A 121,896-nucleotide genomic window follows, 5' to 3' on the forward strand; every position below is an offset into this window, starting at 1 on the left:
GTCCTCTGGAGTGGCATAATAAGCTTGTTCAAGGGTAAATTGAAATGTTTAACAAATGTTGGTCTTATCAGCAATGGCCACACCCCATGGAAGCTGTTAAAGTGAATGGATTGGAGCATCAGCTTTGCAACCCACCGTATGGGTTTCATACCCAATGAGTTAGTTTTATACTAACCTCATTCTTTCAGATGTGGCATTCTAAGATAGAAGCAGTTACAGTATGGGAGGACATTCAGCTTATTGAGCCAATGTCTATCCTCTGTGATAGCCATGTAGTAAGTCTTGATTCCTCTTTACCTGTGGCCTTTCAATTCCTGTCCCCACGGCCCCCCCATCTCACTTCAGGTCCTTTTCCAATATTTTATTGAAAGTCAAGATTGCATCCGTCTCTACCAGTGCAAATGTAAACTGGTTGAAAAAAAGGATTTTCCTTGTGTCATTTGTGATTATTTGATCATTCACCTTGATTGATGGCCTTTGGTTTGTGATTCCTTTGGCAATTGGGACAAATTCTGCCTATCTAGCCTGTCTGGATACCTCATGATTTTTAACACCTACATCAAATCTCCTCTATACCTTCACTAAGTAGAACACCTTTTGCTTTCCTAATCTCACCAAATAACTAAATCCCTCATTGCCAGAACAAGTGTTATCAATCTTTTCTGTGCTCTTTCTAATACCTTCTCATTCTTTTTAAAAGCAGGAAGTAGAATTAGATATGGTATACCAGCTGAGGCCAGGCAAATTGGTGGTTTAGAAAGTTTCTCCATAAAGCCCTGACTTCTGTACTCTGCTCGTCTCTTTATAAAATCCACATTCTCATATGCCTTTTTAACCATTTTCTCAAACAGCCTTAAGGCTCAAGGCAACCATTGACTGCTGCTTTTCTTGTCTTTTATCACAATGCCAATATTTTCATGAATAGGAAGGGCTAACTGCTCATCTAATTTACAGTTGGGTATGTGACCACAGGTGTGACACTATGTGGGTGAGTTTTCCTTTCTTTAACCATGGTGCATACAGCCAGGGGAATAAGGTTGCAAAGTAAGCTCTTCAGAAATATAGAATACAAACACCCTGGGGAACCTAAGTGCGAGTTAGTAAAGGACTCTTAATAAACTGCATTGTACAAGACACCACCCAGGACAAAGCAGCCAACTTGATTGTCGGCCCAGCCACCACCATATAGAAAGAAAGAGCTTGTATTTATAAAACTCCATTCACTCAGGACCCAAAGATGTCTCAAAGCACTTTGCAGAAAATGAAGTACTTTTTGAAGTGTACTGTTCTCATTCACTAAAAGTAGGTGCTAATTTTGCAGAGAAATATTTAATAATTCACCAGATACCAACCATTTCCAATTGATATTAACTGAGGGATAATATTGGCCAGGATAATGGGAAAAGTGCAGCTTTCAGTAGGATCTTATACATTCTAGCCGAGAGGGCAGACAGTATAGGGTTAACTATAGCTTTATTCTAAGAATAGCTGTATGTGTGTAAGGAACTATGGCCTTAGTGATGTCAGATTACATGGAGCTGGATTCAGGTTTCTAGGTTTCCAGAGATGTCCTCCCTTACAGTCATTCTTTGTTATGTTTAATAAGGCATGTTAATGCTCATTATCTGAGTGCAGATCTTACAGACAGGGTTACAGTTTAATGTCTTATCCATTTCCTCCATTGCTACATAGTTGTAGCAGTGTACACCATTCATGAGAGGAACTGTAGCAACTCACCAAGACTCCTTTGATAGCACCTTCTGATCCAAGTCCTTTACCACCTAGAAGAACAGGGACAGTAGACATGTGGAACGCCACCACCTGCAAGATCTACTGTAGGTCACATAACATTGTACTTAATCAAGGCTTATTCAGTGTCGCACGTCAAAATCCAAGACGTTATAAAAGTATTGTGGGCATACCTTCACCACATGAACTTCAGCAGTTCAAGAAGAATATCTACCACCTTCAGAGATGCAGTAAGAGTGAAGGTTACATAACAGCATCATTATTGTACAGAAAAATGAGTTAGTGCCACAAGTATAGATTTTGAATTAGAACTTCTTTTTACATATCTGTTTGCAGAACAATATTTCTTAACAATAATGTAAATTTGGCAGTGGTATGGTTGCATAGCAGACACCTCTGATTATGCAATGTAACCATCCACTGTTTACTAAGTGACATTTTAGTTGATGACTTTATTGAAAGCAATCGGCAAGACAATGCTGGCATCTCCTAGTGCAATGCCAGATCTTTAAAAGATCTAATTAGTTCCACTTCCCTGGTTTTCCCCATAGCCCTGTAATTCTTTTCTTTTTCAAGCACTTGTTATGTCCTTTTGAAAAGTAGTATTGGATCTGCTTCTACTACCCTTTAAGGCAGTGCATTTCAGGTCATGACAATTGCTTTATCTTTTGCCAATTCCCATAAATCTGTTTTTGCTACTATTTGTTTCAGAAGGCAGTTAAGAATCCATCCCATCCCTGAATGCCTGGAGTCATGTATAGGCAGTCCACAAATGCTCAAGAAGCATTAATGAGCTAATTTGGCTTTTAACCACAATCCAGCAGTTGTGACATCACGACTGAAACTAGCCTCTTATTGCAGATTTATTTATTTGAGTGAATTTAAATTTGAAGACTGCCATAGTGGGGATTTGATCTGGTGGCTCCGGACCATTGGTGCGAGCCTCTGGATTATGAGCCCCATAACCTAAATATTTTTCTGTCAGTGAAAACAATTCTTCTGATTCTACCCTATCAAAGCCTTACATGACTAATTATAATTACATAATCAGCTCCCAGCTTCAAGCCTGATGGAGAGTAGGGTTGAATTATTAAATGGATTGGATTAGTTTCATCGCTGGCTGGGTCCAGCACTGATTAGGATGATTGTGTGCTAAGACTAAATGAGGTTTGGCACAATTCAAGACTCCACATCACAGAAAAACGCATTCACAGCTTTTGATGGGACTGGTTTGAGCTGGAGCGACTCCTCTGTTTCGTGATACCAAAGCCATTAACTAGAGGAGAGGAAAACAAAACTTGAAAGACAGAAATGCTGCATCTGCACAGCAAGATTCATCAGCCACGATGTGAGAACATCAGAAGAGGAGGAAGCTATTTTGTCCCTCACACCTCATTCCTTTATACCTCCATGGGATAGGAACATCACTGGTGAGGTCAGTATTTATTGCCTTTGTCCATCTTTAATGCCCGTTAAGGAAGTGGCAATAAGGCCCCTTCTTGAACAGCTGTGGTCCATGTAGGTACATCCAAGCAGTACTGTTGGGAAGGGACCCAGTGTCTCAGCCACAATGAAGGAATGGTGCATGGTTTGAAGGAGCACCCACAGATGGTTGCGTTGGTTTGTGTTTGTTGCTCTAATCCTTCTGGGTAGTTGAGCTCATGGCTTGGAAAAGTGCTGTCAAAGTCTTGATGAATGGCTGCAGGTTTTTTTGGGTGGGAAGAGAAGGTGCTCCAAATTCCCAATGTGCTTGGAATGAAAATATTTAACATTTTGGCATCTTGTAGATGGTACACAATGCTGTCACTATGTGCTGTATGGAGCAAGTGTTTGAGATGGTGAATAAAACGTCAATCAAGTCAGTTGCTTTGTCTTGAATAGTGTTGCACTTCTTTAGTATTGTTGGAGTCACAGTCATCCAGGTAAATGGAGAGTGTTCTATCAAATTCCTGACTTGTGCCTTCTAGATGGTGGATCAGCTTTTGGGAAGTCAGGGGGTGAGTTACCTGCAACAGAAGTCCCAATCTCTGATTTGTACTCGTAGCTACTGCAGATATGTGATTTCTCCAGTTTAGTTTCTGGTCAATACCAACCTCTGGGATATTGACAGTAAGGAAGTGAGGAGAGGATGGGAAAATTTCAGCGGCAGTAGAGTCATTTGAGTTGGACATCGTTTCTCTCTGACAATCGTGTTGTGTAAATATGTTGTTCGTGATTTATCAGCCCAAGCCTAAGATCACAACTAACTATATAAACTCCATTTAGCTATCTAGATTTTGTAACTTTTTATTAATCTTTCCCAACAATATTTATGAATGACTGTCTGATATTTTAAATTCAGCCCAAACATCTGCACCTGTTGTGTTAAATGAGTCTTTCTTTGCTTTTCCAATATAGCAAAGTGCGAGGTACTGCATTTGGTAAGAGGGATAAAGATACTCACTCTTGGAAAAATAAAAGGCCACACAAGGTCAAAGTGTAAAGGGAATCAGAAATCATTGAAAATAATCTATGTAGGTTAGCAAAGCTACAAAATGTATAGAAACCATGGGTCTCGGTCAAACTGAATAATAGTAAAAAGCAAAAGAGTTTTTTCCAAACTTGTGAAGAAACTTGATTAGACCACATTTGGAAAATAGAACAATGCTCTGGTTCTCCCACAGGGGTAAATGATGGAGAGTGGAAGCTATTTTTAGTGCAGATGCACTCACTGAGCCTTGGTGAAGCTACAACCCATTAAATAGTGGGCTTTATGCTAGAAATGAACTCAATTCTTATTTAGCTCCCTATTGAATGGATCATTTTGTGAGGGAAATGAAATGGTCCCTTAAACCTGCCAATATCTGCCAGATCCGTGTGGAGTTCTCATTCCTTTAGACTGTTCCTTTCTGATTTTGTCCAGCAGCAATGGCTTTAACCTGGTGTGAATTTGGGACGTTTTGGAAGGGTACAATGAGAATCACGTCAACTCTCAGCCAGCGTGGATTCTGCAGAAGCCTAGAGTATGTGGAAATACCTCAAAGGCAGCCTGTTTACATGACAGGATCATTTTCTCTTACCCACTCTCACTCCACATCAGTTAAATTTGAAGAGCAGCTGCAAATGGGTTTGAGCTAAGCAGCTTTGGATTGGGACTATCATTCTAGGATGTACTGGGCAGGAATAGTTATTTTCCTTCAAGCACTGTCTGACAGCATGAGTCTTTTCTTATAATAATGTGTTGAGCTCCTCAGATAATTAGACAGAGGGCAGAGGAGAGGCAATGGTTTAGTGGTATTATCATTAGACTATTAATCTAGAAACTTAGCTAATGTTCTGAGGACCTGGGTTCAAATCTTATTTCAACGGATGGTAGAGTTTGAACTCAAAAAAATCTGGAATTAAGAGTCTAATGATAACTATGAATTCATTGTTGGAAAAAACCTTTCTGGTTTACTAATGTGCTTTAGGGAAGGAAATCTGCCATCCATACCTGGGCTGGCCTACATGTGACTCCAGAACCACAGCAATGTGGTTGACTCTTAACAGCCCTCTGGGCAATTAGGGATGGGGCGATATATGCTGGCCTAGCCAGGGACACCCCCATCCCTTGAGTAAATTAAAAAAACATAAAACAGCAGCAACTAATTTTAAACTTTTTTTAATATAAAGCTTGAGAGTGCATTTCATTAGACACAAGTGCATTAGTGACAAACTATGAGGACTGGCACTGCTTTTTAAAAAATATATTTACGAGACAAAGTTAATTAACTCGGCACGTTTAATGAACAAATAACATGGAGTCAGTAGTAGTGGACACCTAATTACAGAGTCAAAATATCCACTCCCCTTTCAAATAGTTTTCTTTGCTAAACTGACGAGGAAATAATTGCCCCAATATTGGTTCCCTGGCGATGGCAAGTTTAACCCGGTCTTATCGGGAAGTTTTCTCAATCCTCCCCCTCCCACCAACCCCCCTCCTCGCCTGCCCTTTGTTGTTGAGAGTAGTTGACCGACGCTTTGAATGACCAGGGATAAACAATGTTTTTTCCTGTGAAGGGGTTTCCCTGTGTCCTTCAGACAAGTGACGCAAATCTTGCAGGTAACAGCGGGCTATTTTCAGCATCTTGGTAAGCGTGTCCTTCAATGTCTCTTGTTGTCCTGCTCCTTATGGAACCAAAAAAAAAGAAACACATTTAACAATTGTGATAAAAATTGCATTAACATTTGCAGCATAGGCGCAGCTCATTCATAGAAATGCTCAGATCAGTGCTGAACATAAGGCTCTCACCAAATCTCTTCAATTCATCCTCCCTTCAATACTTTTTGCCCTCATGTACTTATCCAGACTCCTCAAGAGTGGATCTCTGGATTTTGTCACCATGTGCATTTTTGTGTAAAGAGTGAGGAGAGGCAATATAAACAATGGAATAATTCCAAACAAAAACAGAGAAACACATAGAAAAATCTTTGAAGCTAACATGTCAGATTGACAGGGCTGTTATAAAAGATGGAACATTGGTCTTAATAAAAAGTGCAAATACAAGGAAGTAAAGCTATCTTTTTATCGATCACTGGTTAGGCCCCTGATGGAGCAGTCCGCTCAGTGTTGGATATCACTGATAAGGAAGTGTGTCAAGGCTTCAGAGAGGTTGCAGAGGAGATGTGTTAGATTAATACCAGGGATGAAGGACTTCACAAGTATATGGAGATACTGGAGAGACTATGATTGTTCACCCTGTAATAGTGATAGTTAAAGGTAATTCTTAATAGACGTGTTCCAATTTTCTGATTGGCTTTCAAGGGGCAATCAAGGATAAACAACCAATGGACCAAGAATCCCCACATTTGAGAATGGACAAGAGCAAAAATATTTCTGGAACAATAAGGAAATTACAAATTGCAAACTCTGAGATGCAACTTTATAAGCACATCATATATGAAGCAGAACTTGGCTCAGTAAATGATAATGTCAGTATGCATTTATAAATAAAATGAAACAGGGCAGAATACCAATTACTCTTAATCCCATGTAATTGAGGAATCTTTTCTTTTCATATCATTCCTAAGTTATGTTACCACAGGAGAGTTGAGATGAAGGCATACCAAGCATAATTCGCATCCAGACATAGAATTCCTGCCTGAAACACTCATTGTGGTGAAGACTTGGATCCAAATGGAACATTTCTTGATGACATTGTGGCAGCGTTAAACACCCCAAGGTTGAAAGTTTTTCCTGAAGGAACCTGTTATTGTCTCAGGGTTAATTTTGCAGTTAACTCCTCCTTCCAGTTAGTACAGCTCTATCCTCAAAGTCAGGAACTCAGTTCAGAGTGCTTAACTTCCAAAGGACGCTGGTCCCAATTTAAAGTGCATTGATGGGTTTTAGATTTCAAATACTTGAAGAAGGAAATATAGCAGGGAAACAGACAGTCCTTCAAATTAGCTGGTGCAGAAATGTGGGTTGAATGGCCTCTAACCATGCTGCCCAATTCTTTGGCACCATATTGTGTTTTTTTTTGTGCAAGTAAAACAAAGTGCAATTTGGCACTGGCTTGATTAGCAAAACAAACCTAGAAGAAACATAAAGAGCAGCCACAAAAACACCATCACCATCACATTCCCCACCACGCCACTCACCATCCCTGTCTTGGGATAGTAACTTCATTCTTTCACTGTCGTTGGGGTAAAATCCTTGAACTCCCTTCCTAATAGTCCCTTCATCCTAAAGGCTGCAGCGGTTCAGGAAGGCAGCTCATTGTCACTTTCTCCAGGGTAATTAGGGTTGGGCAATAAATGCTGACTTAGCCAGCGATGCCCATATCCCATGAACAAATTTTTTTAAAGCTGCTATGGGACAGAATAAAAATTCGATCAAGGCTTTGGTTATTTTCTGAATTAACTTGTTTGGGGTTGTTGTTGTGACTGGAAGCACCAGCACTTGTTGCCCATGCTTAATTGTATAAGATAAATGCGATAAACCTTCCTTAATACCTTCTAATGTGGCTTTGTGTCAATAACTGGCTGATAACTACTCCTATGAATCACCTTGGTGCGTTTTGCATATTAACAATATGTTCCTTCATGTTTCATTTCAACTTGGTGAAGGAATATAGTTCAGCGTATGGATGGTGTGTGACTTGATGGGAGGTTGCAGTTGTTGGTGAAGTTCCCATGCATTTGTATATACATGACTGGGAAGAAGCTCTGAGAGTAGCACTTTGGTTTCCATTAGAAACAGTGGCTCAGTAGCACCCATTCTGACTGAGCTGGCTGAGACCTGACAGACATAACTGCCAGGTTAGGCCTGCAGCACATTGGGAGAAAATAAAAGGAAAGGGGAAGTTTCATGACTTTGCCCTCACAAATCTGTTATCGCAGGTGCAACTGCCCGTGACATTGCATTGCATAGAGTATTATGTTCATATAAAATTGATTGTTATAGAATCATGGAATCTGTACAGTGCGGAGGCAAGCCATTAGGCACCTCGAGTCCACACTGACCCTCTGGACAGCATCCCACCCAGACCCAGCTTCCTATCCTATACCTGTAACTTGGCATTTTCCATGGCTAATTCACTTATCCTATACATCCCTGGGCACAATGGGCATATTAGCATGGCCAATCCTCCTAACCTGTACATCTTCAGATCTGCTCACCATATCTGTTTGAGTGTCTTGAGTCTTGGCTCCCAATGGAAGTGTGCCACCATGATGTCTAATGTCATGTCCATGCAGGATATCTCAGATTAATGTCTGTGTTGAGACCCTGCAGTAGCCCATATGAAAGCAAGACTTGTGGGAGTATGTAGGGCAATGGACGAATCTTACTGTGTGTTTCAGACATTTTTGTTTTCTTTTGCATCAGCCAACGGTTTTGAGGTAATGATAAAACATAGCCACACCAACTTAAACCAACCATAGATGGGTGTTGGTCAGGTCAGTTGGCTGATTTGCGATGCCAATAGCATGGGTTCAATTCCTGCACCAGCTGGGGTAATCATGAAGGCCTTTCCTTCTCAACCTGTCCGCTTGCCTGAGGCATGGTGGCCCTCAGGTTAAACCACCACTGATCGTCTTTCTCAAATGAGAGAGAACCCTATAGTCCAGTGGAACTGGACGACTTTACCTTTGTCCTTCCCAGTGATGAGAAAAGGTTTTGCTGCAATATTAGATCTGGATGCTGCCTTAGCACTCACAACTCGAGTAAAGAAAACTTTTATCCCAATCATTGCTGGCTGTGGGCCAGTACAGAGTTGAAACTAGTCCAATCACTGAATACTTCAACTCTTCTCTCAAAACAGGATTGATGTAGAGAGCTGATTTTGCAATTATCATTAATCATAGAAGGTTTTGATAGAGAGAAAATGCTTTCATTGGCAGCAGGTTCAGTAACCAAAGGACATACATTTAAGGGAAAAGAACCAGAGGCAAAATTAAGAATTTTTTTTTGTAGCAAGTGAACGCATGGCAGAAATAAATTCATTAAGGAATTTGTTGTCGCTTTTGAATCAACCTGTTCAGAGATGTTATCACACACCTCTGGATTCAACAAGGAATTAGATAAATGCTGTATGTGAAAAGATCTGCAGGGGTTTCGTGAGAAAGCAGCAGAGGAGTGGGACTAATTGGCTTGCTCTTTCAGAGAGTCAACATGGAACAAGATGGGCTGAATGCCTTTCTTTTGTGCTGTGTAATGCTATATGGGGCATGGAGATTGATTCACAGCTGGAGGCCACATTAATTTTCATCAGTACATTGAGGCACCTCCTGCCTCCAACAGGACAGTGTGGTGGGTGCAGTGGCCAGGAAGTTCTGGAGTTGCATATCTAACCCCATTTGTATAAGGTCTTCCTTTATCACAGTTCGATCAGTGGACTGGAGCCCCTAAATGTCCTCTGAAGTCATCCAGAAAGTCACTCAGCTGTATAAACAATGGCTATTCCAGGGAGAGGTGCCCTACCACCATCTTCTCAGGGCAACTATGGATGAGCAACTCCAAATGTTGCCCGCATGCTAAGAAAGGATATTAAAAATAAAATAAAAACAGGTCATGGAGATGCGTAACAAGAAAAGAAAGTTGTCTAAGACAAACCACCACAGATACTCAACAAGATTAACTTCAGACAAAACAACACAAGAGCCATCGCTAATCTTGTGTCAATTGAGTCAGACTTTGTACAAGTTCACACTTTGAACAGGTTACAGGATATAACTGAAGAGAAAATCTGTCAATGGATGAGTGAACGAATAAAATATACTGTTGTGACTTAGACTAACAGGGGCAGAATTCTACCTAGTTGTCAAGTAACTGCAGCACAAGATACATGCACTGATTTAAAAAAAACTCAGCAAAGGCCAGCGCAACACCTAATGACCACAGCAAATAAACCTTCAACTGTCCTTGTAATCTCAATTCCTCATCAGAATTGACAGAGCTGGACTGTATCCTGCTTTGAACTGACACTTAATTCTGTTTCAGCGGAATGAGAAAATTAATCCCATCTCCCACATTCTCCACATTAATTCACTTTGTAGTAGCTCATTGGGCAATGCAGGGTTGACACCTGTAGATGGATGCATTCTTTGAGGGCTCCATCATTAGGCTGAGCTACACTGAGTTGCTCTTTGTAAAATGGAGTAGCTTGGCTTTACAGGGATGCCATAATTTGTAGTAACAACATCGTTCTCAAACGATTGAGAAGTGCTAAGTGTAATGCATGGATGTATCAATTATGTCAAAATTCAGATTGTTTAGATTGTATGAAACTGAAGAGCAGCAGGTAACAAGACCAGTCAGATTTACTGTTCATTATGATGTTTCTCCGGCATGTTGTGAACTTCAGGACCTAGGAGAATAATTTTTTATTCTTGAAGACTTCAGGGCAATCCTAGAGGATAGCAAACCCTAATGACATATCTAGATGAGGGTGATATCAGGTTGTGCTATTTTCTGCCATTACAAAAGTGTTTGTTGAGTTAAACCATCATTATTTCATCGCGTTGAGCACTCCAATACCGATGATGCGAGGTTGTAGGAAATTCCAGAGCTGGAATTTCATTGAGGGTAGACAGAGGGGTAGATTATGTTCCATCATTCATGTTTTGGAGAATGTTGCAAATCACCTGCCTCCTTAGAATGATACAGCATTAGAAGAGGCTATTTGGTCCATCACATGTGTACTAGCTCTTTGAAAGAGCTATTCAATTCTTTCATTTTCCTCTTTTATTTCTTCCATTGGTCAAAAAATGTTTTCCTTTTCAAGCCTTTATCTAATTCTCTCTTTACAATTACTACCAGCTCAAGGGCTATAAGTCTGTGTTCCCCCTCAGTGGTCTTACACACATCTCCGATTTTCATTGCTTTACTACTGTGGCTTTGCATTCAGCCGCATAGGCCTTAAACTCTGGAATTCCCTCCCTGAATCTTAAAACTTCTCAGTCTTCCAATGTGATACAATACTTCTTAAAATCCACAGTTCTGTCTCAGACATGCATCACCTGTCTCAATGTCTCCTCATATAGCTCACCGTCTCTGATCAAGTTCCTTGGAAGTGGCCTGCAGGCCCATGTAAAGACAAGTTATTATTGGATCCGTTCCGACCTACCCTTCCAGGTGGTGTAACCCAGATTACTGCAACTCACTTCATAAATTTTCTTGTGACTGTTTTGCTGATAACTGAAACTGTGTACTCTGGTTACTAGCCCTCTCAGCCTGTCTTTTTGTGAATTGCGATCCAGGTTACACATTGTTTGTGCTTAAAATATTAAAATACTTGCTGTTACTGATCCTTACTTTACCTTGTAAATAAAAAAAACTGAAGTTGTAATTCAATGCTGAGAGTGGAGACGTACCTCTTCCTATCGATGAACTTGACCTTGTAGTCCTCTTCCCTTCTGCTCCCTTTGTGTCAAGTGCTTTTTTCCCATTTAGCTTTGTCGTATTTTCCACAGTGGCTGCCTGAATGGAGAGCTTGCCTGTGGATATATCACAGAACAGAGCTTGATATAAACATAGTAATGTTTCAGTGATTAGGGGTTCAAGTCCCATTCCAAAGATTTCAGCACTAAGTTTCGTCTGACACCCCAGAGCTGGATGAGTGTCACAAAGTCAGAGGTGGCAGCTGATGTGACTAGTTGTGCTGCACAAGGATCTCTATTGAGGCTTCAACTATTCACCATATTCACTAACAACTTGGATGATGGGTTACAAAACCACATTTACAAGTCTGCTAGTGGAGGAAAAGAGAGAAAGCCTTGCATTTATATTGTGTTTTTCATAGCTCCCATTGGGCATCTCAATGTGCTAACTACACAAGGTCCCCAGTTTACAAAAGTTCATACTTATGAACACAACCCGATAGGGGGATGTGGTTTTAAAGTTTCAACATTTGAACATTTCGTGTACTTACAAACAGCTGCTTTACACTGTCCTGCATTGTTTTTCAACTTGTGAACAAATAGACTAGAAAATAGACTGCAGAATGAAACCTGTTCACAACCTGGGGATTGCCTGGAGTAATATTTGAAGTTTAGTGACCATTGTAGGAAATGCAGCATTCATTTGGTCAGCAAATTCCCACAAACAGCAATGTGATAATGATCAGATAATTGCTGTGTTGATTGAATGATAAGAACTATGTCTTGCTCTTCCTAGAAATTCTGCCACGGGAGCCATTATGTTCAGCAGGCCTACAGATCAGGCTTTGGTTTAATGCCTCATCTGAAAGGTGACCCCTTTGAGAGTGCAGTTGTCTCTTGGTACATACGCATGGCCTAAAAATTAAATTCAGACCTTTGAGAAATCAGTTTAGGGAAGCATTCCAGACAAAAAGTGACAGAAGTTTGGAACTTAATTCTACAAATGGCAGCTGATACCCCTAGATTACCTCTTGATTTCAAATTATGATTTCAACATATTGTCTAGCTATCACCATTGTTAGCAGCTAACCCGTGAATGCAACTTTAAAAAGAAGGGTTTTGTGATTTACACATGAAAGAAGTGAAACTATCACTATATTCTAACAGATGAAAGGCTTAACAGACAACCAATTTTTCAATGTATAATTTCAGTTACATCACACTGCAAATTTTTGCTATAAATTCTGTGTTACGATCGAGCCTTCCACAATCATCTGATGAAGGAGCGTTGCTCCAAAAGCTAGTGTGCTTCCAATTAAACCTATTGGACTATAACCTGGTGTTGTGTGATTTTTAACTGATTTTAAATTAGTTTTTCTCTTATTTATTTGTTTGGGAAGAACTGAGCATTTCTGGCTAATTTAGTGTTTATTGCCCATCTGCACATGGCCTGGAGAAGTTAAATTTGAGCCACGTTCTTGAATTGTTGCAGACCTTGAGTGTGGGCTCACTCAGTGGTTTTAGCACATTCCAGCATTTTGACTCAGCAACAGTGAAGGAATAGTGATATCATTTAAGGTCAGGACGGTATATGGTTTAGAGAGAAACTAGCAGCTGGTGATGTTCCTATGCATCTGCTGCCTTATCCTTCTAGGTGGTAGAGTTTGCTGTGCATCAGTGGTGAGGGAGTGAATATTGATGGTAGTAGATGTGATATCATTAAAGTAAGGACCTGTCTTCGTGCTATGGGACTCCATGATTCTATAAGTGGACTGCTGTATCCCCCATGGTGTCAAGCTTTTTGATTGTTGTTGCAGCTGCACTTATCCAGGGAAGCGGAGCATATTCCATCACATTCTTGACATGTGCCTTGTAGATGATGGACAGTATGTAAGGAGGCAGGATTTGAGTTACTAACTGCTCTTCTTGTAGCCACAGGATTTAAACTAGCTGGTCCAATTTTACTTCTAGTCAATGGTAATCCCAGGACATTTACAGTGAAGAACTCAATGATGGTAATGCCATTGCATGCGACAGGTTCTTCTGAGCTTAGGCTTTTTTAGGGCTATGGAGTTAGGTTACAGATCAGCCAAGACCTCACTGAATGGCAGAACTGTGTCTCCTTTTGTTCCTATGTTCTTTTTTGAGGAGACATCAAACCAAGCTTCATCTTACTCCCAGGTGGATGTGAAGGGTCTTATGCAACTGTTTCAAAGGAGAGCAGGTTTATTTATTTCTGTTGGTGCGGACCAATACCTACCACCCAACAAAAATCACAGATAAGTGGATTACCTGGACGTTCGTCAATTGCTGTGCAGGAGCTTGCAAATTGGTTGTGTTTCCTATAACATAATGACTTATGTTTCCTGTTTTGTCTTAAATTAAACTGTCGTCAAACCTTTTTAAAATGTCAGGTAGATAAATGTACATTGTCTATCATATAAACAAGAGGAGGCCCTTTTGGAAAGGAAGGGGAAGATAAAGAGGAAAGCAGAGGGTTTCAGGGAGTTCCAAAAATGGGGAAGATAACTGAAGGCTCTGGTGGAGGAAACCACTTCAAACATTTCTTAGCGGACATCCTGAGCTTGTGAAAAGGTTCTAGGTGATTGCAAATTTTTGTCTTTATTTAAAAACCTTCATTAATTTCTTTCCAAGGAAAAATACATGGGAATGGAAAGCCCAAAAATTGGGTAGGACTGTGGCTCAGTGGTTAGCACTGCTACCTCACAGTACCAGGGTCCCTGGTTCGATTCCAGCCTTGGGTGACTATCTGTGTGGACTTTGCACATCCTCCCTGTGTCTGCGTGGGTTTCCTCCCACAGTTCAAAGATGTGCAGGTCAGGTGAATTGGCCATGCTAAATTGCCCGTAGTGTTAGGTGCATTAGTCAAAGGGAAATGGGTCTGGGTGGGTTATTCTTCAGAGGGATTGTTGAGCTGAAGGGCCTGTTTCCACACTGGAGGGAATCCACAAAAATCATTTAAAATAAGGATTAAAGAATACACAAGATGTACAATTTAATGTCCTGATTGTATTATCAGCTCTTGTCAACATGGCTTCATGGGAGGATCAAATGCTATAACCCTAGCAAAGCAGATATAAATGAAGATGTGACTAAAGTCCTATAAATGTTTCATATTGAAGTGGTCATTCTTGCATGGCTATAATAGCTAACAAAGAGGTTTTCTGTACAGTTAATGACAATAGTTGATAGTTAAGCCAAAAATGATATATCTTATGGATATACTGGGTAATTTCAGGCAAGAGCAATCTTCTCTTTCTATAAAAGTAGCTTGGGCAAAAACTCTGCCAATCTTTCTATTACTTTAAAAAGTGCTGGAGCAAAGGTTAACATTAAGGATTGCAGAGTCAGCGTTTTATTTTATATAAGGAAGAACATGTTTATTTCTTTAACATTGTGAACTTTCATTTAAATAAAAAAATGTATTAAGCTTCACATGACCAATTTTGCATAGTGGTCCTTTGTTCTTTGTTATCTCCATATCGATCGACTGTGGACGTGCAGATATATGCACAGAAATGTAGTGGTGCAGACAAAACCACAACAGAATCTTTGCACTGAATTATGATAATAAAACTGAACTTCTCGTATTGTGCATCTGTTCTTCACATGAATGAGTGGCAGCAAACATATATTAAACTACCTGTCCTTAGAAGAAATATTGTGAAGTTTGTGCTGCTACCTATGAATTAGACATAATATAGGAAGCATGTTGCTTTGTAAGTAAGTCTTGTTTCAAAACAGCAGTGAGGAGGTATTGAGACAACCAGGAGCTCCTCCAGATATTTTTGAATAGAAAGAACTTTAAGTTCAAATTCTCCAAATGCTTTTTTCTCAAAACAGAGTTTCAATAAGGAGATTTGACAGCTCAGTCTTTGTTCTTTAAAGAATTGCAAGGAATCAAAAAAAAACATGATTTACGAAGATATTATTGCAAATCCTACCCAAAAAGAACTTGCAACAAGCTCATTCCAAAATTGTATAACATTGGTGCCAATTTTTTTCCACATTCTTAAATCAGGGTTTGGACATTGATGGCAAGGCTGCCATTTTTGACATTTGAGTTTCCTTCAGAAGGGTTGGTGGGCCTTCTGGAATTGCTGCGGTTTATGTAACAAAGGTACACAGGATCTTGCTAGACCACATTAGAGGGCAGTTATGAATTAACTAGGTTGGTATGTAACTGTAGCCAGACTATCCAGCCCGAAAGGATATAAGTTGACAGTTTGTTTTTAAAAATGACAATCTGACAGCTTCATAGTAATTTTCACTACAACAGTATTTTATTTACAGATTTTAAAAATAGAATTCAATGTGTTAAGTGCCACGGTGTGGACTGAATTGATTAAGAATAAATGTTGGTCTGGGCATCAAGGGAATTTCCATGCTCGTCTTTGGAAACTTGCTGTGGGATCATTTAGGTCCAATTTAACAGGAAGATAGGAATGAGACGGCAGATTAGATGAAAGAGAATGTTCACCTTATTCACATTTCTCTTGTTGAATGGGAATAATTTGAAACATTTCATTATGTATAGATTTACATAAGCTTCACAGGATTCAAATAAGCTATTTGGATCAACTAGTTTTCACCAGTGCTTATTTTCCATACTTAACCCTATCAGCCAAGGTTCCTATTATTTTATTCTTGTTTACTAACCTAGTTTATCCTTAAACAGATCTATCTTACTAGTCTCTGCACCCCTTTATGGTACCAATTTGGCTTTGTAGTGTAGTGGTTATGTTATTGACTCGTACTCACAAAGCTCTGGACTGCTGCTGTAGCCAAAGTAGTTACATGGCTAGTCCAGGTCAGTTCTGGTCACTGGTAATCCCAGGATATCAGTAATGGGGATTCAGCATTGATAAAACAAGTGAATATCAAGAGCTGATGGTTATATTCCCTCTTCTTGGAGATGGTCATTGCTTGGCACTTGTGTCGCATAAATATTACTACTCACTTGTCAGCCCATGCCTGGATGGTGTCCAGGTCTTTTTATATTTTGTCATGAGTGCTTCAGTTTCTGAATGGTCTTGAATGGTGCTGAATATTGTGCAATCATCAGCAAACATTCCCACTTCTGACCTTATGATAGAAGGATGATCATTAATGAAGCAGCTGAAGATGGTTGGGCTTAGTTCCTGAGGAATGCCTGATGACATATCGTGAGGCTGAGAATGACATATCGTGAGGCTGAGATGACTGACTACCAACGACCATTATCATCTTCCTTTGTATCAGGTATGGTTTCAACCTGAGGAGAGTTTTCTCCAACTCCCACTGACACTAGTTTTACCTATGTTGAATGATGGTCACAACTACTTCAGAAAACTATTGAAAACTTTTCTAACAACATCTTCAAAACCCACAACTCTCTACCACCTAAAAGGACAAGAACAGCAAATGCATGAAAGCACCGAACTCACAAGTTCTTTAAGCCAAACACCATAGATCTATTTTGCTGTTCCTTCACTGTCATTGGGTCAAAATTTTAAAAATCTCTTTCCATAACAGCACACGAGTGTCTATATATCTCACAGACAGCAATTCAACAATATATTCAGCACTAATCCAATCCAGAACCAGCGATGTTCCACTTGCATACACTCAGAGGCCAAACTCCAAACTGTTGTCCACACGTTCATGGAGACATATGGTAAAATGGCCCTTAGGCTAAACATTCAGAAAACAAAATTCCTCTACCATATTTTCTCGTCTTGCAATTATCCCTCAACAATAAAGATTTAGAGCAAGCCATTTTGGACAATGTGGATCAAATCTCATACCTTTGGACCCTCCTCTGAATGAAGGCAGACATAGACAACGAAACTCAACATCACCTCTAGTTGTCAGTATTGTCTTTGGCTGTCTGTAGAGCAGAGTATTTAATGACAAACACCACAAGCCTATCACTAAGCTCATAGTCTACAGGGTGGCATATTACCCCCTGCCCTATACGAGCCAGAGACATGGAAAATGCACATGAAATCAGTCAAGAATACTACCAACAATGTCTTCACAAAATCCTGCAAATCCATTGGTAGGATAGGTAGATCAATATCAGTATGTCTCTCAGGCCCACATCCCCAACATCGAGGAACTGAGTCTGCTCTGAACTACATCAGCACTGTTAGCCTGATTTCATGATGAGGTCTATGGAATGGGTCTTGAACTTACAAGCCTGTGACTGAGGGGTGACAGTGCTCTCCACTGAACCATAGCCAATCTTTGGTAAAAATAGACTTTTGGAAAAAGTCCATTTCAAGTTGGAATAAATCAGTCTTTCCCACACTACTCCATAAATGGGTAGATTCAGTAAAACTAAACAGCTTCCAGCTAATTTGAAACATTATAGGTTCAGAAGGTTGATATCGCATCATGTTCTCACTAACCAATAACATAAGTTATGCCCCCGATTACAGAAAACACAATTACAATGATGAAACATGATAGTCTCCCAATGTATTAACAACAATGTTTTTTAAAAGGGCGCTTTTCTCATTTTTCATTGAACGCATTATGAAACTGGCTAGTATACAGAATGAATACTGTTTGAATAAACTTGTGTTACTAACTTGCCTTGGAGTAAATGGCTCATAGCCAACTCTATTCAGCAACAACACTTCAAACACAGGAGATGTAATCTCACCAAATACTTACTTTTAAGTTCCTTGAAAGAATTAATAAAAATTATGTGTAATGAATATTTAAAGTTATTTACTTGGCTGAACTACACTTACAATTAAAAGTATCTACCTTTCAAACAGATTCTTCTCAATCGCATATAATTGTTAGGCTGAGCGAGAGCTGTTTCGCGACACCATTGGGGCGAGATTTCTCACTAAGAAAGATGCAAAATATCTCATGGAACGATTTTAAAGGAGAATTTTACTCGCCATCAGGAATACGTTTAAGAAACTAGTTCATGTTTTAAAATGAATGCCTATCCCAGTTGGAAAGAAGAATTCTAGGAAGGAGATAAGTCAACTCTGGCTAACCAGAGCAGTTAAGCATAGCATCAGATTGAAGGAAAAAACACACAATGCGGCAAATGTCAGTACTAAGTCAGAGGATTGGGACAGTTTTAAAGACCAACAAAGGATGACTGAATAATAATAAAGAGGAATAATAATAAAGAAAACTCTGAATAAATTTACAATTACCATCAAGACTGATATGCAAAAAAGGAAATAGTGGCCAATATGAACATAGACCCTGTAGAGTGAGAGTCTGAGGAAATAATAATGGGAACCAGGAAATGGCAAAGGAGGAAATATTTTGCATCAGTCTTCACTGTAGAAGACACTAATAACGGTCCTGCTGGTTAAAGCACAGCAGGTTAGGCAGCATCCAAGGAATAGGAAATTCGACGTTTCGGAAGGGCTCTGGCCCGAAACGTCGAATTTCCTGTTCCTTGGATGTTGCCTAACCTGCTGTGCTTTAACCAGCAACACATTTTCAGCTCTGATCTCCAGCATCTGCAGACCTCACTTTTTACACAAGTAACGCTCCAAAAATAATGAATAATCAAAGGACATAAAGGGGAGAGGAAATAAATACAATAACTATCAACAGAGTAAAAATGCTGGGGAAACTAATGAGGCTAAAGACCTGTACCTATCTGAATGCATCTTAGGATATTAAAAGAAGTAGGTATAGAGACAGTGGATGCACTGGGAGTAATCATCCAAGAATTCTTAGACTCAGAAAAAGTACCAGGGAATTGCCAGTGTAATATCTTTATTCAAACAGGGAAGGAGACAAATAAACCCAATTAATTATTGGTCAGTTAGCTTAAGATTCATTTTTGGGAAAATGTTAGAATCTATCATAAAGGATCTGGTGGACAGTGAAGAAGATTAACTCAGAGTACAATGGGACCTTGATTACTTGGGTCAATGGGCCGAGGAGTGGCAGATGGAGTTTAATTTAGAAAAATGTGTGATGTTGAATTTTGTTAAGACTTTCTCCTTTTGTTAAGACAAACCAGAGTAGGCCTTATATAGTTAATGGTAGAGCCCTGGGGAGTGTTGCCAAACAAAGAGTCCTAGAGATGCAGGTACATAATTCCTTGAAAGTGGAGTTGCAGGTAGATAGGTTGGTGAAGAAGGTGAAGAAGAACACTTGCCTTCATTGATCAGAACATTTGAGTACACAAGTTGAGATGTCATACTGTGACTGTACAGGACATTGGTGATGCCACGTTTAGCATTCTGCATAGCAGTTCCGGTCACTCTTCTGTAGGAAAGATGTTCTTAAGTTTGATAACGCTCAGAAAAGATTTACAAGTATGTTGGCTGGGACTGGAGGGTTTGAGTTATAAGGAGAGGCTGAATAGGCTGGGCCATTTTTCCCTGGAGCATCACAGACTGAGGTGTGACTTTATAGAAGTTTATAAAATCATTGGGGCATGGATAGGGGGAATAGCCAAGGATTTTTTTTTCTCTCTCTCAGGGTGGGGAAATCCAAAACTAGAGGGTGTAGGTTTAAGGTGAAAGATTTAAAAAGGACCCAAGGAGTAACGTTTTCATGCATGTATGGAACGAGCTGCCAGAGAAAGTGGTGGAGTCTGGTATAATTACAACATTTAAAGGTATCTGATGGATATGTGAATAGGAAGGGTTTATAGGGATATGAGCCAAATGCTGGCAAATGGGACTAGGTCAGATTGGAATGCCTGATGAGCAGGGACAAGTTGGACCAAAAGGTCTATTTCCATGCTGTATGACTCTGTGGCATCAAAGCATTTAGAAGTAATATACATAATATCCATCATCATGCAGAGTCACCATACATTCATGCAGGGAAAAAAAATGTCTGATAAACTTTTAGAGTCCACTGAAAAGATAAATGTCAGAGTAAACAAAGGATAAGTAGTGAGTGCAATATATTTGGATTCCCAGAAGGCATTTGATAAGGTATCATGCGTTAAGCTAGTTAATAAGGGAACGGCCCATAATTTCTGAGATAGTTCATTAGCAAAGATAGAAGATTGGTTAATTAATAGAAGGCAGAGATTTGGGACAAAAGGTGTATTGTCAGGATGACAAACTTTAACTAGGGGAGTGCCAGAAGTATCAGTGCTGGGGCTACAATAATTACAACACATATTAATGACTTGAATGAGGAAAGTGAATGTACTGTAGCCAAGTTTGGGATGACACAAAAATAGTTAAAAATCACACAACACCAGGTTATAGTCCAACAGCACAATCCTTAAGCATTATTTATACAAAACAAGCATACAAATTCAGCAGGTCAGAGGGAAGGCAAGTGTACTGTTGGCCTTTAGTTTAAAGGAATGGAATATAAAAATAGGAAAGTCTTCCTGAAACTGTACAAGACACTAGTTAGAATACTGGTGAATTGTGGTCCCTCAGATGACAGGGTAGATGTGGAGAGCTTGGTTGCCCTTGTAGGAGAATCTAGGACCAGAGGGCATGAGTAAAGGGGTCACCCAGTTAGAACTGAGATGGGGAGGAATTTCTTATTCTAGAGGGTAGTGAGTCTGTGGAAATCCTCACAGCAGATAGCTGTGCAGGTTGTTTTGATAAGTATAATATCAAGGCTGAGATAGATAGATTCTTCTTTAATAAGAGCATCAGGAGTTTTGATGAAAAAACAAGAAAGTGGAATTGAAGATTTAGATCAGCCATGGTCTAATTAAATAGCAGAAAAAACTTTTGGGCTGAATGGCCTCCATCTGTGCGTATTTCTTATGGTCTTGCTCTGGCCAAATATTTATCGTTTGATCAATGTTATTCAAACATGATTGGTATGTGTGGGAGTTTTCTGTGTGCAAATTGGCTGTCACAGTGGACTACACCATAATAATGACTACATTAAAGAAAATGTTTCAACAGCTTTTGGGACATCCTGTGGTTGTGAGAGACTCTATTAAAGTGTGGGTCCTTTCCTAGTGATTCAAAAGAGATTGGGGTTGAAATCACGTTCACTGGAAAAAGGGCAACATCCTCTTGGTAACAAATAGCAAAGTCAAACATGATCCCACGAACCAGCAAGACAGAATGGCTGCAATTATTCATCATGAGACCCTTTTAATGTTTTCCTTCAGGCTCTCCTTGAATCTTTTCAATAGAACTGAAACAACAAAGGTACATGGGATTGCTACAGGGACATTCTCTCGTGTGCTGCTGTGTGCAATTATTCTGCCTTTCTCTGGACTTCTGATAAACAGTGCAGATTCCCGTGGGCCTCTCACCACAGTCCTGCTCATTGAATTTTCTTCACATTTAGATCGCTTAAGGACCACAATCAGAAGAGTATAGGATTTCAAGTACTTTTGAAGGACCCGGGGGACTAGGATCACGATTTCAATGTCTGAGAGATTGTGAAATCCAAACTGAACAATTTGATCACATCTTTAATCTAAAGAGTGTGTTGTTCACAAAATAAAATTTGTGAATACTGCTTTGTTTTAATATTTTACAATATTCTGAAAAATTATGCTCCATAGTACTAGCACTTCTGAAGTGAAGCAATAGCAACCAAAGTGCTTCCTTTGCCATAACCTGTACTGAATGCCTCAATTGAGTGGGTCATGGAGATGCTTTGGTTCATATTCTGCCAAATAGAATTCCGGATTCTGTTATTTACAGCAAAGTGAACGTATGTTCAGCAATAGGAAAGACCTGCACCTCTTCCACTGGTGCTATGTAAAGGACCAGCCATGTAATTCCCAGGTAAGATGTTTTTGCCTTACTCTTGCTCTTAACATGTTTGTGGAAGTATCATGGCGTGTTTTTGGAAGACCTGATTCTGAAGGGAATATGCCACATCCAGACAGGATGGTTGGGGAAGGGGTTAACATCTCAGTGGACAGAAAGCCTGCTGAGCAATGGATCTGTATCTGCACTCCTACTTGGGCTGCAACACAACAGAGACAAGGACTAAAGCTGTAGAGATGGCAAGTTATATGCAGAGGTAGTAGCAAGAGGGCTCATCACAGACTATCTTTGGCTTTATGCCAATGCTGTTTTTGCAACATCTTGTGCTGTCGCAGTCTGTACATGCACTGCCCCCAAAGCTGCTTGTTCTGTATCACTAAGGCTCTTCAACTCCTTATGTAATGTCATTCTCCTTTATTTACATCTGTCCAGACTAGGTTTTCCAATACAGCTGTCTAATGTAGTGTCTGAGACCTCTCCCATCACATGTTCATTCTATACTGGTGTCTTCTAGTTTATTGAAGTCAGGGTCACGTGATTGGGTACATCTCTTATTATACCACATCAACACATTATTAGTCTTCAGGGAACAAACATTTTCTCCATCTCAGCCAGGAGCAGTCTGAACGACCTACATTTCAGATACAAAGTAAACCACTTCTTATAACAAACATGGGAGAGGATGGCAGTGCCAGTGGCCATCAAGGTTGCTGTCCCTGATTTCTCAACAAGCAGATCCTTATAGGTGGGACAGGTGGCATAATACACTTTTCACAATATGCCATTCATCTCTGCTTCAGGAGATATAGGGTCATAGAGATGTACAGCATAGAAACAGACCCTTTGTTTCAACTTGCCCAAGCTGACCAGGTATCCTAAATTAATCTAGTCCCATTTGTCAGCATTTGGCCATTATGCCTCTAAAACCCTCTTATTATATTCAGGTGCCATTTGTGGAACCATTCAGGTGCTTTTTAAATGGAGCAATTGTACTGGCCTCCACCATTTCCTCTGGCAGCTCATTCCATACATGCATGAACCTCTGCGTGAAAATATTACTTCATAGGTTCGTTTTATATCTTTCCCCTCTCACCTTAAACTGATGCCCTCTAGTTTTGTACTCACCTGGAAAGAAACACCTTGGCTTGGGACGTTATTGTCTTTCCCCTTAATAAAGAGATGGGCGCGTTGGTTTTGCTGGAGTAGCGAGATTTCAAATGAGAACCATGTGTTCCATGTTGTAGAATAAAGCAACAGTGTCTTGAGGCAATGGCTCTGAAGCCTGGACCACTCAGAGTAAGCCTTTTAATACTCATTAGAGTGGGAGTCCAGCTCTTAACAGTTTTCTTCAAGCTCCATGAACTTGCTATCATTAGACAGCCCCTGCCAACGGGCATTCGGACGTCGGTTTGAAAAGCAGGGAGGAGGAAACATTGGAGGAGACACCAAGAGTCCCCATCATTTTTGTGGGCTATCCACAATCAGTCATTGATTAGAGAGCCAGTGCAGATACATTGGGCCAAATGGCCTTCTTTTTTTCTGTAACAATTCTGTCGTTCGGCTTTCCTAAAATGATGTCCAATTATCAGCGTGACTCTGTAAACCCCCACATTTCAAACCATCAGCTGGCAACATCAGAGTATGTTCTCGGCCAAAACCTGAAATTAAACCCACAGACTAAGAACCTTTCTATAATAACACTATTGCCACAGCAACCTCACAGGCCAGGGACCCAGGTTCAATTCCTGCCTGGGGCAGCTGTCTGTGTGGAGTTTGCCTATTCTCCCCACGTCTGTGTAGGTTTTCTCCAGGTACTCCGGCTTCCTCCCATAGTTTCAAAGATGCTAAATTGCCCGTAGTGTTAGGCGCATTAGTCAAGGGTGAATGTAAGGAGGGTCAGTGTAAAACTACCAGGCCTCATAGATAGCTCAGCAGTTACAGCATTGGTCTTGTAAACCAGAGGTTGCAAGTTCAAATCTCACTGGGGCCTCTTTGCACTTAGTGCTGTTGCCAAGCTCCACTCAGTTCCAGCACTTGGTCATTTTCAAGATTTGGGTGTGAGACTGAAGTATACAACGTTCAAATCATACAACACCAGGTTATAGTCCAACAGGTTTTTTTTGGGGTGGCACGGTGGCTCAGTGGTTAGCCCTGCTGCCTTACAGCACCAGGGACCTGGGTTCGATTCCCACCTGTCTGTGTGGAGTTTGCATATTCTCCCCATGTCTGTGTGGGTTTGCTCTGGTTTCCTCCCACATGCCAAAGATGAGCAGGTCATGGGAATTGGCCATGCTAAATTGCCCATGGTGTTAGGTGCATTAGTCAGGGGTAAATATAGGGTAGGGGAATGGATTTGGGTAGGTTACTCTTCGGAGGGGTAGTGTGGACTTGTTCGGCTGAAGGGCCTGTTTCCACACTGTAGAGAATCTAATCTAATCCAGCAACACCTCCAATAATACTTGTAAAATGGAATGGACACCGTTTCTGCATTCCCTCAGCATCTACCTTGCAGGTGCTTTGTCCCATCATAACAAACTGCTACCCCAGGAGTTGTGGCAAGGCTGATGGAAGGCTGCTGACTTTCAATGTGGGAGGTTACAGGTGGCCTTGCAGGATATCCTCAAGAGTCAGAGTTTGGTCTTACCTCTCCCCCCCTCCCCCCCCCCCCCCCCGCACATGGGCAGCAGCAGCAGTCTGGGTTGGCTGCTTGGCAGACAACAGAAAGGTGGCATTGAACTCTTTAGAAATAAACTTCAGGAGGATAGGTTATTGTGGAAAATATTGGCGGGAAGGAACACCATTTGCTCCAGGTTGGAAACAGCAATGCATCCAACATTCTCGTGAATAGGACACCATATAATCAGGAAAGAAAGAGAATGTAAGTAGGGAAAGTGGTACTAATAACAAAGACAAATATGTAGAGTGGCATACTCCCATTTTGTACAATTGGAAACATGGGACATTTTACTATCTTCAAGTTTACTAAAGACAAAAAAAACTGCAGATGCTGGAATCCAAGGTGGACAAGTAGGAGGCTAGAAGAGCACAGCAAGCCAAGCAGCATCAGGAGGAGGAGAAGTCAATGTTTTGGAGGGTTACACCTGAAATGTTGACTTGTCTACCTCCTGATACTGTTTGGCTTGCTGTGTTCTTCCAGCTTCCTGCTTGTCTATCTTCAAGTTCACAGCTGTTACATATCTGTGTAGGTCTCTGTGTTTGTGTGAAAGGGTACACATCAAAGCATTTATATAAGTGAGTGTATATTGAGACCAAAAGACATTAAAAGCTGGAGTACTCATTTGACATATCAAGTCTTCTGCCATTCAATGACATCATGGATGATCTGAGAAATCTCAACTCTACTTTCCTGCCTTTTCTATATAACCCTTAACTCCCTTACTAATTAAAAATCTGTCTATCTCAGCCTTGAATATACTTAGTGACCCAGCTTCTATAGCCCTCTGTAAAAATAATTCCCAGATTTACTACCTTTGCAGGGCGAAATAAATTCTCACCTCTGTCCTAACTAGGTGACTTCTTACTGAGTTTGTGCAACACATACCTGTTCACAGATTTCTAGATCTAGTCTAAGTTATAGCTTGCATAGTTCTAGCAAGACATTCCTACTTTTATACTCCATTCCCTTTGAAATAAAGGTCAACCTTCCATATTACCTGCTGAACATGTATGCAAGTTTGTTGCGATTTACACTTGAGGAGCCCCAAATTCCTCTGTGCTGTAGCTTTCTCCATTTAAGTCATATTCAGCTCATCTGTTCTTCCTGCCAAGTGCATGACCTCACATTTTCCCACATTACATGCCATCTGCCAACTCATTTAATCTGTCTATATCCCTCTGTGGACTCTGAGTCTTACTCACCACTGGCTCAAACTTTGTGTCATTGTCAGACTTGGATATCGTACATTTACGTTCGTCACCCAACTCATTAATATATATTATAAATTATTGTGAGAAGAAAGTGAGGTCTGCAGATGCTGGAGATCAGAGCTGAAAATGTGTTGCTGGAAAAGCGCAGCAGGGCAGGCACCATCCAAGGAATAGGAGATTCGAAGTTTCGGGCATAAGCCCTTCGTCAGGAATGCCCGAAACGTCGAATCTCCTGTTCCTTGGATGCTGCCTGACCTGCTGCGCTTTTTCAGCAACACATTTTCAGCTATAAATTATTGTGGCCCTAGCACTGATCCCTGTGGTCCACCACTTATTACAGTTTGCCATTTTGAAATGTCTCCGTTAAATCAACTCTGACTTCCATTAGTTAGCCAATCATCTATCCATGTTAATATACTATGACCAGCAGCATATGCTCTTATCTTATTAAGTAGCCCATTGTTTGGCACCTTATCAAACCATCCTTCTGGAAATCCAAATATATTACATTTACTTCTTCCCATTTATCTATTCTGCTTGTTACCTTAAAGAATTTTAATAAACTGTCAAGACATGATTTCCCATTCATGAAGTGATGTTGACTCTGCTTGGTCATATTATATTAATACCTTGCTATTACATCTTTTATAATAACAGATATAAAGCTACCTCGACTATAGCTATCCATTTCTGTTTCAATCTCTTTTGTATAAAGGGTTACATTGGTGGTTCTCCAATTCCCCCAAGAACGTATCTTTGTTATGAGACATGAACTTTTTTTTTAAACATCTGCCATTGTTCCTAAACCATTAAAACATCTTACCCCATCCACTCCAACTAGCTGTGCTCTCATTCTTTTGTAAATTTTACCCTATTTATGTACAGCACAGTTTTTCAAACTCAAGTTTATCCCTTTCAAACTAAGTACTAAATTTTACCGTATTCAATGCTTTCTAGGTGACATTTTACTCTAAAAATATTTATTAAATCATTACACATTACCAGTTCCAAAATAGCCTGATCCCTGATTGTTCTAGGAAAGTGTCTCAAATGCATTCTATGAATTCTTACTTTTGCCTTTGCCTGGCAATTTGATTTTCCCAATCTACATGAAGATCGAAGGCATGCATGATTGATGTCCTTTTCACACAACCTCATTATCTCCCAATTTCTTTCTGTCCCACTGTTAGGGACCTACAGGCTACACTTGCCAGTGTTGGCTTCTCCTTGTTATTTCTTATCTAAATAGATTCTACATCTTCCCATCTGCTTTTGCTTCTTGTTACCATACTTATGCCATCTTCTACTAACAAAGCTACCCCACCACCCTATCCTTCGTGGTTGTTCTTTTGAAAGACACATATGGTGTAAGAGGGGGAGGTGTGGCATTGTTGGTCAAGGACAGTATTACAGTTGCAGAAAGGATGTTTGGGGACTCTTCAACTGAGGTAGTATGGGCTGAGGTTAGAAACATGAAAGGAGAGGTCATCCTGTTGGGAGTTTTCTAGAGGCCTCTGAATAGTTCCAGAGATGTAGAGGAAAGGATAGCAAAGATGATTCTCGATAGGAGTGAGAGAGACAGGATAGTTGTCATGGGGGACTTCAACTTTCCAAATATTGACTGGGAACACTATAGTATGAGTACTATAGATGGGTCAGTTTTTGTCCAGTGTGTGCAGGAGGGCTTTCTGACACAGTATGTAGACAGGTCAACAATGGGCGAAGCCACATTAGATTTGGTACTGGCTAATGAGCCCAGTCAGGGGTTAGACTTGGAAGTAGGTGAGCACTTTGGTGATAGCGATCACAATTCTGTTATGTTTACTTTAGTAATAGAAAGGGATAGGTAAATACCACTGGACAAGAGTTATAGCTGAGGGAAAAGCAATTATGATGTGATTAGGCAAGATTTAGGAAGCATAGGATGGGGAAGGAAACTGCAGGGGATGGGCACTTTAGAAATTTGGAGCTTATCCAGGGAAAAGCTCCTGTATGTTCTAGATAAGTATGTACCTGTCAGGCAGGGAGGAAGCTGTAGAGCACGGGAGCCATGATTTACGAAGGAAGTGGAATCTCTGGTCAAGAGGAAGAAGGCAGCTTATGTTAGGATGAGATGTGAAGGCTCAGTTAGAGTGCTTGAGGGTTACAAGATAGCCAGGAAAGACCTAAAGAGAGAGCTCAGAAGAGCCAGGAGGAGACATGAGAAGTTGTTGACGGATAGGATCAGGGTAAGCCCTCAGGCTTTCTATAGGTATTTAAGGAATAAAAGAATGACGAGAGTAAGATTAGGGCCATTCAAGGATAGTAGTGGGAAGTTGTGTGTGGAGTCAGAGGAGATAGGGGAAGTACTAAATGAATATTTTTCGACAGTATTCACTCTAGAACACGATAATGCTGTCGAGGAGAATACTGAGATACAGGTTACTAGACTAAGTGGGATTAAGGTTCACAAGGAAGAGGTATTAGAAATCCTGCAGAGTGTGAAAATAGATAAGTCCCATGGGCCGGATGGGATTTATCCTAGGATCCTCTGGGAAACCAGGGAGGAGATTGCCGAGCCTTTGGCATTGATCTTTACATCGTCATTGTCAACAGGAATAGTGCCAGAAGACTGGAGGATAGCAAATGTGGTTCCCCTGTTCAAGAAGGGGAGTAGAGACAACCAGGTAATTGTAGACCAGTGAGCCTTACTTCAGTTGCTGGTAAGGTGTTGGAAAAGGCTATAAGAGATAGGATTTATAATCATCTAGAAAAGAATAATTTAATTAGGGATAGTCAGCACGGTTTTGTGAAGGGTAGATCGTGCCTCACAAACCTTATTGAGTTCTTTGAGAAGGTGACCAAACAGGTAGATGAGAATAAACCGGTTGATGTGGTATACATGGATTTCAGCAAGGTGTTCGATAAGGTTCCCCACAGTAGGCTTTTGTACAAAATGCGGAGGAATGGGATTGTGGGAGATATAGCAGTTTGGATCAGAAATGGGAAATGCTCATCCTGGAGTCCAGTTACTAGTGGTGTACTGCAAGGGTCGGTGTTGGGTCCACTGCTGTTCATTATTTTTATAAATGACCTGGATGAGGGCGTAGAAGGGTGGGTTAGTAAATTTGCATATGACACTAAGGTCAGTGGAGTTGTGGATAGTGACACAGGATGTTGTAGGTTACAGAGAGACACAGATAAGCTACAGAGCTGGGCTGAGAGGTGGAAAATGGAGTTTAATGTGGACAAGTGTGAGGTGATTCACTTTGGTCTGAGTAACCGGAATGCAAAGTACTGGGCTAATGGTAAGATTCTTGGTAATGTAGATGAGCAGAGAGATCTCGGTGTCCATGGATACAGATTTTTGAAAGTTGCCACCCAGGTTGACAGGGTTGTTAAGAAGGCATACAGTGTTTTAGCTTTTATGAATAGAGGGATCGAGTTCTGGAACCATGAGGTTATGCTGCAGCTGTACAAAACTCTGGTGTGGCTGCTTGTAGTATTGTGTACAATTCTGGTCACCGCAATATAAGGATGTGGAAGCTTTGGAAAGGGTGCAGAGGAGATTTACTAGAATATTGCCTGGTATGGAGGGAAGGTCTTATGAGGAAAGGCTGAGAGACTTGAGGCTGTTTTCGTTAGAGAGAAGGTTGAGAGGTGACTTAATAGAGACATATAAGATAATCAGAGGGTTAGATAGGGTGGAAAGGGAGAGCCTTTATCCAAGTATGGTGACAGTGAGCACAAAAGGATATAGCTTTAAATTGAGGGGTGACAGATATAGGACAGGTGTCAGAGGTAGTTTCTTTACTCAGAGAGTAGTAAGGGTCTGGAATGCTTTGCCTGCAACGGTAGTAGATTCGCCAACTTTAAGTACATTTAAGTTGTCATTGGACAAGCATATGGACGTACATGGAATAGTATAAGTTAGATGGGCTTCAGACTGGTATGACAGGTCGGCGCAACATCGAGGTCCGAAGGGTCTGTACTGCGCTGTAATGTTCTATGTTCAACATCACTGAATATTTAGCATCCTTTGCTTTGATTTCTTTGTAACTATGCCTCTGTAATGACTATAAGATCATACCCATTAACCTGTATTTGTGCCATTACTTTAGTTATTTTCTTTCAAACATTAAGTGCATTTTAGTAAAGAAACATTAATTTTATGCATGGATGTGTTGAGGCCACGTGAGAGCAAGAATGGATGACAGTTTTATGAATTTATAGACACAGTTGCAGATGGTGGTGGTATTGCCCCAAACTGTTCCCTTGCTTTTGTTGGTTGATTCAGGTTGCAGGTTTAGTATGTGATGGTGAAAAAGGCTTATTTGACTTGCTGCAGTACACCTTACAGATGAAACACCACCAGTCAATGATGATAACATCACAGTGTGTCAAGGACTATTGGAAAAGGTCATTGCCTAGTGCTTGTGGGGCACAAATAGGACTCATGAGCACAAGTTTGAGATTTAGATTCTCTGAAGTGTGGAAACAGGTCCCTATGGGCGGCACGGTGGCTCAGTGGTTAGCACTGCTGCCTCATAGCGCCAGGGCCCCAGGTTCAATTCCAGCCTTGGCTGACTGCCTGTGTGGAGTTTGCATGTGTCTGCGTGGGTTTCCTCTGGGTGCTCTGGTTTTCTCCCACAGTCCAAAGATGTTCAGGCCAGATAAATTGGCCATGCTAAATTGCCTGTAGTGTTAGGTGCATTAGTCAGAGGGAAATGGGTCTGGGTGGGTTACTCTTCGGAGGGTAGGTATGGACCTGTTGGGCCGAAGGGCCTGTTTCCACACCGTAGGGAATCTAATCTAATTAAAACAATCCAGAATGACCCTACGAAAAGTAACCCACCCAGACCCATTTCCCTAGCCTATTATCCTACATTTATCCCTGACAAATGCACCTAACCTGCCATGCTAAATTGCCCGTAGTGTTAGATAAAGCGGTAAATGTAGGGGAATGGGTAGGTTGCTCTGCGGAGGGTCAGTGTGGACTTGTTGGGCCGAAGGGCCTGTTTCCACACTGTAAGTAATCTAATATATGGGCAATTTACCATGGCCAATTCACCTAACCTGCACATCTTTGGGCTATGGAAGGAAACTGGAGCACCTGGAGGAAACCTGCACAGACATGGTAGAATGTACAAACTCCACAGAGGCGCCTGAAGCTGGAATCGAACCTGGGTCCCTGGTGCTGAGAGACAGCAGTGCTAAGCACTGAGGCACCCAATGGTATTCAGGTTTTGCTGCATAGGGGAAATTAACTTCTTTAATATTTAAGAACTTGTAAATTGTCAAATGCCTTTACCTGAATGGAGGGATTGATAATTGAGATGATGAGTTGGGACAGTTTTGATTGCAGTGCTTTTTTGAACATGTCATACCTGGGGAGTTTCTACATTGTTAGGTAGCTATTTAGCCCGCTGCTTTGATCTCCTTGTAGCTATGCCTCTGTTATGACTATAAGATCATACCCATTAACCTATATTTATGCTATTAGTTTAATTATTTTGTTCCAAATACTAACTGCGTTTTAGTAAAGAGCCATTAATTTTATGCATGGATGTGTTGAGGCCATGTGGAATAGAACAGACTGACTAGTGATTGGTCTGGAGCACAGATCTTCAGATATTGTCAGAGTTCTTAGTTCCTATGCTGAGCACTGTTATCATATTACAGTACAATGTACTGTGTTGAATTATTTTAAAAAATTACAGCTAAAACTGATTGTTGGCAACAGTAATAAAGAAGTATTTAACATAGCCTTCTGTCTGGTATTTTGACAGAGCTCCTAAGAGAATGAGTGAGTTAATGATAGGAAGGTATGCACTGAGAATTTAGTCTACTTTGTAGGCAAATGATTTCTAGACCATATTTTCAAATGGATGCTAATACATGCTGTTCGCGGTCGAAGAATTAACTAGAGCAATAACAAAAGAGAGACAATATTGGAACATACTAAAAAATTTAAACAACTACAAATGAACAGCAGAGTATAAGCTGTACAAGTCAATCAGAAGCCCTGCAGAGAAACGAGGAATAATTGTTCCTTGGGGCCAGATGAGCTCAAATAATTTGAATTATTATATAAAAAGATATTTTTGGCAAAGGCAGAGACAGAAATTAATGTTTGCAACACAGTCATGCTCAGAAGCCTCAATTGATTAGATGACTAATTATGCCTCATAGAAGACTTTATTGATGTGGACTTCAATCGGCAGGGACTGGCATGTCACTTTATTTGAAAAATTATTGACTTAAGTCTGAAAAATGATCGTTTCAGGCACAGCAAGAATAGTTACAGCTGCCGTCTCACTAATAAATCATGTCATCCATTAAGATATCATACCACTGGTTACAAAGCTTTTAAAAGGTAAAGGTATCAAGGCGCTTAAGGTACATGCATCCTGGAATGCAGTGTACATGTACAATACAGTGAAGAGAATTAAAAAGGACTAATGGAAACATAACCGCAAAGGAGAGCACATGGTCAGTTTAAAGCTTACTTTCTATTTCCCGCATTTATGTTTATTTAATCTACTGAACTAATTGTGTCTATGCTGGTTCTTTGAAAAAAGAACAATTCAATTAGTCCCACTACCCCTGCCCTGTCCCAAGTAATTGGACCTTTTATGTATGTATCCAATTTGCCTTTGAAAGATAATTTGGAACTTCTTTCCATAATACTTTCTATCTGTGCCTCCCTCACCAAAAAGCTGCCTGACAAAAAAGGCTAAAGATAAGACTTTGGAGGCTAACTTGAGACATTTTGTTGTTCACCATTTGAATGAATGGCTTTCCGGGTACCTCGGCCAAAGTATGAACAGTGAACTAGCAGTTTTGGGAGCCTTGGACTGGAAACACTTCATCTATTTCGGCAGTCCCAAAACATCGGACCAAGAGCAGTTGCCGGGAGGCTGATGGCCCCACATTCTAGTCATAGCATGGGATGCCTTTCATATGGAAAAACAGAGAAAGTTATCCCTTGAAATCAGCAACAAGGAATAACCCTTCGCACACTATCTTTGAAATACTGGGGGGAGGGGGGGCTCATAACAACTTATATATATATAGCGCCTTTAATGAAATATAACAATACAAGACACATCACAGAAGTAGAATGCAACACAACATGCATGACACTGAGTCACATAAAAAGGTATTATCCAAGCTGAACAAAAACTGGCTACATAGCTAGGTCTTAAGGAGTGCCTTAAAGGAGGAGATCAAGGTGGAGAGAAGGAGGGTATAGAGGCAATTGAAAGTGTAGCCAATGGTTGCGCGAATAAAATTGCGAATGCCTCAATAGAGGCTGGATTAGAATGCATCAACCTCATAGGATTGTGGAGCTGGAAAACATTACAATGATGGGAAAGGGTGAGGCCACGGAGAGATTTGGAAACAAGCATAAGAAATTTAAAATCAAGACACAATAGATAATGGCATTTATTGGAAGCATGGATGTAATCGTTAATGAATGAGGTGACACCTATTAGAACCAGGAGATTGCCAGCAGAAAAGTTGCCAAGACAATAACTCTGAGCATACTATGTTATACTTGAAGCTAGGGTTTGGATCTTTATACTGAGGCTCTCATTGACTTGTCATTAAGATAGGATAGATCTTAAGGCCCTTACACTATAGGCCCACTGCATATGGTCTAATGCTCATGCAAATGAAATTTTATCGGAAGATGTCAGACAATTTTTACAACTTCGTTAGTTTTCCATTTGAGAAGTTCAATGCTATTAGAGATATCAATAGAATAAATAATTAGAAACTGAGTTTCTCAGTCAAATGTGTTGGTGACCAGAGGTCACAGAATTTAAATGATCTGCATATGAATGAGGGGGAAAATAAAGATAATCTGTTTCACACAAAGTGTTCTTAGGATTGGGGATACACTTTTTGGAAGGATAGTGGGATCAGATTCCATAAGAACTTTCAGAAGACAATTGGATATGTATTTGAGGAGGACAAATCCCTGGCACAAACTGCTGGCTCAAATGGCTTGATTCTGCATTGGAAAAGCTCTGGTAAATTTGTTGGTTTAAAACTGGGATGTCACCACTACATTAAGGAGCTTTCAAATGGGCTTGCACAAGCATTGTGGATAGAATGGCATCCCTCTGAGCTGTCAGATTCAAAGTTGTAGGAAAACCGGATGAGCTTTATTTCTCTCTTGTTGAAACAAGTTACCTGAGCGAATGATAATGTTGGCTCCAGTAAATGAAACTGTTACCTTAGGGCTGGTTTCATGCATGCTTTTAGGACTACTAAGCTGGAAAGAAAATTCATATCTACTGACGTGGTGCTTCAGGAGTAAGTCAGGCTCTTTATTCTTTGTACCTATATCTTAGAGGTTGTATGAGAGAGGGTGCTATTAACTACCTGTGACAGGTCAAGATTCTGAACTGGATCTCTAATCAAGTGGACTAAAATCTTTCAAATGTGAACACGCAAACATTCGTGATGGGCTGCCTATTCAGTTGTTTGCTAACTTCTCAATTTATATTTTTTTCCCAACATGGAAATAATGTGTATTTACATATCAATAGCACAACCTCAGGACCTCTCAAGGAATTTCCCATCCAGTTAAATTCTCCTCCCCTTACCTAAAATGCAGTGGATGGTGCTATTTAGGAAATATGAGAGCCATTTAGTGCATCCACAAACATCATTGACCAGAAAATCTTGCTTGATATTAGTTGAGAAACAAACATTTTGAAATAGTGGCCATGGGAAATTTTAACACATCAGAAAGGGCAGATAGAGTTTCAGCTGATCATTATCAGTTGAGAAAACAGGAGCTGGCATAGATCATTTAGCTCTGAGTCTTCTCTGTCATTCAATAAGATCACCACTGAACTTATTACATGAACTCCACCTTCCAACATACCTCCTTAATATCATTAATACACAAACACATGCCGACCACTTCCTTGAACACCTTCGACAAATGAACACCTATGGCTGTCTGGAGGTAGAGAATTCCAAACAGTCACAAATGTTTGTCAAGAAATTTCTCATCTCCGTCTCCAAATAAGGAGTCAGCCATTTATGACTATGGCGGTGTTCTTGATTCCAGAGTTAGGGGAAGCATTTTCTCAGCATCTATCCTGCCAGTTCTTGAAGAGTTATACGTTGTTCAGTAGATCCCCTCTTGTTTTTTCTAACCTCTGGGGTACACAGGCCTACTTTACTTAGTCTCTCCTCATATGGCCCAGGCACTGGCCCAGAAGCTTTGTTACACTCCCTCTAGGGCAAGTATGTCCTTCCATAAGGAAGTCTATAACTGTACATAGTACTCCACAACTTGCCTCATCAGAACCCTGTATAACTGTAATAGAACATCTTTACCCTTTTACCTGGATCCCTTTATAACAAAGCTAACAAACCATTTATCGTCCTCATCACTTGCGTGTTATTCATATAAAATATTCTCGGGTTGCCCTGAATACCAATATTTCCTCCTCTCCTGACTTATCAAAAATATTCTGAGTTTCCAGTTTGACAACCAAAGTGAGTGACTTTGCAGTTTGCCTCATTGTCTCACATCTACCCATTTTCTTGCCCATCCTCACACGCTCTTTGGAATCTTCTTTCTGCTTACTTTTCTACTCAACCTTGTATCATCAAGTAACTTAGATATTTTAGACACAATCCCCTCACCTGAGAGTCATATCAATTGCAAATAGCTGAGATCGAAGTGCTGATTCTTGCAGCAGCCTGCTTGTTACTTTCTTCCAAATTGAAAATGTCTCGGGGTGGCACGGTGGCACAGTGGTTAGCACTGCTGTCTCACAGTGCCTGAGACCCGGGTTCAATTCCCGACTCAGGCGACTGACTGTGTGGAGTTTGCACATTCTCCCCGTGTCTGCGTGGGTTTCCTCCGGGTGCTCCGGTTTCCTCCCACAATCCAAAGATGTGCGGGTCAGGTGAATTGGCCATGCTAAATTGCCCGTAGTGTTAGGTAAGGGGTAAATGTAGGGGTATGGGTGGGTTGCGCTTCGACGGGTTGGTGTGGACTTGTTGGGCCGAAGGGCCTGTTTCCACACTGTAAGTAATCTAATCTAGTCTCAGTCTTTCCAGCTCTGTTTTGTCAATTCAATAACTCAATCTATGTTGATATATCACCTCAATTCCCTGAATTCTAATTTTGGGTTACACCTTATTGAATGCTTATGAAAATCAAATACATGAATTTTTATCATAATTACACAGATTGTAGAATGATATTGTACAGGCTTCTGGGTAATCCAAGATGGAGGACAGGGAAAATTACTGGCTGCAACAGCTGCTTCTTTTTTTGAAGTATTTTAAGTGCTGGAGGTGACTTCCTCGAATTCCAGGAGCAGCAATTACTGTTTTATATGCTGTTGCGTTGTTTTGGAACTTTGGAAAAAAATCAAAACAACTGCAGTTTTAAAAGGAACAGACAAAGGAAGCACATGAGAGGTCAGTGCAGGGGAAAGAGCGAGACAGACTGACACTGCCTTTGCTGTTTGAATTCATGTATCGCTGGACATTGGAGTGCATCTGGGAAAATTAACAAACAGTGAATTTCACAACTGATCTTGGAGGAACTGTCAGAATCAGGTAAGTTAATTATTGTTTTAAGTGTGGCCCACAGAACGTCTGCAGTAGTGAGTAGAGTGGGTTTTTCTTGATTATATGTTTTTTTGGAAATATGTCTCATGATTAAACTTAAAATATAAGCCATAACTATTAATTTAACCAGTGTTTCTAAAGGAAGTAGATGGTGTTATTTTCTGGGTCTGTAGATTGTGAAGGAGCAAAAATGGCCTTTAGTAGAATGATATGTACTTCTTGTCAGATGTGGGAGTTTAAAGAGAGTTTAAGGGGTACTGCGGATTAAATCCACCAGAAATGCTGTTTGCTGCAGTTATAGGAAGGAGGGAAAATCTCAGTCACGGTCACATAGATAGGTTAAATCCAAGAAAGATAAGAGAGGTAGGCAGCTAGTGCAGGAGTCTTTTGTGGATACACCAATTTCAAACAGGTAAGCTGTTTTGGAAAATGTAGGGAGTGCTGGATTCTCAGGGGAACGTAGTACGAACAGCCAAGTTTCTGGTGTTGAGACTGGCTCAAATGCAACGAGGGGTACATCGGATTCCAAGAGATAATTGTATTAGGGGATTCTGTAGTCCAAGGTACAGACAGATGTTCCTGTGGCCAGCAGCAAAAAAGCAGAATGGTGTGTTGCTTCCCTGGTGCCAGAATCAAGGATGTCTCAGAGGGTGCAGAATGTTCTCATGGGGGAGGGGGCCAGCAGGAGGTCATTGTCCACATTGGAACCAACAACATAGGAAGGAAAATGGTGGAGATTCTGAAGGGAGATTACAGAGAGTTAGGCAGGAATTTAAAAAGGAGGTCCTCGAGAGTAATAATATCTGGATTACTCCCGGTGCTACGAGCTAGTGAGGGCAGGAAGAGGAGGATAGAGCAGATGAATGCATGGCTGAGGAGATGGTGTATGAGAGAAGGATTCACTTTTTTGGATCATTGGAATCTCTTTTGGGGTAGAAGTGACCTGTACAAGAAGGACGGATTGCACCTAAATTGGAAGGGGACTAATATACTGGCAGGGAAATTTGCCAGAGCTACTCGGGAGAATTTAAAGTAGAAAGGTGGGGCTGTGGGACCCAGGGAAATAGTGAGGAAAGAGATCAATCTGAGGCTGGAACAGATGAGAACAGAAGTGAGTCAAACAGTCAGGGCAGGCAGGGACAAGGTAGGACTAATAAATTAAACTGCATTTATTTCAATGCAAGGGGCCTAACGGGGAAGGCAGATGAACTCAGGGCATGGTTAGGAACATGGGACTGGGATATCATAGCAATTACAGAAACATGACTCAGGGATGGGCAGGACTGGCAGCTTAATGTTCCAGGATACAAATGCTACAGGAAGGATAGAAAGGGAGGCAAGAGAGAAGGGGGAGTGCCATTTTTGATAAGGGATAGCATTACAACCGTGCTGAGGGAGGATATTCCTGGAAATACATTCAGGGAAGTTATGTGGATGGAATTGAGAAATAAGAAAGGATGATCACCTTATTGGGATTGTATTATAGACCCCCCCCCCCCCAATAGTCAGAGGGAAATTGAGAAACAAACTTGTAAGGAGATCTCAGCTATGTATAAGAATAATAGGGTGGTTATGGTAGGGGATTTTAACTTTCCAAACATCGACTGGGACTGCTACAATGTTACAGTGTTAAGGGTTTAGATTTAAGTGTGTACAAGAAAATTTTCTGATTAAGTATGTGGATGTACCTACTAGAGAAGGTGCAAAACTTGAACTACTCTTGGGAAATAAGGCAGGGCAGATGACCGAGGCGTCAGTGGGGGAGCACTTTAGGGCCAGCGAATATAATTCTACTAGATTTAAAATAGTGATGGAAAAGGATAGACCAGATCTAAAAGTTGAAGTTCTAATTTGGAGAAAGGCCAATTTTGACAGTATTAGACAAGAACCTTCAAAAGTTGATTGGAGGCAGATGTTCGCAGGTAAAGGGACGGCTGGAAAATGGGAAGCCTTCAGAAATGAGATAACAAGAATCCAGAGACAGTGTATTCCTGTCAGGGTGAAAGGAAAGGCTGGTAGGTATAAGGAATGCTGGATGACTAAAGAAATTGAGGGTTTGGTTAAGAAAAAGGAAGATATGTCAGGTATAGACAGGATAGATCGAGTGAATCCTTAAAAGAGTGTAAAGAAAGTAGGAGTATACTTAAGAGGGAAATGAGGAGGGAAAAAAAGGGGACATGAGATAGCTTTGGCAAATAGAATTAAGGAGAATCCAAAGGGTTTTTACAAATACGTTAAGGACAAAAGGGTAACTAGGGAAAGAATGGGGCCCCTCAAAGATCAGCAAGGCGGCCTTTGTGTGGAGCTGCAGAAAATGGGGGAGATATTAAAAGAATATTTTACATCAGTATTTACTGTGGAAAAGGATATGGAAGATATAGACTGTAGGGAAATAGATGGTGACATTTTGCAAAATGTCCAGATTACAGAGGAGGAAGTGCTGGATGTCTTGAAATGCATAAAAGTGGATAAATTCCCAGGACCTGATTAGGTGTACCCTAGAACTCTGTGGGAAACTAGGGAAGTGATTGCTGGACCTCTTGCTGAGATATTTATATCATCGATAGTTACAGGTGAGGTGCCGGAAGACTGGAGGTTGGCAAACGTGGCGCCACTGTTTAAGAAAGGAGGTAAGGACAAGCTCGAGAACTATAGACCAGTGAACCTGAGGTCAGTGGTGGTCAAGTTGTTGGAGGGAATCCTGAGGGATAGGATGTACATGTATTTGGAAAGGCAAAGACTGGTTAGGGATAGTCAACATGGCTTTGTGCGTGGGAAATCATGTCTCACATACTTGTTTGAGTTTTTTGAAGAAGTAACAAAGAAGATTGATGAGGGCAGAGCAATAGATGTGATCTACATGGACTTCAGTAAGGCATTCGACAAGGTTCCCCATGGGTGACTGATTAGCAAGGTTAGATCTCGTGGAATACAGGGAGAACTAGCCATTTGGATACAGAACTGTCTCAAAGGTAGAAGACAGAGGGTAGTGGTGGAGGGTTGTTTTTCAAACTGGAGGCCCGTGACCAGTGGAGTGTCACAAGGATCGGTGCTGGGACCTCTACTTTTTGTCATTTACATAATTGATTTGGATGCGAACATAACAGGTACAGTTAGTAAGTTTGCAGATGACACCAAAATTGGAGGTGTAGTGGACAATGAAGAGGGTTACCTCAGATTACAACACGATCTTGACCAGATGGGCCAATGGGCTGAGAAGTGGCAGATGGAGTTTAATTCAGATAAATGCAAGGTGCTGCATTTTGGGAAAGCAAATCTTAGCAGGACTTATACACTTAATGGTAAGGTCCTAGGGAGGGTTGCTGAACAAAGAGACCTTAGAGTGCAGGTTCATAGCTCCTTGAAAGTGGAGTCGCAGATAGATAGAATAGTGAAGGCAGCGTTTGGTATGATTTCTTTTATTGGTCAGAATATTGAGTACAGGAGTTGGGAGGTCATACTGCGGCTTTACAGGACATTGGTTAGGCCACTGTTGGAATATTGCGTGCAATTCTGGTCTCCTTCCTATTGGAAAAATGTTGTGAAACTTGAAAGGGTTCAGAAAAGATTTACAATGATGTTGCCAGGGTTGGAGGGTTTGAGCTATTGGGCGAGGCTGAACAGACTGGGGCTGTTTTCCCCAGAGCGTCAGAGGCTGAGGGGTGACCTTACAGAGGTTTACAAAATTATGAGGGGCATAGATAGGGTAAATAGACAAAGTATTTTCCCAGGGGTCAGGGAGTCCAGAACTAGAGGGCAGAGGTTTAGGGTGAGAGGGGAAAGATATAAAAAGACCTAAGGGGCAACTTTTTCACACAGAGGGTGGTACGAGTATGGAATGAGCTGCCAGAGGAAGTGGTTGAGGCCGGTACAATTGCAACATTTAAGAGGCATTTGGATGGATATATGAATAGGAAGAGTTTGGAGGGATATGGGCCAGGTACTGGCAGGTGTGACTAAGTTGGGTTGGGATATCTGGTCGGCATGGATGGGTTGGACAGAAGGGTCTATTTCCTTGCTGTACATCTCTATGACTCAGAGGCCCATCACATAGATTGTTGATGCCATCACAGACACTGATGTTATGGAGACTGAGGAAACTAGGCCTTCATCTTATGTTTGCAGAAGGAATCTAATTGAAACATGTAAAACTCTTCAGCATAGATGCTTAGGAAATATCTTTCCCCTTGCTGGGGAATCTAGAATACAGAGTCAGATTCTCAGGAAAAGGAGTCAACCATTTACGAATGAGTGAGCAATAATTCACGCAAGGGCGACAAATCTTTGAACTTGTCTATGCAAGAGAGCTATTATGCTTATGAGTTGACCATATCCAAGCAGAGGTCAATAGATTTCTGGAGTTGTGCAGGAAGTTGGAGTGGAGGGGGAGAATCAGCCATGACCTCACTAAACAGCAGAACAGGGTAACAGTGTCAAATGGTCTGCTTCAGCTCTTGTTTCTTACGATCTTAGAAACAGAATGGGGCAAGTGTATTGAGAGTCATGAAGTAATTTAAACATAAAGAATAGAATTTTAATTTGGAGGGATCAAAGCGAGGAACAATCAGCAATGGCGGAATGATGAGTGAATGGGTATTGAGAAATTCTAACAGTCAGTGCACTGAGTGTATAGTAATCCTCACGTGTCAGTGCGTGAGCAGCTACATTTCAGGAAAGATATATAACTATACAACACCGAAGAACGATTAATTGCCAAAGAATTCTAAAGCTTAACACAACCCCTGTATTTTTACTCACCGTTTTTGAATTTGATCATACTTGCTCACCCAGTGTTAATGACTACAGGAAATGAGACTGAGACTTACTGCACCCTTTCTCTCCCACATACAATGGAAGGCAATGGTCCAGATTTTGAGAAGCACTGTTAAGTAGGCAGTTTCCTCACCCTTTAGATTGAATTCATTTTGTATTGTAACTTGCTGAACGTATGAGCAGGTAAAGGCACAAAGCAATCGGGTACCGGAGGCAACAGAAGCAATTGAAAAGCAGGGGAATGTAGAAGAAAATCAGATGAATTAGGGTCAAGTCTGTTCTAGAAAGAAAAAAAACATAGGGAGGAAAGATTGGACTGAAAGAGAGAGAGAGAGAGAGAGAAGAACCAAAGGCAAAGTAAGAGAAGTTTAAACATACAAAATTTGAAAAATCACAAGCAAGCGTTTACTAGCTGTAAGCCAGACAGTCTACATTTTTTTTTATTACCCCCTTTCTGTGTCAGAGAACTTGGAAAAAAAATCAGGAATGTAAGTCTCTTCCTTTCATTGTGGTGTTCCAGTGCTAATTTTTTGTGGTAAGTTTAATGGGTAATTAATATGGCAACTGGCTGAGGGGGAAGCTCTCAACCCTGCAAGGCTAACAGAAGAGCAGCACAAATCAGCGAGCAATTTGGGGCCATTCATAGCAAAAAGAGAATTTTTTTTATTCCTGGCTGTAAGTTGGTGGACAACTTTGAGCACTTCCTTTCTTGCCCCCTGGAAACAGGAGGACAATATAGCACTCCCCCAATACCAAACACCTCCTACTGAGTGTCACACACAACCAAACCATATAGTTCATTATCCACAAACTAAGTGAATCCAAAACTGACAGCACCCTCTCAGAGCAACATTGGAGCATCAGTTTAAATTATGGGTTTATGTTTTAAAGTGAAATTTAAACTCAAAACTTACTAATGCAGAGTCAAAAGTTATTCTATGTAAGACAGAAGTCATAGAATTATAATAAAATAGGACTTGGCCATTTAGCCCATATGTCTGTTTTACCTCTATGAAATAATTATCGCACTAATCCTAATCCCCCTGCTCTTTTTCAGTGCACTTTTGTGTTTACAATTATTTATCCAATTACCTTTCAAAAATTATTGAATCTTCTATTCTCCTTTCATGCACACATTCCAGATCACAACTCACCTCTATTAAACCAAAACAGAATTTGCTGGAAAAGCTCAGCAGGTATGGTAGCATCGAGTCTTAGAAGATGTACAGCATGAAAACTGATCCTTCAGTCCAACTTGTCCATGCTGACCAGATATGCTAACCTAATCTAGTCCCATATGCCAGCACTTGGTCCATATCCCTCTAAACCCTTCCTATTCATATACCAATCCAGATGCTTTTTAAATGCTGCAATTGTACCAACCTCCAATACTTCGTCTGGCAGCTCATTCCATGCACACACCACCGTGTGTGTGAAAAGGTTGCCCCTTATATATCTTTCCTCTCTCACCCTAAACCTATGCCTTCTTGTTCTGGATTCCCCCAACCCAGGGAAAAGACTGGGTTGGAGATGTCGGTGTTGGATTGGGGTGGACGAAATTAAAAATCACAACACCATTTTAGAGTCCAACGGGTTTATTTGGAAGCACTAGCTTTCAGAGCGCTGCTCCTTCATCAGGTGGGTGTGGAGTATCCAAATAAACCCGTTGGACTCTAACCTGATGTTGTGTGACTTTAACTTTGTATGCTCCTAATGATTTTATAAACTTTGATAAGGTCACCACGATATTCCAGGGAAAACAGCCCCAGCCTGTTCAGCCTCTCCCTATAGCTTAAATCCTCCAACCCTGGCAACATCTTTGTAAATCTTTTCTGAACCCTTTCAAATTTCACAACATCCTTCTGATTGAAGGAGACTAGAATTGCACGCAATATTCCAAAAGTGGCCTAACCAACATCCTGCACAGCTGCAACATGACCTCTCAATTCCTGAACTCAATGCTCTGGCCAATGAAGGAAAGCATACCAAACGACTTCTTCACTATCCTATCTATATTCAACTCTACTTTCAAGGAACTATGAATCTGCACTCCAAGGTCTCTTTGTTCAGCAACACTTCCTAGGACCTTACCATTAAGTGGAGAAGTCCTGCTAAGATTTGCTTTCTCAAAATGCAGCACTTCACATTTATCTAAATTAAACTCCATCTGCCACTCCTCAGCCCACCAAGATCCCATTGTACTCTGAGATAACCTTCTTCAATGTCCATTCTACTGCCATTTTGGTGTCATCTGCAAACTTACTATGTTTACATCCAAATCATTTGTATAAATGACAAAAAGTAGTGGACCCTGCATCGATCCTTGAGACACTCCACTGGTCTACATTTCCACAGATGCTGCCAGACCTGCTGAGCTTTTCTGGCAATTTCTGTTTTTGTTTCTGACGTACGGCATCCTCAGTTCATTCAGTTTTTATTTAGTATTCACCTCTATCAAATCTCCCTTTAGCCTCTGCTTCTATGAAGGATTACCTCCAATGTTACTAGCCTCTCCAGATGAATTGAAATTTCTCATTTTTAAACTATTCTGGTAATTCCTGATGTACCTCTCCAAGGTCTTGACATTCTTCTTAAAACGTGGTGCCCTGAACTGGGAACAATACTCCAGCTGAAGTCCTTCATTGATTTATACATTTTGTTCTAAGGGCATATATCCCCACCACGTATGAATTGCTAGCACATGTTCATAAATTCCTCTGTATATTGACCTCCAAATAAATGATATCAATGCAATGATAACATATTTTGAAAGGAATGAGCCTTTAAGCTTATGGCAGCATTCCGACCTCGACATCAGAACATAAGGAACAGTTATCTTTTTGAATACACTGGTGAAATCGCCCACTAATCTCCTGTGCTCTTAATACAAACAGACCTCATTACTCAGCCTTCTGTCAAATGAATTGCAAAAGCACACTGATTTACAGTTCCTAGCCTTGCCTCCTAGTCCAAATTAAGAATCTTGGCTTTATCCACTTCTCAATCCTCATAAACCCTATCCATGTTTCAGAGAATATAGAAATTTTCTGGTCCAAACTTTCAATAGTTTCCTTAAGGTTGTTCTGGAATTTTTGCAATTGTGTAATGCAGGGAGTTGCCAGTCAGCGGCTTGTTGCATATTTAGAATTGTACTCAGCCCCTTGTTACTGGCTGGGAAGCATGGAGCCTGAAAAACAACCAGAAGATAGGTCAGGACCATCCAACCAACGGGCTGTTTTTCTGGGGGTGTATTTAGGTACATCGCTGAGCATGTCCCATTGTCAGCAAGTCCTGACTTTGGCTTCTTTTGGTCACAGCATCAAGGTCTCAAAACCCACATTACAATCGAGCTTGAAATCTCTTGATTTTTATTTCCATCGTTCATTTCACAGTACCGCACAAAGTCAAAATCAATGACAACTGAAATAGTCTGTGAGTGCTTTAAGAACAGCCAACCTATTTATAGCCATATCCTTACTCAATGTCCAGTACCTCCCCACAACAGCTTGCATTTATATGCAACAAATCCTGGCTTCATTCTTGTAGTTGCATTTCTGGAATGTGTCTTTCAGTGGATCAAATTTTCCCAATGCAACCAATGTAAAATTAAGATTCTGTTGAATCTTTCATGATAGAAAAAAAATTAAAACATTTTACCCGATAATTTGAAATACTGAACATTCTAAATTCTCACATGTAAATTAAATACTTTTTTATTTTAAAATAAAACAATTTAAAATATGAGACGAACATGCTAATTGTTTCTGCACACCACCCAGTTGCTGCCTTTCCTGCTAGATCATCTTTCCATTCAATGACTTTTACACATCCCAATTCCCTCTCTTACAAAGCGCTTTCACCAGCTGCTGACCCTCCCACTCCCAGCTTTCCTATCCTGCACCCTCACAGGAGGGAGGAAGTGAACTAGGATACGAGAGGATCTATGAATGCCAGAACTTGGGAAGCAAGCAGCGAGCGCCAGGATTGTTGAGTGGGGGAGTCAGTGAATGGGCCCGGCTGCTTCAAAATGACATCAATTTGAACATGCAATGTTGCACTGACCACAGAATGGCATGATGCCAAAGGGGAAGGCCCATATTTTAAGAGTGAATACAAAGAGCCAAAAGGTTGACTTTTGCTCATATTTTGTATGTTTACGTGTTTAACACACAATTCTATCTCAAGAAGGGCTGGAGTGAGAGCTACCACAGAGACTCTACAAACTGGCACTTTTAGAGCAAAAGAGCTCGCAATTCTCTCAAGCTGATCAAACACCAGATAACTTCCAACTCTCAAAGTTCTCACACAGCAAAATCTCACTTTTTGTGATCTTGGTTAAGGGGTAAATGTTGGTGGAGACTGGAGAAAAAGCCTGCTCTTATTTGACACTTTATCCATCTGGGAAGACATCCGGTCCCTTATTTAATGTCTTGGCCAAAATATGGCACCTCAGTATTCTCGAGTGACACATGAACCCACAATCTTGTGATACAGAAGCAATAGCCCACTAAAGCACCATTGATACCATACATGGCACACGCTCTCAGGATTCCTTGAAAACATTTGATATCAGCAATGGAGGTTGGAAGCAAGACTGTAAATGTGCAATATTACAAATGTGAAAGTAGACAGTCTTGGTGATGGAGAGTATGTGGTGAGAAGCTCATCCTGGTGTAAAATATGACAATAAAGTTGTAAAGTGTCTTATTTGCCCTCCGAGATTTGCCAAGGAGAGGGATGTAGCCAGTAGCTACAGAATGGAGATTGTAATGAGACGTAAAGAGAATATATTCAGTCTTTCTGGTATGTAGCTGAAGAAATTTCCGCTCATGCAATACTGGATGTCACGAAAGCAGCTTGACAAATTAGAGGTGTTGGAGAATGGTGATGAGTCAGTGATATTACTGTCAGTGATGAACCTGTCTTGCATTTGCATAATGTTCCCAATGGCCAGCATAATGTTGAGAAACAGAAGGGGGCCAAGGGTAAATTTGCTGGGGGTACCTCCACATGTAACAATGTGGGAACAGGAAGAAAAGTTGTCGGAATTAAAGACTCCATTTCTAGGATTCCCCTGTTGGGGCATGTCCTCACCCACATTCCCAGAAAATAAATTTATTACTAACTACCTATGTCTTGTTTTTAAATTAGACATCCAGCCAGCTGCACAATTCACCACAACCCATCTCCTCCACTCCCCTCTATTACCAACTCAGCAATAGTCTTCAAGTGACAATATGAAATTGTGCCAGCAGCTGTCTGTGAATCAGCCTCGTTTGGCTTACATCTCCCTTACTTACCTCGTCAGTACCGTCGCTGAGAAACTCTGGCTGGTTTGTTAAGCACTATGTCCCCTGAGTGATTCCTTGCTGACTGTTTTCAGAAAAATATCATTTTATTCCAAACATTTAACTTTTAATTAAATCTTCCTTAACAATTTTCCAAGAACTACCTGTTTTTATTCACTCGTGGGGAGTGGGTGTTGCTGGCTGGGTCAGCATTTATTGCCTAGCTGTCCTTGAGAAAGTGTTGATGAACTGCCTTCTTTAAATCGCTGCAGTCTATATGCTGTAGAATGACTCTGAATGCTAATAGGGAGGGAATTCTGGAATTTCGACCCAGTGACAGTAAAGGAGTGGCAATATATTTCCAAGTCAGAATAGTGATCAGTTTTGAGGGGAACTTGCAGGTGATGGTATTCCAATGTGTCTGCTGCTCTTGTCCTTCTAGATGGAAATGGTTGTGGGATTAGGGTGAGCTGTCTAAGGATCTTTGGTGAATTTCTGCAGTGCATCTTGTAGATAGTAAACATTGATGCTACTGAACATTGGTGATGGAGGGAGTGGATGCTTACAGATGTGGTGCCAATCAAGCAGGCTACTTTGTCTTGAATGGTGTCAAGTTTCTTGAGTGTTATTGGAGCTGCACTCATCCAGGCAAGTGGGGTGTTAGGAAATGAATGACTCACTGCAGTTTCCTAACCTCTGATCTGCTCTTGTAGCCACTGTTTATTTGGTGAGCCCAGTTGAGTTTCTGGTCAATGCTAACTCCAGGAATGTTGATAGTGGGGGATTCAGTGATGGTAAAACCATTGGATGTCAAGGGGAGGTGATTAGATTGTGTCTTATTGGAGATGGCCATTTCCTGGCATTTATGTGGCGTGAATGTTACCTGCCACTTGTCAGCCAAAGCCTGGATATTGTCCAGATCTTGTTGCATTTGAACATGGACTGCTTCAGTGTCTGAAGAGTTGAAAAAGGTGCTGAACATTGCACAACTGTCAATTGACACCCTGACCTCTGACCTTATGATGGAGGGAAGGTCATTGCTGAAGCAGATGAAAATGGTCAGGCTAAGGTCACTACCTTGAGGAACTCCTGCAGAGATGTCCCAGACCTGAGATGACTGACCTCCAACAACTACAACCATCATCATATGTGCAGGTATAACTCTAGCCAGTAGAAAGTTTGCCCTGATAGCCATTGATTCCCGTTTTGCTTAGGGCTGTTGGATGTTATACTCCATCAAATGTGGCCTTGATGTCAACAGCTGTCACTCTCACCTCACCTCTGAAATTCAGCCATTTTGTCCATATTTGAACCAAGGCTGTAATGAGGTCAGCAGCTGAGTGGCCCTGGCAGAATCAAACAGGGCATCACTGAGCAGGTTCTTGCTGAGCAGGTGCTGTTTGATAGCACTGTTGGTGACACCTTCCATTACTTTACTGATGATCAAGTGTCTACTGATGGGTTGGAAGTTGTTCAGGTTGGATTTGTCCTGCTTTTTTTTTGTACAGGACATACCTGAGCAACATTATTGGACAGATGCAAGCTGTCCAATGAGCAACATTATTGGACAGATGCAAGTTGTAACCGGTGGAACAGTTTGGAAAGGGGAATGGCAAGTTCTGGAACAAATGTCTTCAATTCTATTGCAGAAATTTTGTCAGAGCCCATAGCCTTTGCAGTATCCAGTGACTCCAAATGATTCTTAATATCATGTGGAGTGAATCAAATTGGCTGAAGACTGGTACCTGTGATGCTGGGAACCACTGGAGGAGGCAGAGATGGATCATCCACTCGCCACTTCTGGGGGAAGATTGCTGTGAATGTTTCAACCTTATCTTTGGCACTGCTGTGCTGGGCTCTTCCATCATTGAATATGGGGATAGTTGGAGGGCCTTCTCCTCCACTGAGTTGTTTAAGTTTACAATACCATTCATGACTGGATGTGGCAGGACTACACAGCTTAGATTTGATCCATTGGTTGTTGAATCACAGCTCTATCTATCAAATGTTGCCTCTGCTGTTTGGCATGTAAGTAGCCTTATTTCGTGGCTTCACTAGTTAACACCTCAATTTTAGGTATGCCTGGTGTTGCTCCTAGCACGCCTTCCTACACTCTCCACTGAACCAGGGTTTATCCCTTGGCTTGATGGTAAAAGTTGAGTGAGGGATATGCTGGGCCATGAGGTTACAGATTGTGCTGGAGTACTATCAATTGTGTTGATGGCCCACAATGCTTTATGGATGCCCAATCCTGAGTTGCTAGATTTGTTCTAAGTCTATCCTATTTAGCACAGTCATAGTCCACACAACACGATGGAGGGTATTCTCAATGTGAGGGCTGGACTTTGTCTCTAAAAGGACTATATAGTGGTTGCTTTTACCGATAGTGGCATGGACAGATGCATCTGCAGCTGGCAGATTGATAAAGATGAGGTCAAGTATGTTTTGTTGGTTCCCTCATCACTGCCACAGACCCAGTCTAGCAACTATGTTCTTCAGCTTGATCAGTGCTGCTACTGAGCTAGTCTTAGTGATGGACATTGAAATTTCATTTTGCATCCCTGCCACTCTTAATGCTTCCTCCAAGTGTTGAACAAGTTGATAAAGCATGGTGCTGGAAAAAGCACAGAAGGTCAGGCAGCATCCAAGGAGCAGGAGAGTCGACGTTTCAGGTAGGAGCCTTCATCAGTGTTTCAATATAGAGTAGCAATAATTCATCAACTGAAGGAGGACAGTACGTGGTAATCAGCAGCAGCTTTCCTTACTCATGTTTAATCTGGAGCCATGAAATGTCAATGTTGAGGATTCCTAGGGCAACTCCTCACTGACTGTATACCACTGTGCTACTACCTCTGCTGGGCCTGTCCTCTGGTGAGCAGGACATATCTAAAGATGTTGATGATGCTGACTGGAATGTTGTCTGTAAATTAGGATTTTGAGTGTAGGACCATGTCAGGCTGGTACTTGACTAGTCTGTGAGACAAGACAGTCCTCCCAATTTTGGCACTAGCCTCGTTAGCGTTACCACGCAGAGGTCGAACCCCTCTGTTAATTAAAACCAAACACCCAGAAAAGGTCACCTTGCCTCGTAATCTGTTAAAATATGAGGGACTGACAGAGAACTCCTAATTTCCAGTACTTAAAAAAAAAATCCTGGGCTCTTCCTAATTCTAATAGCGAACACTAAACAAAACTATTAACAAACTTAACTTTCCCTTAACTGAACACAATCCTATTAACATGTTGTTATAATAATACAATTATTAAACATTGTATTAACTTAATCCCAAGAGCATACAGTCTCTGGCTTCTCCACGGTCTTCAATCTTCCATCTGCTGATCTCCCTGGGACATCTTCTTTCTTTTTACTGCGAATACAGCCAGAGGAAGTGGTGGAGGCTGGTATATTTGGATGGGTATATGAATAGGAAGAGTTTGGAGGGATAAAGGTTGGGTACTGGCAGGTGGGACTAGATTGGGTTGGGATGTCTGATTGGCATGGACGGATTGGACTGAAGGGTCTGTTTCCGTGCTGCACACCACTATGACTCTATGACATGAAAAGGGTACCTCTTGATATAGAGTGCCTTCTAATTTCTTTAAGAGCAAGATTTTAGATAGGCAGTTAGCTTTCTGGCTCTACCATGGTTGCTCTGCTGTTCAGTGGCAGTTGCTCTGACCAAATTTTCAAAATTTCCTGGTTTTATACCCCCAAAATCATTTCCCGTCATTTGTCTGATGTTGTCAAAATAATAAAGTCAAAAACAGTTGGGTTTTAGTATCCTGCTAATTGGTCAAATTTGAATTGTTGTCAAAACAGCAACCAAAACTCAGGTATCCATTTAACAGACATTTGCAACATGGATGTTTTTTGGAACAGTCCATCTTGCAGCTGTTCCTTTCAGGCAACTTAAAAATTTATTTTGAAATTCAGAAAATATACTATTTTAAAGAAAAAGCACATGCTTTCGTCTTTGTAACATTAGTAAGGAGGACTTTGCAGGGTGGACAGGGCTATTTCTGACTTTTCTGGTGCCGAGGTCAATGCCAGGTGGTCATAGAATCATGCAGCTCCGGAAATAGATCCTTCAGTCCAACTACCTGACCTTGTCCCATTTGCCAGTAACCGCTCGGTTTAATTTCCTTGTTGAGATTTCATAGCGATTAATACAACTGAGTGCAATGTGGTTGACCCTCAATTGTCCTCTGAAATGGCCTAAGAAGTCAGAGTTTGGAGTCACATGTAGGCCAGACCTGGTGAGGATGGCAGATTTTCTTCCCTGAAGAACATTAGGGAGCCAGATGGAATTTTCTGTGAATCGACAACTGTTTCACAGTCATCAGTAAATTCTTCATTGCAGATTTTTTTTATTGAATTCTAATTCCATCATCTGCAGTGGCAGGATTGAAATCAGAGTTCACAGAACATGAGCTGAGTTTCTGGATTAATGATCTAGCGGTAATACCATGGGGCCATTGCCTCTCCCAAAACCTAATAAGACTTGCTTGCATTCATATAGCGTCTCACATAACTCCACCTCATAACATCATTTTTTTGAAGGATAGTTATAATACTGGAAATGCAGCAGGCAAACCGCACAAGGGAAGTTCTGACAAACAGCAACATAGAGGAGTCATAGTCATAGAGATGTACAGCATGGAAACAGACCCTTCGGTCCAACCTGTCCATGCCGACCAGATATCCCAACCCAATCTAGTCCCATCTGCCAGCACCCGGCCCATCATAGAGCACGGAAACAGACTCTTCGGTCCAACCAGTCCATGCCGAACATCATCCCAAACTGAACTAGTCCCACCTTGTCTGCTCCTGGTCCATATTGTTCCAAATGTTCCTATTCATGTATCTATTAAAATGTCTTTTAAAACCTCAATGACATTTCTTATGGGGGGGTGAAATAACATTGGCTCCAGGACATGGGAGAGAACGCTCCAGCTCTCCTTAGAAATAATGGTACAAAAGAGTAAACATATTTATAAGGCCTAGAATTTTCACCCATTAACATTTAGAATAATGATTATAAAACCAATATTTAAAATCGATGTACAATTCTATTATTTAAAAACATTGCATGAGAACTATTTTGACAATACTATAAAAGAATTGTAATATCAACACAAATCATGCTCACTTGTTTGAGGATATTTCCAATCATTTTCACTTTAGTAAATATGCAGTAGACATTATCGGTGAAAATCTATTGCATTCAACAGTCACATGTTGTAATTGTTTGATTAAGTATTGGCGCAGCCTGCAGTAGAACGAGTGACTATTCACCCAGCAAGAATGGGTGCTAACAATAGTTCACCAGTTCAAGGGTTGTGAATATGATGCCTTATTTCAGAAATCGTGAACGTATAATCTTGAAGGCTGACACTTTCTGGCCACAACTGAGAGGGACTGCACTGTCGGAAAGTACCCTTATTTCTTAAAGTTGACATTGACTTACATATCGACTCAGAGTCCTACAGCATGGAAACAGACTTTGGTCCAACTCGTCCCTGCCGATTAGACATCCCATCTGACCTCCTCCCATTTGCCAGAATTTAGCCTATATCCATCTAAACCCTTCCAATTCATATATCCATCCAGATGCCATTTAAATTGTACCTATCTCCACCACTTCTTCTGGCAACTCACTCTATATATACACCTGAAGTTGCCCCTTAGGTCCCTTTTAAATCATTCGCCTCTCACCATAAACATGTACACTCTAATTTTAGACTCCCCTACCTGAGGAAAATGACCATAGCCATTAACCCTTATGATTTTATGTACTTCTATAACGTCACCTCTCAGCCTCTGATGTTCCAGAAGGAAAAAAAGACCCAGGCTATTCAGCTTCTGCCTAAATCTGGAGCAGTTAGGAAGGGCATGCAGTGTTAAAGTGCTCCCAGAATGAAGCTGTCCAGAAGTGGGTGGTTGTTGATGAAAGCGAGAGAGAGTGAAGAGAGGTGATGGGATTAAGTGGGAAAACTAGGAACTGTGGAGGTGAAGACTGAAGGTGCAAAGGAAAAAGATGGTGGGGGAAGTGACGGTCAAGTATTCTTAATTAACTGGTGACACGCATGAGAGGAAGATCATTGTAACTGTCGCTTCCTCCAGTCAATAGATAGCGAGACCCTGTGGCATTATAACTAAGTACAGTGTAAATCTCCCCAGTGTTCTGGGCCTGCATTTATTCTTCGAGCAACATCCCTGAAAAATTATTTTGACTTCCATCCTTGCTGTCCCAAATTAATTAAATTTCTTTTTAGTGTTCCAGCTATTTGCCAAGATTCAAGATTTCATGTGGGTCCTTCAATTAGCTTTTGGTTAAATCAACCTTCAATTTCCTTCTGTGCTCATGTCTCAGGATTTGACAGTTGCAGCTTCTTATGAACATTAACTTAATACAGAAAACACCATTGATCTCCAATAGCCCATTGTATGGCTTCAAATTGTAATCAAGCTGTTTACTTCCAGACTTTCAATTTCAGTATTGTACTGTCTTTTTCTGAGAGAATTATGTTGATTACATCCTGCTAAGCAAATCTTAGTCATTGTTCACCTTGGACTGAATAGCAGCTCCCAATCATAGATCTATCATCCACGATGTAACCTAACAGTTACTATACTTCATGGAGTGTTGCTGAACAAAGACCCTGGAGTGCAGGTTCATAGCTCCTTGAAAGTGGAGTCACAGGTAGATAGGATAGTGAAGGCGGCATTTGGTATGCTTTCCTTTATTGGCCAGAGTATTGAGTACAGGAGTTGGGAGGTCATGTTGAGGCTGTACAGGACATTGGTTAGGCTACTGTTGGAATATTACGTGCAATTCTGGTCCCCTTCCTATCAGAAAGATGTTATGAAACTTGAAAGAGTTCAGAAAAGATTTACAAAGATGTTGCAGGGTTGGAAGATTTGAGCCAAAGGGAGAGGTTGAACAGGCTGGGGCTGTATTCGCTGGAGCGTTGGAGGCTGAGGGGTGACCTTATAGAGGTTTACAAAATTATGAGGGGCATGGATAGGGTAAATAGGCAAAGTCTTTTCCCTGGGGTCGGGGAGTCCAGAACTAGAGGGCATAGGTTGAGGGCGAGAGGGGAAAGATATACAAGAGACTTAAAGGACAACTTTTTCACACAGAGGGTGGTACATGTATAAAATGAGCTGCCAGAGGAAGTGGTGGAGGCTGGTACAATTGCAACATTTCAGAGGCATTTGGATGGATATGGGCTGGATTGGGATAAGTGGTCGGCATGGACTGGATGGACTGAAGGGTCTGTTTCCTGTGCTGTACATCTCTATGACTCTATGTCTCCATCTTGCTTTATCTTTAGATGTCCAAGGAGCTACAAGCGGCATAAGACTCAAAACTGACAAATGGTCTCTCAACTGCTTTTCCAAGCACTAACCGATCTTGATGCTGTAACTAAATTTACTGAAATAAACTCCACACGTCTCCATGGATTCAATGACATCCAGGCAAAAATCAAAGTGACTGCCTTCTAATTGCAAAGCTTTCCACAAAGAATGAATAACTTATTCTTTACTGGAATTAGATTCCTTTAGCTTAAGAAACACACCTGGGACTAGATTTTGTAGCCTTCTGCAAGATGGGGGCATAATATATGATGGGTATATATAATATACAGGGAGAGCCCATTGACTTTGTGCCCACCCCAACATTGCCCCCATAGCACAGGAGATGTGTAAGGGGCATAATAGTTATTTTTGATGTCCTTAAACAGGCTATTAAGGGCTGCAATCTACCTCCACTACCATCATACAATGGCAGCAGAAGCTGGGTTAGAGTGGGAGGCTATTGTCTCACCACAGTTGCTGAATAGGAGACAAAGAAGAAGGGGTACATCCACTTTATGTTGTCCTGTGCATATCAAGGGCCTTGCCTGGTAACCACAAGCTAACACCCACCTCACCTCACTTGAGCCCTCCTCTCCCTCTAGTGTCCAACTTTCTGAAAAGAAAGCTTTGACGCATCTCATTCCAATATCCATCGCCTCCTCTTCATGGATCTCTGTGCAGTCTCAGCAACCTTCAGGTTGTGGGAAGGCTGCGACTGCATAAACTGCCAAATGATAGGATTCGAGCATGGGACTTTCTCCTGGGGGTTGGAAGTCCCACTCTCCTGCAGCATAATTAGGTTGTGGGACAATTTGTTTTCAAAGGTTGGTTGGTTTGTCACTGACATTTTAAAAAAATAATTATTTTAAAATGATACGGGCTGGAAATGCGTTGCTGGAAAAGCGCAGGTCAAGCAGCATCCAAGGAACAGGAGATTCGATGTTTTGGGCATAAGTCCTTCTTCAGGAATGAGGCCTCATTCCTGAAGAAGGGCTTATGCCCAAAACGTTGAATCTCCTGTTCCTTTGATGCTGCCCGACCTGCTGCGCTTTTCCAGCAACACATTTTCAGCTCTGATCTCCAACATCTGCAGACCTCACTTTCTCCTTAAAATGATACGGCCCCAACCCATAACATTCAGCCCATGCCGTTTATGATCTTTCCTTTTCAACTGTGAACCTTTTAAGTCAATATGATTCCAACCTTTTAAGTGAGCTGTAATAAATTCTAAGCTCTTTTGAAGTGCATTTATGTCAAGGTCTTTTTTAAAACTGATTTCTCAACCAGGTATCCCATTTTCTACAGTTAATTCGTTAAACGAACAGTTGTATTCTAAGACATATGAACTTTTAACTGAATATTCACGATCATGAAACACAGTCTTACACAGGCAGTCTAAAGAAAAACAGAAATGGTGAAACTTGACCTTGTACCTGAGGAAAGCAGTGCTTCCTCCTCCTCTTCCAGCACCACACTCTGCATGCAGTCCAGCTCCCACTTGTGTACCTTGGTTACCCACAGCGCTGGGACCAGGACATTATATCTGGAGCTTGGAGAGAGAACAAAACACAAACAGGTGTTTAAAAACAAAATTCAGAATAAGGCTAGTGAAATTTAGCATTTCTTTTTGTATTCTGCAAATATCTAGAACTAATTTTAACACATTTGTAAAATTAGAGCCGGATCCTTCATGGATAGTGGACACAAAACACAGAAATTGCTGGAAAAACTCAGCAGGTCTGGCACCTTCCAGAAGGGTCACCAGACCCGGAAACATTAACTCTGATTTCTCTCGCAGTTGCTGCGTTTTTCCAGCAATTTCTTTTTTTATTTCCGGTTTCCAGTTTCTGCAGTTCTTTGGGGTTTTGTTTTCCTTCAGGGATAATGCTGCAGAGAAAAAAAATTAGTAGCAATCTACAACTCAGACTTCCTATACATCCGCGCTGTCAAGGCTGAGTGAAGATAGGGTGAAAGGTGAGCCTACCAACCTTCGCATAAACCACATCATCCAACTGTTCCCTCCGTGACTACCTGGTCAGTTCCACGCCCCCCAACAACCCACTCTCCCCTGCCACCATGCAAATTGCAAAACCTGCGCCCACACCTCCTCCCTCACCTCCATCCAAGGCCCCAAAGGAGCCTTCCACATCCAAAGTTTCACCTGCACATCCACCAATATAATTTATTGTATCCGTTGCTCCCGGTGTGGTCTCCTCTACATTGGGGAGACTGGATGCCTCCTAGCAGAGCGCTTTAGGGAATATCTCTGGGACATCCATACCAATCAACCCCACCAGCCAGTGGCCTAACATTTCAACTCCCCCTCCCACTCAGCCGAGGACATGCAGGTCCTGGGCTTCTCCACCGCCGTTCCCTCACCATCCAATGCCTGGAGGAAGAACGAGGAGAAAGTGAGGTCTGCAGATGCTGGAGATCAGAGCTGAAAATGTGTTGCTGGAAAAGCGTAGCAGGTCAGGCAGCATCCAAGGAACAGGAAATTCGACGTTTTGGGCATAAGCCCTTCATCAGGAAGAACGCCTCATTCCGCCTTGGAACACTTCAACCCCATGGCATCAATGTGGATTTCACCAGTTTCCTTATTTCCCCTTCCCCCATCTCACCCCAGCTCCAGCCTTCCATCTCAGCACTGCCCTCATGACCTGTCCTACTTGCCTATCTTCCTTTTCACCTATCCATTACACCCTCCTCTCTGATCTATCACCTTCATCTCCACCTCCATTCACCCATTGTATTCTTTGCTACCTGCTCCCACCTCCCCTCTGACTCAACACCTCCATCCCCACCCCCATTCACCTACTGTACTCTTTGCTACTTTCTTCCCACCCCCTCTCATTTATCTCTCCACTTGCAGGTTCCCTGTCTCTGTGCCTGATGAAGGGCTTTTGCCTGAAAAAATAAAGTCCTGCTTTTGATTTTCCTGCTCCTCGGATGCTGCCTGATTTGTTGTGCTTTTCCATTCTAATGTAGAAGCAGGTGGTAACAGTACAGTTTGACCTAAACTGCAGGCTAGGAGAAAAAAAGTGAGGACTGCAGATGCTGGAGATCAGAGCTGAAAAATATGTTGCTGGAAAAGTGCAGCAGATCAGGCAGCATCCAAGGAGCAGGAGAATCGACATTTCGGGCATAAGCCCTTCTTCAGGAAGAAGGGCTTATGCCCGAAACGTCGATTCTCCTGTTCCTTGGATGCCGCCTGACCTGCTGAGCTTAACCTGCAGGCTTCCAAGGGATGAGCTGTTGGTGGAGATGCCACCGGGAATGCCTCACCATCATTCCTTAGAAAAGCCCTCAGAACACCACCCCCCTTTCCCCCAAGGCTTTGGAATTGTCAAGATTGGAATTTCTAGACCAATAACAGAGGGGGTACCAGACATTTTTCAAGAGAGAGGGAGTTTAAAAAATATTTAATTGCTACAAACTTACACTGAAAGAAATGATATAAGCTCAGATCCCATCTGCAGAGGAGAATAATTTACATGTATAATTGTCAATCATGACACAGAGAAAAGGCAAACTTTGAAGGAAGTAATCTTACATTACTAATTCAGTGGAAAAGGGACATTCCAACAAAGAAATTTTGTCAGCTCTTGTTCAAGACCAACATCCCATGTGGACTTTATTTTGGCAACTTACCATTACTAACCACTGAAGCCATCACAAAGCCCAACAGTTACCTTGCACACCTCAGTCAAAACAGGAGGCGGTTATTTGGCCCATCGTGCAGCACTGGCTCTTTGACAGATGAATCTCTTGCCAGATTCCATTTGGGACAAAGTTAGAGCTGCATGGGAAGTTTTTACCTAGTTTTCATACAATTTGAATTGGATTTAAATGCACCACACAGAATTTATCTGCATTCCTACAACTTTGCCCATTTTGGTCACATCAACATTGACTCTGTCAACACAACTAACTGGAACTCAGGAATCCTCTCTCTAAAAGTTTCTCCTAAAGTCTCTCTCTCTCTCCTCTTTTAAGATGCTCCTCTTTGATCACGCTTTTTGTTTTGATACTTCTTTCTCTGGCCTGGTATCAACCTTTTGCTTGATGACAACCCTGGAAAGCAATGTGGGACACCTTTACTAAATCAAAGGTGCTATAAAAAGGCAAGGTTCTTGCCAGACATTTATTTAACAGCAAGTTTGCAGGGGATGTAATCTCTTTATAATTTAAAGCGAATCCACTGGTGAAAATGTGAATAGCACAGTATGGTGCCCTTCACAAAAGCGAATCCCTTGCATTATTGCGATTCATGCTAAATGGTTTCCATTTACTTCAACGGACAGCAATTGCAGTGAAGCCAGATTTAAAGTGGAACACCAGGAGAGGCAGGAGGTGAAACCCTGTAAATTGCTCCTTTGACAATATAATGCAAGAGAGGCTTTTTCATTCAGATCTTTGAACGTCTCCGGTGACTCTCTGATTGCTATCGACTTGGGAAACATTTACTCTGTCTCCAGTTCTACCACTGTCAAAATCCCACCCAAACGAATACTTTTAAACTTGCATTGAACACGTAACAAAGATCCTGCTGAGTATCATCTCTGCAACAATGCACAAAGTCGACTTTGTTCCAGTTGATGAAAGGTTTTCATTTTTCAGAGAAAAAAATAGAAACCTCGGAATAGACCCCATCAATAGCAGGCACTCATCTGTCCTACTGCCACACACTTAAACATGGTTGTTGCACAGGTATTCAGTGGATTTGCTGAGTTGGATTCTGCCTCTGATTAGATTAGGTGTCATCAGTGCTGGCCCATTCAGATTGTCGAAGTTCTGATGATCCCTGAGCCCAATGCGCTAGATAGCATACAACAGGATACCTCTTACTAGAGCTGCCTCACCTCTAATCCCCAACACATTGACATCTTCCTACCTCCACCTTTCAGATGATGGGTTAAACTATGGTCCCTGTCTTTGGATATGTTCGCAATTAAACTCTGCGGCTCAGTAATGCATGACGATTTAATTAAAGTCACCCTTTCCCCTGGATAAACACACTTTTCCTCACTGCAATGCTCCAGGCCCACAATTCTTCAAGATCCCTGCACTTCTCCATCTCCCATTTTCTTTGGACCACTATTGGTGCCTGTTCCTTCAACTTCTGTATTCCCTGCTCCCCCCCTCCCCCCCACCTCCACCCTGTTTGCCCCTCTATTTCTCTCTACTCATTAAAATGTAAAGCAACAATTCAAGTAAGGAGAACAGAGAGCAGGAAACTCTCAGCCTGCAAGTTTAACATCTCTAATTGGCAGATTGTCTTAAAAAAACTTTTAGAAGATCATGTTATCATCAGACAGGGTCAACCTGATTTGTTGAAAGGGATGTCATGTTTGACAAATTTCTTGAAGTTTGATGGTGAGCATTGCTGCCACACAGCACTAGGGACTATAAGCTTCGACCAAAGGCAAGTCCATGGCCCAACCCTCAAAGGAAGTCAGAAGGAAAGACAGAATTAAGGAGGTATCTACCTGCAGTTGAAAGCAGTTCAGAGAAGCTTTCCTACACTATCCTAAGAACCAGGTTAAAGGAAATTATGCTTTCCAAATTTAATTCATATTTAACTCTATAATAGCGAAGTTAATTTTAATTTAAGCTCCAAGTGTAGCTTGTGATCTTGTGTAAAGGGGACTAGGTCATAGTGAAATCAAACGTAGATAGGCAGGAGGCTGGAAGAACATAGTAAGCCAGGCAGCATCAGGAGGTGGAGAAGTCAACATTTCGGGCGTAACCCTTCAGGATTGGGGGGGACCTGCAGATAAAGGTGATGGCAGGGGCAAGGTGGTGAAGTGGGGATAGGTGAAGACAGGTAGAGGGTATGACCAGGTTGGCCAAGGGGAGGAATGAATCTGGTAGGTGGCAGGGAGCAGTGGAAGGGAGGGGGAGGGGCTGGGAAGAGAGTCAGGGAATGGGGAGGGGTGTTACTTGAAATTGGAGAACTCAATGCTGCCCAGGCGGAAGATGAGGTGTTGTTCCTCCAATTTGTGGTTTAATTCGTTGTAGCAAAGGAGGAGGCCAAGGATGGTCATGTCGTAAAGGGAATGGTTAGGGGAATTGAAATGGGCGGTGACTGGGAGGTCTGGGCGTTCCCTGAACAGGGAGTTGGAGTCTGGGTTTGTAGGGTCCAGATAAGATATCCTCTCTTATAATCCTCTGTGTATGATTATGTTCATTGAAGCATGTTGTTGTTCACTCACAAGAGTGTAGATCTCACATTACTATGTGGTAGCAAACCGTGACTATATCTACAGGACTGGGGCTTTGGAAGAGCCTGAAGTCAAGATCACTGATGGTAAACCATGATACCCAGCCCAGTGAACCAAACCCAGAGGTGGAGAAAACACCCTAAGAGTAGCTCAGCTGTGTTAGGGACTGTCTAGCAAGGGGCTTCACATGTACTTGGGAACTGAACTGTGTTCCAGGAAAGCTGGTGCAGAAATGAAAGAGGGGGAGAGTTTGTGTTTGGCAACCAGGGTTGGGGGTGGAGGGTGGGGAGAGAAAAAAAAATCAACAAGTAAAGTAATATTGAAACAAACCAATAAGAAAACACATCAATGTCAACTGTGCTCTGAAACAGGTGCAGTCCAAGTAATTCGAGAATTCCAGAGGCAGGAACCAAAACTGTTTGATTTTATCGAGTCGTGAGTGAAAGGCGAGAAACTTGGATAAGGATGAAGCAGCAACCAGAACATTAAACACACATACCACAGTAGTCTGCTGGGGTCTCAGCACTAAGAGAAATAGACTATAAATAGCCCATAGCAAGAATTCAGCTTCCTTGATAATACAGGCCCGCAGAATGACTTTTGGTAAACAACAGAAAAAGTAAATGGCAGATAAACAAGTTTGAAATTAGAGCAGACATATTAATGCTTTTGGATACCACACCATTGACTAAGGCAAAGAATCTTCAAACTATCCTCCATTAATTTTGGGAGTTTGGGAAGTACAAGTAGCCAGGAAAGAGAAAATAGAAAGAGATTGGAAAGAGTTTAGATGCAATTCTTAATCATTATGATTCTTTATTAAGTAGAGCTGCTTGTATAATTTTAGGTGAGAGCAGGCAGTGGCCTAGTGATATTATTGCTTGACTATTAATCCAGAAATTCAGCTAATGTTCTAGGAACTTGGATTCAATTCCCAGCATGGCAGATGGTAGAATTGGAATTCAATTTTTTTTTAAAAATTCTGGACTTAAGAATCTAGTGATGACTGTGAAACCATGGTCTATTATCAGGAAAACACATCTGGTTCACTAATATCCTTTAGGGAAGGAAATCTGGCATCCTTACTGGGTATGGCCTACATGTGACTCCAGACCCACAGCAATAGCAGTGACCCTCACTGCCTCCTGAGCAATTGGGGATATGCAATAAATGCTGGCCTAGCCAGTGTCACCCTCATTCTATTAGTGAGTAAAAAAACTCCTTCAGTTAGCAGGCATTGAAGAAATTGCAATCCTAGCACTGTACGAGGGTGGGGATAGACCCTCTTTTGTTCTCAGAACAGAAGATAGAAATAACAGGAAAACAAGGTGCCAAACAAGATATTAAGCAACCACCATTGTATGGATGAATATGAAACATATATGCTACGTGTTTGCACTTTTAACCAAACACAGCAAATTTTCGATTCTTGTTTTTCACTGAAGGAAAATATAAAGTAATTTATTGACTATGAAGCACTTTGAGGAGTTCCAACACCATGACTTGCTGCAAATTACTAGATAAATGTGAGTCAGTTCTTAAATGATAAAACTTACAGTTGCATTTAATTTCAATATTCACTGTTTCACCAATAGAATTCAGATACAGGTGCTGCTTAACTCAATCAGTAAAGATAATTGGTTCATCGGGAGTGACCCTCCATTCAAACTTTTGTTCAGTCCTCTGTACTTCCTAAGAAGAAATATTTCAATTGTTTACAAAAGACTACCCTCATATCATGAGGTATTTTGACCACTATTGGGGATAGTCTTACAAAACCAAGATGAGTTAGCTGTTTTCTGGCACAATACAAAAAACACATATAATCTTGCCATGTCATCTAACGTCCATCACACCCCCATCTCACGTCAGGCTAACTAATGCATTGTCTCTAATGTAACTTTCCTAAGGATCAACAAAACTGGTTAGTTTAAGATCCAATGATTTGACTTCTAGCTTGAGGCTGGTGAGCGAAGCTATAACATCTGATTTGTTATGACAGGAGCCAGGGAGACACCTGGTAGTGATGGTGGCTTTCTCTAGCTTCCCATCCACTTCCTGTCAGGACTGCTTAAGGGATGATTGCATTCCATCGTGGAAGAGGATTAGTAGATTTAGAATCATAAAATGGGTATAGTAGGAGTCTGATCGAGTCCCTGCCCTTTCTGAAAGAGCTATTTAGCTCGGCCCTTTACCCAGTTCTTCCCTGCCCGTCTTGAAATTTCTTTCCATGATTAATATTTCTGTCACTATTCTTTCAAATATTGCATTCCAGATCACATTCAGATGCAGTGGAAAGAAAAAGCATTTCCTAATGCGAGCCTTGGTTCTTTTGATCACTTGAAATCTTCATCCTCCAGTACTTAACCTTTTTGCCAATGGGAATAGTTTCTTTATTAACCCAGTCCGAATCTCTAATAGCTTTGAACCATAAAATGTTGGAGCAGAAGTAGACCATTTGCCCCATTGAGTCTGCTCTGCTAATTCAATGAGCTCATGGCTCAAATTATCAAACTTGCATTGAACCATCTTAGCTCTCAGGAGAACATCCCCAGTTCTCCAAACTATTCATTTGTTAAGTTGCAGCTGGTTAGAGATCTGGTTATATCTATGCTGAGTAACTGTTCTAAGCTCTACATCTCACCTTTGAGGAGGTGCAGCACGTTCATCAGAATGATACTGGGGTTAGAAGGTTAAAATGATGAGGTTGGTTTAGGTATACGAGGATTATATTCCCTGGTGTATAACGATTAAGTGGTGATCCAGTTGTAGTTTTTAGGGCTTGAACAAAGAGAAAGGAAAAGTTCAGGGAACATGTGCATCCTCCCTCAGGAACAGTCTCTCATCCATGGTATACCAAACAATTTCAGAATTGCTAGATGGAAGGTGTCCACGTTTCATCAAATTCACTTTCTATCATCCTGGTAGATGATCCAACAATAAAAAAAAGTTGTTGCTCAACAGACGTATACAACACAGTGATGTACAACAATTCCAAACATGACGTAAATGAGGACTCCCAATGGTAGAGTTCCAATAACCATAGATCCAAAGTGACCCACTGGAACCATTTGAGCCACAGCACAAAGAACTCATTCAGCCTATTCTACTGTACTGGCCCTTTAAAAGAACTTTCCAATCAATCCAATCCTTCGTGCTTGCCTCAGTGTCCTGCTTTTCATTTCAAGTACCTAACCAATTGCTTTCTGGAAATTACTATGGTATCTGCTTCCACTGTACTTCCAGCTGGCACATTCCAGTTGATTATGACTCACAGAGCAAAGCATATTTCATCTTTCCTCTGGTTCTTTTGCGGAATTCATTGGGTCTCTTTCCTCTGGTTATGGACCCTCCTGCGAATGAAAACAGGTTTACTGCGTACTTCATCAAATCATGTTAAAACTTTTGAAGAGTTCCAATAAATGTTTCCTGAATTTTTCTTGCTCCAAAGTGAATGAGAACAGGAGTAGGGTGTATACCTTCTTAAACGTATTCTGCCATTCAGTGCAACCATAGCTGATCTGTAACCTTATTCCACATACTTTGCTCCACTTCCTTCAATGCATTTGAATAACACAACTCTCTCAATTTCAGATGGAATCTAATGTCAAATTAACAAACACAACATTTCTACCATACTTTGCATGTAGAAACGTTTCCCAAATTCACTCCTGTCCCCTTGTCCTAAAAAACCCAAGCAACAGAAAGAGTTTATCTTTCTCTACCATATTTCTCATAAACATGCTATATTCCCCCCAAGTCACATCAAAAATTACTCACATACAATACTTCCAAATATTACTACCTTCAAGAAATTCATCTAATGTACTTCTGAATTTATCAACGCTCTCTGCTTCCTCCTTTGTTTAGCATTTCACAATACTTACAACCAAACACAGTAAACAATAGGCAGGCTTTTACATGTCCAAGGTGAGGAATTTGCTGAATCATGGTTGGGAATATCCTAGCTAGGGTGACAATGTAACAGGATGTCCAACGACAGGTGGTGGCAGTAATGGACGGCATTGATCTAGGGAGGTGAGCAGCTCTCTGGGACTTCTTCCAGCAGTTGCCGACAGGGAGGGAGGTCAGGTGATGGGGCAGTTGCCGACAGGGAGGGAGATCAGGTGATGGGGCAGTTGCCGATAGGGGAGGGAGGTGGTCAGGTGATGGGGCAGTTGGCGACAGTGAGGGAGGTAGGGTGATGGGCAGTTGCTAAGAGTGAGGGAGGTCAGGATGATGGAGCAGTTGCTGACAGTGAGGGAGGTCAGGTGATGGGGCAGTTGAATGGGCTCACTGGGAAAGAAAGGGAGAAAGTGGATGACATGGGCAGGGAGCAAACAGACAAATGAATTCCTCAGCTCAGTGTAACGCACATTATTCTGATATATATTATGTAGGAGGCAAACGTCTACTGGTATTATTATTATTAGACTATTAACCCAGAAACTCAACTAATGTTCTGGGCACCTGGGTTCAAATCTCGGCATGACAGATGGTAAAATTTGAATTCAATAAAGAATCTGAAATCAAAGGCCAAATGGTGACTGTGAAACTGTTGTCGATTGTTGGGAAAACCAAACTGGCACACTAATGTCCTTTAGGGAAGGAAATCTGCATTCCTTACCTGGTCCAGCCTACATGGGACTCCAGACCCACCAGCAATATGGTTGACTCTTACCTGCCCTCTGGGCAACTAGGGATGGACAATAAATGCTGGCCTGGCCACAGATGATTCAACCCATGAGTGAATAAAAAAATTAATGATCCTGCAAAAAACACAAAACTTGGAAGAATTGCCAAATGTGAGGATGGCAGGAAGCCAGGTCAAAAAAACTGACAAGTTGGAGGAGTGGATGCATATGAGGTTCAATGCAGAGAAACGTGAGGTGATTCATCTTGCGCTGGAGAACATTGAAAAATAGTACAATGGAAGAGGTACAATTCCAAACAGGATATGAGAGCAGAGACACCTGGATGTATACCTGCACAGATCATTGAAGGTAATGCGACAAGTCGAGAGAGCAATTTACTAAGTATATAGGTCTCTGACTTTTTAAAATAGAGGGAGAGTAAAGGAGGAAGGAGATGATGTTGAATTTGTATAAATCACTTGTTTGAACTTGTAGAAGTCACTTGCATTGAATAGAGTTTTGGGTGGCACCTTATAGGAAATACGTGAATTCATTGGAGCAAGTGCAGAGCAGTTCATATGAATGATTCCAGGAATGATAGACTTCAGCTTTGAGGATAGATTAAAGAGGTTGGGACTGTTCTTAATTTGCTTAAGGGATCAAGTGTTATGGACGAAGGTAAGAGAATGGGGTTGAGAAACATAACAGCCATGATCGAATGGTGCAGCAGATTCAATGGGCCAAATGGACGAATTCTTCTCCTTTATCTTATGGTTTTAGGGACTGTTCACCTCAGAGAGAAATGGGCTGTGGCGAGATTTGATAGAGGTGTTCAAAATGAGTGAGCTGCATTGAGTAGATAGGAAAGCTGATTCTGCTCATAAAGGAAAAAGAACAAGACGGCATGGATTTAAACTGATGTGTGAAAGAAGCAAGGGTGATGGAACAAAAAATATTTTTTTCACTCAGAGTAATTAGGGTATGGAATGCACTCCTGGTATGAGGCATTCACAAGGGCTTTGGATGATTATTTGAAACAATTTGTAAGGTACAGTGAAAAAGCTGGAGATTAGCATCAGGCATTGGTAAAGACCATTAAAGTATGGACCTTTACACCTTTGGGTAAAGTAGAGACAAATCAATTGTGTCGATACATTTGAGGGGAAGCTAGGTACGTGCGTGAGGAAGAAGAAACAACAACAGGTGATGCTGATAGTTGTGAGGAGTAGAGTTAGGTACGCATAAACATTGTCATGGGCTTGTTGGGCTGTTTCTGTGTTAGAAAATTCTGTTTAAACAGCGATTTTGCAATCGTTGACAGGCCAGCTCAAGAACAAACAGATGAGAGGGTTTCCAGTCAAGATGCTAGCTCTGTTACATGTCAAAGACCGGGATGGAAATTACCACAAAATTCCCAGTTCAAACTACCAGGTCCCTTGCCAGCAACCCAGATTTAACTACAGTACTCTCGCCAACTGCAATTTAATACTTGCAGCTCATTAAATGACTCAGTTAAAAGAAAGTCAAAGTGCGCTGTTTACTGGCAACATCGAGGAATTTAAACAGTCTGTAGGAATCTTTAAAACATTTTTTTTTAAAAAGCTCTTTCTGATTCAAGGTTAGGTAATGTTCGAACCTTGTTACCTTTCAGGTGAAACATTAAAATAGAGGCCACAATTGCCCTCTCAGGTGGATGTACAAGATATCATGGACATTACTTTGAAGGAGAACAGGGCAATTCTCTGGTATTTATCCCTAAAACACGTTACCATTAATCATATAATTGCCAGTGAGAGTATTGCCACTGAGAGCTTGCTGCACACAAGTTGGCTGCCACATTTCCTACATTATAACGTTGCAATTCAAAAGCATTTCATTGGCTGTAAAGCACTTTCAGACATCTGGGTGGTCATGCACATCTTCCTTTCATGGTCACTCTTAATTACCATCATCGTATACCTAGGCCTCTATTCACCAGGAAAACTAGAGATTGGTGTTTTTAGTTCAGAAATATTAAGACTTGGACTTTGCTGATTCTGAGAGACAAGGCGACACTCCATTTCTCTGGCTGTGGCAAGCCATTTAACTGAAAGCTGTTTAACTTGAAGTGAGAAGTCTGATTTAAAAGCCATCCACTCAAAAGAGAAACTTGTGTCTTAAAAAAGTCAGGTCTCAAGAGATGTCAAAGAAATTTACAAGAGGCAAAACAAGTGGATAGTTTGAAAGAATGGGTCCACAAAGTAAATCAAACTAATTCTGTGAGAACATTTGTTTAAATTTGGTTTTGACAATCAACTGTGAAACTGCTTTGTGCAAGGTCCTTAATTCTTAGGTAGTGAAGTCATGAAATATGTTCACTAGGGCCAAAAGGTGAAAGGTGGGCCTAAATCAGTGAAAGCACTGAGGCCTCCTTAACTATCACATTGTAAGGTGCCTCAGGGCAGATGCCAAAAGTGGCATTGGCACTGTTTCCATAGAAACATCTCTCCCTCCCCTCTCTATTAAGTGAAACCAAGACTGCATCAAGCACCCTAATACAAACATCCCTGAATCCTCTTGACAGGTAAGTGCAAACATCAATTCAATCTTTCAAAAGGCTGTGGCGTGAGATTAATGGCGGAAGGTCCCGTGGCTGCAGATGAGAAGGGTGATGACTGAACACGTAGACTTCTGAAGCCTACTCAAACACAGTTACTCCATTCAAAAGTGGGTCATTTCACTTTGAGTGTTTGTTAGTTTTAACATGAAGGGGATTCAAAAAAAAACACCCTATTACAGATTAGTGCTTTTTAAATACCTGTGCAAAGCTTTACACAGAATACAAGAACAACTTCACAGCTCAGTGACGTGTATCAAATGTGGGAGAAACATACACTAGAGCCAGGTTGCAAAAATTCATGATTTTTGCTAATTTCCACAGCTTTCCCTATAATTTCATAATATTTGGCACAAAGATAAGCATTATTACTGTGCAAGAAAATAGAAATTGAAAATAGTCTCAGGCTCCTAGGAACTGCTGCAACAACAAAGACCAAGGTCCATCTAGTTCACCAACAGCCTGGTAGTCATATGACAATGAAAAAAATTGCCAAATCGCAGTGATCTATCTCTATCACTGAGTCTATACCAGACCCAGATAGGTAGTGAGGAGAGCCCGCTGTGAACAGCTTTCCAAATAAGAAATAGATGCAGAAGGTTGTGTGGCTTTTGATTTGCTGAAGACTGGCATCTGTGATGCTGGGAGTCTCTGGAGGAGGCCCAGTTGATAATCAACTGAACACTTGTGGCTGAAAGTTGCCACAAATGCTTCCACTTTATCTTTTGCACAGATGGCTTGGTTCCCCCATCATTGAGAATGGAGATATTTATGGAGCATCGTCCTCCAACAAGTACCACTCATGGCTGCATTAGGCAGGAGTGCAGAGCTTTGATCTGATCCTTTTTGCTGTGGAATTATTTAGCCATGTCTCACAGTTGCTGGTGATGCTATTTGGATGCACACAGTCCAGTGCTGCACTGGCACCAGGGTGATACCTCATTTTTAAATATGCCTGGCGCTATTCCTGATGTCAACTCTGAGAAAGTGAGGACTGCAGAGGCTGGAGATCAGAGCGAGTGTGTGGGGCTGGAAAAGCTCAGCACATCAGGCACCATCCAAGGAGCAAGAGAATCGACATTTCGGGCCATTTCTGATGAAGGGCTTATACCTGAAACGTTGATTCTCCTGCTCTTCGGATGCTGTCTGACCTGCTGTGCTTTTCCAGCAACACATTCTTGACTGTAATCCTGATGTGCCATCCTGCAATAAATTGGGGTTGATCCTCTGCTGCAATGATAATGGTGGAGTAGGGGATGCACTAGGCCACCATGTTGAAGATTGATGACCCCTAGTGCATCCTAGATGCCCAGTCTTGAATTACCACATCTGCTCAAAACCTATCCCAGCTAACACAGTGATAGCGCTACAAAACTGAATATCCTCAATTTGAAGATGGGATTTTGTCTTCACAGTGACACTGTGGTGGTCACTGGAACCAATACTGTGATGGATGTGACAAGTGGATTATTGACAATGAGATCAAGGTATGCGTTTCCTGCTTTTTGGCTTCCTTATCACCCAGTCTAGCAGCTATGTCCTTTAGAATCTGGTCATTATGATCAGCAGTGGCTTTGTTGAGCTGTTATTGCTAATGGACAACAAAACCCCCATATAGAATACATTCTGCGTTATTACCACTCTCTGGAGAGATCAGTATGTGATCAGCAGCAGGCAATTTCCTTAACATATCTGACATGATTTCCTCATAGGGTCCAAAGTAAATGTTGTGGACTCCTGGGGCACCTCCCTCCTGACTATATACCACTGTGGTATTATCTCTGCTGGGTCTGTCCTGCAGGGATGGTGATGGTATTGTCAATGTCTGGGATGTAGTCATATTTATGGAATTACACTTTAGATGCAACAACAGGCTGTTGCTTGGTTAGTTGATGGGAAAGCTCTCCCAGTTTTAGCAGCAGCCCCAAGATGTTAACCAGGCTAACTTTGTAGGATCAACAGGGCTGTATTTGCTGTTATCATTTCTGGTGCCTAGATTGATGTTGGGAGGTTGGAGGGGAGTCCATTGGTTCCATTCCTTTGTGACTTTGCAGCAACTGAATGGCTTGCTCAGCCATTACAATGTCAATTGGCAATGGTTTCATGGTCATGGTTAGACCTTTAATTACAGATCTTTTAGAAAAAAAACATTCAAATTCCAGCACCTTCCATAATGGGATTTGAACCCAGGTCTTAGCCTGCTGGACACACTTTCCTCATTCCTGATGAAGGGCTTATGCCCGAAACGTCAAATCTCCTGTTCCTTGGATGCTGCCTGACCTTCTGCGCTTTTCCAGCAACACATTTTCAGCTCTGATACTCCAGCATCTGCAGACCTCACTTTCTCCTTGAACCCAGGTCCCCAGAATATCACATGTGTCTATGAATTTGTAGACCAGGGACAATGCAACAATTTTGCTCCCCCACCCCCACCACAGCTCTCAGCAATGACTGGTTAAATATTAACATTTCTCAATCAGCCTCTTTGGCAATGAAGAATAACTATTATAAATGTGGCACCTCAGGTCTTGAATCTTCAAGAGAAAATCTAAAAAGTCAAATATTACATTTACATTCTGTCTTATCTTTCTCCCTTACTGTAGCTGATTCAGCATTGACTTTTAGTTCATCCTCTCTATCCTTGCTGCACATTACCCGAACCATTACATCACGTTGGGTTAAGGTTACAGCTCATTTTGTTTGGCCCAACTCTCAACATAATAATCATATTTTTACACTTTCAGCAACTTTTGAGGAAATAGCTTTTTACCCCAGCCAAAGGGTGAGGGGTAAAATGTAAATAATGGCAGATAGTATTAAGTGCCCTGCTACAGCAAATTCTGGTTCATTGTTTGGACAAAAGTGTAGTATGGCCCATTACCCTCTTAGAAAATAGTCCTTTCACTCTATACTAATTGTCCTTCATTCATTTCACTCAAGTACTCAAAGAACCCTTCCCCCTTTGATGTTTTAAACTACTCAAACCATTTGATTAACACAGCCTCGATAGGAATAGCAGTCCTTTGACTTGATGAAGGCTGGAAAGACAGGACTTTAGCAACCTACAACAATTGCACACTCACAAATTTGTTACACTGTAACTTATCGTCCATGTTGTTTTCACTCAGGAAAGGAAGACAGAGTATGGGTATGAGGCGAAATAAAGTGCAACCAACACAGGAACACAAAATGATCTGCTCATTGAATTGTCCTGTTAGTCAATTTGATTATCAGGATGAATTTCAATCAGCATTTTAGGCACGGGAGTAGTGCATTCACTCCCTTGAACCGACTTCATTCTTCAATTACAATCTCAGAAATCTTACAGGGTAAAAAAAGGCCATTAGGCCTATCACGTCAGCACTAACCCTCCAAACAGCATCCCAATCACACCCAGCTACCTTAATCCCTGTAAACCCACTTTTTATTTGCAAAAATACATTTTATTCATAAAAAATCCTTGTAATAAATACAGTTACTGAACATTTCCTTACAGTCTGCATGTGAAACAAATACCTTTGGAAGTTTGGCATTCTATGAACAAAACAAATTACAGCCCTTTGGCCTTCCAAGCCTGTGCTGATCCGCATCCTCTATTCTAAACCTGAGCCTATTTTCTAAGGATTTATATCCCTCTGCTCATTCATGTATCTGTCTAATGAACAAAGAAATAAAAGCCCAAGGCATTTCTCACTTATACAGGACTATATTTGCATATCCTTGGAGGTACCAAGAGGATCTGATAACTGAACAGACCTCCAATGTACTTTGGCAGAAAGGTCTTAGATGGTGGTCTTTCTCTACTGCATCTTAGCAGCAGCTGCCCTAAGCTTTAGTACATATAGTCCTGGACCCTGGAATGGGCCAGACTGCTACACTTGGTCAGGGTCAACTCTTTCAATTGGAAGAGCAGCAAGTTTCAGACAGGCCATGGAGCCTCTTTCAATGAGCTGATGGTCCTCCAGGCACAATTGATGTTTGTCTCATGTGTCCTGGGGGACAGACCGTAGAGCACAGAGTCTTCCTTCACAGAGCTGCTCGGGATGAACCTCGACAAAAATCACCACATCTCTCTCCAGCCTTCCTTTGTAAAGGCACATTCCAGCAGATGTGTGACAGTCTCCATCCCCCTGCAGCCGTTTTGAGTGCAGGGTGCTGTGGCGCAGAATGTCCGGGCGTATGTGAAGGATTTCACAGTTGGTGCCTTTCTCACCGCCAGCCAAGCGATGTCTCGGTGTCTGTTGGAAAGTTCTGACAATGAAACATTCTGCCAAAAACGTCTGCTTAGGGAGCCACTTGAAAAGGTCAACCTTCTCCTTTTTCCACAGGGTCTCAAGCTTGCTGGTGGACTTATGGTCAAAGGTGTTTTCTCTCACAAATCTTTCCACAAGGGACAGGAAATACAGATGGTCCAACTACTTAGAGTGTTCTGTGGCAGGGCGGCCAGACTTATCCTTTGTAACACCAGGGGACAGGTAGAACTTCAGTATGTAGTGGTAGGAGGGTTGACGCACAGCTTGATGCAGACATGCCCAAAGGCGGCCATCAGGATGAGGGTGGCATTGGGTACATTCTTCCCACCATCTTCCCCCTTCCCCTGTCTAGCACTTTATACGCGGTGTCGCTTCAGACCTGGCCCTTCTTTGACAAAGGCAGGAGATTGTGGGCTCATGTCCCACGCCAGGGCTGTACTGACTGAATGCTGCATTAAGGATCCTATTTCAGATGACAAAATGGTCCAAAGATGTGCAGGTTAGGCAGATTAGCCATTGGAAATGTATGGTTACAGGAATTGTATGGCGAGGGTTGGCAAGTCTGGGTGGGACACTGTTTTTTGTGGGTCAGTGTGGATTCCATGGGCCAATGGTCTGCTCCCACAATGTAGTGATTCTACGATCTTATGAATCTAAAAAAAGCTAGGTCAGTCTTCCCCCCTCAGATGATCACAGCTTCCAAAGTTACTTTTTGGATTTTGTTTGGCTATCAGCTTTTCTTCAGAGAGGCATTTAGAGACAGAAATTGATGACATTTTTATAGCACCGTGTGTATCCCCAGGAATCCTCAAGAGTTTCACCACCAATAATTGGTATTTTGAAGAGTAGTCAGTTAATTAATCTTTTGTTGATTAATCTGTCACCTTTCTCCATTCACTTCCCTTGTCTATCAGCTTAAAACTGGTTGTTCCTCTAACTTGTTTCAGCTCTGATGAGAGGCCAGTAACCTGAAAGGGTAACCCAGTTTCTCTCTCCATGGATGATGCCTGGCCTGGTGAGTATTTCCAGCATTTCCTGTTTTTACTTCATATATCCAGCATACACAGTATGTTGCCTTGGCAACAGGAATCTCTCTGCTAGCTGGAACCATTTGTTTTAATTAAAACAAAAGAGAAACATTCAACACATCAAAACTCTCTGATTGACAATGGAGCTCTTTGAGGATCCCCGAGGACGTGCATGGTGCAACATCAATGCAATCAATTTCTGTATCTATCCCTCTACACTTGGGGAGAAGCCTATCACCATAAAGTCATCATATGGCAAAATTTTGCCATGCAGGCTACAGAATGGAATCTTGCTGACAGACAAAACCATCAGCGTTTCACATTGGCAGCTGAGATGAGGTCAGGGAGCAGGTACAACAGTGGGTGCAGGCTGGAAGGTTAAATCCTTGCAGTTCTTGGTTTAGCCACCAAAAGGTCCAGCTATCCTTTGTCTTGCCTTCATTCAACACAAAACATTCAGAAAACACTTGGACTTGGGGGCTTGTGCCAAAACTATCAAACTACTTTGAAGACTTGACCACTTTCCAATGTATACAGTCGGTCTGTAATACGTCCTCCATCCCCCATCAATCCATTTGTTTTGGCACTCGGGCAAAAGTGGAAAATCAACTGATACAATATTTGTTGGACCCTATCCACATGGAAATCACTCACATGGAAGGAAATGTAAGAGACACAAGACCAAAATAAAATTTAATACTATATTGTGTGAGAGAGCATGTGAACATTAGAAATGGGAGCTTGGGATGACCTTTATCAGAAATGGAATAAGGAGAACTTAATTTCTTTAAAAGGTCTGCTGGATCTGTAATTATTTTCATAATTTTTTGAAAAGCACTTGAGTTTGCAACAAATCTAAATGGATCAGTTGTAAGATATATTAGTCTGCAACTTGTAGCATCCCTTGTCCTGGAAGCAATATCAAGAAGGACAAAGAAAAGTCCTGTGGCCAGACAAAGAGATCAGTTACTGCAGTAAAGACACAAGGGAAAGTGAAGGTAGTGAGCACACAAAGAGAAAGCATTCAGAAACAAAGAGGAACACAGAATTCCTGACAGGAAAGGAAGCAAATTCCGCTCAGGAAGAACTAATTTTTCTATTTGGAAAAACAGAGACAGGATTTCTTGGAGGCAATCTAGACAGTTGAGAAAATAGCTCAGAAACATTAAAGAATTAGATGTTTTCCTGAAGGTGGTCAAGCTGTGACCTGAGGTTTACTGGTTGATCAGTTGAAAGGAAACTCTGGAGAGCTACACCACCAGGATCCAAATGGCATTGTTTTCATGGAAGCGTGCCTGATGGGAGTTATACCTGTAATACTGGTGGTTAAGTGTTGCCAGATAAGATTCTTGACCTACTCTGTGTAAATTTAAAAAAAGCATATATAGCAGAATTATGTCCTGGCTTATGTTTATGAGAGCAAATTAGGTGTTTAAATAATATATTTTTTGTTGCATCAACTAAAAACAAACTTCATCTTATTCAAAGCACCACCTCCATGTTAATTCATGTTTAATTTATGTTGATCCTGAATCATTTTAAATTAAAATGTAACAAAAAATATTTAAAAAGCCTGCCATAACTTCTGGATTTGGGAACCAAAGAACAGCAGATGTGAGAAATCAGAAACACAACAAAAATTGTTGCAAAAACACAGCAGCTAATGTTTTGAGACGAGAGAGAGAGAGAGAGAGAGAGAGAGAGAACTGTTCTGATCTCTGAAGGAATAGCAGTTCTGAGGATCACTGAACCTGAAATGTTAACTTGGGTTTCTCCACAAAGATGCTACCAGACCTGCTAAGATTTTCCACCAACCTTTTTGTTTCTGGATTTGGGAGCTGTCCTGATCAATGTGGTTACATTCCTTTGCTCCTCCCTCCCAAAAGAAAAGGGAGGGCCCAGAGAGGGGAGGGGGAAAAGGGGTGTGCGAGAGTGAGGGCGGAGGCAAGGGGAGAGAACGAGAGGGAAGTGTATATAGAGAGAAAGACACAGAGACACACCCACACCCACAGAGAGGGAGGGGGGGGGCAGAGAGAGAGAGATCGAGAGGCAGAGAGAGAGAGAGAGAGAGGCAGAGAGAGAGAGAGAGGGGCAGAGAGAGAGTGGGGAGGGGGGCAGGGAGAGTGGGACAGAAAAAAAGAAAGCACATAGACCAAAGCGAGACAGTGAAAGACAATGTCAGTGCTGAATGATGTGAAAGTGTGTTCATGTGTGTACTTGTGCCTGCACGTGTGTGGGGTGACTAAGTGACGGAAAAAAAACATTATTCATACAATAAATGAAACAGCACCATCTAAAATCTAAAATGTTAATCGGTAGAACATAAGGGCTCAGTAATCCTGAGAAGAAATTTTTTACTCATCACTAGTAACAGGGTCTGTTAACAGGAGAAGAGTGAAAACTTGAGTAATAGGAAATAACTTTTGGCAACTCAAGTTGTTTAGTAAAATCCCACACTCCTGGAGAGCTAAGAATGATGCGCTGTCGACAGTAAAGGAAGATCATTAAACACAACATGAACAATGCTGATAGGAACCATCTGGTGACATGACATTATCAGGAACAGTCTCATGAGGGAGAAGATTTTAATTTGGCCCATGTATGCAAGGTGTAACTTTCCAGTTGAACAATCTGTATGCTACTGATTTTGACAAACATCATTAAAAGATTGTTCACTGTATGTGAAACTTGCTGATAAGACAAATCATTTATCATTACCTTTAAAAGGTTGGTTAATTGGAAATGAACAATTGGGGATTGCATGCGGTGAACTCCCAGATTTTGGATGTGGTGCTGCCTCGGAGCCTGAACTTGGAGATGGGAATTCTCATTCAGGTTGCTGCAAGGCACTTTGTTTTGTTTTAAAATCTATCATCAACAGCTGTGCTGTAGGAAGTGCAGCAGTCAATTGGTGCACATTATGTCCCATTGCTGTTTGTGGGAGCATAATCAGTTAACTTGTTCATTTTTATTGGTTACATAATAGTCCAGAAAATGTCTTGTGCTCTGTCAAAATTGTGTTTTGGAATCTTATGTCTGCCTTCATTTAATAATAGCATCTCCAACAGTGTGGCACTCACTTCATACTGAACTGAAAAAAATCAGCATAGATTAAAGAGGCGAAACTTGAACCCATGACTTTCTAGCAAAGAAGGAGTGGTACCACTGAGTGAACAATAGTGTCAGAAATCCATGGGTTGAGTGTCATGAGCAATTCCATGATTTGTCTGCCATGGCTAAATTACCCTCAAGATGGTGGTACTGAGCTGCCTTCTTAAACCACTGTAAATCACAGCCGGAGTGCTGTTGAGGAGGGAGTTCTGGGATTTGAGAGTGAAGTGATATGTTTCCAAGTCAGGATGGTGAGCAACTTGGAAAGGAATTTGCTGGTGGAAGTGCTCTGTTGCAGCTACTGACCACATCCTTCTGGGTGGGAGTCAATAGGCCAACAGTTGAGGTGCTGTGGAAGCAGCCTTGGTACGAGTGGACAGTACATGTTGCTGCCACTGTGCACTGGGTGATGGAGGGAATGAACACTCAAGATGGGGGATGGGGTGCCAATCAAGCAGACTTCTTAGTCATCAACTGTGTTGGAGTTCTCCACTCCAGTTAATGGAGGTGCTCTCCACCTGCCTAGGTCTCTGCATCTTATCATCGTCCTGACTTTTGCCTTGTAGGAGAAGGACAGGCACTGGGGAGTCACAAGATAAGTTATCTACCTTGGAATTCCAGACACTGACGTGTTCTCATAGCCACAATATTTCAGTGGTTTGTCCAGTCCAGTTCAGTTCCTTGGAAAAGCAGACCAGGAACCATGAGTACCCCTAGTCTGGAAAGCATTATTGACCTGGTAGGCTTCCGGCTACCGGCTGACAAGCTGACCGGAATTATTGAACACATTACATGGATGATAAAGTGAACTTTCAACCCGAGGTGCCCTGTCTGGGCCGTGTCTACACTGCGCTACCCACGTGCAGAGACTCATCTACTGACAAGCAACAACTGGAAGAGGCTTGGAAATCTCAAGGCGATGTTGTACATACACATCGACGGGAATCCGGAGTAGGGTCGGGAGGAGCACAGAGACATCAGACATGGCGAGTAGCCGAGGTTCTAGCAGCTGTAGAATACACAGGCCAGTGCTGAATATTACATTGATACCTAGGGGAGAAACAAAGGAACAGGATTTTTTTTTTAAAAAATCAATAATAATTCAAACTAAATAATCTACCCTCCCACCTTTCAGGACTCAGCCAGGGTAGCATATGTACCTAAGTCAGAAGATTTTAGGTCGAAGTCCTAACCACAAAAAATTGTGAAACGACTTTGATAATGATTAAATATGACATTAATCCACATTGAATTGAAATGCAGCAATAAATTGTTAATGCCTTAAGATCAGCTTGCACCAGGGCCTCTTGTTCAATCAAGTTCTGAAATGATGAATCGGCCTAAATTCTGGAATCATTTTTAAGGAGAAACTGCTTAATGAAATTTAGGTCATTTTAACAAAACATTGAGCCACTCCACTTCTTCCTTTCTGCGGAAATACTTTGAACAAACTTAGATATGTTTGCAGGGCACTGGAGGAGACATGGACATGGGGGGGGGGGGGAGGAGAGAGAGACAGACAGAGAGGGAAGAGAGAGAGAGAGAGAGAGAGAGAGAGAGAGAGACACACACACACACGGCGGGGGGGAGAAAGAGAGAGAGACAGAGGGGGAGAAAGAGAGAGAGACACACACACACACGGCGGGGGGGAGAAAGAGAGAGAGACAGAGGGGGAGAAAGAGAGAGAGACAGAGGGGGAGAGAGGAGGAGGAGGAGAATGCTTCTCTTTAAAACACCATGAATTGTTGTGATCTGGAATGTGCTGCCTGAATGACTAGCAGAAACAGATTCTGCAGTAACTTTCAAAAAGGAGTCGGATAAATACTTAAAGGGATGACTTTTAAGCACTGCAGGGAAAATGCAGAGGAAAGGAACTATACCTTTTCAAAGAGGAGACACAGACATAATGGATCAAATATGGTCCTACTGTACTTTCATAATACAATAAAACGTCCTTCATCAGAATCCCTCTCCCTCCAAACAATTTCGCTCAGGGAACTTTGACTCGGACATGCAAAAACAGTCAGGCTGCAGATCATTTCAGAACAAACAGGTTCTTTGACCTATCAAAATCTGTTTCCTTGCATTTTTTCCACATTTTCTTGCACACCCTCAAGGTAATATTGCTCCTTGTTGTCCCAAAATTCTACATTCTCCCTACACACCATGTAAAAAAATTTCCAAACACCTACTATTTCTTTCTTGACAAGAGAACATTGTTAAAAATTAGAGACAGACTATTGAAAGTAAAACTGAGACGCTTTCATTCCCACACAATGGGTAGTCAAAATATGATTTTTTTTTACATTGCTATCAAAATTGCGACCATCTCGGAGAGAACTGCCACAGAACATTACAAATAGATCCATGCTGGTGTTGATATTTTTTCCCACCTTGCCTCCTATCACCCCATTAAGCTTCTTTCTATTCCTTTCTGTCTCACATTTATCCATCATTTATAATGCATTTATGCTATTCGCCTGACCTACTCCTATGGTACTGAGTTCTACATTCTCAACAGTGCCTGGGTAAAGAGATTTCACCCGAATTCTCGGTTAAATTTATCATCTTATATTTATAATATTTAGCAAAGGTGAAAATTCTTCTCTACCTCTGCCCTAGCAAACCCTTTCAAAATCTTGAAAATTTTCCTCAAGTTACCCCTTAGCTTTCTCAATTCTTGAGTAAAAAGCTTCAACTTATGCAAACTTTCCTGATGGCTACATCCTCTCACTTGTGTTTTTCCAATACTGTGCACTGCAATTGCAATTGATGCAGGATCAGCAGAACTCAGCATTGATATTGGCCATTCTCCAATAACTAACTTTTCCCCATGATCCAGCTTGACAATCTCTATAGGAAGTGTTATGTTTTGACAACTGCTGATGTAGTGTCCTTTCCAACTCTCAAGTTGATTAGTGTCAGTGCTGTTTTCAGTTTATTTTATCGGTGGATCGGATACACAGATTAGATTAGATTACTTACAGTGTGGAAACAGGCCCTTCGGCCCAACAAGTCCACACCGACCCGCCGAAGCGCAACCCACCCATACCCCTACATTTACCCCTTACCTAACACTACGGGCAATTTAGCATGGCCAATTCACCTGACCCGCACATCTTTGGACTGTGGGAGGAAACCGGAGCACCCGGAGGAAACCCACGCAGACACGGGGAGAATGTGCAAACTCCACACAGTCAGTCGCCTGAGTCAGGAATTGAACCCGGGTCTCAGGCACTGTGAGGCAGCAGTGCTAACCACTGTGCCACCGTGCCACCCACATAGATAAAGGTCTTCAGTTGCAAAAACCCACTGCGCAACACCATAGAGTCAAAAGTAGCGGATTGACCAAGGTTGGACTTTTATTTAAATAGAGTCCTAGAGTTATCGAGCACAGAAACAGACCCTTCAGTCCAACTCGTCCATTCTCATCAGATATCCTAAATTAATCTGGTCCTATTAGCCAGCATTTGACTCGTATCTGTCCAAACTCTTCCTATTCGTGTACCCATTCAGATGCCTTTTAAATGTTGCAATCGTACCAGGCTCCACCCCAAATGGAGAGAAGGCGCAGTATCAATCTTCTGCACTTTCCAGGAACCTTGTCCACCAATTACATAGATACAAGCCCAACAAGAGAGTAGACAGTTCTAAATATAGTCTCAGTGAATGAAATAGTGGAAGGTCAGTGAGAGAGAGAGTGAGAGAGAGAGAGTGAGAGAGAGAGAGTGAGAGAGAGAGAGTGAGAGAGAGAGAGTGAGAGAGAGAGAGTGAGAGAGAGAGAGAGAGAGAGAGAGAGAGTGAGTGAGAGAGAGTGAGTGAGAGAGAGAGAGAGTGAGAGTGAGAGTGAGAGAGTGAGAGTGAGAGAGAGGAGGGGGAGACACACACATGGAATAAGGCAAATTTTGCAAAGCAATGATGTCGACTGGGTAAGGCTCCTTGAAGGAAAATCAGTGTGTGGCATTCAAAAGTCCGATACTGCAGACATGTCCCTGTTCTGATACTCCCAAATCCAGACCAGGCAAGCAGAAAATAAAACTTGCCATAGTCTCAAAACATGTGCGTGGGTGAAGTGAAAAAGGAAATTAAGAAAGCAAAAACAATATTGAAAATGGCTGATAAAAGTAAAGGAAATCCAAATGAGTTTTATTAGTGCAATGAAAGGAAGAAAATGACTAAGAGAAGGTGAATAAATAAATAGATAAATATGTTGTTAAAAGAAGCCAGAGAGGAAATAGCAGATGTTCTGAGCATCATTTTGTAATTCCCACTAGATAAAGGCAAGGTTCTGGAAAATTGAGGGTCTGTAAACATTGCACTGTTACTTAAAAATGATACAAAAATAGGTCAAATAATTATAGGCAAGTCAGTCTTATATTAGCGACGGGCAAATGACTAGAAATAATACGGAGAGATAGGATTAAGTTAATTAGAAAGACAGATTAAATCGAGGATGGTATAGTTTTATTATTGGAAGGTCATGTCTTACAAACGTAATTCATTTTTTGAGGGAGTAACAAGGAGGATTGATGAAGATTGTGTGGTCGGTAGCATTTATATGGATTTTAGTAAGGCATTTGACAAGGTGGCACTTGGCAAAGCCCATGGGACAGAGTAATGTGACAAGTTGGGTCAAACATTGGCTCCAGGATAGCAAACAAAGTTTTGCGATTGGAAAGCAATTTTTAATGGTATTTAGGATGTATGAAAGATTGAGAATTAGTTTTAGGAGGCATGATTGGGAAAATTGCTGGTAACAAAAGTTGGCAGTAACTTATAACAAAGAGAATGGCTGTTGACTGTAGGATGATATCAATGGTTTGGATGAGTGGATGCAAAAGAGAACAAAGAAAATTGCAGCATGAAAACAGGCCCTTTGCCCCTCCAAGCCTGTGCCAATCTACACCCTCTATCGAAATCCGTCGCCTATTTTTCAAGGATCTGTATCCCTCTGCTCCTTGCCCATTCATGTATCTGTCTAGATACATCAAGAATGATGCTATCATGCCCACCTCTACCACCTTTACTGGCAAAGCCTTCCAGGCACCCTCCCACCCTCTGTGTAAAGAACTTTCCACATATATCTCCCGTTAACTTTTCCCCTCTCAGCTCTTGAACTCGTGACCTCTAGTAATGGAGTCCCCCACTCTTGGGAAAAAGCTTCTTGCTATCCACCCTGTCCATACCTCTCATGATTTTGTAGGCATCATTCAGGTCCCCTTCAACCTCCGTCTTTCTAATGACAATACCCCTAATCTACTCAACCTCTCTTCATAGCTGGCATCCTCCATACCAGGAACATCCTGGTGAACCTCCTCTGCAACCTCTACCAAAGGGATGTGGATGCTTTGGAATGTGGCAACCAGAACTATATGCAGAATTCCAGAAATGTTAAATAGAATTCAATCCAGAGAAGATGTGAGGTTATGCATGTGAGAAAAGGGCAAACAAAGGAAGGGAAGACACAAACAAGGGGGGGGGGGGGGGGGGGGAAGGAAGGGAGTTACAGGAAGTGAGGGACCTTCGAGTGTATATCCACAGGCCCCTGAAGGTGTCAGCACAGACCCAGAATAGAAGTGAATTGAATTGAATTGATTGTCACGTGTACAGAGGCACAGCAAAAAGCTTTGTCTTGCGAGCAATACAGGCAGATCACAGAGTTATGTAGCATAGATAAATAATAGGTAAACAGCGACAAAAAAAAGTTACAAGTGAATGCTGAGAGTTTGAGAGTCCATTCAGTATTCTAACAACAGTAGGTTGCCAGCACTTGAAATCAGCAACTATTATAAAAGATTGGACAGGTTAGGGTGATCCCTAGAACCAAGGCAGCTCAGGGATGCTTTAATCAAGAGGAACTAAATAATGAGGAGTTGGATAGAGCAGACAGGGAAGGCCTCCTTCCCCTACTGAAAAGGTCAGTTACTGGGGGCACAGGTTTAAGGCGATTGGTACTAGAATTAGTGGGGACCCGTCAAACAACTTTTACATGTAGAAAGAATTTGCTGCTGGTTTTGATGGAGGCAGAAACCTTCAAACTATTACAGAAGAATCCGAATCTACCTAAAACCAGGTAACCTGCAAAAGCTATAGACCAGAAATTGGAATAAGAGATTAGAATAGATGGCTGGTTTATGTAGCCAGTGCAGACAATGGACTGAATGGTCACTTTCCATGTAGCCAAGTTTCCTCTGGTTCTACACTAATAGCCGATGATGTGCCTCACTACTCAGGTGGAACAGCCCTGAATCTAATAGGAAATTCAGTAGAAACTTCTTTGTTGAGAGGAAATGGAAATGTAGAATCTAGGACTACAAAGAATCCTTGAGGTACATGTACTAAATGCATTTAAGAGAAATGAAGAAATTTAAGGTGGAAAGGAATAAGTTGCGTTGATAGGATGAGATGAAATGTATAGCTCTGGAAATGAAGTTATGAGAGAGTACAAGCACTTGGAGCAGAAGTATGTAATATGCTCGAAATATCGATTCTCCTGCTCCTCAGATGCTGCCAGACCAGCTGTGCTTTTCCAGCACTACACTTTTGACTCACATTCTTCAGTATGTAAGTTACTATGCAAGTGGACCATTTAGTTGTTCGAGCCTGCTCTGCTATACAATAAAGATCATGACTGATCTGAAACAAAACCCGAAACTGCTGGAGAAACTCAGCAGGTCTGACAGCATCTGAGGGGAGAAAACAGAGTTGAAGTTTCAAGTATGGTGACTGGTCGGCACTTCTGAAGAGGAGTCATTGGCCTCAAAATATTAACTCTTTTCTCTTCACAGATGCTGCCAGACCTGCTGAGTTTCTCTGATAGTTTTGGGTTTTGTTTCAAATCTCCAGCGTCTTCAGTGCTTTACTTGATTTTCATGACCCATCAGCTTGCCATTTACCATCCAACAAGACTGCATCCATCTCGGTCTTAAAAAGTGTGAATGACTCCAACTCCACCACTTGACGCAGAGAAGCCCAACGTTGCATCACCCGTTGAGAAGGGATTTTCCCCCCAACTTGGTCCTGAGAAAACAACCAGTAATTTTACAACTGTACCCGCCCTCCCCCACCCCCCAGTCACAAGAGGTATTTGCCTTGTCAGATTATTCAGGACCATACAGGCTTCAATCAAGTCATCCCCTACTCTAAATGCTGGCAGAAATGAGCAGAGCTTGTCTAACTTATCCTCATAAGGCAACTAACTCACTGCAGGAAATCAAACAAGCCTCCTCTGAATCAGATCCTTTGCATTTGCATCCTGTCTAAAATATGGAGACTAAAATTGCCAAACTGTGCAGTAATTAATTTTAAATGATGCGTTTTCAAAACAGATCAAGCACAAAATCTGTATGATATGAAAACAGATGTTAATAAGATCACACATTTCACATATTAGTGCAAACTTTGTATTAATCTGATATGTAAATAACGTATGCACACCTATTTATCTTCTAAGTGAGATGATAAAACAAGGCACTGTCTGCCTTCAGGCCGAAGGGGACAATTGTACGGTTTCTATATTGAAGGAGGAGAGTCGGTTCCTCTCCAGTGCCCTGGGCAATTTTAATGCTTACCACAGAATTGCAGACCAGTTACAGCACTGGAGGCCATTTGGCTGAGTGAGCTTATCTCCGTTATCTACAAAGAAGGTAAATCATTTAACTCCCACATAACACTTACAAGTTTTTCCTTTTGAAAGTCACACTTCAACTTACACTACCCTAAATCACTGCATTACAGATCCCAAGAACTGGATCAGTGGTGCTGGAAGAGCACAGCAGTTCAGGCAGCATCCAAAGTGCAGCGAAATCGACGTTTCGGGCAAAAGCCCTTCATCAGGAATAAAGGCAGTGAGCCTGAAGCGTGGGGAGATAAGCTAGAGGAGGGTGGGGGTGGGGAGAAAGTAGCATAGAGTACAATAGGTGAGTGGGGGAGGGGATGAAGGTGATAGGTCAGAGAGGAGAGGATAGGTGGAAAAGGAGCTAGGCAGGTCAGACAAGTCTGGACAAGTCATGGGGACAGCGCTGAGTTGGAAGTTTGGAACTAGGGTAAGGTGGGGGCAAGAGGAAATAAGGAAACTGTTGAAGTCCACATTGAAGCCGTGGGGTTGAAGTGTTCCGAGGTGGAAGATGAGGCGTTCTTCCTCCAGGCGTCTGGTGGTGAGGGAGTGGCGGTGAAGGAGGCCCCGGACCTCCATGTCCTCGTCAGAGTGGGAGGGGCACTTGAAATGTTGGGCCACAGGGTGGTGTGGTTGATTGGTGCGGGTGTCCCGGAGATGTTCCCTTCAGCGCTCTGCTAGGATGCGCCCAGTCTCCCCAATGTAGAGGAGACCGCATCGGGAGCAACGGATACAATAAATGATATTAGTGGATGTGCAGTTAAAACTTTGATGGATCTGGAAGGTTCCTTTAGGGCCTAGGATAGAGGTGAGGGAGGTAGTGTGGGCACAGGTTTTAGTTCCTGCGGTGCCAGGATAGGAGGGTGGGTTGTAGGGATCCCAGGAACTCGCTGTGTAAAATGTTTTTCTTATAGTGCCTTTGATACTTTTGCGAATCACCAGAGACTGGTGCACTCTGGTTCTGCTCCCTTTCACCAATGGAATCCACAGGTTCTCACTCTCTCTCTTTATCTACTTTGGATGACATTGAACATCCCGATTGAATCAATTTTCAAATCTTCTCTACTCGAGTTTCTCTTCTCAACCTCAGCTTCTCCAATTGACCAATGCAACTGACTATTCCCTTTTTAGCACCCTCTTGAAAAGCTTCACATCTTCTCAAAATCCAATGCTCAGAATTGGGTGCAATGCTCCAGCTGGGACCAAACAATGCTTTATATAGTTACCTTGTAACTTCCTTAACCATTACTGGTTATCAGATCATTGTTTGTCAGCACTTGCAATGCATAAGGTGGCTCTCTCAGAATCAGATAATGATAGACAACTGGAAGAGGGCCATTTGGCCCAGAGTTTGCACCGAGTCTCCAAAATGAGCAATTTGCCTAGTGCCACTCCTGACCTCCTTCCTGTTATCCTGCACTCTTCCTTTTCAGGTAACTATCTATCTTCCTGTTAAATGCTGCAATTGAACTTGCCTCAGCCATACTGTCAGGCAATGCAGTCCAGATCTCAAAAACTCATCAAGGAATTTTTTTTTCCCTAATGTGTCTATTGCTTCTTTTAATAATTATCTTAAAATATGTTCTGTTATTCTCAATCCTTAAACTAACAGAAACTGTTTTTACTCTGTCGATTCATACAAGATTGTGCATGATTTTATATACTTCTACCAAATCTCCATTTAGTCTGCTCTTCTTAGGGAAAACAGTCCCAAGTTTGGCAGTCGATGTAGCACAAATTTTATATCTTTGGAACCACTTTTATGAATATTTTCCACAAGCCTCTTTAATGCCTTCATATCTTTCCTGGAGTGAGACTCCTGGTAAGGCCAAACCAATGTTCTGTACCAGGTTAACACATCATCCTTGGTTTTGTACTTGAAGTCCACATTAATCAAAACCTGGGACATTGCTTCATGAATAGTCTCCATTGTGTCACCACTTCAGCATTTAGAAATGGTCACAACTCATCACTGAGAACGAAAGAACTCTCAGGATAAATTGTGAAGGACTAATGGACAGGGAGAGTGGTCAGAATTTTCACAATTTGGAGAAACTCTTGTCTAGGCAGTTGCTTGCTTTGTTCAACACTTCTCAACCTGCCCCGGCACCTTTGACATGTTTTGCACTTGTACACCCAGATCCTCGGTTCCTTCACCCCTTTTAGAAATTAAACTTACTTCACATCTCTGCATTATTCATACTTTTCATAGCTAGAGAGTACAAGGAGAAATCCCAAAGAAAATGGTACTCTTATGATTCTTTTAAACAAATATGGATAAGTTTGCTAGATGCAAAATAGCCAAAACAGATCACAATCATACTTCCACAAGTTTCTGAACTTCTGATTCGTATAGATTTTCCAGTTAAAGCTGACAGATGACTCCGAGGCAGAGTATCCACCTCCAGCCCACTGTGGGTAAAGGAAAAGATCCAAAGCAATTATGTTAAAATTGGCTCCAATGCTTTTAAAGTTACCTCTTCACTTTGCTCTGATGGAGGAGGTAAAGCTTACTTAGTTTAATAAACTTCTAATTAGCCAATCGAGATGGGCTGTCAGCACCATAAGTGGCCATTTTGTCATATGACTAAATTCAGAGTTTGTTGAATGGCTTCAGTAGACAATCCTGAGATTCCAAGTCAGTTCTGTCTGACTTCCAGAAGAAAATTAGGACCCCAGACTGAACTGGCAACCCACAAGAGATTGTCCATCTCTGCTTCCAAGCTGCTGGATGGGATGAAACCTACTTTGTGTCTCAAAAGGAGAAAAACTACTGGGACTGGCTCACTGAGGAAACTAACATCAGATACTGACCTCTGGGAAGTTGCAACTCAACAGTTTTTAATACCGCAGGTTTAAATTATAAATTTTGGTAAATTAAATTTGTTATGCAGTCTTCCTTCATTTCCTAGGTCTTGTGTGTGGAGATAGAATAGAAAAACAAATTTCCATCCACCCCATTCTACTATTTCTTTGTAAATCCTATATCCGATTTCTAGGATTTTTCTGTGGGCTTATTTCAAACTTTGCAAACTTAATAAAGAGTTTTGGGAATCCCACTTAGCCTACCTCTGTAAGGGACAGAATAAAGAAGGAAAAGTAGTTTGTTAGGCAACACCTTGTTGCCTCCTGCTTGAGGGCAATGCATTCATCTTAAATTTACTGTTCTCCCTTTATTGATGACTGTATTAAAATGAATCACTTCACATCTTTTGAAGTTTTACACTCTTCTCCGTACTGGTCATGATGCTTTCAAGTTTCATATCATCATTTTGCAATTGTCCAATGTATATCAAGATGTAAGTCATTACTATGGATCAGGAAGATCAAGAGTCCTAACAAACATGTGGAAAGGTCCACTGTAAACCTCTGTCCAGTTTTTAAAAAAACAGATCCATCATCCACACTGTTTGCTGTCACTTAGCTAATGTTGTATCTATGTGACTACAGTGCTTTTAATTCCATGATTTCCTATTTTGTAACTGTACTTCACCAGGAAATAATTGGTTGTACAATGTCTTGAAAAGTCCAGAGATTGTGAACATTTTAAATAAAAGGCAAGTTTTTTACTCCCCCCTCACCTTTGAAGAGAAGGTTTAAGAGCTAAATGTGTAGCAGAAGAGGGTGTTTGTGGTAACATGATCAAGTCTTTTTTTTCCCCCAAAGTATTTTATTTATGTACGGGGTAGCTCAGACAGATGAACTCTAAAAGACCAGAAAGGTGCTTTATTAATTTGACTGACCAATGGACCCTTGAGGGATTGGAGATATTTCAGCAATTATTATCAGTCAAACCACACAGACTACTATATACAGCAGGAAGGCTGCCAGGTCAAAAAAAAAGGCAGCTTCACACTGCTCAAAGGGTCAACGACTGCATTCTCAACAATAAAGGCTGCTCACTGCATCATCACAAGACAGTTTGTCAGCAGCAGCAAAAAAACAAAGGAGATGTTCAGAAAATAGCTGTTCTGAGCTAGAAATCCATAAAAAGAAGAAAAGGTTCAAGTTGGTTTTGAGCCAGTTGGAGGGGGACAGGCAATGGAATGAGGGGGCTGGGGCCGGATAAAATGAGAAAGAAAAGCTTGCATTTATATGACACCTTTCACATGCTTTATAGTCATATATGGTTACTTTAGGGTGTAGGTTTGCTCGCTGAGCTGTAGGTGTGATATCCAGATGTTTCATTACCTGGCTAGGTAACATCATCAGTCGCGACCTCCAAGTGAAGCTTCACTTGGAGGTCACCACTGATGATGTTACCTACCCAGGTAATGAAACGTCTGGATATCAAACCTACAGCTCAGCGAGCAAACCTACACCCTAAAACCTCAACCTGAGCTACAAACCTTGCTTATATGGTTACTTTTATAACATAAACTGACCAATTTCCTCTCAGCAAACACCCACAAACAGCAACATCTGAATAGTCGGTGTTAGCGATTGTGATCATGTGATGGCCACTGAACATGAAGTAATTCCTCTGGACATGGAATAACTCCTATAAGTTTCTTTAAAATAGTACAATGGGATCTTTTGCAGACGGTTCAACTTCTTCCCCAAGTCAAGTCACCTCTGACAGCAAAACTCCCAGTCAGTACTGCACAAAAGTGCCAGCTGATGTCTTGTGCTCATATCTTTGGATTGGGTCTTGAACTGAGCCAAGAGGGTGCTCCTAACTGAGAACTACCACTGACAGCTAACGTCCAGTGCAGTAAAAGTTAGAATGGTTAAAATCATTTGGACATGGAATGTAGTTTTATACAAAGACTTTTTTGGGGACAAATCCAGGAAAGGAAACTATGGCTGAGAAGTCACTTGAGAAATGGGAATCTCCGGGCACAGGAGCAGAGAGGCGAAGTGTGTACCTAATACTTGGAATGAGCTGAGGTTTAGGGAGGATGCAAGACTGGCCAAGAATTGTTGACACTAAAGTTAATGTCCTTCAAATGGTTACTTTTAGGAACAAAGATTATAGACACAGGAAGTCTTGTTACAACCATATAAAACATTAATTAGGCCACAGTTGGGATACTGTGTGCAGTTCTGGTTGTCACTGGTGATTGCACTGGAAAGGTAGTCAAGGAGATTCACCAGGATATTGCCTGGGATGGAAAGTGACAGTTATAAGGAGAGATTGTATAGGCTGGGCTTGTTCTCCCTGGAGCTGTGGGGTGATCTGTCTACAAAAGTGAGAGGCATAGACAGAGCATGTCGTGAGAATCTTTTTTCCTGTGGCAGTTGTATCTTAGACCAGGAGGTGAGGAGTATGTGGTTTATAGGGTATTTGAAGAAAATGTTCCCCACCAACCCCCTCTCTCCCCCTTCTGGAGAGGTGGAAATATGGAGTGAGCTGTCTGAGGAGTGATGGAGGCAGGTGCTGCTGTAATATTTAAAAAGCTTCGAGAAGCACTTAAAAAACCAGGGCATGAAAAGTTATGGACAAAGTGCAGGTAAATGGGATTAGTGCATATTGGTGTTTGTTGGTCAGCCTCGATACGTTGGGCCAAAGGGCCTGTTTCTGCGCAGTATGATTGTAAAAGTAGCCAGAACCACCTCCATGTGAAAAGTAGCATCTCTGTTTCACTATTACTACAAATTAGCTCCCTCAGGGATGGCTGAACCAAGAGGACACTTGACATTTTTTTTATTCATTCATGGAAATAAGTATGTGGCTGGATGAGGCAGCAGTAATTGTCCATCCCTCGTTGCTTGAGAATGGAATTAGGAATCAGTGTTGTGGGCTAGACCAGGTAAGACAAGCAGATTCCTTCTCTAAAGGACATTAGCCCACCGGGATAGGTTTTCCTCACAATTGACAGTATTTTTATGGTCATCGTTGGACTCTTACATTTCAGATTTTTAAATGAATTCAGTTTCCACCATCTGCCATGACAAAATTCAATCCCAGGTCCGCAGAACATTTCCTTGGTTTCTGGATTAAATTCCAGCAATAATAGCACTAGGTCATCAGCTCTCCTTGTGTACTTCTTATGGCAGTAATCATTTTGGAACTCTGCTCAATATGAACCAACTAGGATTACTAAGTTTCAAATCCTCTTCAAAAAGGCATGGAAATTTCCCAAGATTGGTTATATGTCGCTCTCTAGCACCGTTCACTGGTTGATGCAAGAACTGCATGGTATGAAAATTATAGAACTGTCACTTGGCCCATTCTGTCTGTGTTGTCACTTTGAAAGAGAGCCCTATTCTCAATAGAGAACCTTTCCACTTTCAGCATTAACTCACTTTCCTTTTGAAAATTACTGAATCAAGTTCCATGGCCCTTGCTGCTTAACCACATTTTTTTAATGTTCATGTGCTTTCTGGTTCTGTTGCAATGACCCTAAATTTGTGTCCTCATGGTCTAGTTTTCCTGTAAATGAAATAGTTCCTCAACATTCATGCCAGAGTCAGGGTATCTAGGTTTTGCTACTTTTATATACCAGGTGGTTCTACAGAATTGGTGGAGATAGGACAGAGGTAGCAGCTTTCTCTGATTGGAGAATCAAGAACTCAAAGGCTCAATCTCATGGCAAGGAGTCAGTCATTTTGGACTAAAATAAAGAGGATGTCTTCACTGTTTTAGAATTTTCTACCTTAGGGATTCTCAATCATTGAGAATATTCAAGGCTAAAACTGAAGGCATTTTGACGTGAAAGGAACAATGAGACATGGAGATTGGAAAAGTGGAGTTTATCTTACAGAATAGGTGAGCAGGTTTGAAGAACTGGAAGGTCAATCCTGCTTCTGTTACGTATAGCCTTATGCAACTGGCATTGAATTGTCATCATGGTACGGTTCAAGAGTTTGAATTTAGTCTCTTCAAACATACCCTGGACATCAAAGAGTTAGGAGCAGTAAGAGTGATCTTGAAGTTGTCAGATTATTGAAAAAAACCCAAATGATTCACGATATCTTGAAAGGGAGCATAGCTAAAAGTCACAATGTTAAGTCTTAACTATGTCAGCAAGTTTCCTGTAATACTGCCCTTAAACTGTTTCATTGAGTATTACACTTTGCTAACTGTCAATCAAAACTTCAGGATGTTCCAATCGGATTTCACAAGTGCCTGCAGATTTGGAGTGTTTTTTGGATTCGCCCGAGGGAGGTGACTGTGCCAACAGGGAGATTCCACATTGGTCCCAGAATCCAGCTGCTGATCTCAGTTTATACCACAAACCAAATGTTCACCGAGGGCTGGAAACTCTCATAACTACAGAGGTCTAATCTGAACACTCCCTAACCAAGACTTGCCTCTGCAGTCTAAATCCCTCTTGGCAAAATTAATCTTTTTGTTATTGTGATCCAGATAAAGACTTTTTAAATACAAATTCAGATTTTAAATATATATCTGAAACTAGGCCATTGCTAGAAACTAGCAATGTCAGAAATGTCACACCTCTGTGAAGAATGCATCTGAGGTTTTAAAAAAGAAAGGTTTTGGCATATTTGACCCAAAATACAATCGTGACTGAAGACCATTTCCTTTAAGTGAGGCTTTTTACAGTAGGTGGCAAATCTAAAGTGATTCATCAATACATTGGAATTTCACAGTATCTACACAGGACCCTGTGCCAACTGGTGCTGCTCTGTGGAGAATACATTATGAGTTAGGAGGTATTGTGAATCTGTAATGTATTTATCTTGGAGGCATTAATCCTATTAAATTTCCTTACAGACCTCCCTTGCCACCTAACTTCAAAAATTGTGTTTACATAATATCTCAGGCCTTCTAAAGTCAATAACTGCTTTTTCAAGTACTAATGGAAATATGAGCGCCAAATCAAGGATGGCACCTTCCAGTGTGAAAAAGCACAAAATAATGCCAATTCTTGTTGAGTGTTTGGGGTGGGGTGGAAGGAGGAGATGTTTACAAAGGTTTAAATAAAAATATTCCCAAAGACAATCAGTGCATAGCTAGCCACAATCTCAATTTTCACACTGCTTCCTTAACTGGCATAAGAGAAAATTGCAAGTTTTTGCATTTCAAAAGCACCTGTCACAATCTTCAAACCCAAAGTGTAGTTACTGTTGTACTGTGGAAACACAGAAGCCAATTGTATACAGCAAGGATCCACAAACAGCAATGAGATTATCAGATGATTTGTACTCAAGGAGTTTGAGGGATGGATGTTAGCCAGGACAGGACATCAGGGATTACTTGCCATTCATTTGACAAAATGTCATGGAATCTCTCACATGCTTCTGAGTGGACAAACAGGGTCTTACCTTTATTCCCAATAGACAGCATCTACAATAGTACAGCGCTGCATCAATGGAGTGTAGTGTAACTTCAAATCAAAACTGCTCCTATTACTATTCTATTAAGTTAGAGTACAAAATTAAAAGGATGTGCAGTATTAATTGTATATTAATTGTGTTTAACAGCAGGCAGGTAATGGACATTAACTTCAACCCCTCCTGTTGGCCCCAACAACCTGAGTATGGATCAAAAAAGCCACATTCGGTTACAACCTTACATCGTTGGGTATCTCTTTTGTATTTCAATTCATTCCCAGGATATCAGCATCATGAGCATAGTCAACTTTTATTCACCGTCCCCAATTGCCTGGAGATGGTAGTGAGCGGTCATCATGTACCGGCACAGTACCTGTGTGAAGGTATACCTACACTGCTACTAAGGAGGTACTTCCAGGATTTTAACTCACTGACAATAAAGGAATAGTTGACATTGTTTTAAGTCAGGATAGTAAACGATTTGAAGGGGTTTGTGGAGATCCCCATGCACCTGTTGCTGTTGTCTGTGAATGGTCAAGGTCATAGATTTAATTGGCTTGGTTAATTGCCCACAAGTGTTTCCTTTAATTATACATAATTGGTTGTATGAAGGGTTAAACTCATCTACTCCATACATACACAGACATCACAAAGAGCTGCAGTGAATAATATCCAGCAAGCAGTGTAGAATGCAGTATTTAGTAAATACGACAGTGTAAAGTTAGTTGCTTTTCATTTCCTTCAGGAAGTTGCGAGCAAGGGTCTCTCATATCCCTCAAATATTGCAGAATGAGTCATGTGTGGAATAGTGAATGTGAGCTCTCCTCTCCCGCCTGCCAAACAAAGCAGTAACGTTCCTACTGAAAATACAACCCAGGGAAGCAGAGCAACACAATTCTCAAATCATTTCCTTCCTGCACTTCACAATTACAAATTGCATTTCACATCCTCAGGCCATCTCAAAACTCTTTACAACCAAAGTCCGACTGCAATTAACTTTTCTAGAGAGGTAAATGTGGCAGTCAACAAGGTCACAATAGATTCTGTATATGGCAACTGAACAAATCAGTAGATCGGCCTCCAATTACACTAGACAAGGCAAGAAATATCAAGAATTTGCACCTTTTTTCAATAGTATCATCTGGGAAGGCAATGGACACCTCATTTTCATGCCTCAATGACAATGCAGCACCAAGCCTGTATCTCCAGATACAAAGGGGAAAAAAAAATCATGTAACGTGTCTTACTGACTACAACCCAGTAGTTCTGACATCCTTCATTATGAAGTGCTTCGAGATGTTAGCAATGGCACACATCAACTCCAGCCTTCCAAATTGCCTTAATCCACCACAATTCACCTACCATTGCAATAGATTCATGGCAGATACCATTTCCCTGGCCCAACACTCATTCCTGGAACATCTGAATAATAAGGACACCTCAGAGTATGGACTTTAGCTCTGCCTTCAACACCATAACTCCAACAAATCTCAAGCCCATACTGTGAGACTTAGGATTCTGCTCCTCCTCTACAACTGGATCTTCATCTTTCTGGCCTGCAGACAGCAATCAGTGAGAAGAGGCAACAATATGTCCTCAGCAATAATCTTCAACACTGGTGCTTTGCAACACTTCATACCTCAGTTCCTGACTACACTCCTTATACACATAACTTTGGGGCCAAATTCAACCCTAACTCAAATTTACAAATGTGCTGCAGACACCTCCATAGTGGGTCAGATCTCAAACAACAGAACAGTAAAAGAAAAAGATGGAGAGCTCAGTGGTATGGTGTAAAGCCATCAATCTCTCCCTCAATGTCAGCAAAATGAAGGAGCTGGTCATTGACTTCAGGAAGCAGAGTGGCGGACATGCCCCTGTCTGTATCAATGATGCTGAGGTGGAGATGGTTGAGAGCTTCAAGTTCCAAGGAGTAGACATCACCAACAATATGTCCTGGTCCATCCATGTTGACGCTATGGCCAAGAAAGCACACCAACACCTCTACTTCCTCAGAAGGCTAAGGAAATTTGGCATGTCCACAATGACATTTTTAATAGATGCATCTTAGAAATCATCATCTTCAGATGCATCACAGTTTAGTATGCAACTGCCCTGCTCAAGACCATGAGAAATTATAGTTGTGAATGCAAACAGTCCATCATGAAAACCAGCTTTCCTTTCATTGATTATGTTTGCAGCAAGTATAGACTGAGTCAAAGACCTCTCTCCCACCCTGGTTATACTCACTTCTACCCCCTTCCATTAGGCAGAAGATACAAAAGTTTGAAAACACGTACTAACATATTCAAGTACAGCTTCTTCTCTGCTGTTATCAGACCTCTCATTAGAGTTGATATCTCTCTGCACCTTCTCTGCAACTGTAACCTACATTCTGCATTCTTTTCTTATTACCCGGATGTAAATCAGATATGATTTGTCTGGAAAGCACACTAAACAATACGTTTCACTTTCTCTCAAAGATATGGCAACAATAATAAATCGAATCAAACCAAACCAAACAGTGCCAGGCAACACTATGGCTGGAGTGCTGAAGACTCATGTTTCAGAACTAGCCATGTCAGGGTTAAGCTGAACCAATACAATGTGGAAAATTGCCAAAGTATATCCTGTTTACAATGTTATTGCCACGTCGGTTAACTCTCAATATTTCACAAAGTGATAGGAAGTGTCACTGACAGTGTTGTCAAGCAGTACTTGCGCTGCAATAACTTGTTCACTGACTCAGTTTGGGTTGTGTTAGAGCTAATCACCTGCTGGGCTTAAGCCAAACAAGGTGAAGGAGAAGGGTGAGTGCCCTTGATATCAAGGAATCTGACAAAATTGATATCAATAGAGATGGAGTGGGACACACTTTATCATAACACCCAGGACAAAAAAATGATTGCAGTTGTTGGAGAACAAAGTACCAAGGCTTGCAACATGACCTTAGGAAAGAATACACAGCCTAACTTCCTTCAACTGCTTCATTAATGACTATGGTATGTGTCAATAACTGTACAGCACTCAGCAATTCTTGAGGTACTGAAGCAGTCAAGACATTAACAACATTCAAGACTTGGGTTGATAAGTGACGGATAGTTCAGTTCACTATAGAAGGTATGCTTCACAACTGGAGGTACTTTCATTACAAGTGTCAAACAGGATGAAACTAAAAGTTCACATGCCACTATTTTAAATGAGAGGAGGGTTGTTCACCCTGGCTAATCAACATCACAAAAAGGCAGCAGACAATTGGACCATTATTACATTGTTGTTTGTGCAAGTTTACTGAGTGTAGATTTCTTTCTGCATTTCCTACATTGCATCACTGGGTACAGTGCAAAAATACTCAACTGGCTGAATCTGCCTCCATCAACATGTGGGTAATCACCATTGGCCCAAAACTTCATCTACTGCAATTTTTAGAGCAAGCTCCACAATGGAAATTATGCAGCAAATAACTCATCTCCCAATTCCCCAAAGCCTGTCCACCAATGTACAAGTCAATGTGAGAGATACTTTATACTTGCCTTGTAGAGTGCAGTTCCAACAACACTCAAGAACCAAGTATCATTCAAGACAAAGGAAACTTCTGGATTAGTGCATCACCTTGAAAATTGATTTCCTTCATCACCAGAATATACCATCTAGAAAATGCACTATATCAAATCATCAAGGCTTCTTCCACAGTAGCTTTAAATCTATGACCTTTACAACAAGGATGGACTACGGAAGATAAATTCCCTTTCAAGTTACACATGAAAAATGTATTGTGGAGCCAACCCAGGGACCAGATTATTTTGGAGGAGAAAGTGAGGTCTGCAGATCAGAGCTGAAAATGTGTTGCTGGAAAAGCGCAGCAGGTCAGGCAGCATCCAAGGAACAGGAGATTCGACGTTTCGGGCATAAGCCCTTCTTCAGGAATTTTGGTTATATAAATATAAATTATATAAAGCAGCCGAGAACAGTTAAAAGTAAAAAGGTTAGGCTTTTAAGGACGAGACTTGGGAATTAACAATAGGAAGCAAAGAAGTGGCAGGGATGTTAAATAAGTAGGTTTTATCTGTCTTCACAGTAGAGGAGGCTGAAGCACATGAAAGATGGAGTGGATGTTTGGGCAAAAGGGGAGAAATGTAAAGACAATGAAACTAGAAGAATGGGACTCTTCACAGGATGATGATGAAATAGAACAAAGAAAATTTACAGCCCAGGAATAGGCCCTTTGGCCCTCCAAACCTGAGCCGAATGGAAGATAAGGGGATTTTTGATAACAGTGTGTAAAAGCTGTCTTTTGGTCAACGAGATTATAAATTCAACAATATAAAGAATTTTCAGACAATTTTAAAACAAGAAATACAAGACAGGTTTTTAGTAATATGGAACTCCTGTCCAAAAATATTGATGGATACAGAATTCATGGGAGCTTCAAATAGAAAAATAGACACACAATTGAAAATGACAAAAAAAAAGGAAAAATCAGAAGAAAGGTTGGAAGAGAAATGAGATCAAGTGGATACTTCTTTCAGAGAATCCACATAACACGATGGTCTGAACAATATCTTCTGTGTTGCAAAGTTCTGTGGTTCTAGACAAAAAGCATATTAGTTTATAGCACCGGCACTGCACCAATGACATTGGATTATTCTCAGGTTCTCGGTGATGGAGGCATGTCGGCTTGGACATTCTCTGCAGCTGCAGGGGTCCATTCTATTATTGGTTTGTATAAACAACTAGTAAGATTCATTTTGCAGTATTGCTCTTACCATCGAGAATGATTAGATCCCAGATGGCCAACACCGAATCCCAGCAAGGCAAGGATGTAAAAAGAGTCAGGAACCAAGTGGTGATGAACAGTAACGGTGCCACTTCCAAATTCTCCTGCCAAAGATTAAGCAACGTGTCAGTAAATACTGTTCTGAGAAATGTGATAAGGAGGAGTGGTTAAGCATTAGCACTCTCAGACAATACATTTTATGATCACAGAATTCCAAACTATTTACTATTAGTTACAATTCAAAGACATGTAAAGCAGACAGCAAAGAAATCAACCTTTCAGCCCTAATGATTGGTGCTGGAGTTAAAACACATCTACAGAGGAAGCTCAATCATCCAACATTCGATGATCTGAATATCGGGTTATCCGGCAAGATCGCAAGGTCCCAATGTTTTGCTAAACTATGTTATCCGGCATTCAATTATGCGGAATTCAATGAACCGAACTAAATTCTCCCTGCCTGTGTCCTTCGGATAATCGAGGTTCCTCTGTATACTGTTGGCCACAACTACTCCTCGATAGTAAATTCCATATGTTTAGCTCTTTAAAGTGGTTTCTCCTGAGGTCCCTCATTTATTGTCTAAGGTATTTCCTCAAGACAAGACTAACATCCAATGATGTTATTTCCTTGAGATAAAAGACTAACATTCAATATGTTTCAAATTGATTTTTGCATGTTCTTATGGATACTTACACAAAAATATCTTCTTTTCTCCACCTTTTTAAAATAAAAATGACATTTCATTTATAAACATTTCCTTGTGACGTGGTTGGCACTGGCAAGTCTGTGTGAATCTACTATTTGATGATGCCCTGGAGATGTTGATTTGGAGGAAGATACTTGGATTGAAGAGGACCTTGCTCCAGTAGAAGCAATAGCATGTGTTATTGACCAGACAGGAGCAAGGATTGTAACAGCTGGGAAAAGGCACAGATCCTGCAAAATCAAGTAGGTCAGGAGGAGGAGATAGGGGCCAGAGATTGGGCACTGCAGGGGACAACACTGGTATGAAGTATGAGATAACGTTGTGACCCGGAGGAGTGGCAGAGAACTAGGACAAAGGCAAATCAGGAGGGGTAACAGATTTGTGGGAGTGAGCAGACAGAAAACCATAGAGGCAACATCAAGAAATTAAAATCATAGATTTATGCATTAATTGTATAAAAGAGATGGAATCGCTGCAGTTTTGGTATGCAAATAAGCCTTTTGTTAATTTCAGAGAGGTAATTGAGGAAGACAGATATTCACTTAATCTCTCCAACTGGCCAATATTCTCTACTCATGTTTCAACATCACAACTTGATCTAGAGGAGATCCCCAGAGTGAATTGCAATTCTTTCATACATTTACAATCACGGTTGGTGCTTTGGGGAAAAAAAAACCCTTCAACTCTGAACTAAGGGAACACAATGCTTGTATAATAAGATTGGGCTGTGCTAGAGACAGCTGGACTAGTAGCAAAGCCTGACAGAAAAGGAGTTGAGCATCAGGTCTATTACAAAGTGCTTACCATATGTTGCCAGAGGCAGGGCATTCGATGTTTCAGCAGCTGTTGAAAGATTTTGGCATGCCTTTGGATTCTGTAAAGCAAAGAGTTATCTTTCAGTCATCACAGGCAATGCAACAAAATTTAACAATTTGCATTTAGACAGCTTCCCTAAACAAAAAGCCAACCAAAGGGGGTCTGATACAAATGCATTACTAAATGAAACTTGATAGAGTCATGGAAGGAAACATTAGGACAGATGGCCAAAAACTTGATGTAGGAATTAAAGAGGATCTTCTAGGAGGAGAGGGTTCGAGAGGCAGAGATTTAGTGAAGGGATTAAACAACTTTGCACGAAGACAACTAAAAGTATGGTCAAATTAGATTGGGGATTCGCAAAATGCTGGAAGGAGACGAAAAGTTCCAAACATTAACATCCAACCTGGGCCCTTTGTACAGGAGGACTGCCCCTAGAATGGCCAAAGGAGGCCCACTGGGCCCTTAAGAAAGGTCAACATGGAGGGATAAGTGGTAGAGAAGTGGAGAAGTTTAGAAAGGGAATTGCAGAATTTAGGGTCGAGGCAGCATGGGATTGTGGTGTTAGAGATTACAGGCATTGAAAGTAGTAAAGCCATGGAGGGGTCGGATTTGAAAATTCATATACTTGTGCTGCCTGACTGGGACCATATAAGTTACCATGCACAGGAGTTATAGGTAAACAGGACGGTGCACAAGTTAAGCTACAGGCAAGAGTTCTATGACTTCAGGTTTATAGTGGCTATGGTAATTTATTTGTTGAAGTTTATTAGAGCTTGCTCTGCACAATGTTACTGTCATGTTTCCTACGTTACATGGGTGACAATCAATTACTTTGCTATCTAAAGTATTTTAGGATTTGATGAGGCCATGAAAAGTGCTAAATAATCTTTGTGAATAAATCGGTGATTGTAGTTTTAAAAACCTGATTGCTTAACAAATCATGTTTCAGCAACACAGTGAGGACAAGAAATAGAAGCCAGATTCTCAATGACAGACGTGATAGACACAAAGATGCAGTAACAGAATCAGTGTGCCACAGAGACATGCTCAGATGCAATACTGAGACACATACACAGAGCACATACGTATCTAAAGAATGTTCATAAAATCCAGCCAGGTACTTGGGCTTTTCCAGGAGGACAACCAAAGCCCAGAAAGCATCCTCTTCTTGCATGTTCATTAGGAGCATTGCTGCTATGTAGGACATTCCTGGCAAAACAAGTCAAAAACAAATTGGGTCCAGAATTCACTATTAAAAAGCTGCATGCATTAAATTTTTAAAAAAATTGTTAATTTTCAGAGGAGTCATTTTAACTGACCCTCAGGTAGGAGATGGGCAAGTTCAAGCTCGATTCTCCACTGATTTATTTGTTCAATAACTTGGACAGGAGGTAAAACGAAAAAGCCCAACCACCACCACAGTTCCTGTCGAAAAATGCAACACAGAAGGACCCCATTGTACTTTTCCAGGGTTTTTGAAAAAGCTATTAACCCCACCACCTTCCTCAGCTCCTCTCCAAAAACTTATGCATATTCAAATATTTATCCATTTCCCTCAAAAAGTCATTTTTGAGTCCAATTCCCTTCTTTGTCCCATCAACCTGCTGCACGAAAAAATGCTCTTAGCATCTTCTGTGTTCTTTTAATGATAGCCTTAGTGTAGTTAAGATAATTGGCAACATAACCAGAGGGGAGATGAAGAGACATTATCTTAGACAGTGTGTTATTATGCTTTAGAACACACAGCCTTAAGAGCAGTGGAAACAGATTGAAGAATACACGGAATTGGATAAGCACCACACTTGACAGGAAATAATTTGCAAGGCTGTATGTGGGTAAGAGCACAGGGAGTGGGACCAATTAGATTGCTTTTCAAAGAGCTACCACATGCAAGGGGTGAATGGCCCCCTTCTGCACTCTATCAATTGATTGCATGATTTCATTGGCAAATTCACCAACCACATTTTCCCCAACTTGCCCTCATCAAAAACTTGAACACCGCATAACACTTCTCTTCGATCATTCACTTGGCTGTTTCAACAGCAGGAGATCCTCAGTTTCTTCACTCAGCACTAAAACCCTCTCAACCCATTCGGAGACATCTTTCCTTTCCTTTCTCAATGACTTCCATGTCCTCCTCAAACGAATACACTAAAAAAGGTGGCTAAAGTGCTCAAACTGCATGCTACTCAATGAACTGAGTAGGTTTATCATCACAGTAGGGATAGGGAAGTACAGCAGGGAAGGTGAGTTAAGTAGTAGCTGGAATGGCAGGATGGGTTTGAGGGGGAATATGACATCTCAAGATAGCATTAGAATACAGAACCAGATGACTGCTAGCTGACTTCTAATGAGTTGCTACAAGTTAACAAAAATTTGCCCATTTTTCATAGAAGATATTTGTAATCAGGTGGGTAATAAATGGAACAGAGTCAGAGATGGAAACAGACCCTTCTGTCCAACCCATCCATGCCGACCAGATATCCCAATCTGATCTAGTCCCACCTGCCAGCACCCAACCCATATCCCTCCAAACTGCAAATGTGTTGCTGGTCAAAGCACAGCAGGTTAGGCAGCATCTCAGGAATAGAGAATTCGACGTTTCGAGCATAAGCCCTTCATCAGGAATAAGAGAGAGAGAGAGCCAAGCAGGCTGAGATAAAAGGTAGGGAGGAGGGACTAGGGGGAGGGGCGATGGAGGTGGGATAGGTGGAAGGAGGTCAAGGTGAGGGTGATAGGCCGGAGTGGGGTGGGGGCGAAGAGGTCAGGAAGAGGATTGCAGGTTAGGAGGGCGGTGCTGAGTTGAGGGAACCGACTGAGACAAGGTGGGGGGAGGGGAAATGAGGAAGCTGGAGAAATCTGAATTCATACCTTGTGGTTGGAGGGTTCCCAGGCGGAAGATGAGGCGCTCCTCCTCCAGCCGTCGTGGTGTGTGACGGCTGGAGGAGGACACAACTACACGACGGCTGGAGGAGGAGCGCCTCATCTTCCGCCTGGGAACCCTCCAACCACAAGGTATGAATTCAGATTTCTCCAGCTTCCTCATTTCCCCTCCCCCCACCTTGTCTCAGTCGGTTCCCTCAACTCAGCACCGCCCTCCTAACCTGCAATCCTCTTCCTGACCTCTCCGCCCCCACCCCACTCCGGCCTATCACCCTCACCTTGACCTCCTTCCACCTATCCCACCTCCATCGCCCCTCCCCCTAGTCCCTCCTCCCTACCTTTTATCTCAGCCTGCTTGGCTCTCTCTCTCTTATTCCTGATGAAGGGCTTATGCTCGAAACGTCGAATTCTCTATTCCTGAGATGCTGCCTAACCTGCTGTGCTTTGACCAGCAACACATTTGCAGCTGTGATCTCCAGCATCTGCAGACCTCATTTTTTACCCATATCCCTCCAAACCCTTCCTATTCATATACCCATCCAAATGCCTTTTAAATGTTGCAATTGTACCAGCCTCCACCACTTCCTCTGGCAGCTCATTCCATACATGAAATGGTTGCCCCTTAGGTCTCATATCTTTCCCCTCTCATCCTAAACCGATGCCCTCTAGTTCTGGACTCCCTGACCCCAGGGAAAAAAAAGATTTATCCTATCCATACCCTTCATGATTTTGTAAACCTCTATAGTCTTTATAGATAAGTATATATGTAACATTGCAAAACACTTCACAGCAAATTTATTACATTTTATATTGGAGTTTGAAGGAGAGAAATGTTAGCTCACAGACTAGGAGTATTCACCTGATATTTGGCACCAATGGACCTTTTCGGTCTATTTGAAAAAGTAGTGAGGATCAAAGTTTACTGTTCCAGCTGAAAACAGTTACTTTGACTATTAACAGAATGTTACCCATTGAGCCATGTTGATAAAGATCTGCTCTTTAGGAGAGAACACTGAACACAGTTCTCTTATTCCAAACAAAAGTCCGTACACACAGTTCTCTTATTCTAAAGTGCACACCCATTTTTATAGGCTATATGATTCTGAACACTCAATTATAGGCGCCAAAATGGATGATCAGTTGGGAGGTCTGAATGCTGAAAGATTTTGATGCTGCATTTCTTTTCCCCAAAGACCTCATTGAAATTCCATTTATATCATTATAATCACCTGCTCCTTCCAACACCAGCACACCTTGTTAGACTGTGAACTTGCAAGACACGCTGTCACAACTCACAGGCCTCCTCCAATTCACCTTCCACATTGCAACCTGTTACCACTGAGATGAACAGCAGACTCATGCAAACACATCCATCTGCAATTTCTGGTTCACGTCACATAAATTCCTGACCAGGAAATACAATCGCTGGTCCTTTTCTATCACTGGGACAAAAATTCTGGAACTCCCTCTTTAACAATACTGTAGGTGCACCTACATCATCAACCAATGTCATTACTGCCTTCAAAAGGCCCAAGCTAGTGTTGGGTAATAATGTCATCAAAAATCCTTCTAAGAATAAACATGCAAGTATTAGTGACATTCCTTGGCCCTAATATTAAAGGCAAAGTAGCATGGTCAGGGCAGTGCCAGGATCTTTTGAGGTTGAAAGCAATTTTGGTATTGTCTGGCCCCAATTGTTTCAAGCCCATCAAGGTAACAATTGACACTAATGACCTGGGGCAAGTGCAAGCATTATTAGAAGGTGGGTCAAGCATAGGGAGGCCACTGGGGTGTTTTTCTAAGAAATTAAAACAATGAAAAATAGATAATTTCAGTGTTAAAAATAAAATATTAGCTGTTACACATTTACTGTGGCTACTCGGAGACACTTATAGACTGATCGTAAAATCTTAGTCTTTGTGGAACAATTAAAAACCAGAATGTCAGACTATTTCAACGCAGTTAGCTCTTGCAACCCTATACTTAAAGGTTGCCTACATTGTTGGAAAGGAAATAAAGTAAATGCTGATGATTTGTCTAGAATTCATCTTAGCTTTGAGTACCTAGTACTGGACCTATCTATTAGTTACATTCTCATTCATTGTTTGCGTGTATGAGTAAACGTGCCTCAAGTTTAAAAAAACTATTACATTTTAAAAATGGCATCCCAATCTTCCTCAGGTATTATGAAGGTATTTCCATTATTACATTTTTTAGGTCTACTGCTTAAAAATGGAAAGACAACAGAAGTATATATGTATTTTTCTTTATAAAATAAGTTTGGTATTAGGATACTTCAGATTGTTTTAAGACAGTTACATGGAAATCAAATGTTACAACCTAACTGCTTAGACTTGTTCAAATGAAGTCACTTATGGTTGTCAAGAGTCGTGGCTATTTGATATTTTTCAGATGACATACGCAATCTGCTGAGAGATGTCATCCAACTCATTCTTTTCCAGTTTTGAAAAGTCTTCTGAGAAACTTCTGGAAGACTTCCTTGCAATATCTCATGAATGAACTGTTCGTGGGGAAAACAATTCAAGAAACAACCGTGTGTCCCACGACATCAGTCTGTGTATGCCAAAACAACATACTAATCGCTCTCTATAATAGGTCATAACTTTTTTATTCATAAAATAACATTTGGTCAAAGTTCTTTTTGTACAGGGAATGTTCCTTTCATTTTTCTTTAAGTGATCTGTATGCACATCTGTTATAAATACGTACACTTCTAAATAACTTGTCATACGCTAGTTTGTGGATTTCCATTTAGAACTGGATAGATTGGTCTATATAATTGGTTATATGGATAACTGTGGAAAACAAACACATGGTGTTACTAGTAGAATAGTGGACTTCAGAGAGTGAACTCGTCTTGCCTTGGACAGAACAGATACTTGCTTTATTCATTTACAAAGCTTTTAATTTACAAATACTGTACAGCTCCAACACAAGAAAACCTCTATCAGTGTGCTCTCATATAAATGAGCATTAAGTTAGCACCAAGTTAATACCCACCACTTATTTTTAACCAATCAACAGATATACAATTAGCACTCATAACCTTAAAAATAGAGGGCTCAGCCCTCTGATAGAAGAATCTACAGTATTACTTTGAAGAAAAAGGGGGAGCTCTTTCAGTATGTGATTAATATTTACTTTTCAGCTAATGACAAAAAAAAGACATTTCTTTCATTCTTTGTTGTTTGTTGGACAGTATGAATTCACTGTTATGCTTCCTACATTATAACGTACAACTCTAAAATTTTGCTTAGTTGACTGTAAATAACTGTGGCATATACAGAGGTCATGAAAGGCACTGCAGAAATTCCATTCTTTCACTTCATAAATATTCTAAGTGCTGCCAATTTATTTACTGTTCAAAATTCTGTGTGCCACACTATAAAACTCTAAGTTGTGGTAGCCTAAACTTGCCAACCATGATGTTTGTAGCTGCCCACAAGTCGATTGCTGCCACATCCTATGCACATATCATGCCATAAAGTACAAAGACATTGCATTTGAATTAAAGCAATCTTTTATATTCCACCTACTTTAGTACTTAAAGGTTGCCTACATTGTTGAACTAAAATTTCAATTGTCACATTATGACTTGCACAAAAACCAAATTTTTGAAAAGGTGAAAATATAAATTTGCAAACTCTCAGGTTGCTGTAGCAGCACTAGAGAATTACAGCTCAATTTCAGAAGCCTATTATACACCTGCAAACAGAACTCAAAGAGCTAACTGAAGCTGTAATTAAAACATTAACTAATGTAAATATCCTATCATGCCAGTGCTTACTGACCTAAATTGACTTCCAGTTAGTCAGTGCATCCAAATTAGATTCTTCCACTTTGAGCTCAAATGATTCCATTGTCTTGTCCCTCTGAAGTCTTCTTTAATGTTACATGACTTTAACCCATAGATATCCCCATTCTTATTCTGGCCTCTTACACATCCCAATTTCCAGATGTCCAGGACATAAGCTCTGCATTTTTCTTCCTAAACCTCTATAGCTTCTTATCCTTTAAGACATTGCTCAAAGCATAGTATCTTGACTAAGCTGTGGTTACATGCCTTACATTGTCAAATTTAGTTCTACAATGCACCTCATTATAGGCACAATGCAAATATAGTTGTTGCAATATTGTTTCTGTATTACTTCCAACGTAGGCACATCTAGGTTGGCAATAGATTGCAGAGTGAGCTGAGAAACATGCTACTAGTTCCCACAAATTCCCTCTGCTAGATTTCAGCTCATTATTGGTTTTCCATTCCAATACTCTAACATACCGGTCTGACCAGGACATGTTACTTGACACTTTCACCTGGTGCACTCCTTGCAACATTATGTTAAGGTAGGATGGATTAATTCAAATAAAAAGTGAGGTCTGCAGATGCTGGAGATCAGAGCTGAAAATGTGTTGCTGGTTAAAGCACAGCAAGTTAGGCAACATCCAAGGAACACGAAATTCGACGTTTCGGGCCAGGGCCCTTCATCATCTCCATTCCTGATGAAGGGCTCTGGCCCGAAACGTCGAATTTCCTGTTCCTTGGATGCTGCCTAACCTGCTGTGGATTAATTCAAAATCAATCAGGGTTTTACCTTAATTATATAGAATCCAGGGGTAGTGCAAGTGCTCTTGGATAAACTATTGGCTGGTTTAAAAACAGAAAACTTTCATATTTAAAGCCTTAAAAAGATATTCAACTGCAAATATCTCTGCTTGGTAAAACCCACAATTCTCTCTCACTTTTTCTAAAATACGAAGTGCTCAATTTATAACCAGACCTTAAAAGAATTGTTCTGTTAGCTGGAGCACTACTGCCCTCTTTTGGCAGATAGCTATACACACACAGAACAGGGGTTTCAGTCAAGTTCTCATATTTCCGCTAGTGGACAGGCTTCTGAAGAAACACCAAGGAGAGTTCTTCAGGGTACCATTGCAACTACTTAATAATTAGTATCTCGCTTAGACTTCCAACCATGCCCTTAACTTTTAAATCCACAAAGCGTACACCAATCGAGTTACTTTCCAGAGACTAATAACAGCGTATTGTAATGATGGAGATATTGAGGGTGAGTGAATTATTTATCTATCGAGAGGCAACTTTTCAAAAGCCTTTTTAAAAATCCACATAAATCACATCTATTGCATGACCATCCATGCTTTGTGTTTACATTGTATTCCTGATGAAGGGCTTTTGCCCAAAATGTTGATTTTGCTGCTCGTTGGATGTTGCCTGAATTGCTGTGCTCTTCCAGCACCATTGATCCAGGACCAAGGCAATTGGTTTGGTCAACCAAGATTTCCCCTTGCTTACTATTCATTTGTTGCATTTTTCTTCTGTAGATAGGTTTGGAGGGATATGGGCCGGGTGCTGGCAGGTTGGACTAGATTGGGTTGGGATATCTGGTTGCCATGGACAGGTTGGACCGAAGGGTCTGTTTCCATGCTGTACATCTCTATGACTATGACTATGACTCTCAAGAGGTTGACATGTTATGGCATGAAGCAGGATGCTTAGCTAAACACTGAATATTCTTCCACACTGACTTGACACACTAAGGACCATTTTAACATTTTATAATCAATTGCCTTTAATGACACAAGTTAACAACCATGTGTCATTAAACAAGTTTCCATAACAATTCACAACCACAGGATGTCCCCAAAAGCACTTGACAGCCAACAAAGTTTCTTTTTAAAAAACAAGTATGCACTATTATAATGTGGGAAACATATCAGCCAATTCACATACGAAAAACCCTCTCTCCTCCCTCCCAGTGATGGATAACAATCTCTGGGATACTTACCCTGCATTAAAGACGTACTGAAATGATAGGAGCAATGGTGCTGGCTCTTACCTTGGCAGTAGCCAATCTGGGGATTATACTTGGCATATGCAGAGAGGATCCTGAAGAGTTTTGCCTGTCCTTCTTTTGCCTCTGGATTTTTACCCATTAGGGAACAATGAGTGGGAAATGATCTTTCTGCAAGAAACAAACATCACTATTACAATGTGTGCTTAAAAAAAATTGTCTTTTATATAAAATGACATTTATATTCCATGCTGCAATCAAAAAAAGCTATGAAATACTTATGCCCATAAAAATCATTAGCTTATGGGTTGGTTCCAATAACTGCAGATGAGATGATATAAAACTGAGTGGCTAGAACGTAACAGGAAAGACTAAATAGGTTGAGCTCTTTTCCCAAGATGGAGGGATTACCTAAGAAGAACAAGTAGCAGTCCAATAGAGTAGATACAGGTGTTTCCACTCGTGGGATACCAAAATTATATATCATTGGGGTGAAGCAAGCAATATAGATTTCCTGTAACAAATACACATTAACAATTAAAGATGTGAACATATAAAGATATGAGTTCATAGCATAATCACATTAGTTTGAATAGGATTGCTTAACATAGTCATGTGTATTAACTTGGATTATGAATCATGCAATCAGGTTTGGGTAGAGATTGGGTGAGTAATATGTAATACTTTCATTGGAAAGTATTCTGTTAGAGTGGCCAATTGGAAGCTGTAAGAACAATGTAAAACCTTTCTGTTGCAATAAAATTTGAGCTGCATGCCATTTACTTGACGCACACATCTCCCACGTATGCATGAATAAATGTCTTGTCTGGTTTTAGAGGAAATAAAGGGTTAAACTCACCCAGTCAAACATTTAGGGGCCATAAATATAAAGGTAGTCACTAAGAAAATTCTATTAGAACAATCAAAGGAATTATCCAAGACCGATCAGAGATTCAGACTCTCATTCAAGGGAAGCTAGATGAAGATGAGAGAGAAGGGATTAAGAATGTACAGTACTGATAGGATGAGATGAAGTAGAGTTGAATACAACCATAGCTCAGTTGGGTTGAATAGCCAATACTCTATGTAGTACAATTATATGTAATTGATCTAAAATTCTGCTGTCCACATCCTAACTTTTACCAAACACCAGTTGTGTTCTTTGGCCCAGACTAGCTCAAAGTCCAGTAATACTTGAAGTTTAAAATTCTCATCTACGTTTTCAAATTCCTCAACGCTCTTGCTCTGCTCAGTCTCTAACATTCCTGAAGGAGGGCTCATGCCCGAAACGTCAATTCTCCTGCTCCTTGGATGCTGCCTGACCTGCTGCGCTTTTCCAGCAACACATTTTCAGCTCTGATCGCCAGCATCTGCAGTCCTCACTTTCTCCTCAGTTTCTAACATTGCCTAGCCCTCCAACCCTCTGGGATCTCCGCACTCCTCCAGCTCTAACATTGGCGACTGTGCAGTCAGTTGCTGGGAAACAAAGCTTTGGAATTCTTCCTGTAAAATTACTCCTCCATCTCCCCTTCTTTTAAAAAAGCTCCCAAAAACTTGTGATGGGTGTAAGCTTCTGAGTATAACTCCTGCAAAACATCTTTAAGTGCTGTTTGTGTAAAATAAAACTAAAATGTTTCAATAGTCAAAATACTAAATAATTACATTATGAAATGATTTCAAAGTTGCAAATAATGGCTTGATGAATAGTATTTAATCGAGGTGACCTTCTCATCGCTCTAAAGTAAAATCTTACACAAAGAAACATGAAACAAGAAGGGGGTGTTGGGTCAGGGCTTAAAGTCACATCGTGGTGTGAATCTCTTTTTGCAGCAGCTGTTAGTTCAAACATAATTGGCTCTGTGACTTGCTGGGAGAGTGAATTGATAACGTGTGGGTGTGGGGGAGAGGGGCAAAGAGCAAGTGGGTTAACTGTTGTCATTTGAACTGATTAAGGTTCAAGAAAGAGGCACAGAGCAGAAAATCAGAAGAATTTGAGTCAATCAGCTTCAGAGAGACAAATAGAGAAAAAGGAAAAATTGAGGAAGCAATATAAAAAGGAAACAAGAATAATTTGCAACTGACATTTTCAAATCTCAAACAGACTTATGAGTTATAGGAATCGGATTAATGATTTAAATTAATGGCAAGAAGAGTTAGTACTGTATTAATTATCATTCCATTAAAAGGCACTCAAATTCCAGCCCTAACTTTGCTGACACTATCTTCACTTAAACCCTTGTATTATTCCCAAATTAACACCCTGGTCCTGTACTTCCTGTATTGTTCAGTACGAATACCAGACTTTCATCTTGAATTCATCTATCAGACAGGTACAATGCTAACAAGGTCAGCATATCTAATTGGCTTCAGATAATGGTTGGTGAGCAGTTTTATTGATCAATGTCAGTCTGTAGCATACAGGCACACCTAGGTGTTGTTAAGGAAAGATCTTCAAGATTTTGGCTGTTCTGTTATCTCTCCTTGCCTTGTTAAAAAGTGCAGCTTTGGAAAAGCACAGGTGGTCAGGCAGCGTCTGAGGAGCAGAAGAATTGACGTTTTGGGGATAAGCTCTTCATTAGGAATGCGGTGGGTGTGGGTGTGGGTGAAGGAGGGAGGAGTGGGGGAGCAAGGGGCTGAGATATGAATTGAAGGGAGGATGTGAGGTGGGGGTGAGACAGCTAGGAAGGTGATAGGTAGATGCAGGTATGGGGGTGGTGGTGATAGGTTGGAGTGAAGGGTGGAACAGATAGGTAGAAAGGAAGATTGACAGGTAGGACAGTTCAAGAGGGTGGTGCCAAGTTGGAGGATTGGATCTACTATCTCACCTCCACCATATTTTTATCTCATCCTCCTTCTGCCACGTCCACCCCCCAACCCCAATTCCCGATGAAGGGCTTACACTAGAAATGTTGATTCTTTGGATACCACCTGACCAGTTGCGTGTTTCCACCGACACACTTTTCCACTCTGATCTCCAGCATCTGCAGTCTTCACTTTCTCCTCTCACCATAACCACTCCACACTGCCCTACATCAATTCTATGTCCATTTCAATCATTATGCCCTTGTATTCATCCCAAAAACTTGATACCATCAGTCTTGTAATAATTCAGCTACACTGTTCTCTCTGGAAGCTAGAAATAACAATACTAGATGATAATCCAACAGGTTTATTTGGAAGTACAAACTTTCGGACCGCTACTCCATCAGCGGACAGCTAGTGGGTCAGGATCATAGGGCACAATTTGTATTAAAAGATCAAAGTGTCATGCGACTGATGTGATATCGAACAAATTAGATTGCTGTTAAGTCTTCAAAATAGTCAGGGACTGGTTCGTTTGTTCCACCCACTCACTTTTTTTTCTTTATCACCCACATTTTGACATTCATTAGTCAACCATTGGTGGGACAATATACATGTTCGCCGAGCTGGAAGTTTTTGTTGCAAACGTTTCGTCCCCTGGCTAGGAGACATCATCAGTGCTGTGGAGCCTCCTGCGAAGCGCTTCTTTGATGTTTCTTCCGGCATTTATAGTGGTCTGTCCTTGCCGCTTCCGGGTGTCAGTTTCAGCTGTCCGCTGTAGTGATTGGTATATTGGGTCCAGGTCGATGTGTCTGTTGATGGAATTTGTGGATGAATGCCATGCCTCTAGGAATTCCCTGGCTGTTCCCAGACAGAGAACAGCCAGGGAATTCCTAGAGGCATGGCATTCATCCACAAATTCCATCAACAGACACATCGACCTGGACCCAATATACCAATCACTACAGCGGACAGCTGAAACTGACACCCGGAAGCGGCAAGGACAGACCACTATAAATGCCGGAAGAAACATCAAAGAAGCGCTTCGCAGGAGGCCCCACAGCACTGATGATGTCTCCTAGCCAGGGGACGAAACGTTTGCAACAAAAACTTCCAGCTCGGCGAACAGAACCACTACAACAAGCACCCGAGCTACAAATCTTCACACAAACTTTGGGACAATATACAGTCTAAGCAAGTGTGGCATTAGGTAGCTGTGCATGTGTGCAAGGGTTGGTGGCACAAAAAGTTAAATCCTTCAGTAATTCTTCTTTCCTCTTTGCATGAAGTGTCAGTAATGGTCAATTAGCATGACACCAATCTGCAAGTACTTACATTCTTCCAGACGCCCTTCTACAAACATACTGTGCATTCAAATATATGGACTACAGAATTGTCAGGCAGAACAGGTTCAGCTTCACATTCAACATACGTGATTGTATCCACCACCACCCAAGAACAGAAGCAGGCCAATCAGCCCTTCTAGTCTGCTTCAACATGGCAGGAGCATTCTCCTGTCCTACCTTCAGATCTCATAATTTCCACAAAAATGAAAAAAACATTGATCAATCTCAGTCTAAAAAAGCCTATTGACTGAGGATCCAATGCTGTTTAATGGTACAGAGTTCCAAATATACACACACCCCTCAGTTTAATCTCAGACCTAAGTGTTTAGCCCTTGAGAACTATCACCTGACAAGGAGCATCAAATCCATCATGATCACAAAATTTAGCCACCTTACCGACATCGAGGACAATCTGTCTTAATGTTTCAATGGTGATCTCAGGGTTGCGATTAGCTGTCAGGTTGGGAGCTGTGCTGTCTGTTTCTGTCTTCTCTTTATCTGCATTTTCCAGTGTAGAAATGGCCACCTGCACCCCATACTCATTCACGCCAAGCCTTGCCAGCTGATTGCGCAGTTCCTCCACATACTCCTGCAAGAAATACAGAGTTATTTTTAAACCATGCCATTCTTAAGTTAATTTGTCCTCAAGCATTCCTCAATAAAACACCAGATATGCCTCAGCTGGAGTACTGCATTCAGTTCAGTGCAATACATTTTAGAAAGGATAGTAAACTCTAAGGGAAAGTGGAGAGGGCACTTACTCTCTTGAGAGGGGGAGAACCACAATTAAGTCAAACAGACAGGAGATGCAAGATCAGGGAAAGTTATGCGGAGATGTACATAAATATTAAAAATGGAAGGATTGTTACACACTAAATAAGAGAAACCCTCTTTCCACTGGCTGAAGGTTAGTAACCAGAGGACAACAACTTGAATTTTTGTCATCAGACAAAATTCCTCATCTCAATCCAAAATGGATGACCTCTTACTCCACGATTATGGCCTTTGGTCCTAAACTATCACAAAGGGAAACAACTTCTTTGCAGCCAACTTGTCAAGCCTAAGAACCTTCTATGTTTCAATAAGGTCACCTCTCATTTTTCTAAACTCAAATTAACATCGGTCACACCTATTCACCCTCTCCTCAGAAGAAAATCCCTTTATACCAGAATCAATCTAGATTAAAAAAAAGATGAAAAAACCACAATCATTCAATTTGAGATGTGGTCTTGAATAGTTTTATCAATATCTCCCTAATTCATACTCCATTGCCTTCGAAATAAAGTGCCAATGGTGAATGTGCCTTTGCTATTACCGGCTGAATTTGGATGCTACCTTTTTGTGATTTATGCACAAGGACACACAAATCTCTGTGCTGCAGCTTTCTGCAGTCTTACTCCATTTAAATAATATTCAATTCAATATTTCTTCCTGCCAATGTGCATACCAGACCTTTTCCCACATTATATTCCATCTACCCAAGTCCTTCTATAAACACAGTCACCTTCACTACTTGTCTACCCACCTTCTCTAGTCTTATCTGCAAATTTGGTGGTAGCATATTCATTTGTCATCTATGTTACTAATATAGAACCATTACATCCCCACAGTGTAAAATCAGTCATTTGCCCATCGAGTCCACACTGACTCACCAAAGAGTAGCCCATCCAAACCTACCCCCTATCATATCCCTGTAACCCTGCATTTCCAACAGCTAATTCACTTAGCCTATGTACAACATACATTGGAAATACTTGTGGCCTCACCACAGATCCCTGTTGTACTCCACTTGTTCCAGGTTGCCATCCTGAAAATACTCCCTTTAACCTGCCATTAGTTAGACAATCCTCTATCCATTCTACTAAACTACCCCTAATACCATGCCTTACCTTTTTACACAACCTAGTGTGTGGTCCCTTAAATGCCGTTTGGAAATCCAATACATCACATTGATTGTTTTTCCCTTTATCATGTTACTTCCTCAAAGATTTCCAATTAATATGTTAAACATTTTTTCTCCTTTATTAAGGCATGCTGACTGTTTGATTGTATAATGTATCTCTAAATGCACACCCATTTTCCTCCAACACTGGGGCACATGGATTTCCAGAAGGTATTTGCAATGGTGTTAAACATCAGACTTGCGATGGGAGTTATTGGTCATGGTATAAAAGGGACAATAGCTATATGGATGCAAAATTGGCTGCATGATAGGAAACGGTAATGGTCAGTGGATACTTTCCAATCTGAAGAAAGCTTTATAGTGGACCTTCCTGGGGTCAGTATTGGGATCTTTGCTTTTCCTGGTATATATTCATGATCTAGATCTTTGGGTGAAGGGGACATTGTCAAAGTTTACAGATGACATAAAACTTGGAAGAATTGTAAACGTTGAACAGATGAGTGTAGAACTCAAAGGACATTGACAAGTTGGGGGGGTAGCCACACAGGTGGCAGATGAGGTTCAATGCAAAGTGATTGGGGATGTACTTTGGTTTAGAGAACATTGAGAGACAAGAAAAATAGGAGGTATTAATTCTAAAGTGGGTGCAGGAGAAGAAGGGCAATTGTATACTCGCACAGATCATCGAAGGTGACAGAAAAGGTGGAGACAGCAGTTAATAATGCTTAGAGTGTTCGAAGCCTTATTAATAGAGGAGTAGAGTACAATAGCAAGGAGATGAGGTTGAACTTGTACAAGGTACATATTAGATATCAGCTGCAGTACTGTATATAGCTGTGGGTGTCATATTATAGGAAAGATGTAAATGCATTGGAGATGGAGCAATTTACAAGAATGGTTCCAGGAAAGATAAGCTTCAGTTGCAAGGATAGACTGAAAAGGTTGGGACTGTCCTTGCAGAAGAGGAGGCAGGGAGGAAACTTAATACAGGTTTCCAAATCATAAGGGGGCTAGATCTTGTTCATAAAAGAAAAGTGAATGAGAGAGCATAGATTTAAAGTGATGTGCAAACTAAGCAAGAGCGATGATTTGCAATTGAGGGCTTCAAGAGGGCATCAGATGAATATTTGGATAAACAGTGTGTAGGGTTTCAGGGAAAGGCAGGAGATTGGTACTGGGTAGTAGAACTAGGCAGGTACCATGGGCCAAATGGCCTCCTTCTGCACTGTAACAATTCTGTGATTCTATGACAGATGTGAATTGAACTGGCCTACAGTTAGCTGTTCTTCATCTTCCTTTTTTGACAAGAGGGAGACATTGGCAGTTATCCAATTCTCCGGGACATTTCCATGATCTAAAGATTCTTGGAAGATTACAAGCAGTGCATCTACTAACTCTGTAGCTACTTCCAGTAACATCTTAGGATGCAACCCATCAGATCTTGGAGACTTCAGTCATTAGCCCCATTAGTTTACCTTGTACTTTTGAGACAGTCACCATGCTTCCTTCCTCCCCACTTTAGTGCCCTTGATTAATTAGGATATTTGGAATGCTATTAGTTACGTAAAGTGAAGACTAGTGCAAAATATTTATTTACCTCCCTAGCCATTTCCTAGTTCCCCATTATTATTTCTTCATATTCATTTTCTAAAGGGCCTATGTTCACTTTGGCCTCTCTTTTCACCTATATTTAAAAAGCTATTTCTTTTTAAAAACATTTTACTTGTTTCCCCTCAATTTATATTTCCCTCTAATTTTTATAGCCATATTTCATTGGCTTTTAACATTCTCCTAATCCGCTGATTTACCACTAATTTTTGCCACATTGTATGTTCTTTTTTTGTTTAGCTTGGTACGAACCTCTGCTTCCTTCCTTTATCCCCTTCCTAGAAATCATCTTCATAGGGAGCCTGTTTTGCTAAGAGTCACAAACTATTTTTGCTCAACATCTGCTATTGTTCCTCAATTACCTTTTCTGCTAAATGCCTTTCCTAATCCAACTCTGCCTTCATACCTTTGTAACTACCCTTATTTAAGTTTAGCACATGCTTCTAACCCAAGTTACTCCCCCTCAAACCAAATTTGACCAGGATAGAATCATTGCTCCCCAGGGGATCTTTTATTAAGGTTAATTAAGATTGTCTCACTACATAGTACCAGATCCAAAATAGCCTGAACTCAGGTTGAATCCACAATATATTATTTCAGGAAACAGTCCCAAATACACTAAATGAATTATTCCATGTGGCTTTCTTTGCTAATTTGAATTTCCCCAATTGATATGAAAATCACCTGTGATTAACATACTTTTATTCCCCCAGATATCACGATAGTATTCAGAAGAATAGCAGGGATGTTCTTACCAACACTTGGTAAACATTTGCTGATCAACCAACATCATTAAAATTATAACACTGCTGCACATGAGCTTGCTGTGTGCAAATTAACTATGGTGTTCACTGCCACATAACAATATATTTCAAATGTATTTAGTGTCTGCAAAGGTGGTGAAAGACTGCATAAATGTACATCTCTTTTTGATAATTTCTATTAAATATGATTTTAAAACAAAAAACAATATGCAAACACTGCAGATGAAAAATAGCTTTCTTCACCTGGTAGGTGTGACTGCTACTCTGTTTAGCTAGGTCACTGCCCAAAAGGCATTTCCACAGACGTCCACGTAATTTGATGGGAACACCATCTTCAAGGAAGACATGAATCTGAAATAAAATTTCAGTAAAAAAAAAACCATGAACACTCTCTACAAAGTGATCAAATGCAAAAATCAGCTTAACAAGAATACACAAGGAGTGAATTATTTCACATGTAAGCAGAGATGGGTTTTCTAAAAGATTTCAAACTTTGCATTGAGGGATCAGGATCGACTTCCCCTTCCCTCACACAGAGCAAAGCTAGATCCAGATAGCTCTGTAATCTTTATCACTGTTTAAATATCAAAAATATACAGATGTCTGAGTTAATAAACTCAGCTCATATCATAATTGAGCAGTTTTTTTTTAAAGCCAAAAGAACTGCAGATGCTGTGAATCAAGAATAAAACAGCAGTTGCTGGAAAAGTCCAGCAGCTTCTGTGAAGAGAAATCAGTTAACATTTCAAATCCGGTAACCCTCCTCAGAGCTCAACTTTTTTTTGGTTTGTTTTTACAATTGGAAACACTAAACTGGGATTGGTAAATGGCAATGGTAATGATCGCAATGCTGGATCATTAAAAAAAAATTCATCTGGTTTACCAATGCTCTGGAGTGGAAAGAAAACACCACCTTATTCAGCCTGCGCTTGTGAGAGATTCTGCTCCTCACCAATGGGACTTGCTTCTTAGAAAAGAAAAAAAAACTGAGGATGCTGGAAATCTGAAAAGAAAAAATAGATTGTGCTGGGAGGAGAGACGTACTGGAGTGAACCAAAGAAGAGTCATACTGAACTTGAAACGTTAATTGTTTCTCTCTGCATGAACATGCCATAACTGCTGAGTTTCTTCAGTGCTGGCTTTATCCTGAACTATTAAAATAGTCTAACAAGTTGCCTTGTTGTATCAAAGCTACATGAACCATCCAGCTTGCAGGGGTACATATCTTCTCAAGGGCCATGGAGTTCACCTTTCATTAACATAACAGTACCACAAATTAATAACATGGTTACTATGATTAGTCAATCATTCTAACTTCTATCAATAAGTCAAAACAGACTTAAGACATTAGGTGACGAAATCCTCAAGTGCTGCAGTGTTCTGGGAACTACAGGTCAAAAACTCACTTGCCCCTCCCATGTTCACTGCACTCATTTATTGCCTCATAATTCACTATCTGCCACTCTAAAGTATTACTGTACTTCTTATTGAGAATCAAACTCCCATGTCTCTTCAGGGTTCTCATTGAATACCCTTCAGTCACTGAAATTTCTTCTTTCAGTTTTGAATTTATCCACTTCAAAACTCAGGCTGATGTCCTCTGATTCTATTATTCTGGACAAGGTGAAACAAATCATTACACTTCATTGCACAGTATTTAGCATAAGTCATGTAGTGTTATATTTTGTAGTTTGTGCTCATCATGCCTCCACCATTGTTACTTTGTGACAAACCATGTGAGAGAGATCAGTGGAGGGCCAAGTCACAATCTAATTTACCCCACACCTTTGGGTTTTGGAATGACGTAGCCACTGCTTGACCCTTACCTACATGCAGAAAGATTAGAAAATTTGCAGGCTGGCAATTCATGGGATGAAATCAATTACTTCCATGTCATCATGTAAACAAATTGCAAAATAATCCAAAATTGATCTTCTTGAAAGAACCAGTGAGTTGGCATTAAGATTACTCAGTATTTACAGCCAGAAGAAAGAAACAAATAGTCTATAAATTCCTCAAAAGGAGCAAAATCACGAGTATTTTTAAATTTCTTTTTACAGGTCAGTCCAGACCTGAGCTTCATTCACAACCTCATCTGAGGGATAACGGAGGTAAGGAAGGAAAGAAAACATCACATTTATGTGAAACATGCTTACAACTGGCACACAACATTTTAAAAGAAAAAACATTTTTAGTAGTTTGCAATATTCCCTTTACCTTTTCCATGCATGATGCACCAGCCTCATTCCAATTGCTAAGCATTTTCTGCCATGATTCCAGCTTGGAAGCACTGACATTTGGGTAGCTGTGAACCGAGGTACAAGAGGTTAATCCATAAGAACAGAGCGAGACAGAAGGAGACACGCAGGCAGACAGGAGAGAGATGGAGAAGGGCACTGACAAAGGGTTCATGAGGACAGACAGAGAGATTGGAGAGAAGTACATGAGAGTTAAACAGACACAGACAGAGAGAAGAGGAAAAGATAGACAGGACGTGATTAAAGGAGAAAATAAGAAATAAATCAAGAAATGGAGAGAAAGAGAGCACGCATAAACATTTTAAAAATAATGCTGTATCTTTCAGAACCTTGTTACCCATGGTCACATTACAACCAATTGGGTACAGTCACACTTGTAACACAAAGAAGCCACACAGCCAACTTATGAACTGAAAGCAGCCAAAAAGCAATGACATACATATACAGATAACCAGGTAAAATTTACTTGCTCTTCTCCAAAATGGCATCATAGGACCCATCTGAGTGTGAGAGCAGGGCCTTGGTTTCATCCACATGGTAGCATTTCTGATAGTGTATTATCCAGATTGACATGCCCTTCGATCTCTGCCTGGGTGTAGTGAGCTTACTACAACTAAACCATGGTTGATATAACAGATGAAAATAATCCCTGGTATAGTGTAGAAACAAGTGACAAATTGCCACCCCTTTTAAACATTCACATCCCCAAATTAGCCTTTCGAAATCAAATCGAAAAGATCTGGCAGAGTGTAAAATGGAAGGCCAATGTGTTGTGTATTGCTACAGAGAATTTCATCACCATTAGTTTTATATTTTCCACAAATTGTTGAAGAGCGTACATCACTTTCGATTTTAGTTCATAGATTTTGTGAACTCCTCAAAGTCCCAGAAGGGTTTAAAGTAGCAATCCAGATAAACTTAATGCTTTCTTAATTTTGCATACTAATGAGACTCAGAAGCGTGTGACCATTTTTCAATGGAAATTGTGCTGTCCCATAAAATTCTGGGCTATGTTTAGGGGCACAGGACAAAAGAACACAATTTAGCCTCGCAAACTGTCCGACCATTCAGTGAAATCTGTAACTTCATCTTTCCCCCATTATCATTAAAGATTTTTGTTCAGACTGTAATCAATTTCAGTTTTAAAATTAAGACCTGATCGAGATGCTATTGTCCCTTACTGAAGTAAATTCTAAAACTCTACCAGCCTTCGCATGAAGCGCTGGCTCCTAATTCCACTCCCTGAACGCCTTGGTTTTAAATTGATTTTATTGGAAACCCCACTCTTCGACTTTGGAAAATGGAAACGGAAACTACTGCCAGTTCCAATGAACATATAATTGCTAGTGGACACATTTCGCGTTCTGATTTCAGAGTAAGCTCACGTTGCGTAAAAACTGCCGGGCGATTGCATCTGCAGTAGCTTGCACTTGCAACCGTTCACGCTATTAGTATTCTTTCCGCATAACGAAAACACTGTTGCCAGAAAGGGAAGTCACAGATTCAAACCACTTTCAATAGTTGCACCATTCGATTAATTACGACCTTGCCTTGTCGCGGTTGAGATTAACAAACCGCACGGATTTCTCACTGGAACACTGAATGAGACTGTCGAATACACTGCACAATAGTGACAGTTGCGGAACTGAGTAGCTGGCTGTATACCAGCGACTCAACCCAGTCCTCAAACAGGCAATAAAGCCGACAGGGCATTCAGCGGCCAACATGATTCCCGGTAGGAATCCAGTTTTCCTGCAACAGGTGCGCCTGCCCTGTCCCTCAACTACAACCAACCAATTCTCTCTGAACTGCAGTCTTGATTCAAAAGGTTACTGCAGGCTCTTTTCACTTGTATGTTTTTTGTTTATGGTTGTAGCTTTGTATAATTGATCGTAGAAGTGAGATTCGGGGTCTGAACCTTGGGCAGGGTTATTAAAGGACAGACACTTGCCTGTATTCATGGCTGCGGTGTTCCTGCTTCCACTTATCGCAATGCCTCCGAAACACCGCGAAGCCAAACTGGTCGAAGCCCAGCACACATGGCTTCTCGGTCGAACGGCTGCTCATATTGGCCCGGGAACCAGTTTCTTAATTTCCAAGCCCTTCCCCAGCCCAAACAACACCAAACTCCCCTACAGCCGCTGCTCCCCAGTCAAATCAAAAGCACTTTCGAATCCAGCGCCACTGCCCCCTGCCACGCCCCCAATCTCTCCGGATTGGACAGGACGTCTGATTGACAGCGGCTGTCCGACCAATAGGAAGCCCCACCGATGTTGAGTGGGCCCAAACTTGCAGCCAAGCTTAGGCTTTTGTTACTCTGATTTCAGGAAGAAAGAAGGAGAGTATTCTCCTGCTTACAACACCTCCTCCCATTCTTTTCCAAAACTATATATGTTTTGCTTGCCAAAATCTCTTCTCCTCCAATGTTCTCACTGCACGCTGTAGTCATGGAGCTGTCCAGATGCAAACAGTTGGGGACAGGGAGAACAGTAAATCCATACACTCCTTATGTGTGATACCCGCACAACATACATCCAGGTCTTAACTAAGTTAAGGTGGCAGTTTAATCAAAGGATGTGATACATTTGATATTAATATATTTTAATCTCATATTTATCAATTGATGCATTTCCACTGTAATGACATCACAATGACAGTAACATCACCAGTGGCTTTAATTTTAAGCTTTAAAATAAACATATTTCATCAGATGCACAGTATCCAAATAAAATTAAGGTTTTCTGTTTATAATTTCGATCGTGATTACTTTAAATACATCTTGTTCCCTAATAACATATGATTACAAGCTTGAGATTGCTGATAATGAGAATGGAACATAGAGTCATAGAGTCATAGAGATGTACAGCACAGAAACAGACCTTCGGTCCAACCCGTCCATGCCAACCAGATATCCCAACCCAATCTAGTCCCACCTGCTAGCACCCGGCCCATATCCCTCCAAACCCTTCATATTCATATACCCATCCAAATGCCTCTTAAATGTTGCAATTGTACCAGCCTCCACCACTTCCTCTGGCAGCTCATTCCATACATGTACCACCCTCTGCGTGAAAAAGTTTCCCCTTAGGTCCCTTTTATATCTTTCCCCTCTCACCCAAAACCTCTAGTTCTGGACTCCCCCACCCCAGGGAAAAGATTTTGTCTATTTATCCTATCCATTCCCCTCATAATTTTGTAAAACTCTGTAAGGTCACCCATCAGCCTCCGATGCTCCAGGGAAAACAGCCCCAGTCTGTTCCGCCTCTCCCCATAGCTCAATCCTGGCAACATCCTTGTTAATCTTTTCTGAACCCTTTCAAGTTTCACAACATTATCTCCCAACTCCTATACTCATATATAAAGTAAAGCATACCAAACACCTTCTTCACTATCCTATCTACCTGCGACTCCACTTTCATGGAGCTCCAAGGTCTCTTTGTTCAGCAACACACCCTAGGACCTTACCATTAAGTGTATAAGTCCTGCTAAGATTTGTTTTTCCAAAATGCGGCACCTCGCATTTATCTGAATTAAACTCCATCCGCCACTTCTCGGCCCATTGGCCCATCTGGTCAAGATCCTGTTGTAATCTGAGGTAACCTTCTTTGCTGTCCACTACACCTCCAATTTTGGTGTCATCTGCAAACTTACTAATTGTACCTCTTATGCTCGCATCCAAATCATTTATTAAATTGACAAAAAGTAGTGGACCCAGCACCGATCCTTGCTGCACTCCACTGGTCACAGGCCTCCAGTCTGAAAAATAACCATCCACCATCACCATCTGTCTTCTACCTTTGAGCCAGTTCTGTATCCAAATGACTAGTTCTCCCTGTATTCCATGAGATCTAACCTTGTTAACCAGTCTCCCATGTGGAACCTTGTCAAACATATAGATCACATCTACCGCTCTGCCCTCATTAATCCTCTTTGTTACTTCTTCAAAAAACTCAATCATCTTGTGATCTATCTGGTAAATAGTATCTGCACGATATGTATCTCCTTTCTGGATGCCAAATCTTCTCCATCAGAGTCCAGCTATCGCTGCCAGCAATTTTAGTGCCCAAATATTTGACAGTAAAAAGTGAGGTCTGCAGATGCTGGAGATCAGAGCTGAAAATGTGTTGCTGGTTAAAACGCAGCAGGTCAGGCAGCATCCAAGGAACAGGGAATTCGACGTTTCAGGCAAAAGCCCTTCATCAGGAATCCTGATGAAGGGCTTTTGCCCGAAACGTCGAATTCCCTGTTCCTTGGATGCTGCCTGACCTGCTGCATTTTAACCAGCAACACATT

The 121,896-nt window shown here is 41.2% G+C and overlaps 1 protein-coding gene across 1 annotated transcript; it reads right to left on the bottom strand.

Moving 5' to 3' along the window:
* Positions 1–5,662: 5,662 nt before the first annotated feature.
* si:ch211-266k8.4 (rab GTPase-activating protein 1-like) lies at positions 5,663–119,564 on the bottom strand. Its single transcript, XM_060838652.1, has 13 exons — positions 119,555–119,564; positions 118,989–119,079; positions 117,563–117,650; positions 115,589–115,696; positions 111,467–111,659; positions 106,968–107,093; positions 99,294–99,417; positions 98,194–98,263; positions 96,672–96,786; positions 76,982–77,099; positions 55,637–55,752; positions 11,584–11,706; positions 5,663–5,895 (listed from the first exon to the last, which is right to left on the bottom strand). The coding sequence occupies exons 1-13, from the start codon at positions 119,562–119,564 to the stop codon at positions 5,663–5,665; spliced, it is 1,515 nt and encodes a 504-aa protein (XP_060694635.1).
* Positions 119,565–121,896: the final 2,332 nt, after the last annotated feature.

This window comes from Hemiscyllium ocellatum, chromosome 18 (genome assembly GCF_020745735.1).
Source record: "Hemiscyllium ocellatum isolate sHemOce1 chromosome 18, sHemOce1.pat.X.cur, whole genome shotgun sequence".
In the NCBI taxonomy this organism is placed as follows: domain Eukaryota; kingdom Metazoa; phylum Chordata; class Chondrichthyes; order Orectolobiformes; family Hemiscylliidae; genus Hemiscyllium; species Hemiscyllium ocellatum.

Excerpts from the sequence above, each read along its gene's own strand:
- si:ch211-266k8.4 (XM_060838652.1), bottom strand. Across the intron at positions 115,697-117,562 it reads GTGCATCATGCATGGAAAAG|ATTCATGTCTTCCTTGAAGA; the intron begins GTAAAGGGAATA and ends ATTTTATTTCAG. Across the intron at positions 111,660-115,588 it reads GTAGCAGTCACACCTACCAG|GAGTATGTGGAGGAACTGCG; the intron begins GTGAAGAAAGCT and ends TATTTCTTGCAG.